The sequence below is a fragment of the Marmota flaviventris genome, chromosome 6 (assembly GCF_047511675.1).
Source record: "Marmota flaviventris isolate mMarFla1 chromosome 6, mMarFla1.hap1, whole genome shotgun sequence".
NCBI lineage: Eukaryota > Metazoa > Chordata > Mammalia > Rodentia > Sciuridae > Marmota > Marmota flaviventris.
In genome coordinates this window covers 33,506,788-33,635,392 of record NC_092503.1, presented here as the reverse complement: position 1 = coordinate 33,635,392, position 128,605 = coordinate 33,506,788, and the positions used below count along the sequence as shown (strand labels likewise).

Sequence of the window (128,605 nt, the reverse complement as noted above, 5' to 3'; positions counted from 1 at the left end):
CTTGAAATGGAACCACCAATTGACCCAGTTGACATATACCTAAAGAACTTAAAATCAGTATACTGTAGTGACACGACCACATTAATGTTCCTCACAGCTCAATTCACAATAGCTAAGCTAGGGAGCCCTGTAGGTGCCCTTCAACAGATGAATGGATAAAGAAAATGTGGTACAATGGAATATTAGCCAGTCATAAAGAAGAATGAAATTATGGTATTTGCTGGTAAGATGGATAGAACTGGAGACTATCACACTAAGTAAAATAAGCCAATCCTCAAAAAACAAAGGCTGAATGTTCTGTTTGATATTCAGATGCTGACTCACAATGGGTGAGCAGTGGGAGGAGTGGAGGTTCATGGAACTGTACAGGGAGAATTGGGGAAAGTGAAGGGGAATGAGGATGCGAAAGACAGTAGAATGAATTGGACATAACTTTCCTGTGACCAGCGTAACCTCATATCATGTATAACCACAAGAATGGGAAGACATACTCCATGTATATATAATATGTCAAAATACATTCTACTATCATGTGTAACTTAAAAGGACAAATAAAAAATATTTTAGTAAAAAAAAAAGAAAGAAAGAAAGTGGGTATAGCCATATTACAGGTATGTGGTGGCACATGCTTGTAATCCTAGCAGCTTTCAGGCTGAGGCCAGAGGATCACAAGTTCGAAGCCAGCCTCAGCAAATCAGCGAGGTCATAAGCAACTTTGTGAGACCCTATCTCAAAATAAAAAATAAATCATGTTTCAGTGGTTAAGTGCCCCTGGATTCAAATTCTCAGTATCAAGAAGAAAAACAAAGTGGTTTCCTGTAGATTTGATCATTTATATATTAAAGATCAAATTGTCTTACAATAAATTTCCACCATGCCTGAAAATGTTATGCTTAAAGGGCATCCCTACTTGGTTGAAGATGCAGCACTCATACGGTTGCTGAGGGACTTGTCGAACACATACAACATGCAAGAATAAAGGCTTTACAACCCCTAATTACCAGTCAGTACTTAAAACAACATTACAAGGACACCTCATAATACTGGCACTTTACAGATAGGGATGATATAGCTCATAATGCTCGGTATAAATTGGGATTTTAAAAAATGTTTCTGTTTTAATTAGTGCATTATAATTATAATAATATTGGGGTTTATTTTGACATAATTATACATGTGTAGAATATAATTTGCTGAGCTTCAATACCCTGTATTTCTTCTTTTCCTTTCCTCCTTCCACCCTCTGCTCCCCTCCCACCCTCACTGTACTGGTCTTCCTTCTATTTATTTGTAGTTTTTTAATTGGAGTTTTATAGATATTCATAAAGGTGAAGATTAACTGTGGTATAGTCATATATGTGCAGAGCATAATTGGGTCAATTTCATTCCATAGTTCTTCCCCTTTCCTGTCCTTCCTCCTTCCCTCTCTATCCTTCTTCCTCTACTCTACATGTCTCCCTTCTATTTCCAGGAATCTCCCAATTTGTTTGCTTTTTTTTTTAATTCTAGCTTTTGCATATATAAGAAAACATTCAAAACTTGACTTTCTGAGTCTGGCTTATTTCACTTAGCATGATCTTCTCCAGTTCCATCCATTTACCAGCAAATGCCATGATTTTATTCATTTATAGCTGAGTAAAACTCCTATGTGCATATACACTACATATTCTTTATCCATTCATCTGCTGAAAGGCATCTGGACTGATTTCATAACTTGGCTATTATGAATTATGCTGATATAAACATTGATGTGGCTGTAGCACTATAGTATGCTGATTTTAGTCCTTTTGAATAAGTACCAAGGAGTGGGATGGCTGGATCATATGGTGGTTCCATTCCTAGTCTTTTGAAAAATCTCCATACTGCTTTCCAAAGTGGTTGTATTAATTCGCAATCACACCAACAATGTAAAAGTGTGCCTTTTGATGGACATCATTGCCAGCATTTATTATTGTATGTATTCTTGGTGTATTTGGCACTCTAAATTGAGTGAGACGAAAGCTCAATGTAGTTTTAATTTGTATTTCCTTGACTTCCAGGGATGTTGAACATTTAAAAAAAATACATTTGGGGGTGATTTGTATTTTTTCTTTTGAGAAGTATCTGTGTAGTTCTTTTTCCAATTTATAAAATTATTTGGTTGGTTGGTTGGTTGTTTTTTGTGGGTATTTATTTATTTATTTTTGGTGTTAAGCTTTTTGAGTTCTTTATATATTCTGGATATCAATTCCCTGTAAGAAGATCAGCTGGCAAAGATTTTTTTCCCATTTTCTAGGTTCTCTCTTCACACATTTGATCATTTCCTTTGCTTTGTAAAAGCTTTTGAATTCAATGTTGTCCCATTTATTGATTCTTAGGTGTTTTTTTTTTTTTTTTTAATCTTGAACTTTTAAGTGTCATGTTAAAGAAGTTGGTGCTTGTGCCAATATGTTTGAGTGTTGAGCCTACATTTTCTTCTAACAGTTGCAGAGTTTCTGGTCTAATTCCTAGGTCTTTTATCTCTTGGTTTTTGTTTTGTTTCTACTTTTGTTTTTGTTTTAGAGAAAAAGGAAAAAGAAGGCTCATTCTTTTGATAGCAAAGGAGAAACACAGGGGACTCCAAAGGCTGTGATTCTGCCCATCAGAAGGAACAGGGGGCTTTTAAAGAGGTATGTTTTGTCTCTTTGAATTGATTTTTGTGCAGGGTGAGAGATAGGGGTATAATTTTATTCTTCTACATATGGATATTCAATTTTCACAGTACCATTTGTTAAGAAGGCTTTCTATTTTCCAACATGTTTTGGCACCATTGTTGAGTATCAGATGACTATATCTGTGTGGATTTGTTTCTGTCTGTTCTATTCTATTGGTTTTCATATGTATTTTGGTGCTGATAACATGCTATTTTTGCCAGTATAGCTCTGTGTACAGTTTGAGGTCCAGTAATGATGTCTTCGGCATTGCTCTTTTTGCTCAGGATTGTTTTGCCTCTCTTGGCTTATTTTTCCAAATGAATTTTAAAACCACTTTTTCAAGCTAGTTCTGTGAACAATGCCATTAGTATTTTGTTGGGAATTGCGTTGAATCTGTATAATGCTTTTGATAATATGGTCATTTTGATAACATTAATTCTGCCTATCTAAGAACATAGAAGGCCTTTCTATTTTCTAAGTTCTTCCTTGACTTCTTTTTTCAACGTTTTATAGTTTTCATTGCAGATGTTTTTTGCCTCCTTGATTAGACTTATTCCCAAGTATTTTATTTTGCGATGTTTTTGTGAATTAGATAGTTTTCCTGATTTCTTTCTTGGCAGATTCATTATTGGAGCACAGGAACATGTTTGATCTCCTGTATCTTGCTATTTTGCTTAATTTATCAGCTCTAGAAATCTTCTGTTACAGTTTTTTGAGTCTTCTAATATAGTATTATGTTATCAGAAAACAGATAATATGACTTCTTCTTTTCTGATGTGTATCCCTTTAAATTTCTTCTCTTGCTTGATTGCCATGGCTAGAGTTTCAAGGACTTTGTTGAATAAGAGTAGTGAGAGTGGACATTCTTGTTCCTGATTTTGGAGGAAAAGCTTTTGGTTTTTTTCCATTTGCTATGATTTTGGCTTTGGGTTTTTTGTTTATAGGCTTTACAATGTTGAGGTAAGTTCCTTCCATTCCTAGTTTCTTAGGCAGTTTTTAACATCAGTGGGTGCTGGATTTCACTGAGGCTTTTTCTGCATCTATTGAAATGACTAATTGGTTTTTATCCTTAATTCTATTTATGTGGAAAATTATAATGACATTTGGTTTCCACATGTTCAGCCAACATTGCTTCCCTTGGATAAAACCCACTTGATCTTGGTGTACTATCTTCTAGAAGGGTTTTTGAATGCAGTTTGCCAATATTTATTAAGAATGTTGGATCTAAGTTCATCAGGGATATTTTAAGTTTTCTTTCCTTCATATGTCTTTGATTTTGGTATCAGGGTAATACTGGCTTCGTAGAATGAATTTGGCAGTTTTCCCTTCTTTTCTACTTCATGAAATGATTTGAGGAGGATTGGTGTTAGGTTCCTTAAAGATCTCTTAGACCAAAGCTGAGAATTCATCTGATTCTGGGCATTTCTTTATTGGAAGGCTTTTAATTTTCTATTCCATCCTATTGCTCGATATCAGTCTGTTTGGGTTTCTATATTCTAGTGGCTTAATTTGGGCAGATCACATGTGTTTATAAATTTGTCAATATATTTTAGATTTTCCATTTTATTGATTTCCATTTTTAATGATTGTTGGTATTTCAGAAAATGTCTGTGGTGGTATTTCCATTTTAATCATCCATTTCATCTCTAATTTTGTATATTTGGGTCTTATCTTTTGGTTAGTTTGTTTAAAGGTTTATCAGTCTTGTTTATCTTTTCAAAGAATCAACTCTTCATTTCATTGATCCTTCTTATTGTTTTTTAATTCTCAATTTCTTTAAGCTCCAATCTTGATTATTACCTATCTTCAACTGTATTGGAATAAATTTATTCTTTTTCTAGTGTCTTGAGTCATAACATTTGACTATATCTGGGGTCTTTCTACTTTTTTAATGCAGAAGCTCAGTGCTATAAATTTTCCTCTTAGAAATGTCTTTATACTGTCCCAGATATTTTGATATGTTGTATCTCTGTTCTCATTTGTCTCTAAGAATTTTTTTCCTCATTTGATTTCTTCTATGATCAGTTCTTCATTCAAAAGTGTATTGGTTAATCTATAGGTGTCAAAATGATTTTTGGTTTTATTCTTATTGTTGATTTCTATTTTCTTTACATTATGATTTGATAAGATCCAAGAAATTCCTACCCTATCCACCTCTGTATTTGCCAAGACTTGCTCTATGTTCTAAAATATGATCTATATTTTAAAAGTTCCACGTTCCATTGAGAAGAAAATAAATTCTGTTGTTGATGGATGAAATATTCTATAGCTATCAGTTAGGTCTGCTGGATTAATAGTATTTTTTTTAGTTCCAAGGAGCCCAGTTAACTTATATCTGGAAGATCTATCTATTGGGTAGAGACGTGAATGGAAATCATATAATATTATTGTATTATGGTCTATTTGATTTTTTATATTGTGTAGGGTTTTTTGTATGTTATGCACCAACATTAGGGAGATAAATATTTATAATCATTATATTTTGCCATTGGATATTTATCCTAGTTTTTTTGTCTCTTTTGATTAATTTTGGCTTGAAGTCTACTTTGTTGATATGAGAGTAGCTATCTGTGCTTATTTTTGGTATCATTTGCATGCTATATCTTTTTCTATCCTTTCACCTTTAGCCTGTGACTATCTTTACCTTTAAGTTGAATCACTTATAAACAACATGGTTGGGTCTTGTTTTTTAGTTTACTCTGCTAATCTATGTTTTTTGATTGAAGAGTTTAACCATTTACATTAAGTACTATTATAGAGAGATAATTTTTATTTCCTGTCATTTTTGTTTGTTCCTAATGCTTAATTCAGACTTGACTCTCCTTTGGTTGACTATTCTTCTAGTGTGATTCATCCATACACTGACTCAGATATTAATTTTTTGTTTCTTCTGCATTAAATATTTCATTGAATATTTTTATAGTGAAAGCTTTGTGGTTAAGAATTCTTTTAGTTTCTGCTTGTTATTGAAGGTTTTAAAATTTCATCTTCATTTATGAATGATAGTTTTGCTGAATATTGTAACCTTTATAGGCACTTGTTTTCTTTCAGGGCTTGGTATATATTGTTCCAAGCACTTCTGACTTTTAATGTCTAGACTGAGAAATCAGTTGAAATTCTAATTGTCTTACCTCTAAATGTGATCTTATCTGCAGCTTTTTCATGTGGCCTATAAAATTCTATCCTTATTTTGTATATTAGGTGTTTTCATTATAATGTGTGTTGAGGATGATCACTTTTGATCTTGACTATTTGGGGTTCTAAATGAATTTTGTATTTATATGTCCATCTCATTGATAAGGTTTGAAAAAACTTTTTTTTTTTTTTTGCTATTATCTCATTAGAAAGATTGTGACCACCTTTAGTTTACATTTTGGTGCTTTCATCTAAATCAATGATTCTTAGATTTGCTGTCTTAATATTTTAATTTTTTGTATATTTTGTATATATATATTTTGTATATGGTCTCTTAACATCTTTTGTTTATTGTCAACTTTATTTTCAAGATTACATACTTTGTCTCCAAGGCCTGAGAATTTGTCTTCAAAGTTGCTTAATCTATTGGTGGTGTTTTCAGTTGAATTTTTAATTCAATTTATTGAGTCCTTCATTTTCAGAATTTATTTTCGATTCTTTTAAAAAATATTCTCTCTTTATTAAAATGTTCTTTTACTTCCTGTATATTCTCTGTAATTCCTTACATATTCTTTTAGTTCACTGAAAATTTTAATTATAAACCTTCTCTTTTCTCTTTCTGGAATATCCTTTCTGTGGAGATAATGGAAGGTATTTGGGGTGGCTTGTTCCTTTGATTTTTTCATATTGTATTTCTACCCATCTTGTAGGATAATTATCTCTTCTATGTTTATATAATAGCCTTTAGTGAACTGCTTTTTCTTTACTTGGCCCTGGGTTGGGTAAATGTCTTGGTTTCAATGTTTTCACACAATTTGAACTTACTACCATATCCAGATTCTAACACTATCTTAAGAGGAAATACTAATCTCCAGTAATTATGCTATTTCATAACAGCACCTTATACTAATAAGTCTTTAAAAAAACCTTATCAACAATGTTCTCCAGCAGTCCACTAATCTGAGTGGCAAATTAAAATAAATTTCATGGATTAATTGAAAAATTAAATATTAAGAAAAGTAAAAATTGCCTTTAAACTGTATTTGGCTTTTGGGTCAGGTGTTATCCTACTGTTTTGATTCTGGACTGTGGATGAGTTGAGACTTATTATTTTCCCTCCACCATTTTCTGGGAGTCAGTTTATTTAGGTATTTATTTTTCTTTCTCAGGTTTTTGAAATGAGTATCCCACCTCTCCCAGGGACTCAGTTATTGGACAATTTGTTTATTCTCAGATTTGACCCTAAGTGATCAAACTTGTTAGAGGAGTCTGTAGGCAGAGTTTCTCTAAAGGTTTTTACTCCTTTTTGGCTGAACAACTCTGAGACACCCCCCTCTTCATGGGAGTTTCAGACCATGTGCTGGGAGGACGAGGTGGAGGTGTGTCTGTCTGACCTCCAGCTCTTTTTAGGCTTGGAAGAGGTAACTCAGGAATCACCACATTTGGCTTGAATTTTATTTGTCTCAGTTCCCCACCCACAAACATCCCCAGGGTGAGCCAGGCTCTTCATCTCAGAGCTCATATCACCTATTACAAGTGAAAGAGTTCTTCATTCTTCTCAGCTTTGTAGATTCAATTTGCTGATTTTGAATCACTCTTAGGGAACTCTTATGATAGTGTGGCTTCCTCTGAAGACCTTATTTCATTCCTGAAAGAGATAAACTACATGGATTTAAAGGATGTTAAATATACAGTTCATTAAAAGTAAAGAAGTTGAGTATGAAGGCAATAGGAAGGTTAAACTATTCAAAATGTGAGAGTAGAGAAAATAAAATTAAGGTAGTGCATGACGGCCCTAAAGAGGTGGAAAGTGAAGGAGTAGAAGAGAGAAAACAAGATACATTGCTATTACAGGGATAGATGAATAATAAAGAATAATAAAGTAAGAACAATAAAACAAGCAAACAAATAGAAAACAACAATATCCCTTCCAACATCAAACAAAAAAACAAAAACAAACAAAAAAGAAAACAAGCAAAAAATTACCACTCCTTAGAAAAACAGAACAAAATAATAAAAGGTTAATAAAAGGAAAGGAAATGATAAAATAGGGAGAACCCTACCCCCCCAAAATATAGATAGATATGGATAGGTAGATATATATGAACCAATCAGCAAATATAACCAGAACAACAACTAAAAATACAAATGATAAAGGAGAAAAGAAAACTTCTTAATTAAAAATGCTTAAATTTTTTCCACTGAGGTAGCTAAAGTTGAGTATTTACATCCTATTCCAGACTATCCTTCTGTATTTTAGTTTTTAGGCTATGTGGCTCTTAAAGGGAACTCAGTTTGGTTTATATTAAATCCGACCTCCTTTTGTGATTTTTGACTCTATGCCTGCTGGGGTACATTGGAAGTGTAGCTGATTGAGATGATGCTCAACTTCACTGCTCACCAGGTACCGGGGGTGGGGTGGGGGGATGGAACTAGAAGTATCTTCTATTGGGGTTTTGTCTAGGTGTCTTAGAACACTACTCTTCCCATTGGAAGTGCTGCAGAAATCTATTTGGGAAGTTCTGATTGCTGAAGTTGAGCTCTAAATGGAACTTTGGGTCTTTGTTTGGGATATGTACTCTGGAGCAATTAAATTCTTGCACCCCTATGGCTGAATGGATGATCTCAGCTGAGCATCTAGCATCTCCCTAGAGTTCTATTTGTAGGGTGGGGTGAGAGTCCTCTCTGGGTGGATGGTGTAGGTTTTATGTAGCCTACCCATCACCCAAATATGGATTTCCAAGTCTCCAGAATGAATGTAATCATGCCCACCTGACTAATTTCCCCTGATCCTTTTCAGCTGGTTCTTCCAACATACAACTCAAATGGAAATTGAGTTGCACTCTCCTGTCCCCCATGTAATTACTTTGCTTGGTCATTTTTCCTAATACTTTCTCATTAGTGGCTGGTTGTTTGGACCACAGGGATCAAAGGGGGAGCTGGTTGCACTCTCCTGTGTACCTCTATCTTGAATTCCCTTGGATCCATTACTCTCTAAAACTCATTTGGGATGGTGATTTGCCAGGTGTGCTCTAGGTCACTCTGTAAGCTCTGGCTGATACAGAGTAGAAGTATTTGCTAAGGACTGTCAGGTTCTTGTAGGAATAAAATTTGGCATAAACTCCTTTAGCTAGATCTCCACCTAATTTCTTCACTTAGAAGTTAGGAAACATAGAGCACATTTTGTGTGCCAAGATTGTCTGCTGTGTTTCTCTATCTGATTATGTTGCCCTTCCTTTGCAGTGATACAGCACTACTGCTACTGCTGGGCCACGTGTGTTTCTTTATATCCTCCATTCAATAAACCAGAATCTCTGGGCTTCTTCTAATCTCTGACAGACAAATGATGATTTATAATGGTGTTCTTCAGACACCCACCTCACCATGAAGCCATATTCCTATTGTTCAAATTCCAAACAGCAGAGCCAATGAGAAGCACCTCCTTTCTCTACTATAATATCATGCACTCCCCAGATAAAATTAATTCACAAGTTGGAATTTTAAGCTGGCTGTTTCATTCAAGTGGCTATAACACCACTGAGTACAGGTGATGTAGGCAGAAAATCAGTCCCAGGGCAACATGAACTGTATACTAATGCAGCATTTCTTAAATCTAATACACAAACAAATCTGAATCCTTTGGGGGATGTTGTTGAGTTTCCAGGTATGGTTCAGTAGGGTTGGGCTTGGGCCTGAGATCCTGCTATTCATTGCTTCCTAGTGATGTCAGTGTGGCTGATCCTTCATCACACTTTGAGAACCAGGCACTAATGAAGTGAGACTGGTTCAGCACCACGGACAGTGAAATGGGTGGGGCACCACTACCATCTTATGCTTCCGTTTCAGTCAAGTCTTTATTGTCTGTGGTAGACTCATACTAAAACACACTATCAGAATATTTTTTAAAACTACCTCTTGGATGGCTATCAGCCACGTGGTGAACTTTCCATTTGTATAAATACAAATCTGTCTGGAGGAAATAACTAGGGTTTTTAAAGAGAGAGTATGCTGAGTATGCCCTTTCTAGCATGTTTCTTTTTCTCAGATACTGGGGATTGAATCCAGGGAGCTTTACCACTGAGCTACATCAGCAGCCCTTTTTATTTTTATTTTGCTACAGGATTTCACTATATTGCTGAGGCTGGCTTCAAACTGGTGATCCTCCTGCCTCAGCCTCCTGAGTAGCTGGAATCACAATTATGGGCCACCATGCCTAGTTCCCTTCTAGCATTTTTAACAGGTATGCTGACAGTGCCCCTTAGGCAGAAGGAATCTTATCAGGTTTATTATCTCATCAGGAAATTAATACAGAATTTATAAAATATTTAAGTAGCCGCATCAGTCTTAACATTATAAGGCATCTATTTGAGAGGGATTAGCAGTCTCAGTTGCACATTTGATGAACAGAAAAAGAATTAGCAACAGCTTTCTCCTGCTACATCTACTACACTATTAGCCAATTATACATAATCAAAAAGAAAAAAATATGACAAACTGCTATTCCAAATCACAGTAAAATAAAATTAACTTATTTTAAAATGCATTTCCAATACCCTTTTATCTTTATTGTATTCCTTCTACATATTTTCTTATTTCAAGAATAAAATCAGAAAAATAATTTTCTGTTTTGCCTTTATTCTTCTTTGTCCCCTACTTTAAAACAGCAACCACGGCTGCCAGCAGAGGAACCTCAGGGGCTTTAAAACTATCAATCTATTTCACAGCAGGAGCAGAGTAATTCAGATAAAAGTCAAGCAAACAATTCCAATTATTTCCCCTATTGAAGACATTTTTATTTTCTGGTTGAGGACCCCTTCTCAAATTTGGGGATACTATGGAATATATTTGTTGCAAAAAGTGGGTATAATTTCACACACAATTTCTAACAGGCTTTCTTTTAGCCTTGTTATCTGATCTACTTAAGAATACTCATTTTCATTCCAATGTATGTTTCCACATTTCATTAAAATTCTATTTCCATCCATTAGAAAACATTTATAATGTACCAAATTTGCGAATGTTGATCTTCATAGTTTGACATTTTTCCCTCAAGATAATGAATCTTTCTTTCTTGACCATACCATTAAAACAAATTTGGGGAGTGTGTGTGTGTGTGTGTGTGTGTGTGTGTGTAATTAAATGTGTTGAGGATCTATGTAATAGATGAGAAGAATCTTAATATTATAAATTATTTTAATAAATTTCTCAATAATATTTGAAAATAGGTAATTTGCTTCTACTTAAGAAATAGGAAATATTAGGTTCAAAGTCTTTATTTTAGGTGGTTAAACTTGAATGATAGGGAGGATCACCATCTTTCCACCATACAGTTTTCTAAGATAGGTTTGTTCTAGTGGAAGCTTATACATCTCAGGTAGATACAGAAAACAACATCAACAACAAAAACACATTATGTGTGAAGTACAGTGCTGCTTTGATGGTAAGAGAAAGGAAATAGTTGATTCTCATCTATTATTTCAAAGGTGGGTGTAGAACTAAAATTTAAAATCCATTACTGGCATATTACACTCACTGAGCTCTTTTCAGATGGAAAAATATTGGCCATTAGCAAAGATAAAATAATTTACCTGAGCTTACATTGAGCACTCAACTCTAGAAAAGTATATCTTGGGAGTTGCTTGGACTACTGTAAGTGTAGATAATCCTCAATTTATATGACATTTTATCTCAATCTTCACTGAGACTAATGGTCATCATTTTTAAAGAAATTTAAGTAATTTACTTTTGGTTCTCTTACTTAGTCCATCTTTCTTCTTTTTCTATTTTTGGTTGAATCACTGAAATCTAAGTTTAGAAACGAGAAATCACTACCACTGGGCATAAGAATATGCTTATTTCTTTTTTCATGGTCCTCCTCAGTCTCTTTTTGAGGAATGCTAAGCCACTCAATGCCTAAAATGGCTCCATGGCCATGGTAAGTGTTTCACTGCGTGTTTCAAAGAGGGTGTCAAAAGGACTTTTCTGCACACTATGAGCCTATTATTCATTAAGCTAGTGAGAGTTACAGGACGTGTCCATTCTTAGGATCTTTGTGGAGAAATGTGGCTTCGGGTACTACTTTATAAAATGCAGTGGCAGCAGCTAGTAGGAAAGCCCAGTGGACTCATGTGCCTTTAGAGGGGTTTCTTGGCAAATGTATAAGAAAACCTAAGAGCGTTGAGCAGGTGGCTCTGGGCAAAATAGTACTGGATGCACATGGACTAAGACTAAAACTACAGATGGGTTAGAGAGGTGACTCATTTCTCCACCCCACCCCAATTCTTTGGTCCCCTCCTTCTTTTGATATAAGGGATTGAACCCTGGGAACTCAATCCCTCAGCCATATCCCCAATTCTTTTTATTTTATATTTTGAGTCAGGGTCTCATTAAGTTGCCCTTTCTTTTTAAAAAATATTTCAGCTGTGAGATTTCTACTCAAAAGTAATCTGCAAATTATTTTAGTCAAAGCAAAATTTTACCCCAATAAGCCCATTTCTTTTTAAAATATTTATTTATTTATTTATTTTAGTTGTAGTCGGACACAATACCTTTATTTCACTTTTTTATGTGGTGAGTGCGAGGCGAGCGTTCTACCGCTGAGCCACAACCCCAGCCCCCCACCCCCCCACCCCCCAATAAGTCCATTTCTACAGTCTTTCTTCATCGCCGTGTCTAATTTCCAAGATTTTCTTTTAATGTGGAAATTTTTGTATGGAAGACCGCCCCCTCTCCATACATTTTCTACCCCGGAAATAGACTTTTCTCAAAAGTGATATCAGCAGACACATACTGAAACACACAAATAGACAGCAACAGAATACCATATTTCCTTCCAGTTTATCACTTAAAAACATCCAGGAACACACAGATTTACCATATCACTACCGCAGGGGGCTGGTGTGCTTTGCACACGCCAGTGTGTTGGTTGGAATATTCAGTAATTCAGAATTATACGAGAAACTTATTGAATTGACCTTCATGTATACAGTCATCACTCTATCTCTGCTGAATTGGGGGTAACTATTGTATTATTTGACGAATAGGGCACAGTTTCCACTCACTGAGACAAGGAGGAGGGACAAAGTCAGTCTCACGTTGACTGTGACATTTGGAGTTTAACTTCAGCATTGTTTATTGGAGCCCTGAGTGACTTAATCCGCCTCAGTCCTAGCTCTGACCCCTTCAAGCCCTGGACCCTCGTTCCCTAAACTGCTCTCCCCAGGGCTGGGCACTGTGGGCAGTTCTCGCCATGGGTCTGGTTTGGTTCTGTTCTCAGCAGCACTCGCGCAGCCGCCAGGGGGACCCCGACCCGCCAAGGTGGCATCTGATAAGAAATCATCGAGGGGCGTGGAACCCAGGGTCCTGAGGCGCCGGCTCCAAGAAAATCCCCAAATCGGCCGGGGCTCCCCCAGTGCAGTAGGGAACCGCAGGACCGGGATCTCTGACTTTGGAACCCGGGTCCGGCTGCAACCAGAGGCGAGTGGGTGTGTCCGTTTCCGCCCTCTGGCCTTCAGCCCTGCAAAGGGCGCCTGAAAGCGGTACTTTGTTCTCGAAGATGGATTTTGTCGGAGGCTGATCTGGGCTCTAGAAGTGCAACTTTGCGACTTGGGGGCACAACGGCGAGACTGGGGATCCTGAAGGGGAAGGAGTGGATTCTGTCTGCATTCTCCAGGAAGAGGGGGCCGGCGGGGCCGGAGGAGTTCCCACGGGTCGTGGGTGGCAACGCGATTGACACCACACCGGTCCCGAGCGCGCGGCGACGCTCCTGGAAGGCCGCCCCGCACCCCTCCCCCAGTTCTCCCCTTCGAGGTTTCGGGATTGAGATCTGGGGCTGGGATCCGTCAGGAGCCTAGCAGAAAACTTTCCCTCCCAGACCCAGATACCTTTTGTCTTTCTTGGAAGCGGCGGCAACGCCTGAGCAGTGGTCCCTTGTCCCTCCCTGCCTCGCTCGTTGCCCTCGGTGCCCGTGCCTTCGGTGCCCGTGCCCTCGGAGGGCAGGAACGCTTGGACTCTGCGCGCCCGATGGCGGCGGCCAGCGACCCCGCAGCCCCGGACCGGCACAAGCAGCGGCGCGCCCCCGGGTCCGAGGCCTCCCGCGTCACCCAGGCGCGGGGGTAGGAGCGCCTGCACTCCCTCCGCCCGCCCCCTCGCCTGACTCATCCGCCCCCGGTGACCGCGCCGCGCCCGCTGCCCGAGCCCCGCCAGGATGGGTAGGGAGACCGCGGCTGCTAGTGGCTGTCAGGATTTCTGCTGACGCCCCCGACCCCGCCGCCTCCTTTTCTGCCTCCGGAGGCACCCGCCGTCGGGACAGCTCGCGCAGCGAAAACCAAGAGGTCACTGGACACCAAAGCTCTGCGCTCACGACAGGTGAGGGGGCAGGAAAGAGTGCTGCTGGGCGTGGGGAGGTAGGTGGGCAAGCCCTGTGGCTGAAACGGCACGCTTCTTCAGCCTCCTCTCCTCCCCTCCGCCCCAGCCTCCAGAGTTAGGATAAACACTGACGCCTGAAGTTTGGGAAATAAACCAAGTCCGACATCCGTTCTGGACTCCTAAGTCCCCAGAGCGCAAGAAAAGCCTCACGGGGCAGCCTCTGAAAACCCGGAGTCCTGGTGTGCCTGGCCAGGTTTCTCCAAGCTACACCCTCCTTTGTTTCGGTTCCAGGGAGTCAGCATTCTCTGTAAAGATGTCCATGTCGTTAATATATGGCAGAACAAAGTATGGGCAGGGGTTCCTAAAGCAGTATCTCTGTGTGGTTGTACCTACATAGGCAAAAATGGAGAGGTGAAAGCAATTATTTGCAAAATTCAGCATTACTGATTTTTTTCCCTGTAAAGTCTGTCCTTAAGAGAAAAGGTTTGCAAGATTCGCTTCATTAATCATTCTTTTGGGATAATTAATTGTTCAAGCCAACACTTCACATTGTGTGGGCGCAATCGCTCTGTTAGTATTTGCTGCACTTTGATTTAGAGAAGTGTGTGTGTGTGTGTAATAATGATAGTTCATTGTTCAGTAGCAGGCATTGGTAATGTCAGAAAGAAAGACAGGTGCATATATGTGTGTGTATATATATATGTACACACACACACACACACACACACATATATATATTAATTGGAATCTGCTCCTCTACACCTTAGTGTGGTGTACTTAAAATGTTGGTATTACCTTGTCATTTCTTCTGAAAACATTCAGAAGTAGTTGTGGATAATATTTCAGAAATCTACAGATAGTGTTTGTTAGTAAGTATATTTAACTTTTTGGTTTTGCAGTCAAAGGAAGTTCCTAAGTTCACTTTCTGTACTATTTTTTGCATAAATGTTAACAATGCATGTGAGTGCTGTTTTCTTTAATGGTTTGTCATTTTTTGCATTGTGAAAACACATAAAATGTCCTTCAGTTTGTTATTCAGGTGCTGATACTAGAGAATAATACCATTTTGTGAAAAGTAGGCTAAATTTTGAAACTTTTAAAAACTTTGCTTCATTTTTCCACTACTGTTTACCCATACCAAACATCTGATAGTAGTTTCATGCTTTTCGACAACTCAAGTGAGAAATAGGAGTTCTTCTAAACAGAAAATAATGCTTCCGTTAAGTGGAAACTATAGTTCAATATTTTAGCAATTTTATGTTATGGGTGTTTTACTTTTAAAAATGTATAATGAAGTGAGAAGAATTTTTCATTCTTTTAATTAGAGATTTATAGCTATATATAGTAATTGGGTTCATCCTGACAAACTCATATGTGCATGGAAATCCTTTTTAGTTCATGATTCCCCTCTCCCTTTTCCTCCAGTCCTTCCAAGTCCTGCTATATAGCTTAAAATCATGAGATAATTTAGTTATAATTTGTATTTTTGGTTGTATAATTATCTTCATTATCTTTGTATCTAGTCTGGGAAAGCCTTCACTAAAGAGGAAATTGATATGTAGAAAGTCTCTGTATGCAATTTTCAAGCAGTTGGGACAGAGAAGGCTTTACCTGTTGCTTCTGATGCAGGTCTAGGTAAGTGCAGAGTATCCAAAATATACCAGAAATCAGAAAGATTTAAAAGATCAGGCAGGATCACCGTAAAAGGGGGTGGGTGCACTTGTCATTTCAATTTGGAAGCATTTTTAGAGAAGTTTTGAATGCTTCAAGAGTTACATGGCTATATTTGGACTTGTTTAGTTTCAGGATTTTGACAATAGCTCATTGGACAGAGAAAGATGACTTACTAACATATAAGGTAAATGAATTTCAATTGATTGGTTAAACTGTCTCATTCCCAGGAGAAATCTTAGCACAAGTAAAAAAGAAATTCATATTTTACTTATAGAAACTGATAAGAGCAAAGATAAAAGCAAAAAATCACCTTTTTGTATCTTAAGCAAAAAAGATAATATTAAGTCCTCATAGCAAGTAATACATTTTCACATTATTAATCAAACAATGCAAAATTTAAAAGAGGATACAGTTTAAAAATAAATTTCGTGAACTGTTACTCACTCTAAATGGGAGACAGCGTGCGGAGTTTTTGTTAAGCAAAATATATTGGGAAAAAGAACTTGTGTAGTGACAGAAAAATAAACCTGCAATGAGATCGACCTTTCATTTTACTGAGGAATATATGGTTTGCAGATTTATTAAGTTTATCCACTTGTTTCTGTACTTAAAATATTTTTTGTTTGCTGAGATCTGAAATGTGCCCCAGCACTCAGAAAACATCAAAGAGGCTTTGCTGGAGTGCCATGCTAGCTAATAGACACTCTGATGGTAGGTTCTGGGCTGGTGGTGACGGGTATGGTCAATATGCCACAGATTACCTAGCAGAACAAGGGTGTCTGTGAGCACCAGGGAGCTGCTGCAGACCAGGGAACAGTATGTTGTTTTGCAAAGGGCATGGAATGGGGAGCTGTCATCTTGACTGAGCTACTGATTACATGTCCCAGTAAAAGTTCCTTGACCTTTGTGAAAGAATAAGTACTTTGGACTGGTGACCTTTACATTCTTTTAAAATACTGCATGATGAATTCTGATGGAATTAAAGGCAGGGAGAAATCAGAATGTGTGTGGGGGGTGTGACTTTACAGTTGGAGGGAGGCAGGTTGGAGGATGTACTGGTTGGAAGGCATGGATAATGACTGTGATGATAGGTAATAAAGGCGATCTAGCCTAAGGCATCTGGCCCATCATTCATTATCTGAGTTGACAATACAGAATAAAATAATAAATACCAATTTTCACTTGGTACTTGATGGGTTTTGATGAATCTTTACAAATAATGGCAATTGATTTTCATTGCAACCCTCAGAGGTAATTAGAGCAGAAAGGTGACAAAACCAAGACTAGTACTGCAAAGCACGTTTGCATCAGTATGAGCCATTGCCTTTCTGCAGGGTTTATAGAGATAGCAGAAGCTAATGCACACTTTAGAAACCCAGAGTAAACAGGAGAGAAAGATAAGGTTGGCGTCAGATTTCTGTGGAGGTTGAATTTCTGAGTCAAAATTTAGCTTACATTCTCAAAGACAAGAATCTCCAATTATGAGACTAAGATGTCCAGAAGGACCTTGAGTTCACAGTTATGTTCATTCTGATTGCTCCAATTTTTGCTTTCCCCCACTTCATTTCCTTCCCCTTTCCCAGCAGATTTCTGGGAATATGACTATCACAGAGTGATTGATAAGACTGGTTCAAGAGCTTTGAGTACCACTGGAAAAAGTAAATATCCATAACTTCAATAAAGGTGAAGATTCTTGTGTTAATTAGTGGGGAGTGTTCTAGTAGCAAGTTGTGCTTTGGAAACTTTGTCCCCAAAGGTGAGATTATGCAGAAAACATAATAGTGTAGCCGGTTGTGGATCCATACATTCCCTCTGCAGTACCTTCTCACTCTGTTGCACCAGTTGCACCAAGAGTCCCCCCTACCACCACACTACCCTGTGTTTTTGTGGGAGGGAATTGGTCAGGATTTATTTAATTATGTGCACAAAGAAACTACATCTAACTAGGTTAAACAAAAAGGGATTTATTGACAGACATGAATGGAAAGTCCAAAAGTGGATCTTGTTTTAGTCTCAGCTGGAACCAGAGATTCACATGTCTTGTGAGGGTTATTTCTTCCCTTTCTCATTTCTTAGCTCCACTTCTCTCTGGATCGACCCTCTTTGTATGTACAGAGAAAGATCACTGTTGGAAGTTACAAGACTCCACTCTTGGGTTGGGGTCCATAAGAAAGAAAGATCCTGTCTCTTCCAGGTTCTGTTTGTGTGACTCTTTTGGAAGGATTCTGAGTGGCCTTGCTTTGTAGTTATGGCATCAGTCTCTATGTCCAGCAGAGATTTGCTTATGTGATAATCTCAGACTAGATCTTGTGCCCAACTTTGTGTATATGTGGTTCTGGTGGTAGCCAGATTGGGAGGAGGAGGCTGGTCCATGAGGGACAATTCTATTGAGATCACATAGAAATGTGATTCTCTCAAGAAAATGATGCTGCCAATTAAAAGTAACATGTCTCTTACTGTTGATAATTTCTCTTCTTACACAAAGATGTGGAGTTTGCCCTTGGAGGCAACTCAGGTACCCAAAGCTGTTCAAGTTCCAATAGTGGGACCTTCCTCCTAACCAAGGTGATATTCAGCGATGAAATAATTCCCTCCTGCCTAGGCATGTTAAAAGAAGTGTGATTTCCAGAATAATATTGAACAAGGAGAATATTATTTCCAGAATAATATTGAACAATAATATTGAACAGATATGGATAAATTGGGGAATTTATCCATATCTGTGTACTATTAGCAAATCCCTGTGCTTTATTTCCAGCCTAGGGATTTCATTTTCAGAAGCTGCACATCTGGTCATTATGAGATTGAGGAGCTTTGCTTTGGGCATTGTAGACCAGGGAAAACTCAAACATGGAAGTGATGTGATGAATCCAGAAATATTATTTATGCAATTCATTGGGTTTGTTGGAGATGGGCTAAGGGGGAGCAGCTGGCACAACTTAGGGTTTGTACTTAAGATATTGGGTCCCTACTTAGAGTATTGATGAAAACTGTGTGTGAGCAGCATTATGAATTTCTGGTGAGGTTATAAGTCAGGATGAAGAAGTATCTGTGTTAATAGAAACATTTGTGGAATGAAATGGGTCAGAAGGGACCAGACCAGGAAGGCAGGCTGGGCCAGTAGGTGAAATGGTTGTGCATGGTGGTAGATAGGTTAACATCAACTAGATTGTGTAGAAAGGCAGCCAGTGGTCACTCTGAGTCCTAGAGGCACGTGTAGAACTGACTTTTATTGAGGACCTACCTGGTATGGCAGATCCTGTGTTGTATGCTTTGAACTCATTGTATTATTTAAACTTCATAACATCCCTCTAAAGTAAGAAAATTAAAAGTTAGGGGAGGTAGGTGTGTACTCAAGATTATGTTATTATTAAGTAGTCAAATCTGGAATTCAAAACCTGGAATTTTGATGCCATACCCTGGTATGTAACCACTATGGAATACCATCTCTCAAACCCACTGTATCCAAACTAGATAATGGACTCAAAAAGCCTTCTATTGTGCAAATCAGGCTTCCAGAGTACAGGGCAGACATAAGTCGTAGAATACAGGTTATTAGAGTGAAAGTGCAGAGTGTCCATGTTCAGAGAAAAGATGGACAAGGGTGCCAAGGTAAAACCTTAGCAAAGAATATCACATAGATTCTTGGTTTGGGGGTTGGGGTATAGCAAGGAAAGGGATTGGGGGCAGTATCAGGAAGTTGAGCAGGTGGGCAGATAAATAGAACAACTGACTTTTGATTGTTGATCTGAGAACAGGAGCTCTGCCATCTACTCTGGCTTTAAATGTCCTTCCTGGGATAAGTCAGTAAGAATGTGGAATGTGCAGCTTCTCTGAGGGAGACTGGATTCTATTCGTTATCAGGCACTGTGAAAAAGAAGAGCTAACATATGTAAAGCATCTACCATATGCTTTAGATATATGATCTCACTAAACCTTCATTACAGTCCTGGAAAGGTAAATATCATGCCCCCTCCCCTTTTTGAGCAAGGAAATGAAGGCTCAGAGAGATTAACTTGCTTGCCTGAGTTCCTGGAGCCAGATCAGAATGTAAAAGAGCTGCCACAGAATCCATGGTCTATCTGAATCTAGAATTCATCCTGAATCGTCAGGGTGGCATCCTAGTCCTAGCAGGGCAAGGTCAATTTCAAGTCTGAGTGTAGCAATGGGGAAATCAGCAGGGGTATCTGGTTGTGAAAGAAAGCAGTGATCTAAGTGTTAAGACCTGTGAGTGCAAGATGAGAGAAGACCATCTGAAGAGACTTGTCCAGCAGGATTGCACTCAGCTTTGGCAGAAACTTAATGATCTAGTAGGCTTTTGCCCGTCCATGCAGGATCTCTATCATTATTCAGGGTAGACACGTCAGCAAGTCAGATGTTTGGAAAGCTTAATTTTAGTCACCGACTTCAGTTTAAAAGGAACTTCTGCCAACTGCTCTGGCCTGAAGTTACCTTGATACTTATACTTTGTCCTGAAATATGAAAGATAAGAAGGAGGTGGGGAGGAGGGAGAGACCAGCACGTGCTGAATGCAGTAGGTATGTGGGACACACTTAAGTTTCAAAGGTATATATATCTGAAGCTGCTCTAAATGAAAAGGTTTACTGATGGAATATGAACCACATGTCATGCACCAACAAATGCAAAGGGAAGTTTGTATATGCTCAGATGTACAATCAAATATGCAGAAGACTGTTTTTCTTCCCATTGGATTGTGAGATCTTTGAGATCAGGGATTCTGTCTCATAATTTAATAATTCAAGAATTGAATGACACACACAAGCACATGTGCATGTGCAAAAGAAGAAGAGTAATGAGAATGTCTATGACAATAGATGTATTTGTGAGAATCTTACAGCCTATTTGAGGAAGTAAGACAACCATGCATAAAACTTAATGTAACGGAAAAAATATAATTTTGGAGTTGAAAGAATCAGAGAGCAACCAGGAGTACAGTGTCAGCTAGTGTGGTGAAATACAAAATTAATAGCAGCAGCTGAACATAAGTGTTATAGTGCCCTTCTAACATGCAGAAGCCAACTGGAGGTGAGTGCTGATGAATATGCATGGGCAGAGAGGGGCAGAGAGCATTCTGGGCAGGACTAAGAACTTATCGCCCTCCACCCCGAGACCAGCAGAAACTCACCTGTTGAGCACCTGCATGATACTTCTTACAGAGAGGGAGAATGTACTGTGTCTCAGCAGGAGAGAGTGAGAAATTTCTGGTAGGATTTGGGCTTGTGTTGGGTGATTTGGGAGAGGGCATTGCTCTGGATTGAAGCAGTTAATCCTTGGACTATGTATCTTAATATAGCTGATACAGAGGGAGGCAAGACTAGAGGGGCTCCTGATGGAGAGGGTAAAGCAGCGGTAGTCACTCACGATAACCTGAATGGGGGATGTTTGGCCCTTCTGGGGTTCAGATAATATTCATGTTTTTGTTCTCATTGGATTGTGAGATCCTTGAGATCAGGGATTCTGTTTTATAATTTAATAACTTAAGAATTGAATCTCATAATCTAATAAGAGAGCCAGATGTAAACAAATGATTGCAATACCGTGAGTAAAGCTGGTAGAGATGAAAAGAATTTTGGAGTCTGATGAAACAAAAACAATGCAAGCTCTTCTGGAAACAGTGAACTAATAACAGAGGTGCTGAAAAGAAAATATTTTTCTTTTGGGAATCAGCATTTTGGGCTGAAATGTAGGATGAATCCAAAGAATTTCAGTATTTTCTCTAAGCTGATGTTGGCAGAGGAGAGACACAAATTTTGGCTCCCTTGGCAACGTGAGTCAAATTGGCTCAGTGAACATATATGTGCAAGTATTTGTAATATATTAGCGTTGCTGAAGAGATGGCATTATTTATAATCATAAAAGCAATACACACTTCCCATAAAAACTTTGAAAAATATATTAAATATTAAAAATCCAGGGAGAAAATTTACCTATAATTCTATGACCCAAAGGTACTCCTAACATTTTGGCATTTCTTCTTCCTAATTTTTAATGATTTTTTTTCACAGTTGGTATTACAACTTGCTCTGTTAGCTTAACCTTGTGTCCTAAACTTCTAGGCAACTTTATTAATGTTGTAGAGTATTGGATTGTGTGTGTGTGTGTGTGTGTGTGTGTGTGAGAGAGAGAGAGAGAGAGAGAGAGAGAGAGAGAGATAATTTATCAACTGTTTCCTTAAAAATGGACCTTTAGACTATTTAGAAATATTTGGTATATAAATGACACTTTGATGAAATTTTTGTCCAAATTTCAGGTTACTTTTTTATGGGGGGATAAAGATTACACATTTACCTGTATACTATTTTATGAATTTTATCAGATTATTTCTTTAAGCAAGATCCATGGAAAGGTAATTCTTGGGTTTAAGGACATGAATGTTTCCAAACTTAAGATACTCAATGCCAAGTTGATTTTCAGAAAAAGTGAAATTGGGATTGACAGAATATGAAAAATACCCCTCCCTCACCAGTCCCTCACTAGATTGATTTTTACTTATTTGTTGTTTTTGAATAGAAAAGCTACCATATCAAAATGAATACCAGTTTATGCTAACTGATGATTGTGTCTCTTTGTTACCCAGAACTCTCTTTTAGAATGTAGATTGGTACATTCCAAAATACAATGAGCCACTCACTTCAGTTTTCAAATTTATTTAGAAATATTCCTGAGCATGCAGAGAGGGGCCATTACAGAAAGAAAATTAAGTTATGAATGATATTTTTTTGAAAGCCAACTCTATGTGCCTCCTGTGAGGGGACTCCTCAGGTCATAGTGTGGAATGACTTGGAGTAGAGCGACTGGGAGACCATGGTCCCATGTTGCAGAGCCCAGGCTTCCAACAGCCCTGCCTCTATAGCCTTGGTGCTGAGGTCCTGGGGTCATGGAATGATCTGACTGTAACCTGACCTGTGCTCATGGCCCTGGAGTGTCCCCTGTCTCTGTAACACAAGTGAGGACAGGTCCCTATTGGTTTTGTTCCTGGTTCAATCCCCATTGGTAACCCAGGCCCAGGTTGTGCTGGGAAGTAGAATATAAAGATAACTTGAGATTTTCTCCTAGAGAACTTCTGCTCAGTTGGTCACTGATACTGCAAAACAAAACCAAACAAAAAGATGCCAAGTTTTGAACTTGGGATGTGATTGCTTTCCAAAGAAAAGTGAACCACATCATGGTGTTGAGTTTTCATACAGATGAATTGATTTATTTCACAAGAAGGAGGAATTTGGATTATCCTTAAACTTCTGTAGGGTTTTCATTATCTCATTGCATGCGACTACAATGGAACTTTTAAACTTACTGCAGGATCACTTTGGGTGACAATTTCAACTTTTCTGTCATTACCATATTTCTACAAAAATCATTCACATTCACATCTTCCCACATACCTTTTGTTCTCCCAGTGTAGGTAGAAATCTCCACAAAGTCCACATTTTAGGTAAAAGTTTCATTAGCATCATGTGGTTATATCATACCTTACTTGACTTGTGCAAGTTCCTTATGTATTTTGTGAGTCTCTCAAGCCTGGAACTGACCTCTGTTCAGAAGATTTCTGCCAACACTGGCACAATGGAATATAAGATGGTAATAGCACATAATCAGTGAGTCTTATTAATGAAAATTTAGCTCACTCTTTTTCAGGAGATCTGTTTCACAATATACTGGTTGAGTCATCAGATGCTCATTGAGAGCATTCTAAGTGCCTGCCACTGTGTTTGGTGCTAGAGCCTAACAGACTTCTCTCAAGGACTCATGGGCTAGAGAGCCACTGGGTAAGACTAGGTACTTTCTGCAAGAGTCTGAAAATAAGATGATACAGGGGACTCCCTGAGTCTAAATTTGGAGAAGAGGTGTGATAGTCAGTGCAATTGTCAAGTAGTTCACAGATGCCTTAATTTTGGAATTTGGCTAAATGATTTTAAAAGGCAGGTTATAAAGAAGACAGATGAAAACCTCAGCACATGCCATCCATCTCCAGGTAATGAGGCCACCTGTGCCCTTATTCTCATGTCTACAGATACTGCCCTGGGGATTCCCTGTTCTCCTCCACAGCTGCCAGAGACTCGCCTGCTCATTTGGCAGGAGACCCAGCTGCTGGCTTGTTTGGCAGGCCCCAGGGATTCACCCCTACCTGCAGCCTCATCAACGCAGCCCGCCCTTCTTCCGTTTCCTGAATGCAGGGCTGCATCTTGGCTCTCCTACCTTGGCGTACAACAACCTAAGTTGCTCCTCCAAGTCCTCATTGGCTCCACCTTGTCCCGAGTTTCAAAGCCTCCTGCAACTTTGGGTTGGAAGAATCTTAACCCTGCTTCCTCTTGGTCATTATTATTATCTCCCTTTATTCATTTTGTAAATATTTTCTGAGTACTTACCATGTACTCTTTTAGTCCCTGGAAATGTCAGAGGAAACAACAAATTTCCTGTCTTTCTGACCCTTACATTCCAGTTAGAGAAGACAGATAGTACACATATTATTTGTTGTGACAATAAGAAGAAAAGTAAAGCAGGACTCAAGGACAGAAAGCAATTGGGATGGGGATTGCGAGGCATGGACAAAGAAGAGCCCTCTCATAAGGTCGGACATGGAGCTGAGACCTGAATGAAGTGAGGGAGGAAATCATCAGACTGACTCAGGAATGTGCCAGGCAGGGAAAGCAGGAAGTGCCAAGACCCTGAGGAGGCCAACTGTGAGGTGGTCATGAGCTTGGAATGCTTGAATAGCCAGTGTGATTAGAACAGTGTAAGGACTTACAGAGAGCACTGGGGCTATGAGGGAACTTTGGACTTTACTCTGAGTAACCTGGGAAGCTTTTGCTGAAATTCTAACCTACAGTGTGGGCTTCACTGGGCCTCATCCTCACATTCAGTATTAGTCACAGGAAGAAACACGCAGTGAGCAAGAGCCCAGGTGCCTGTACCTATCAGCAGTAGGCCCTGCTTGATGGGCCTGAACTCAAACCCAAGGTTCTTAGACATCATGTGTTCAAATGAAAGTGACCTTGATAAAAACCTCAAAGCAAGAACAGCCCAGAGGATTCCATAGCCAAATGGGAGATGTTTTGCTTCAGAGGCAAACAAAACTTGGTTGTGGGTTGAAAATGGTATGCATTCACAGAATCAGAATGTGAGGGCCGGGAAGGGAATTTTTCAGACAAGAGTGAAAAATCTGAGGTCCAGGGAAGCAGTTCACTTTTCTAAAGTCCGCTTACCAAGTCCAGTACAAGATTAAACTCCAGGCCTTTCTCCTCCCAGTTATGTCTCTCGAGGAATGTAGGTGATAGACGCGTGCTGAGGAAAAGCAAAGCTGTGAAATTTGGATTGAGATGAGCTACTTAATAAGAACTGGGCTTTCGGGATTAAAGACCTTGAGAATTCCCAAAAAGCTCCATTAAATCCAGTATTCATTTGGTCTCAGGTACTCGTGAAGACCTGCCATGTTTCCAGGTACTAATTGTGCACGGGAATTTGGAATTTGGTGGCCCTGGAGTTTATAATCTGGGAGTGAGGAGGTCAGAAAAAAATTATAACACCATCAATAATGATGTAATTGTACATGTGATTAGTGCTACAAAGATGGCTGAAGAATGCTCTCCAGCAAACATCTAAGATGGGACTAGAGACAAGAGAGGAGCTAGTTTGGAAAAGATAAGAGCCAGAGGAAAAGTCCTATGCAGGAAGGTTAGGGGAGGAGGAGTTTGGTATCTTTGAGAAACAGAAAGACAGTCCTATTGCTGGATTGCAATGAGAGGAGGACAGAGGGTAGAAGGAGGGTAGGTTTCCATCATGTAGTGCTGTGAGAACCAGTAACATCTGATGCTTGATCCTAAGAGAAGCATAAGGCTTTTTAAAAGGAAGACTGGTACTGATATAAGGTGAGATTGAGCACTTTGGTGAATTTGTGGTGGGAGTTGGGGGAGGCAAGACTGCATGAGGGAAGAGATAACAGGGCCTGATGCTGGGTGGTGGCCATGATGTTGGAGTGACATGGCCAGAGTCACAAGAGAGGTTTTGAAGGCAGCATCAGCAGGCCCTGTTAACTGACAGCCCACGGGAAATTGTGGTCCCCAAGGCTTCAAGATTTGAGCATGAGCAAGTAGATGGATGGCAGTAGCATTTACACAGATGAGGAAGCCTTTTTTCCTGTGCTTGGTGAATGAGTTCAGTTTTGTACACATTGGGTTTGAGATGCCTGGGAGACATCTCTGAGGAAAAGATAAGTTGATGCTTGGTCAGATGGGTTAGGAGCTCAGATAAGACAATTGGAATGGAGACATAAATTGGAGTCATTAGTATCACGTTGACAATTATGATACAGAGAGAAACAAGGAAGGTGGCTTAGGAACAGGCATGGGGGCTTTCCACATTTCAGGGAGTCTAAAGAAATGTACTTAAGAAGTAGCAGCCCTGAAGATGGGAGGAAAGCCAGGGGTGATGTCCTTGATGGAGGGCACATGATATGAGCGATCAAGCTTTGTTTGTGCCTGGTCTTTCCTGAGCCCTTTTTGAAGATTTGGGTTCATTTTTGTTTCTCCAACTTAATACATCAATGTAATCCTGATGTAGGGATGAAATTAGATTAAAAATTACTGAAAATCTGTTTTTGATGTTCACAGCTGTTGATACTATTAGGACAGAATAGATGCAGGAGTCATACCTTCATATTGGTTATATAGCACATCTGAAGGTCAATTTCATTATCATGCCAATTGCGGCTCCACTGCTGCCTTCCAATCTAATAGGTCTTGGTATTTTTTAAAGCATTTGCAAGTTTATTACTAGTTTGCATACTGTTTCATGTTTTTTTAAATCATGAATAGAAGCTTCAGCTTTCTAGAGTATTTATTTTGCAGGACAGTATAGGGGGAAGTTTCTTATTTAAAAGAGAAAGGTTTGAACAGCTAACAGAAACTCTGAGGATTACCCTAGTAGCTTTTATTTTGAATGTATTTGAGTTCATTAAAATTGAAAAGAAACCTGTTATTGGAGGTTAAGTTTAACCTCTCCATTTGGGAACCCTCTCAGCCCATTCCATATGTGATAGTGGATCCTGAGGGAGCCTCACATCCTTGTTCTTATTTTTCTGCAGGAAAAGACACAGTGCAGAGTCATCGGTAGAACAGAAAACTAATGTGCAAAAATTGAAAATCAGCCTTGTGAACATTGTCAAATTAGAAGTGATTAACTACATTTACTGTACATTTTATCTAATCTTTTAATATAGTCTTTTCATTTTTCAAAGTTTTTTTTTTTCATAATATTCAAAGGCTAAAGGCTGGGGGTATAGCTCAGGGGTAGAGCATTTGCCTAGTTGCACAAGGCCCTGGATTCCAACCCAGCACCACACACACACATACACACACACACACACACTCACAAACATACATAAATATTAATATTCATAAGTCACCTGATTTATAAATGAAGTTATAAAAACACTTTGTAGTCCTTACGATGTTCCTAATTGTCTCTTAAGTTATGATTTAAAAGTAAAAAATAGAAACTGTCTTGGCCTCTGTGTCTTGGGGGCAGTAGCACCATGCTGCTCGGGGCCTGTTGAATAAGAAGCCTTCAGTCAGTCCTTCAGCACCTTTTCTTCTTACAGAAATATTTATAAGGGAAACTCACCAGTGGGCTTATCTGTCCTGTTGTAAGGGTTCACACGTTATGTAAGACCTTCGTCAGAAATGTGTCATAAGAAGTAGTGTCAGTTAGCATGTGCTGTTAAGTACAGCAAGATCTGTCCTTTTGCTTGCCCTCAACAACAACAACAGAGTTTTTTCCCCCTAAATCCTTGCCTTCAGACAAACCATCTTTGAAGATGACTCTTGAAGAAAGGGGGTAGAGCTGTTTTCCTGTTCAGAGAGGACTTTGTGTGGACATTGACTTCCCCTTGGACACAGTGGAGGAAGGATGGTGATCAGCCTTGAGTCACTGTGCTGGAGACTCCACTAACTTTTCTCCAAGTGCAGAGCTATGAGAATATCATCCATCTTTCTGTGGCAATCACAGAACATTGAAGGACAGTCCCAAAGCTGCCTTGTGTCCTGCCAGACAAACATAAGAGTTTGATATTAAGCCTGAAAAAAGGGAGACAACCTTATTTTTTTTCCCTGTAATTTCACTGTTAACCATGCTGCCCAGGGTCCTCTCTGAATAGAATCTCATCCTTGATCTGTCACTTCGTCTTCCATTCACTCAGGAACCCACCACTACCTGGCTACCTGCCTGGAGTGGTTCTTCTTCAAAGATAGTTGTACAGATAAATAATCAACTTTTGATTATCTGGGTTCCTTATGACTTAAGAGAGGTTTTCTTTATTTTTTTTTCTTTTTCTTTTCTTTTTTTTTTTTTTAAGAGATCCATTGCCAAGGATAATTTGAAAATCTCAAGAGATATTAGACCTTGGGTAAATACTTCACCTTGCTGAGCCCCAGTTCAGTGAGGGACAGAATGACCTCCTTAGAAGGGATATTGGGGGTGGGTATAAAAGGTCAAGTAAGTAAAGAATCTGGCTCAGTGGATGACACCAATTGTTGGTTTTGCCCAGTAGTGATCCCTTCTGTCCTGACTCTCACTGACCTCTCTGTTCCCACTCCCCAACCTGGGTGTACTGATTCCACACACAAGCTCTGTGTTCAGCAGCTGTTAGCTCTGCCTGGATGAGAGTCCTTGTGGGGGCAGCATCTTTAACTCTTTTAGGTCCACCTTGCACTCTCCTAGGTTCCCTTGAATTCAGACACCTGTTATGTGGAGTCTCCTTCCTCTTTTGGGAGGGTGCGTTGCACCTTTCAGGCTTTCAAGGAACTTTGCTCACACCAGCAGTTAAGCCTGTTTGTACTACAGGGACTTGTCTACCTTTGTCTCTATCCCAGACCCAGGGGATAAGGAACAAAAATGGGCATAACATATCCCTAGGACAACAAATGCAGTCTGGAAAGGAAATAATTTTCCTTTAGTGAAGTTGCCAGTAGCATTGTTATTAAAAAATAGAACCCACTTCAAATCCCTTGATGAAGAATCGAGAGTTTTCTTTCGGGGGGGGGGGGGGGGACCATCAGTTTGATTCAGCCCCACAAAAATTGCAGCCCCACAAAATGTATCTCCCCCCCCCACCCCAGCTCCTCCAGAAATTTCTACCTTAATCTTCTTGGGGAAGGGACAAGGTAAGCTGCACTAAGTAAGCGTTGGTGCTGTCATTCAGTCACTCCTCTGTGGCCAGGCTCCTCAAGGCATCTACCCTGGCTCCTCAATGACTCTAGACCAGGAAGCAGGTCATCTCACCTGAGGAACAACTGGTGCGCTCCTAGAGGCCAGACGTGACATTGCAGTGTGTTCACAACTCTTTATGGTCCTCATTTATTTCCTTAGGGATTATTGAGTTTGTGAAATTAAATTGAATTAGAATGGTAGCTCTGAGGGATTCATTAAGTGACTACAGCATCTTCAGGACAGCGTTGTAAGGATTGGTGTCACAGCTCACAAGCAAGTCGTACCAAGCAAGAGTGTTAGTTAGTTCAGAGGAAGAGACTTTATCTTGTTCATGATTGCTAAGAAGTCAGCAACTCCACCCTAAAGAGAATGAAGTGCTGTAAGTCGGCCAGGCCGGACATGCTGGCATTCCAAAGCAAGCCAGATGGGGAGTATTAATCAACAGGAGCTGATCTAGCCCCTTTCTTGGCCTCATTCATGTTGATGTTTTGAGGCATCCTTCAAGCCATCTTAATAAAAATGAAGCGTGAGCGCTTGAATGTCTGGTGGTGGCATAACTGGTTCCCGGGGCCATTAGAATTCAACCATGCATCCAGATACTGCTTTCTGGGTCTCAAAAATACTGAATAATAAATTATGAACTTGTCATGCTTAAAAATCCAGTATTTCAGCGTTCTTGTACCTTATAGTATTTTGCTAAATCACATTTGATTGGCACAGAGGAAAAAAATGAATATCAAGACATGATGAATATGTTTTTATTATGAATACATAGCATTATCTTCCCCCTTTTCAGTTTTTGAATAATCCTGACAAATATTAAAAAGGAAGTCCATAGAAATAATTTATTCAAATAACATGAGAAAATAAGAAATCACTTCTTAAATACTTGTTCAGCATTGTAATGTGGCTTTAGTCAGCATTTTATAAGAAATAAATTTACTTTTTAATGAATGTTTTGTTAGTCAATTTTAAGGATTTGATATATCATGGAAATTTTTGTATCTGTATCTCTACAGGCTCCATGATATTCTGTTGTCTATACTTTTAATTAATGAAAAGGGAATGTTAATTCTTATGACAACTAGAAGTTTCCTTTGTAATTTCCTTGACTCAGAAAGGAATAATGTGTTTCCCAGATATATTATTTTGGTACTTGCTACAAAGCTTAACCTTTGAAATAATCATCACAGTGAACTTGGAAATATGAGCATAACTCTTCTATAAAACTTTCTGATGGATTTTTTCCCTTCCATTTTTTAAAATGTTTGAGAGAGTTGGTTTGGGATTATTTTTGCTTTTCTTGATGTTACAAAAATTCACTTTTGGAGTACCTTTACTATCTTTTTGCAGAAAGATTCTCTATCATGGCATCTCATCCTATGGTAGAAAACACATGAAGACCAGTCAGTCATTTTTAATACAGTCTTTCAGATATAAATGGGGAATCAAGTGGGGAATGAAAGCAGCCTTTGTTAACAAAATGCTTTAACATTATGCCTAGTGCATGTGCATTTGAGGTGTTATCAGTTGCAGAGATCATATAACAAACATTTGAGTGTCATTGTAACCACTGGAAGGGAATGAAATGGGGGAGAGCGGGCTCCCTACTGGGATGTTTGGTCCTGGAGGTGAGTGCTTGACAATCAGGCATGCCATTCCAGAGATTGAATGCCACTTGGAAGGTGGCTTTTTTTTTTTTTTTTAAGGAAAATGATAACTTTATCCTGCTCTTTTATTTGTTTGTTTGTTTCAGTTGTAGATGGACACAGTACCTTTGTTTTATTTATTTTTTTTATGTGGTACTAAGGATCGAACCCAATGCCTCACATGCACTAGGCACTCTACCACTGAGCGACAACCCCAGCCCTGGATGGTGGCTTTTTATGATAATTTTTGTAGTCTGTTTATTCAGAGTTCATTTAAATTCTAAACAGAGTTGGGGATTTGTCAGGCCATTTCTTTCATTAAGTTGAGTAAATAAAGTAGATGTCTCATTTTGCAAATTCAAGAGATCCTTGCAATAAGTGTTTTTAACTTGAGGCAGAGATAAGTCATCTACCCTGGTAGAACACTCACTGTAAAATAAGTTAATAGGCCTTTTTGTAAAGTAGGCTATTTTAGCAAGATTGTTCTCCATTCCTCTAGTCCTTCTCTCTCCACCCAAATCCCCAAAAGAAAAGGCCCTTAATTAGAAGCTCATTGTCTACAAAAAAATTAATTTTCCTTGCTCTTCTGTAATTTTAAAATTACATTGTGTTCTGCTTGGAATAAAAGGAGGTTTATAACCTTGTAACCTATGATCTTCCATGCCATTTTCCTTTTTGAAAACCTTCTCTAAGAGTCTGAGCATCGACCCACTCATAATGTTGTGTTATCTCTCACATTATTATAAATAAACTATAAGAAGAATTTTCAGATGAAAATTTGGTCATGCTTTGAAATGCTAAATAGACAGTTCAGAAAATTATCCTTCAGTTGAGGAAGAAAAATTCCATTTTTCCAAAAACCAACAGTGCTATTTAAGACAATTGTTTTGTATTTATAAGAGGGCTCTTAAATTTGAAGTATCTAGAATTTTCTTCTATTCGTTATTGCTCTTGTGTTTACGTATCCAGGTGTATATTAATTTGAGAAAACAACTAATATTCAGTTTCACATTTGAAAAATTTCTCTAGTACTGAAAGAGCTTTTTGGTCTTTATTCTCTGTAGTAATCCCAGCCCTCTCCCTGAAAGATAAATGAACTCTAACACAGTAAAACCAGAAGCTTGAACAAGAACCAATCCTGTTCACAGAAGCACAAAGAAAGAGGAAGGGAACATAGGGAGCCATTTCCCTGCACAGCACTGGTGGGTTTGAAGTCTTCTCTGATGGAAGGAGTGGCTGCAGAGTTTGCTTGGGGAAAGGCTGAAAATGTCTGTGGGCCAAGCTGCTTGTCTGTGATGATGGCCCTCACGGTATACATTTTATAAGCTAGTGTTCCAGTCACTGAAAGCAACTGCAATATTGTTAGCCATAAAGATTGGCATGTGGGAATTGCACTCTTCACAGATCAGCAGGGAACATCTGAGGATGTGGTTTGGGAGGCCTTCTGACCTCTTCATCTTGGATGTCCTTTTTATTGCCTCCCACAGGTGGAAACTTGCTCCAGTCCTTATCCTTTCCAAACATCAACACCTTGTGTAGAAAAGAAACCATAGGTCTTTAAAAGCTGGTATAGATGATTCAAATTAAGTTATTCTTCTCTCTCTCTCTGTCTCTCTCTCTCTCATACTACACACAAACCAAACAAGCAAACTGAATGTCACTTCAATAGACATGAACCTGGGTCATTTTGAAATAAAACAAATTTGCTTTGCATCAATATAGGTTATTTTAAAACTGCTCTAAGGCAACATTCCCCTTTTCTCACCAGCAGCATGTGAAAACTAAGTTCTTTTATGGGTCCCTTGTAGTGCTCCCAAGCACTCCTTGTGGAGGAGTCTAAGCGTAGAGCCTCTGGATTGTATTGGAACACAGATCATCTGCCAATAATCCTTCAATGCTATGAAGTGAGAAGCAGAAGAGGGCTCTTTCTTTAATGATCAATCCCAAGGGGGCATGACCTTGAAGATCCCTTCCAACTCTATTATTTTCTGACAGTATAGAATGAGAAGATGGTGGTGCAAGATGCTGAGAGCTTAAGAAAAAAGAATGAGGGGTTAACTGCCTGCAGCCCTCTTCTATTTATGGGAAAACTAATCAAACCACATTAAAGGCTTTTGCAAATATTTGCATAATTCCTTTGTAGCAGAAAGGGAAGGATGTTTGTATTTGGATAGAGTTTTAAAGAGGTTAGAATATCTGAGCTGGATGGAGTGGCCCAAGCCTGTGATCCCAGCTAACTTCAGAGACAGAGGTGGGAGGATCATGAATTGGAGGCCAACCTGGGAATGTAGACAGAACCTGTTTCAAAAAAAAAAAAAAGTGGGGAGCTGACAGAAGTAGCATATTTTTTCAATTTGAGTGGAATCTTGTGGTTTTGGCCACATGACCTGTTGAATATTTTCAAGCGTTTGTTGAGCCCACAGGACTCAAATCTGTAGAGGGAATTCTAGACGGTTATCATGACATCATTTCCATACAGTTAAGTACATTTCCCTGAAATGCTCATGTGTGAAGCTCCTTGGCAACTAGACTTGGGAATATTTAGGTTTAAACTGTCTGCTGAGAGTGGCTTAGAGCCCTGCTCAATTTCGGGGGAGAATTTCTCCTAAGATTTTTGAAATCCTGTTTGCTTTTGTGAAGTCAGGGGGGAACATAACAGTGAGAGTGTTGGTATCCTGTGTCGTAGAGAATTGAAAATTTGCAGTTGGTTTCCGATTTTCAAAGCAGTTTTCCTTTCATAGGTGGAAGTTTTCATAATGCATATGATGGGAAGTCAAGGGAAATGGCAAGTACCACCCACACAGGGGAGAGTGACATTTCAATATTCAGTAACTTTGTATATTGTGTACTACTGGAGACCTATAAAAAAAGAAGTGACGGGGTTGAGGTTCTAGGCACAGTAAGGCTTTATCAACAGGCTGAAAATGTGAAAGGAAAAGGGCTTATTCTGGAGAAGAGAAGGCTTGGGTTCATAATGACTTTCAAATACAAGAATCAGAAATCTCCCTCCCTAGGGGGAAAAAATCCTTTGAAAAGGCACTGCATTTAAGCTATAATTTTAGAATATTAGCTATGTAAGTGTTTCCTAAGCCTGGAATGAATTATCAAGAGAGGGGCTGTGTATGTCCTTAGTTAAAGAACACGAGGCCTGTCCTCAGGATATGACGGGTTTAGATAAGTTCTGTGTCTGTTGGTGTAACGTGTATTATTGTTTTTTGTATGTTTTCATTCAGGCATAGTATTTCATGATCTAAATTCACACATTCTCACTTTTTCTATTTCCGATAAGGTGATTGACTCTTTTGGTGAGTGGCACAATTTGATAGTTATGCTTTCTCAATCTTGTCAACCAAAACAATGACTATTAACTTTTGTGTTTGTAAGTATATATTTGGCACTTAAAATAACTTCATGACTTAAGAAATACATGCATTACTCAATTGTAAGCACCAAAATTACCAAGGTTGAAGAAAGGAAATCAATAGAATATCATTATAGAAATGTAATTCCTCCAATATATGAGAATTTTATCAACCACTGTGGGTATGTGTGCTTATAAAACTGTCTAACTCACGACATTTAACACATCACTATGTAATAATAATTTAAACGTTGGTTATGTTTAAGGAGAAGTCAGGTAAACTTATAAAAAAATTCTTAATTCTTTCTGGAATAATGATTTACCACATATAAAATAAAATAAGTATTGTAATATAATATAGATGCAAAAATACATTCTATTCACGCTAGTTCTAACTCCATTATCTTTAGATAAGGCAATGATCCTTTTTCATTGCCTCTCACTTAAAATATTTGGATATGTTGGATTTGAATAGAAATGAAAATCTTGTATGATAAGCCCTTGATTTTATAAATGAGGAAACAAAGTTTTGAAATTGGTATCCAGTAGCACAGCAGGTTATAAGTGGAGGCAGAGCCAGATGGGGTCCTGCTGATTTTCATGGCATATTCCACAGTAACATGCTGACCAGAACCCCAAGTGTAGACTCTGAGAAAGGCAGTGCAGGCACATGCTGGAGATAGTGATGAGAGTAGATGCCTTGCTCTGCTTGTACCGTTAAGTAAAGAGAAGAAGCAGGTTGTGACCTTGTGGCAAAGTAGGTAGGACCAGGAACTGTGGTTTCCCAGACCAGCTCTACTGGGTGTGTGTGCAAGGTGGCCTTTTTAACATGAAGGACAGTGTGAGGTAATTATCACTTTAGAAATTGAATCTCATCTTTCAGTTAAGAATCATGCCTAACATTTGTTAGTGTGTACTCTGTTTTCGTTACTACATACTTGCCTTCTCATTTGGTCTTCACTGCATCATGTAAGTTAACAGCACTCCACATAAGAATATTCTAGAAGGGTGAAGGAACATGCTCTGGGTGCCAGAACTCTTGCTCTTTTGATGCTATGTTGCTTCCTCCCTTGATCCACAACTATTATCATATTATAAGATACAACTTGAGAGGAAAAAAAGATGTTATAAACTTGAAGGTTATATATAACGTTAAGATGGATCCCAGGGCCCTCTACCAAAAAAAAAAAAAAGGGGGGGGGATAACAGGAAAGCAATGAAGGAGCTCTTTAGTGTTGAGTGCCACAGCTGAAGGGGCCCCAGCAAACTTTCAGACTGCCAGGTGATGATTGGCTCACAGTGGCCCCAGCAACTTCTAGCTGATTGGCTCCTCTGTGGTGATGCTCATTGAGCTGTTTCCCCACCCTTTCAGACTGCCAGCTGATGATTGGCTCACAGCAGCCCCAGCAACTTCTAGCTGATTGGCTCCTCTGTGGTGATACTCATTGGGCTGTTTCCCCCGCCCTTTCAGACTACGGAGCTGCTCATTGGGGGACTTTTTTTGGCTCCGCCCATGCGACCCAGCCAATCGGCCTCAAGAGCAGGAGGAGTTGGGGAGGTTGAGAGGCTTGTGGGAAGCCCCTGGTGGCAGTTGGGCTCTGAAGGTTTTTCCTGAGGAGCTGTTTTGTTTGGCGTATGTGGTTCTAAAAACAAAGTCCGTTTCTTTTGACAAGTGGCTCCTGAATTGTGCCCAGCCAGACTGCGGCACTTTAGAATATTGAGAGGTTATTAATTTTAAATATGGAAGATTAAATAGGCCAGATATAATATCAGTAGTTGATTCTTGAGTCACTGAATTCCAGATATTCTCAGAATTCTAAGTCATTCATTGAGCTTCAGGTTTCCCCAGAAATTTCAAAATGTCTCAGTTGTATTAAGCAAGTGACTTTGTTCAAGATTCCGTGGGCTCTTTTCATTACATGGGCTTCCATTATTGCAAAAGAGTTCTAGAATCCCCATCCATTTCCTTGTTAATATACTTAAGATGGCTTCACTATGCAAAAATTCCTTATCTGGATACCTGAAAGTAACTAATGAAAGTTACTTTGCTTACATGTTTATTCAACACTCATTAAGTATGGCCAGAAACGAGTGCTTTGGTTTCTTGAATTTTCTGGTTAAATGAGAATTAACTATAAATGCTTTTTGCTCAGTTCTCAAAAAGGTCTTAAAATATTAAATGCTCTATATCTCCCAAACAATTTTTTCATTATAATTTAACCTTCCTCTGATTTACAAAATTTTAGGGCCTGAGAGATATGATGATTTATTTATAAATCATACCATTTTGTTTGTCTTGGTGATTTGGTTCCTGGAGAAATACAATCTCATTTTAACTCCCTAGCCATTGTATTTTAACCAAGAAATGTTCTCAAATTCTGTAGCTGTCACTGTAGAAAATTTGAATGTGCTGCATTTTGGTGAAATAGCCACTGGCTTTTACTATATCGTGAGACTGTGACATACATTACGTAGGATACTGTTACGCAGACTGCAGGAGCATAAAGTGATTTGAGTGCAGAGACGCTCTGTGTGGCTTCAAATGTATCATTGAATCTCATTGAAGCCATTGCTTACTTTACAAAGTGAGGCTAGGGCTGCCTCCCTCATAGGATTGCTCCAATTTAAACAGGAGAAAAAGCTTGACAAGCGTTAGTACTCTTTATACACTTTAAGGCACAAACTGTCTTTTTCATGGCTGTTTCTCTTCCATATCATAGAAATGAATGCATTGTGTATAATGCAATTATTGCTTAATAAATATTGATAATGATTGAGGTTATGAAAAAAAAATACTACCCAGCCAGGAAAAGATGATCACTAAAATCAAATACGGATTCATTAGCCTGGGAAATTGCTTCTTCTGGAGTCAGGTCCATCGTTTGTGATGCTGCTTGGCTCCTCTAAGTCAGTTTTGAGTGTTTTGTCCCCTGCTGTGGCCTTTGTCAGCTTCCCTTCATTATGGAACTGTGTCTCAAATTCCACAGGATAGCCTATTTAGCCTGGATAATTCTTTGTTTTTTAGGACTGTCCTGTGTTTGTAGGGGTTTTAGCTCTACTTGCGACCTTCACTATAAGATGCTACTAGTGTCCCAAGTAGTAGCAATAAAAAATGTCACAAACATTGTCTAGTGTCTTCCTGGGGACAGACTTGTTAAGGCTTAGAATAGCAGTACACAAGTTGCTGCCTTGTGATGTAATTGTTGGTTTGCCTAGGCACCCCGAACCCTGTCCCACCAGACCATTGGCCCCTAGAGGGTTGTGCTGAATCACAGCTTCTTCCCACACATGGTAGTAGTCCAGTAAATAGGGAGAGAAGAAAAGAAAGAAACACTTAATAATTAGTTATAATAGTGTGCTACTCCAGTATATGCTGTGGATTTTTGTTTCCTTTTGGATCAAAAGGGCAGGGACTAACTATAACTCCTGGTCTCTTCCTGAAACTGTTAATGCTATTACCATCTTCTCAAGTCTTCTCTCCTTCTCCTCCCATCATTGACAGAATTATGCAGCATCTTCACTCAAAGTATAAAATATTCTGGGATTGAATGCCTGAGTCTGTAGGCTTCAGTCGAGGCAGAGATTAAAGATACCCCTTTCACTTTCTCTCTCACCCTGGCTCTTACTCTGTAACACCTTCCACACTGGGGCTCCAGCAACCACCTATACCCCCAAAGATCCCCAAATTTTTATGTCTAGCTGAAAGCCTCCCTATTAATTCCAGAATCTTGTATCCTGGACCTACTAGAGCTCTCCTCCTGTGTATTTCATAAGACCCAGAAACAGAAACCTGGTATAGGTAAAGCCAAACTTACCATCTTTCTTCCATACCCCTTTTAAACTTTCTGCAAAAATTATCCAAGGAATGGCACAGGGGTAGTAGTCAGAATCTTGCTTTGCCACTGATTACTCTGTGGCCTTGTGTAGATCTTACCCTCGTTTTTTTCATCAGGCAAATGAATACCTATCTCCCAGGGTTGTTGTGAGGGCCAATTAAGTAATGTGTATAAATAACTTATATGAGATAATATACATCAGTCACTTAGAAAGCAATGTTTTAACCGGGTGCAGTGGCACATGCCTATAATCCCAGAAGATTGGGAGGCTGAGACAGGAGGACTCCAAGTTCAAAACCAAGCAAGTAGCAAATGGCAGATGCTGTTATTATCTGAAACTATGCTTTAGCTGGATACCCAAGAGCCATCTCTTACTCCTGCCCTAACCACCTCTCTTCCCACCTAATGCATTGCTATCCTCTGAAACTTCCATCTGCCATTTCAACACAATGTGGCCCATCCTTACCCATCTCCAGTGCATGGCTTCATACCGGCTTCCGTCTTTTCTTGCCCAGATTCTTAACCAGTTTTTCCACCTCCAGTTTTCCCATCTGCCTATCTGCCCACTGTTTTGCTATCCAGACAGAGATATTCTTTAGTCTTCCACTGGCTTATAACTAAGGCTAGTTTTTCAAGCTTGAGGTACTGGCCTTTCATGACCTGTGTCCTACCCGCTTTTCAATCCCATCATCGACAGCATCCCAACGAGCATTAGGACTCAGATCCCAGTATGCCAGGCCCACTCACTCTCTGGTGCCTTGATGCTGCCTGTTCCCTCTTCCTTATTTTCCTTTCTTCTCTTTATTGGACTCACGTCTACGCACCTTTACAACAGAGCTCCATCATTTCTTCATGTTGGAAGCGACACTTATCCCCCATCACTGAAATCAGAGCTTCTGTCGCTTACTGTTAAGCACTTGCTACAGATGTATTTTTATCAGTTACCATGCATAACTTAATGTTTCTTGATTGTGTCCCTTGCTGTGAGGTTTTGATGTCTCATTCATTTTGGTTTCTGTAGTGAGTAGCACAATTCTTGGTATGTTTTAGTCAGCTTTTTCACTGCTGTAACTAAAAGACCCGACCAGAACACTGTAGAAGAGAAAGTTTATTTGAGGGCTCATGGTTTCAGGGGTCTCAGTCCATCGACAGCAGGCTCCATTCCCTAGGGATCAAGATGAGGAAGGATATCATGGAGGAAGAATATGGTGGAGGGAAGCAGCTCACATGACAATCAGGAAGAAGAGAGAGACTCCACTCACCAGGTACAAAATATATACCCAAAGGCACACCTTCTCCAGCCACATCCTACCTGCCTTCAGTTATTACTCAGTTAATCCCATGGGGGGATTAATTCACTGATTGGGTTAAGGCTCTCATAACCCAATCACTTCTCCTCTAAACATTCTTGAATTGTCTCATATATGAACTTTTGGGGGACAATTCACATCCAAACTATAACGTGGTGCATAGTTGGTTTTTCCTAAGTATTCATAGTTGAACAAAACTAGGATTCTGCAACATTGAGTCAGGCAGTATAGACTGATAAAATTACAGGAACAAAGTTGAATCGGAATAAGTGAATGGATTTAGCCAGGAGAATTGCAACAAAGAAACCACACCAATACCTCTGTTGGACAAAACCAGTAAATCAGTAGATCCACACAGAAGGTAGAAACTAGGATCGATTAAGATATTCTGTAGTAGGTAGCAGAGGAAGGAAGACTAAAGGGGACTGTGCATTAGGTTGTACTATTCTGTTTTATTGACTCTGACTTTAAGGAACCTGATCATTTGAAGGAGAAACATCCAAAGGTGGTGGAAATCAATTCTGACAATAAGGAGCTATTTAAAAGGTATGTACATAATGTTATCACAAATGAGACAAAGTAATTTTTCATCAAGTGGAGTCCTGCCATTGCCTCTGTCAAACATCAGAGGTGGTTTGCTGAGGGCAAATGTTTTACATGAGACTCAAGGCCTCTGGGTCAATACACCTTCACATAAGTACCCTGATCAAGGATGATGTTCAGTGGGCCAGACTGCCTGGGACTCACCTTGCCTCAGCTAGAAAAGGAATCAGCATTTTGTCATTTTCTACATAAGCATAAGGTTTAGATTAGTTTGCTTCTAAAAATGATAGTCTCAAGAGTTCTCTTTTCAGGAAGATTATTTCTCAGACCTGTCATATAAAGCAAGGAAACAGTATACAGTTTTCATAGCACTAAGGAGATGGCCAAAACATCATTTAGCACCACCGCTAACCTTTTTAAACCAGGATTTCTTCAAGGAAACCATGTCATTCTTTTTGGTCCAGAGAACATGCTCTATATTGCCCAAACACATAACTTTAACAATTCTATTCGAAGCATCTCTAAACACCATTTACCTGTTGCTATCTCATCTCACCTTTGGAGTAAGGAATTTTCTTCCTATCTTGAACTTACAAACTGAGTATCATATTCAGCTTTTTGTTAGATTAGAATAATGAATGTATTTCCATTCCTACTTTTCACACATTGCTTTGCTGATGAAGTGAAATAGCAGTGAAGCACATCCCTATGTGTATTTGGTGATTCTATCAACTGTCTTATGATTTCAGTTTTAGGGTTTGAAATCAGTATTTGTCCATTTCTCAAAAACTTGGACGAACCCTACAAGATCTGGATCTTAACTGCTGTATATCTAAAGGACCAGCAGCCATTCCCCTTCCCCTGAACCTAGCCAGCTCAGAGTCTGTAAGCCTGAGGTGCTTAAGGGGAATGCTGAACTGATTTGCGAGAAAGAGCCTTGATCAAGGCTTGATACGAATTTCCCATTTCACAACTGTCATATTGAAATCCCCTTCCCCTCCCACAGAAGGGAATACTTATTTCTGCCAGCAGGTTTCTGCCGGGAACTGGAATGCATCCCTGTAAATACTCAGAGTAGCAGGAATGGAAGAGCTTTCTTCTCTCCCCACGCTGCTTCTGCTGTGGCAGAGGCTTGGGTATCTGTAGGGGCACCCGCCTCTGCACAGTCTGCTCTGGGAGGTGGGGGGATTCCTCTTACTTCCAATTACCAGTTTCTTTATACGTGGGAGGACATTTTTTGGCAGGGAGTCTCCTCTTCTCTCCATGTCTGGCTGACAGCACCCTTGCTAATTTATTTTTTGGCATCCCGTATGCATTTGTTAAGATGTCAAAGGGTACATGCGAAGTATTGAAGTGCAGATAGAATTTACATTCCAGAGCTTCCAGTGGGCACAAGATGCTAGAAGCTCTTTTTGGAAATGTGATGGGGTAAAGAGAGGATAGCCGGCATGATTTACTTTCCCCCTTGCAAAAATCTCAAGGCCCTTTAGTGAATCACAGAATCCCAACTTTTATGAGGGATAAAATTTAAAAGTTACCTTCATTTCTAAGCTGTGGAAATTGAGGCCAGAACCAGTTAAGCTGACTTAACTGTCCAGTGACTTACCCAAAGTCACCCAGCTGGCCAATGCTAGAATCAAATCTAGGATCCTGGTCCACTTTCTTTATCCTGTTTTATTTTCACTTTATCACACTGTTTTGAAGATAGTAGACACTTGGGACATATGTATTAGATGTATTGAACTTCAGTCTCTTTCTGTATATAGGAAGTAAAAAAAAAATATGGTGCCCCTTTCTCCTCCAAAACAAATTCCAACCAACTACAAAACCATGCTGGTTGGATTGGTTATAATTCTTGCACCTAGACTGAGGTGCCTGGAGGAGGGGTCACATCAGCAGTTTTTCCCTTTCTCAAGGGAATGGAAGGAACCCTTAGTTGAAATGCCAGCCAGCTGAAACATGTCAAAATCAATCTGTGATTTCAGAGACTGTGGAAAAGCAGGTCTAATTGCCTGCCGTGGACAGTCTGCTGTTAAGGATCTGAGGCCTTGATAGTGGATCTGTGAAGGATATGCAGGGAGAATAGATCTCACAAATTGTTTCTTCCGAGGAAACGATTATATAAACAACCAATTTTGATTGAAAGTAGACCTAAAAATATTTCCTGTCCTGGTTGAGCATCTTAAATGCCCAATTAAATAATTTTTTTAAAAAACGTGCTAAACCTAATTCAGGAAGTCATTTTTAAAAAATAAAATATGAAAGAACTGAATTTCGGTCCATAGCAATTGCTTTTAGATCGACTGGTCAGATGGAAGAGGTTTTGCTGGTAATGATGCTAAAGCAGGCTCACACTGCAGTCCGAGGACTGCACTGAGTTATGTATCTAAGAAGCTAACGAGTAGGAAGAAATCTGATTGAATTTAAGGCAAGTGTTACACTTAATGGAAGTTTGAAATACTGAGACAGTGTCTCGCTGGTCATTCAAGACAATCATTTTGTGACCACAGTTCAAAAGAGGACATAGATTTCCACCTTGTCATGGGCTGCTAATGCCTCAAATGTGACACTTTCACAGCTCCCTCTCCTTTTTTGGAATGTATGTGAAAACAGTGAGTAGGTTCATTTGGTGTCAGAATCATTACCAAGGAAATGTACCAGACATGCATTAGTTATAAACCTGTAGGCAAAATCAATATGGTTTATTCCTTTTTATTTTTGCTTAAAATTATCCACACAAACTTTTTAAAGTTTTATATACTTCCAGACTTTTTATTTATTAAGTTTGCTTTTCCAGCCTTTGTGGACACGAGGCTAACCAAATTTCTTGCACATAGCATGTGTTCTGCAAATGTTAGTGATGACACAAGAGATTAAAAATGTAAAAAACATGCTATAACATTTTTTAATTTATGTATTTTTACTTGCTGATATTTTTATTGTAGCTTTGAAAAATTCCTTAAACTTATTTGGGATTCTAACAAGTTTGATTTATTTATTTTGTAACTAAAACTATTCCTAAGGGGCAAGATAAAGGTTGTAAAGAATAAAATTTCTTAATAATAAAAAAGAGTTGGATTTGGTGGTGGTTGTTCTGGTTTTATGAAAATGATACTTTTCTTTTAAAAAAATGGATCATTTAGAAAAGTATGAAGAAGTGAATAAAAGTCAGCAATAATCTCTTTACAGAGATGTTGATTATTCATATTTTGAGCATAGCCTTTCTGATTTCAAAAAAGCACATAAAATAGACATTACATAAATACCTATATGTTGAATTTATAGACTCAGGATTGTTATATTCTACTGGTAAATTGTTTCTTTTGTAATGTGTTTAATGAAAAACAGAATTACTATGTCTCCTACATCTACTGTTTTATGTTTAATAGTGAAGTACTTAAAATATAAAAAATTACAGAGAGACTTTATAATTTATTATATTGTAATGTATTATATGTACTCATTGCTAAAATATTTTGCCATATAAAAGTAATTAAAAATACTTCTTTAAAAAACTTAACAACAACAACAACAAATAGGCACTGCAGGTTCTGTTGGAAATGCCTCCCCACTTCCAATGCTCCACTTTCTCTCCTTGGGGTAACTAGTACCTGTGCTTTTACTTTGTAGGTTTGTATCTTTTATTACTTAGAGACTCGTATATTTTAAAATTCACACAAGTGCTTTTCTGTTCCAAATTATCTTTGCATTTTTTTTCATTAAATATATTTGGGGTTTTAACCAGATTGACTCCTGTGAGCTTTCGTTGGTTATTTAAACTACTGTGTAGTATTGGATGGCATTGTTGAATCATCTGTTCCCTACTGATGGACCATTAATTGGTTTCCAATTTTTCCTTATTAAAAACAACATTGCTGTGGATTTCACGTCTCCTCGCACATGCATATAAGATTTCTCTGGGATTTATACTTGCAGGTAGAATTGTAGACTAAAGGCAGATTCAAATATACTAATAACTGCAGGTATGGAATTCAATTCCCCACTAGCAGGAATCAATTTTTTGTTATAGAGCTCATTTTTGCTTTCTATATTCTGAACCCATGTTGTTGGAGGAACACAGATCCAGGGTTATTGTATGCTAATGGTAAATTATTCCTTTTGTCATTATGAAATACCCTTTTCATTTTTAATAGTTTCTTATTTTCTTTACAGTCTATTTTATATGATGTTAATATTGCTATTCTACTTTCTCTTTCCATCTTACTTTGTGTCATTTATGTTTTAAGTTTATGCTTCTTTTTAAAATCCAATCTGAAAATTGCGGGCTTTGAACTGGTGAATTCAGTCCATTTGGCTTTACTGTGATTGCTGATACATTTGGATTTAGTTCCACCACCCCATTTTGTGTTCTATTTTAAACAGGCTTTTTATATATTGAATTATTGCATTTGTTGCCTTTTTATAGGTTTTCATTTTTGTCTTCTGCTACTTTGAAAGTTATATACTCAGATTATTATAAAAGTAAAAACATATTTTTTATTTTATTGTGTTTAGACATATATTCTTGTCTAAACAGCCTAAAGTTGAAGATACTTGATGATACTGCCTTCTTTTTCCCTCCCTTCCCCTTCTCTCTCCCTCCTCCCCCTCTAATACAGGACTCTAAAGTGATTTAATTCTGATGATCTCCTCTTATCTTTCCCCTTATTGTTGCCTAGCATTTTGCTGTCTCTTGCTTTCATTTTCCCTAAGTCACCATCTGATCATATTATATTTTTGTATAAAAAAATATAATATGATCAATAATATTATAATATGATCAATAATATTATCAACAAAAGATCTTTAGTCTTTTGTTGACCATTTTTTCTCTGTTATTGCTTATCAGATCTAATTTTTTCTTTCATGGTTCAGTATCCTTCTAACTGAAGTGTATCCTTTAGTATTTATTTCATTGAGGATACTTGAGTATTTAACTCAGTCCTAACTTGTCTGAAATGTCTTTTCTCCCTACCTCCTGGAAGAGCAGTTTAGCTGGGTATGCAATGATTAATGGTTATTTTCCTCAATATCTTGAAGATCTCTCCCTTTCATTTCAGGCTCTATCATTTCTTATAGAAAATTGATTCTCAGTCTCATTGTTTTCCCTTGTATTTAATGTTTTATATTTTTCCTGATTGTTTTCAAGATTTTATTTTTCTTTTGTTCTGTAGTTTTGCTGCCTTGTATATAAATCTTTTTCCTCTTCCCCCTCCTCCCCTCCTCCTGTTGTTGTTGTTCTTCTTCTTCCTCTTACTCTCCTCCTTTCCCTCCCTCCTTCTCCTCCTCCTTCTTTCTCTCCTCCTCCTCCTCTTCCTCTTTCTCATGACTTAGTGACTTAGTGACTTCCTTCTCCTTAAGACTTCTTCAACCTGATTATTTTTTTCATCAGCCATGGAGTTTACAGACACTATCTTTTTAGATTGTCTCTCTACCACTCTCTCTATCACTTCTCCTTCTGGAACTCTTAAGAGACCACCTTGGACCTTTGATTCTAGCCACTATGTCTCTTTCCCACCTTCCAGTTCTTAATCCTGGTACTTTCCTCAGAAGCATCTTTTGGTGCCCCGCTGCCATTTCTAGCAATGGCTAATCTGCAGCGGTATCCAGACTCTGAGATTGTACTTTAGCATTATCTTTTGCATTATACAAATTTCATTTAAATATACCAGTTATTTTTTCATAGCATTTCATTCTTTATTGATGTTTTCTAGTTTTTCTTCTATTTATGTACTAATTTAAAACTCTTCTTTTAGTCACCGATTATTCTATTACCTCTGGTTCTTGGGCTTAGGAATCCTACTACTGGAGGATTCTTCTGACTTTGTCATGGTGACACCTTAGGTCTTATGCCTCTATTTTTTTATATATACAATGAGTTTATTTTTAACTAGAACTATTTTCTCATGGGATCTCTGAGTTATTTATGTTTACTTCTGGTATATTTTCAGGGGTTTCATCAGTTCAGGATCAACATTTTCTTTTTCTTTTCTTTTTTATTCTAATTTGTTATGTATGACATATTACACATATGGTTCATAGGTAAAGCACTTCCTTAGCATGCGTGAGCCACTGGGTTCCATCCTAGGCACCACATGAAAATAAAATAAAGATATTGTGTCAGCCTATAACCAAAAAAATAAATATTTTAAAATAAAGGGGTTTTTAAACTGTAATTTCTCAAGATTTTTATACCTCATAGAGAATTTAATTTAAATTCTCCTTATCCACACACTTGGAGCCCCAGGCAAAGAAAAGCTTTCTTGTCATTTTGCTGCATAAGTGATTGAAGTTTTCCTGTCGCCTTTGAAGCATGATTGACTTCTAGGGCCCTTCTCTATGTAAGGATTCCAAGTCCAGCCCTCTGGTTTAGATGGCCATCCCATCACACCTGCTGACCTCACACACATGTTCTGGAAGCAAAAAACCTATTAAGGAATGAGACCTATATCTAGGTCTGAAATTATCCTGGGCCTTGCTGTCAGCTGAAATCTTTCTTTCTGGCTCTGGGTTCCTCTTCATTTCTGGAAATAAGTAGAGGATGAGGATATCTCTTTCTTTCATTGGGGTTCAACTATGCACTTACTGTTTTTTGTTTGTTTGTTTTGTTCTGTTTTGTTTTAGTTGTAGATGGATACAATACTTTTTATTTTATTTATTTATTTTTATATGGTGCTGAGGATGGAACTCAGAGTCTTGCACATTCTAGGCAAGCTCTCTACCACTGAGCTACGACCCCAGCCCTTTGTTTTTCTTTTTTTATTTGGTACCAGAGATTGAATCCAGAGCGCTTAACCACTGAGCCACATCCTCAGCCTTTTTTACTTTTTATTTTGAGACAGGGTCTCCTTAAATTGCTTAGGGCCTTGCTAAATTGTTGAGGCTGGCTTTGAACTTTTGATCTTCCTGCCTCAGCCTCCTGAGCTGTTGGAATTACAGTTGTGCACCACTGAACCCAGCCAATTATCCATTTTTGTCATTATAGATTATTCAGCATTTTTATATATCGATAACAAGGAGACTCATCTTAACCCAGAGAGTCACCTCACTGTATCCAGGTGTCCACTGTTTAGTATCTTGCTTTTTAACCCACCTATCTTGTGAGCATCTTTTTTATTGGCTGCATGACATTTCATTGTGTTCAGCTGATCCATAAGTTAAATCAATCCTTGTTACAGATCCTTTATGTTGTTCCCATTTATTCCTCCGCTACATGAAACAATGCTGCAGTTAGGTATCCTGGCACATATATTTTGTATACTTGACAATTAAAGTTGTATGCAACATGCCTAGAAAGGGCATCATTGAATCAAATATATGCACAGTTTTAAAGATTGGATAAGTATAGCAAGATTGTTCTCATAGTTTATATTATATTCATAACTTCACACATTTTCATCATTGTATTCGGTTGCTTTCAATGTGTATATTTAATAGGTTAAAAATGATATTTCACTGCATTCCTTAGCACTTTCTTATTAATAAGGTGTGTGTGTGTGTGTGTGTGTGTGTGTGTGTAAACACGCATGTATATGTACGTGTGTGAGCTTTTTCCATTTTTCTCTTTTATAAATTGCCTGTTTATGTTTTATTTTTCCATTTTTTAAACCATTGATTTTAAAGAGCTCTTTAAATAGCAGAGACAGTATTCCTTTGCCTGTCAGATTGTCATTTGTTGCTGTTTGCTGTTTGTGTTCTAAATCTGACTGTGGTAGGTTTACCTTACAAGAGTTTTCAATTTTATATGTTGATAGCTACATTAAGAAATTTTTAATGGATTTTGGTTTTATTACTATTACAAAAAATAAACTGAAAAGAAGGAATTTATGAACTGCTTTGAAGAGGAAAATACTCTAATCTGCCATCAGAGTAATTCATATAAATAAGTAAATGAAGTATTATTCAAAAATAATGTTTCCCCAGATAAATAAGGAAAAAGCTTGAATGCTTAAAATAATTAAAGAGATGAAAACACTAAAGTGAAAGAAACACAGCAAACAATGTTCAGGGAATAAAAATGGAAACACAGTGCTTCCAACGGAGAGGCTGCAGCACCATGCATGGAAAATGGGAGACAGTGGAGTGGAAAATGAAAAAAAAAAATGTCTAAGAGTAGATCTAAATGAAAAAAGTATTAAACCACGATCATTTATCTATATGCTTATTTCCAGAGGTTTATTATTAGCTAGATCAGATGGGTAGAGAATTTTCACCTGGCCCAACCTGTAGCAGCTTGGTTGGATTCTTCTGTCCTCCTGCCTTCTGTTCACCCACCAAGCTCCCGGGAGGAGTGAAGACTCTGTTACCCACGTCAATCTTCCTATGGAAATGCACTGCAGAAGCAGAAGAAAAATATAATGTGTGGAATTTTAAAAACTCATGACAACTTAAGAAATTTCCACAAATCCTAGGATTTCAATTTGTCTAATTTTATAGAAAGTTGTTTGTAAACTATATGAATGATATACATTGGCTAAAGTGAAATATTCTTATCTACTACTAGAAAATTTACTTATCTAATATCTTCTTAAGTTATTTTTAAGATATAATGTATTTATCTCCATGTATATAAGAGCCTTGTTCATTTCTTTTCTCTCTCCCCATGTCACTTTCTTTCTTTTTTTTTTTTTTCTTTTGGTTCCAGGGATTGAACTCAAGGGCACATAACCACTGAGCTACATCCCCTTTTTATTTTTTATTTTGATATAGAGTCTCACTAAGTTGCTTAGGGCCTTGCTAAATTGCTGAGGCTGGCTTTGAACTTCGATCTTCCTGCCTCAGCCTCCTGAGCTGTTGGGATTATAGGTGTGCGCCACTGTGCCTGGCTTCCCCATGACACTTTTACTGTATTTTTTGCATCTTGGTCCTAGTTACCACCCTCCACCCTCTGAATCTGCAGTGGTTTGATGATTCTCTTTTACTTCCATTACTGACATTCCTACCTGCAGTGGTATCAGGTAGGACTACTTAGGAAAAGCACGTGGATAGACACTCTTGGTTTCCTTCATCTGAGAGGCATAGACATGACTATATTAATGATCACTAACTAGAAAATTGAGCTCTGTTGATAAGCGTAACAAGATATTCATAAGAAGCCATTTTATAATTAACTATGATAATAGTAGATGGTAGCCCTCTTTCCTAGAAGCTCCAGACAGAATTTATAACCAGATAAGAGAATACTTTCATACCAACTGAATTCTAGATACTATATTGATGGATTCTTATTTATTATTTTATTTTGATAAGTGGTATCCAAAAGCAGTTCTTTTTAATTTTCACATGGAAGTGATCGTTTGTATAATGAGAGTGGTGTTGAAAGAAGCAACTTGTATGTTTAAAATTACAGAATTCAAATTAAAATATATACTCTTTAATAATTTATACTTTTACAAAAAGTGGAGTTCATTCTATGATTTTTGAGTAAATTCGTCTTTCAGAAACCTTTAGGAGTGACTCTTGCCACTTCAATGCTACTAGTGCAGCAGTTCTGTGCTTTGACCTCTCCTTAGAGTTTGCTTTCCATGAGCTGACTTTCTGTAAGTGAGTCACTCTGAGATTGAGAATTTATGTGCGTGGAAATGGTTACTTACATTCCTAGGGCAACTAGCTTGCTCAGTGCTGATGGGCAAAATGGCGCATCTTGGTGGACCTGGTGCCATTACCTTAGGTTTCCAGGCCCATGTGTGCTTTCAGTGCAGTTCAGCCATAGCCCTCTTCCTATGCTGGCTCTTACCTCCCTCCCAGGTCTCCTGACCCACGGTTGACCTGTTTATATGGCCATTTACTAATCCAAATGACAGACACTGCATACAGTCAATACCACACTGTACGGTCGCTTCTCCATGTGTTAAATAAATGCACATGAAATTGACAATGTTTGATTGGTTTTTGACTAGACAAAGCCAGCAATTTCATCTACTTCAAATTAATACAAGCTTATCCTCATGTTTGATCATTCCCTAACTTCTGGGAGTAGATGGCCCACTTCTCCAAAGTTAACTCATCCCTTTGCAAGCCCATAAATCATTTCTCTCCATTAAGTCCTTGTCTTTCCATATCTTCACTTTCTTAACTTTTTCTTTGGTTCCCTTCCATTAATTTATAATTTGTCAAACCTTTATCTTATTTATGCTTTCTTTTTAAAAAATGTACAAAATATGTCAGATATAAAAGAAGAAATGTAAAATATGTATGCAATTTAAAGAACAATAGTGTAACACACACCATTCAGTTTAAAGCCAGACCCCTTCAGTATTTCTGAAGCCCTTATGTGGCCTGATCCCTCCTCCCTCTCCTATGAATGATATCTTTAATTTCTGTTTATCCCCTTTTGCTTTTCTTTATAGTTTGATCACATGTATGTGCCCCTTAAAAGCCTTCTATTTAGCTCACATGTCATTTAACATAAATAGAATCTAAATATATGCAGTCTTCTCCATCTGGATTTTTCACTCACTGATGTGTGTGTGATACCAACCTGTGTCAATGTGTGTCAACAATTTCCTCTCATCTGGTTCCCATTTCCCAGGCACACTGTTGTAGCCCTATACCTGATACATACGTGTCTTGAATGCCAGACAGAAGAACTGTACTTTTCTGTTTATACTCCCTGGAAATAATTTGTTTGGTTTTACAAAATTCTCTGTTTTAAGCAGAAAACCAGTCCCCCCTCCTTATATATCCATCTCAAGTAACGGCCTTTCTCCTGTCCTTGAAGACTAACATCTTAGGAAGAGTAGTTCCTACTGACCATCTCTGTCTTAGCTCACTATATAGGTCTTATTTGATCTCTCATCGGAGTTTTCTAAACTTCCCTTGCAGTTGCCTTAACAAAGCTCACAAATGTTAAATATAAGCCTCAGAGAGTTTATATTCTGGTTTTCTTGTTTTGAGCACATTGTACTTGATTTTAATCTGGCCTTCCTGTTATTTTCATATAGATAGAGTGAAGACTCTATTACATAATGTAAAAGCTCCTGAAATTATAATTGTGCTCTGGAAGTCTCATGGTACTGTAATAAGCCTGTGTGGATGAGGAGATGGAAAAGGCAGAGAAACCTGACCTTGCATCTAAAAATGCTCAAATGTATTTTAAGCACCTTCTGAAATACCGTGATAGAAGCAAATTTAATTGGAAGAAATCTAACCTAATGTTTTCTTTTATCCAGAGATTTGGTTCACTTTGGAATGTGGTTCAGGATCAAGATTATGAAGTATCACACTTGCTCAACCTCAGAATTAATTTGGAGCTTGCCATAGCAGGATTGTTAACGGTCACGGTATCAGTACGATCTGCATTTACGAAGTTTAGCAAGTAGAATTGAAACAATGATTTAAGTAATTCAAAAGCAGAACCTTTGTTGCCTCAGTTATCTCTCTTCAGAATAATTATCTCAGCAATTTAGCATTATTTACCCAGGTCCCTTACGTCTGTGTCTAAAAAGATACTTGATTTGGTTGATATCATAACTGCTTACTATGTTTAAACCACAAATGGGTGCAAGAAATTCAGAGATGAATAGTAAGATGTAACCTTCAAGTTGCCCTCAATCTGGAGGGAGAAGAAAGTAGAAAATTTACTTTGAAAAGGAGACTACAAATAACATTTAAGAAACAGAAAAGGCATACAAAGGATCAACTGAAGGGAACTTGATTCTCCCAAACTTTGAAAATTATCCTCTTTCAAAGGGGTTTAAGCAATTGTATCTCACACCTGATGTCTCCTTTGGCTATCCTCCATCCTTTTTAATTTTATTTAGAGCTGTACTGATTGGTATTCACATGTATCTATATCCTTGCATTTATGATAAATACAGTCCATTTGACAAACCATTATTGAATACTTACTCTTCTCCAGCTATGAAGTGTGGGACCTGCAAGGGCTGGTAAGATGCGATTGAGTTAGTTAGATGCCGCGTCTGGCTAACGGAGCCGAGTCCGGCGAGGGACGGCGGGGTTAAAAAATACACAGGACACCAAGGTTCTTCATCCAGGAGGGAGCGTGTGCGCTTTATTGCCAAATTTGTTCCCCTTATATATCTTTTAACAGCTGCGGGAAATCACTCAAAAGTGAGGAGGGAAGAGTAATAACTGCGTCCTTGGGTTACCGTCACGTCACCGTCCCCTATCAGGAGGCTCGAACAGGTCAAGATGTTCCCGAGAGACACATATGCTCGAGGCAGATAAACGGGAAACTGCAAGCCCGCGATGTGGCCTTGTGAGCTGGCCACATTGACATGCAGAACAAAGAACTGGGGGTTGAGTCCCCAGGGGCCAGGGCGGGCCTGCTACCAGCAGTTAGAGCCATAAGGAGGCAAAAATGTAGACAATATTCCAGGGCAGTACTCAAGCGCCCATAGTACCTTGTACTGAAGTGACCTGCAGGAGGGAATTATGAACCCTGATGGATGGACAGAGCAGACTGCATAGGTTTCAGAACCCAGTGGGTGTTCTGAATTTGCCACCGAAGGGGACCACAAGAAAAACATTCCAGGTTTTTGTCCCATCAGGCACTTCCCTAAGTGTTTTCTCCAACCACACCTGGGATTGGAGAAAGTCTATGCTAAACCTCCTCCCCAGACCTGTAAGTATTTCTAGCCTTGCTTTTGTCTTTTCCCTCCATCCTCTGATCCTGACCCAGTCTCCTATTTTCTATGACCTCTGTCTCTGCATGGTTTCAGAGACCAGAATGGATTTGTCAAGGGCTGAAGCTTAGACAACACTGGGGAATAAGATGCAAACAGGCAAAGAAAGACGTATGAAAAGTCATGTGTTTGGGGGAGCACGAGGCACTACACATGGTTTGAGTGTAGGTAGATGCATGAAAGAGAAGAGGTGGGAGATGATTGGAAAAGCAGAGTCCAGATGATGAAAGACTGTATGTGCTTTTCTGAGGGGTTTGGCCATTGCTGTGTGGGTGAGGGGGAACTTTCAAAGACTCTCCAGTAGTAGACTGATAAGAAAGACTTGTGTAGTGTATACATAGTGTTTTGTTAGTTTGCTTCTGAGCTGAAGTCATTGATGAGAGGCACAGCTCAGCTTTCTCTTCAGAGAGAACCTGCTGTAGGAGAAGCAGGCCAGCAGCTTGTAGTGCCACAGCATTTGCACAGGGCCACAGTGTCCCTGAGCTGCTCTGTGTCCAGGCATGGTGGGGTACTAAGGCCTGGCCACCTTGCCCACATGACTCCTGTAATGGGCCATCTTTGCTGGAGGAGTTCTCAGAGCCACAGACAGCCAAGGCTCCTCCTGTCAATATTTCTCTTCTGTGTTTCCCTGGGGCCAAGTCTTCATGGTGGTCTGAGGCTTTCTCTGCCTATTCTTTAGCCTTATCTGTCATGGGTGTTTCCCTCAATAATCTCATATTTCTAATTATGTCTTCACATCTGCTTCCCATAAGATATGAACTGACACATGGTGCCTCAAAGTCTATTTTTAAATTTTAGCGTTTAACTTTAAGTGGTTATTTATGTTTCATCCTCTGAACTAGCATACCTTCCTTTCTATGAAATAAACTTTTTTTTATGAAGTCAGAAATGATTCTAAACTAATGATCTCAGGGTAGATTGGAGCTCTGGGCCATGCCAAGCTTTCCTGCACAAGTTCATTACAGCTCACTGGGATCTGACAGGCTTCTGGGGACAGTGTGGAGGTGCCAGCCCTGCTTAGTTCTATTTAGTAATGTATTTCCCACATCCTATCCATGGCAGAATTGGCTCAAGTTCAAAGACTTGATGGACAGGAAATGCTTCAGACAGATACGATTTTTTTTCTATCATTCTTATTATACAAAGTATTTTGATATCTAATGACTAGCAGGTGGCTAGATAAAAGAGAAGGATAATTCAGCATCTTAAAAACTAGTGACCTAGCATTTGGGAGGCCAGAATTAATTACAGCGAATCACCATGTGATTTTTGAGGCAGTTTTTCTCCATGGATTATTATGCCTTATGTATGAAAGGCTCTCTCTCTCTCTCCCTCTTCTTTTTAAATAATAATTTACTGTTTAAGTAAAAACAGTACTTCTTGTTCTGGAAGTTGTAATCTTTAAATGTCAGAAAAATATGGAAGTTAATTTTTAGTTTTAAGACATTCTATCATATTTATTACAGTTTATATGACTATAACAACAAAATTATATACTACATTTACATGAAATAAGATGATGGGTTGAATATCATTTATTTTGAAATTTAAAAAAAAATGTGTTTAAGCTGTGTAATTGAACTTTGTCTTATCTCCTGAGCAGACTTTTGAGTGTTCCTGTGATCAGACTCCCTTTGTGAGTTTCCGGCGAGCAGGGATTCCCTGTGTGATCCAGATGGTGATGAGAGGGTTTAGAAACCAGGGACTTGTGGTTTTGACTTCACTGCCTCACTCTCATCTTACACATTCAAAATCCTTTAGTAAGGGACAAGTTACTTATTTTAAAAATCAACAAAAATTCAACTGGAGTAAGAAATATTTGGAGTGATATATGGGCCTTTAAACATTAACTTTCCCATGTTTTAAAAAATATCTTTTAAGTCCAAATGATCTCATGGTAATTATGAGCATTTTCTAAATAGTTTTCGTTTAAAGGGAATACATGACAGTTGCTTAAATGTAGAAAGAACCAGGTAAAGAAAAAACTCATATTTCTATAAAATTGTCTAACAATCATCCTAAGTCTGGTTGGTGAAAGGATTTCACGTGATATCATAATTGTATAGTATTTAGAACCCATGCACAAATGAGATATTGTTCCTGTTGAGCTGGTGGATCCCCTGTTCAAACAAAGCTAAGTAGTAATCAGCCAGCATGACAAGAGAGATGACTTTGAAAGCCCAAGTGAAATGATAATGAACTTATGTCTTAATTGTGATAAGATTGAATTTGGCCATGACCTCCTTATTTAATTAAGAATAAATTATTGGTGTTATTGTAGCTCTAGGGAAACCACAGAGAATCATAGACATAGCTGTTACAGAGAGGCTGTCTATATTAAGTAGAAATTTTGGAAAATCAATATGGTGTCTCACAAAGAAGCTCAAGGTTTGTTCCAAACCTGCAGTTGACAGCATGCCTCTGTAAAGTTTTACATTGTTTTTTAATTACTAAGTATTCTGTGAGGGGGTACTTTGAATTTATGAAAATATCTTATTCCTTTTGGAACTTCTGATTTATACATTTGTTAGTTTATATTATGGTTTTGTGGTTTAATAGGTTATAATTGAATACTACCAATCATTTATTTTAATACTCAATCTTTTCAATTTGGCCAGTGGGAGCTCACTCAAACTGGTTTCCTTTTGACATACCCCATCAATCATTCTTGGAGCATTTTCTTGTCTGTTTTTTTTTTTTTTTTTTCTTTTTCTTTTCTTTTTTTTTTTTAACAAGTTGTGAGCTCATCTTCTCCTTTCCCTACTCTGGCTGTGAAATTAGCTATTTCTCCCAGAAGGCTGATTTATTTTAGTAGAGGATGATATTTAGAAACCATGATCTGGATGATTGGTGTCATTGCTTATCAGGGTGTCACGACTGCTCATGGGACCTCTCAGTATGTGAGCACTCTTTCATCCTGCTGCCCTCACCACATTTCACCCCACAGAGACTCCTTCCTCTCTGTCAGCACTCTGAGCCCTTGCACTAGGTTACTTTGCCGTATGGCTCCTTCTTCATACTGCCCAGGTCTCAACACCCATGTCAGGCCACCTTGTCCTCTCCCTTGGGGAGTCTTGTCTCTCCTCCCCCAGGTTCTAACACCTTGTGCTGGCCCACTGCCCCAAGTGGAAACACTCCTTGCTAAGTTAATGCTTAGAAAAGTGGTGCCGATGTTTCTTTACCCACTCCCTGTAGGGATGCTTTCTTTACCTGCTCAGACTGTTACAACCCAGTTCAGGCCACTTCCTCTTTGAGTGAACATCCTCCACAGGCCAGCTAGCTTCTGACACTCCTCTGAAGCCCCCAGGGGTCCCCTACCTTGGTGTGGGTCCCTCCCTTGCCCAGGCGCACCAAATGATTTTGGAGTAAATGGCTCATGAAGGAAAATGCAGTTCAAGGTTGAATATTGATTTGGAAGTTACCTAATGATTTGCCAAACTCAAAAGATCTCCAGTTGTACTCTTCAACCAAAATTCCAAAACATATAATTAAAGATAAATGATCTTTCTGTGTCCTCGTGTCAATTTTTTAAAGTGAAGGTACAGACCTTAATAAGGCAAAACTTTCATGTTTGATAAATTCTTCATTCAGTGAGAAATGATCACATATTTATAGCTTATCCTTTCTAAAATATACATGTGCATAAATTACTTAGGAATAATGTCTTCAGAAGATTTTGTTTGCAAAGGAATGCAAGATGGAAACCTCAAATTCAAATACTAGCAATGCCTCATTCACATTCCATCACATTTGATTTAGAACCAAAGGTTTAAGGTAATTTCCTGTTGTAACATGGAATGTAGACCAGTGACCCCAAATTTATATTTCAGCCCAGATCTTGGCCCTGAAACTGCTTTCAAAGCCCTGCAGTTTGGATTGCCCTCTTGTCTCAATTGTGTTAAAAATGTATTATTGAGATGCCTGTGAAATGTCAAAACAGAGACGTCAAGCAGGTATCCCCTAAGCTTCATGCTCTTATAGCCAGTGTTTACATGACATTTCCATTTTGACATCTTACAGGCATCTCAGACTCGGCATACCCACACCTGAACTCTTGATTCACAAAATACTGCATTCTTTTGCTTTAGCCTCCTCTCAGTCTTCCCTGTCCCAATAAGTGGCATAACTATCACCCAGCCAGAGGTCTGGAAGTGTCCTTGATTCTCCTCCTTTATGCCTTCTGTAGGGCATTTCACTGTGTCTTGTGATCTAGTCTCTCCTTTTCATCATCTCCTGGCATAGCCTAGTCCCACCAAATCTTACCTGGTGTATTTCTTGCATCCATTCTTGCTACTTTTTGATCCATTGTCCTTACAGCCACCAGAGTGATGTCTGCATATCAGATCAGATCATTAACTTTCCTAAATGTACTTAAGCAATCACACAATTTTCATGTAGGCTGCATGACAAGCTCCTGGTTCATCTCCCCAGTCCATCTCCTACTGACCCCCATTCTCAGTGTCCAGCCACTTTGTTCTTGTTTCTGTACCTGAAATGTATCAGACATTTTACTACCTTGTGGCTTTGGAACATTATCTGCTTAGAATATCATTATCTTTCCTCTTCCAAATAGAAGTTTTGAATCCTTGCACTAGAATTGAATGCGTAACCACCAATAAATATGATTTGGGGAATAATTTCTGTTCTCTTACAGTATTATTTATTTTCAGCTTCAGGAGACTCTCAGTGGAAATTAGCATGAAATAATTATCAAACTTAATTTGCTCTTAAGAAAACAAGAAAAAGCCTGCTTTTCCTGCTTTCAAAATAAAAGTCTCAATAAAATAAATTTAACCATAACGTTGAAAATATAAAAATGAAAAAAAAAGCCACAGAATCTGGAAAATATTTGGTGTATAAAACACTTCAAAACCATGGAAGAAAAGGGAATTCAAGGTATTATTATCATCAAATTATTACTAGTTTATTCTTCAAAAGACTCATTTCAGAAAAGATGATGAATTTCCATTAATAATGCTGGTAAATACTACAATAATTTCTCACATGTACAAAAGTGTGCATACATTGTCTGTCTTAACGTCCACAATCTCATGAGCACAGAAGAGCTGAATGACTTATGTCATTGATGGCCAAGATCAATTCCCTGGACTTCACCTTCACTCAGTGAATTTTGTTTGAGAGCATACTGTTTGTCAGGCACAATGCTAGGGATGTGGGAACAAAAATGTTCCCTTGGAGTTTATAATCTACTCAAAGAGATCCAGAATAAACAAGTAAAGCAGAAAATATATATGAGGTTGGAGGAGCTTTCTTTTTTTTTTTTTTTTTTTTCTTTTTAACTCCATACATACTGTTTTTCTGGAGCCAGGGTCACACTGAACTTCCCAAACCAACCTCTGCATGTGAAATAAAAAGGGAAGAAAGAGTCAGAGACTCTTGAGCATACTCACTCCTGGGAGGAAAGTTAATCAGGGAAGTCTTATCAAATACTTTATTGTCTTGTAGATAATCTACCAGAACTGAAAAAGCTCCCCATGCCCCCATCCAGAATACAACTCCATGGAACAGAAGTATTTACAAATTCAGCTTTAGGGGGAGATGGAGGAAAACAATCAGGGAGTTGAGGAGGGATGGACCATGAGGAGGGATGGGAATAAGAAAGGTCTGGCCCAAAGGGAAGGGTTTTTCTTCTCCTACCCAGCATGCAATAAAGGACCAGGACTGGAGGAATTGGGAGGACGAGCAGAGGGAGGATGACGCCTTACCTGTAAATCCAAACCTGAAGGGATGAACCATTTATCAAGTTTGCCTCAGTTCTTTGTGCTTAACTTGCCAACAGCTAGCTTCATCACTAATACATTGCATCATTCCTTGGTGAAGAAATTGCCTCTGAGAATGAAACACGTTAAGGTAAAAAAAAAAAAATAAAAATAAAAAGAGGGCTGGGGTTGTGGCTCAGTGGTAGAGCACTCGCCTCGAAAGTGCGAGACCCTGGATTTGATCCTCAGCACCACATAAAAATATATGACTAAGATAAAGGTATTGTGTCTAACTACAACTAAAAAATAAATATTAAAAAAAGAACTAAAGTCTCCATAAAATGATAGATTCTTGCATTGGGACAGACCCCACTTTCATAGTTTAATTATGAGAAATCTGCCCACAAGTCCTTGACCCAGGAGCTAACATTTCCTCTGCCCAAGTGTGATGACACCTCTCTGTTCTTACTGCCCACAGAACTGTTCTTGGAGGGTGGCTGAGATTCTGTCAATATTTAACAGGGAAACTTTGATGTAAGGCATAAATGCCTTGCCATGGATGCATAAAGAAGTGTCATAGTATTTATCAGCATCATTAGTGAACATCCATCATCTTTCCTGAAACAAGTCATTTGAAAATTACACTTGAAACAGTTGGTAATGATAATACTTTCAATTTCCTTTTCTTGCAGGGTTTCAAAAGACTTCTTATACTGAATATTTTGATAGATATGTGGCTTCTCTCCCCTTTTCTATATAAGTGTCATAATTGCATTGATTTTTATTAATACTTTTATTTTGAAAGCAGGATGTTGTTGTTTTTTGTTGTTGTTTTGTTACTGATGCTTTCCAAATTAGTAAATTGTTTTAGCAATTATTCCATACTAATTGCTATAGCAATGCTTCTTTAAGTCATAAAATAAACAATAGTGTAAGAGAACAGAAAATAGTTCCCAAATCACATTCATCAGTCAGCATTTGACTCTGGCAGGAAGATTCAAAGATTGTATTTCACTAAGAAAAACAACATTACTTTGATACATTCTCATTAAGACTCATACTTGTTTTGTCTATGGATTAAATGTTTAGCTTTTGATTTCTGGGTGTATCTGTACATACAGTCAATTAGCAGAAAGTCTCTGGGAATATAAGAACCGATAGCATTCAAACAGCTTCTCTTCATTTGTTCTAATTTCAGTGGAAGGTGCTGTCATCCTATCCGCTGCTCAAGGCATCAGCTTGACAGCTTCCTCTCCCTCACCTCTCACAGTTAGTGTCAGGGTCTTTTTACTCTGTCTTCTAAATCACTGTTTTGTCCACTCTCTTCACCCATATGACCCCTATGCTGCTTCCTGCTACCATCATCTCTTGTCTGAATTGCTGTAGGGGCTTTTAAAATGCTTGTCCTTTTAAGAAGACCATCCTTACACTTTCCATACAGCAGCAAGAATCTCACAAAAATGAAACTTTGATCCTACTCCATCTCTGCTTGAAGCCCATGCATGATGTCTCCTAAGATAGAGTTCAAAGTCTTCATATGTCCTATGAAATCTTGTATGATCTTGCTCCATTCCCTTTTCATTTGCCCACCCCCAACCCGTCCAAGCCACATAGTTTTTGGTCATGTCTTTGAGGCTGAGTACTCTACCACTCGAGTCCTGGCACATGCTGTTTTTCCTTCTTTTTTCTGCACTCTCTCATTAAAACTAAGTCACTTACTCAAACTGCCTTCCAAAATCCCTAGGACTAAGATAGGCCATTTCTTTCTTTCTTTCTTTTTTTTAAAGAGAGAGAGAGAGAGAGAGAGAGAGAGAGAGAGAGAGAATTTTAATATTTATTTTTTAGTTTTCGGCGGACACAACATCTTTGTTTGTATGTGGTGCTGAGGATCCAACCCCGGGCCGCATGCATGCCAGGCAAGCGCGCTACCGCTTGAGCCACATCCCCAGCCAAAAGATAGGCCATTTCGACATGCACTCCCCTGAATGTTTCATAGATCACTTTTGTAATTATTCATTCAGTTTGGATTTAGATCCAGGGAGGTGAGGATGCAGTTGGAGTTGTTCATTATTTTATCTCTGGCCTACTGGCAGAGTGCTTTTACTCCGTAAATAACTTGTTAGATGACTGAAACAAATAAATGAAACAAACTAGTGAATGAATGAAAAGCTGATTGGCATGTCACTCAAATACATTTGATGCTGAATTATTCCGACAATCTGTACTTGAAAAAAATAAAATTTTGAAAATTTGAGCATGATTGGGTGGTGTTTTTTAAAATTAGTTTGCAAGTATCATTGACAATTCTATCTACCCAGATTGAAACTGATTTATCAATGTGTGTGCACATATAAAAAGAATCTTCCAGGTGAACAAATTTAAATATATTCATAAGTCTTGAACACACGGAAAGGATTCTTTGTGGAAACATATGGAATATAAAATCTAGAACAAATATTTATTTTTATATCACCCGTACTGCAATATGTCCATACAGCTCTCTAATCACTTAAAGGCTGATCCAACATCATAACTTTACATTCAACAGAAATTTGCAGACTTAATAAGGCCAGAGTAGCAAGAGGAAGTGTACACACAAATATCAAAAACAAGCCAAAGAGATACATTCCCAAAGTCTTCACTCTTATCTTAATTTGCACACAGTGTCCATAAACCTATTTACTTGCTTATCTCACTACTAGGGTCACAGCAAATTAGAACCTTCAGATGAGAAGCTGAACAGGGAAGGACAGTTTCAGTGGCCCACATGCACCCATGGTGGCATTGACTGAGTGGACTCATCTCTGCCTCCTGAGGACTCCTATGGACCCTTACTTGCATGAACACTATGACCACCTTCACCTGGCAGCAAGATGATACTTCAAGAAAGTCATTTCCAACTCTGTTTTTCTTCTTTCTTTTGGCACTGGGGACCCAACCCAGGGCCTCCCCAACGTACTCAGCACGTGTAGCTCTACCACTGAGCTACACCCACAGCTTGAGTTCCTTATCTTGATCAAAAGTTTCTTCAGGAAGCTTGGCTTTTCACATAGCTGTCAGAGGATTGCACAGAATCTTGTCATAGTAGATATTCATTATCAAAATAAAGCAAACCAACAATGAATCATCAAAAGAAAACAAAATTAATGATTAATACAGTTTGAAGATTCTGGAATGAAATATTCCATTTCAAGTATTATATTTTAAAACTATTTCCATACCAAATAATGAAAGTAAAGTTTTTTCTTCTAAAAGAGGTGAACACAAATTTATCTCTTTTTTTTTTTTTTTTTTGTAGACCCACTCATAAGCCAGGGAATGTCCCAAGCTGATGTTTGACTGTTTACTCATTTTAACTCTATTGATGTATTATTTGCAAGGCCTTTAAACTCAATCTATCTCATAATAACCTGTGAGAAAGGGAGGGTTAATATTCCCACTTTACAAAAAAAAAAAAAAAATCTGAAGCCAAAGCTTAAATTACCTCAAGGTCACAGTTATTAAAAGTAAAGTTAGGACCAGAACTTTTAGTCAGTTCAAGATACATAGCCATAAAAGCAATGTAGCACTATAGTAAAACCGCAGGCTTTAAAATCAGAAAGATTTGGGTAGGCATCCTTCTTTTGGTCACATACTGAGTCACAGTGCTTAATCCTTTAGATGGGGACAATCTCTGATCAATTATTAGTCATATGATATTATCACATATCAGTGTAGTGGTTTACAGTCTAGAACCTCAAGAGGGAATCTTGTGAGATCAGTTGAGCAAATTTCCTTTGGCTCATGAATCCACAGATTTGGAGGTCAAACAAAAAGACATCTACCTAGTGGCACCACCTGTATTAGTGTATTCTTCTTGCTATTGTAGTAAGATGCCAAAGACTAGATTATTTATAAATAAAAGAAATGCATTCGTCATAGTTTGAGGGCTGGAAAATCCAAAGTCAAGAGGTTAAAAGATTTGGTGCCTGACAAGAGTTTGCTCTTTCCTTTCACGAAGACATATCCTCACATGGCAGAAGGCAGAAGGACCAAAGGGGGAAAACGCTGGGTGAAGCCTCTTATGAAGTCCCTAGTCCTGTCCAAGAGTGTGGAGCCCTCATGACCTTCTACAGGCCTCATCTCCCAATGCTGTCACATTGGTTATGAAGTTTCAAAATATGTTCTGGGGAGACACGTTCAGCTTATAACAACACATTTCTATATTTTTGTCAATTATTTTAATCTCTCTCTCATTTTCTTGCAGATAACATCAGAATAATGCTAGTGTCGGTTTGCTAGTGTCGGTTTGTGTCCGTCAGAACAGGATATGTGCAATAACAAACAACCTTCAGTGTTTTAAAATGACAAAAATGTATTCCTCTTTCTTGTGCATTGTGATTTAGCCAGCAGCCCCTCCCCATTATTCTTACATGAGAACCTGAGGATTTGGGCTTTTGGCCATGCAGGCCGTAGTTGGACACCATGGCAGAGGGAAAGGGATCATGGCAAATCACAAACTTGCTCTTAAACGTTTTCTCAGGAAAGGACGTAGCTCTCTTCACTCACATTTCACTGATCACAACAAGTCAATACTCGGTGCTTAACTAACTTCATGGGGTTGGGAAACTGTAACAAATGATGGACCCATAGCTGGAAAAGATATGGTCCAGATAGGACAGAATTGGTCATTGTCACCGAAGGATGGATGGATGGATGGATGGATGGGTGGGTGGATGGGTGGATGGATATGGAGTACATTTTACCCCAACGGACTTTGACCACATCAATTCGGTTGGCCCTTCCCTCTTGCATATGTTTCTCTGGCTCCTCTGGGGTGAAGAGTCTTTTGTTTGTTAGCTTCAAGTCTCCAGTACCCAGCAATGTCTGAAACTTAGTCTTGAAACAACAGGTGAAAAAAGAACTGAATGAATATACAACAACATCACTATCCTCACTTAAAGGATCCAGGCATGGGGAGACCACAAGGGGACATTTTCTTGGTTCTGGACACCTTAGTCCTATGCTTACATTCCTTTCATTTCTGCTCACTTCTTCATGGACAGCACATGACCCCTGGAGAAAACAATAAGGAGCTCCCTCATTATACAGTACCTGCTGAGATAGTGGCCTTGAGCCATCTTTCTGAAATGATAGTATCCTTTGTCCTACCTCCTTCACCCCCCCCCCCAAACAATCTTCCCTGTTATAAGAAACAGAGGCAGCAGGTCCCCCTTCTCCTGTTTCTTCTGTGCAAAGACAAGGTCTGCTGGAAATGTCTACAGCTTAGTGGTTCTCAGATTCAGCAGGCATGGGAATTACCTGGAGGAACTGTTAAAACAGGCTGCTGGACTCAACTAGTTCAGGGTTTCAGATTCAGAGGGTGGAAGTGGTCTCAAAGATCTGTACTATTGCTATACTATACTTTTTATCACAAGCTCACAGGCTGTGCTAATGTTGCTGGCCCAAGGACCACACTTTGAGCAGCACTGCTCTACCTGATCTCTTCTTGTTCTCCTCCCTTATCCCCAGATGTTAGTTTCTTTTCATGTACTTGTTTTTCTCAGCTGTGTTGGTTTGTTTTTTAGCAGAAGTTGTATATACAGCCACATGCTGAATAACAACAATCGTCCCATGACATTATAATGGACCTGAAAATTTCATATTGCCTATTGTTTTAGTGGGGTTTTTTGTTGTTGTTCGTTTGTTTGGTTGGTTTTGCCTCTGTGACAAAAAGACCTGACAAGAACAATTTTATAAGAGAAAAAGTTTATTTGAGGCTCATGGTTTCAGAGGTCTCAGTCTATAGACAGAGGTTCCATTGCTCTGGACCTAGGATGAGGCAGAACATCATGGCAGAAGACCCTGTGGAGGAGGAAAGCAGCTCAAGGCAATGCACCAGGAAGCAGAGAGAGACTAAGCCTGGCTAACCAGAGACAAAATAGATACCCCAAAGGCATGGCCTCCAGGGACCCACCTTCTCCAGCCACAACCTACCCGCCTGCATTTAGCACCTAGTTAATCCCTGTCAGTATTAATGCACTGATTATGGTGAAGCCCTCATACCACAATCATTTCACTTCTGTGTTTTCTTGCATGCTCTCATGAGCTTTTGGGGGATGCCTCACATCTAAACCATAACAGCAGTTGCATTGTGACCTTATGCAATGTCATAGTGCAACATATCATTCGTGCTCCTGTGACACTGGAGTGAGCAGTCCTACTGTGTGGCCAGTGAAGTGAAAATGGTGCAAATGCAGTATACACAGTAGATAATACTTACATGATAATAAAACACTGTTACTGGTGTATATATTTACTATACTATACTTTTTAGAGTGCAAACTCTCTATTTATTAGAAAAAAAATAAAGTTTATAGTATGCCATGTTATGCTGGCTCTAGCCTCAAATATCTCTTGCTCAAGGAGTCCCTTAATTGTGTCCTTATCTCTTGGGCTTGATTTAATCTCCTGTTCTGTTCATTATAGACCCAAGAGCAATAGGCTCCTATATATTTCATATATATGCACACACACCATATGTATACCATATATGCTTATAGGGCCCTATATATACCTCCCATATTACAGGTTTGTATACCCTATAGCCTAGGTGTGTAGGAAGATTTACCATCTAGGTTGTATAAGTACATACTGTGATGCTTGCATAGACTGGAAGTCACCTAGTGACACTTTTCTCAGAACATAGTCCCATCTTTAAGTGAGTTATTACTGTTTTTCAGCGCATGGCATAATATTTTGATATACACAGTAAACAACTCAATACAGCCAAGCCAACTAACATAGCCATTTCTTCACACAGTTACCGTTTTGAGTGTGTGATAAGATCTACTTTGTTAGTGAATTTCAAGAAGACAAGGCAGCATTATTAACTGCAGTCTCCCTGCTGTGTGTTGGATCTCTCGGACTCACTCATGCCCCGTAACTGAAGCTTTGTAAGGTTGACGGGAATCTCCCGTTCCCCACTGCTTTCTCCATTCTACTCTCTACTGTGAATTCACCTTTTTAAGATACCACATGCAAGTGAGATCATGCAGTATTTTTCTGTCTGTGTCTGGCTTATTCCACTTAATGTCCTTCAGATTCACTCCTCATGTTGTCATGAATGGCAGACTTTCCTTATTTTAAAAATAGTATTCCGTTCCGTTTGTGTGTGTGTGTGTGTGCTTGCACACTCATGTGCGCATGCATCACACTTTACCCATTCCTGTGACAGTGGATATTTAAGCTGATTCTGTACCTTAGCCCATGTCAATAATACTTCAGTGAACGTGGGAGTACCAGTGTCTGTTGACATAACATTTCCTGTGTATACCCGGAATAGGGCTTGCTGGATCCTACTGGTGTTCTATTTCTTTATTTTTAAAGGAGTTTCTGTACCTTTTGCACATGGCTCTTCTAATTTACATTTTCACCAACAGAACACAAGGCTTCCCTTTTCTCCACATCCTTGCAACACTTGCTGTCTTTTATCTTTTATTTTGATGATAGTCGTCCTAACAGCTGTGAGGTGCTGTCTCATTTGAATTGGTTAATGTTGCTTTTGAGCTATGGGGATGGTCCTAATTATCTCTCCTTCTGATATTGTGATACCATTGTTGTCTTTTATGTGCCTGCCTGAATGTTGTTTTGATTGCTGTGGAATATGAAGTCCGAAACGTGGGCATTGCCTAGTACCAGAAAAACCTACAAAGAAAGCCGAGGGGGATGCCCACCTAGCACTTCCGAAGGCCGTGTGGATGGTTTCCCTTATAGCAGATATTTGAGTCTTTTTCACTAGTTTAAAATTTTATTTGAGTGTTTTTATTATACTGTTGTTATCTGGTTAGTTAGCCAGTTGGATTTTGTGAAATCATTTAAAAAGTTACTTCTACTGCACTGGTGGGAGGTAAAATTAATATGTCTATAATTTTGCTCAAGGAATTTTGTTAGTTAACTGAAGCTATAAATTCATAATCATAGCTCTGAAATTGATCTTAACAAAAAAGTAATTTAATTTTTGAGAATAAAGATGTACATGACCTTGAAGAAATGAAAGTCAGTGTTTTAAGTGATCTTTTCTTTGGGGTGCTTCTTAATATGTAAGCAATATTAAAAATTATATTTAATCACACCTTAGCATAGCCTTTTTCTAAATGGCTTCTCTGTCTGGGTATTTCCTCTGTGTATATCTTTTTTCTGTATGCATGCAGTTGCAATAATAACGTTTGTGTTACTGAATCAGCAGTAGATATAGACATATATTATATATGTAATGTTATATTACATATACCATAATTATTGAAAATTTCTTCCTGTTATTAAATATTTTCCTAACATTTTTAAAATTGGCAAAGCATTGTTTTAAAACAAATGAAAGGGAAAACAAGGAACCATGTTGCCACAGAACTCTCCAGAAAAAGGGAAAAAAACATTTACACAGTCATTGTTAAAAAGTAAAAATCTTTTCATTTTTATTTCATTTCCTGAGGTCACACTTCTCATATGACACTTAGGGGGGAATGAAATCTTTAAATTGATTTTAAAGCATTATCAGTTTGAGGTCATAGGAGTCTTTTTTTTTTTTTTTTTTTTTAGAGAGAGAGATTTTTTTTTTTTTAATATTTACGCATGCCAGGCAAGCGCTCTACCGCTTGAGCCACATCCCCAGCCCCATAGGAGTCATTTTTAATATCCTCTTAGCTTTGGAGACAGATAGATGGTCCAAATGTGTCAGGAAAGGGTTAAATTACCAGATACCACGCCTCAAGGTAATAAAATACATAAAAGATTAAAGAGATGGTTATCTTCATGTATCTGTTTTGTGCAGTATTGAATCCTTACCAACAGATTAGGTGGAATGTGTGTTTATTTCTGATTTGAGGTATTTGATTATTTTTCACATACAGTTTTGATCATTTTTATAGAAGTGAGTCCCTATGAAGATCAGAAGTTGAACTCACTTCACCTTCACCAATAGCTACCTGTCCTTGAGGACATGGCACTGCTGCATGCAATTTAGAGATGCTTATGATTTCTTTCTCTAAATAACATTTATGATTTCTTTCTTTAAATAGCATATTTTTCTCACTGAATTCTAAATGCATAATTATAAACTCCTCTTTTTTCTCCTTGTCTCTGTTTTCTCTCAACATTTCAACTATGCTTCCTTTTAATTCTATTTCTTTCAACATACAGTATGACAAAGGAGAAATAGTTTGTTCTCTGAACTAAATAGATCTGGATTTGTAACCTTGCCTTATACTTCCTGGCTGTGTGACACTAAGTCAATTACTGACCCTCCCTGAGTTTCAATGAAATGGGACAGTTTTTCTTCCCTCACTTTTCCAAAGACTAATTATAATAACACATATTCAGTTCCTTAAAAATATTCAGAAATCAACAAACACTAGTTCTCTTTTCCTTTCTAATTATTTACTCTTTTTCTCAATTTTCTTACTTTCCCTCAAAGTCTCCAGATGAATAACTTGAACTTGTTCACAGTTCTCTTGGGAAATAGTTAATATAAACTTTCTTTTTGGAGTTCTTCATTATTAAAAAGTCACGATTTAACTCATATTTACTTTTATCTCACTAAGCTGGGAGACCGTAGTGTAGTCAACTTTATTCCATTTAAATCTGAACAAATCCTAAAATTATCTTTTAGGCAGTAGGGAGTCCTTAATATCTTTTATGGGAAGGAATTATGGGAATGAGCAGGGAGAGCTGGGTCAGGGGCCATGATGATCACTGGTGTCCCCATCAAGCAAAACCTGGAGATTTTACCTATGAATTCCAGCCTCTGCTTGGGGATTGCTGATAGGAAGTTGTAGTTCTTATATCCAAACCCCAACTAACCTGACTGCAGGTGAGATAATTGAGGAAGTACTTTGAGCTCACCTTCCTTAGGAATTTGTCTCTCTCTGCTTTTCTTTCTCCCTTTTCGGAAAACAGCTCAAGGATCTCCTTCTTAATGATTCTCTCCTGCTTGCCCCCTCCCCATTTCCTGTCCCCCAGGTTCTTTGTCTCCCTTTGGCCCTCTCTGTAGCTCATGAACTCTTCCATCACTGGGCTAGAACACTTCCTAATGTCTGCTGCTCTCGCCACGTCCAGGTGCTCAGTCCAGTAGCAGCACAGAGGATGCTAGATTCAGCGACAGGACTCCGGCACATAGTTGGAAACATACATTAAACATCACAAGAGGATCTGGGGACTATCAAAAATTAAGCCAATGATCACTGGTGTCCCCATCAAGCAAACCTGGAGATTTTTACCTCTGAATTCAAACCTCTGCTTGGGGATTGCTGATAGGAAGTTGTAGTTCTTATATCCAAACCCCAGCTAACCTGACTGCAGGTGAGATAATTCAGGATGTATTTTGTACTTAATTCAGGATTGCCCCAAAACCCAAAATCAAATGTTTTCTCTGATAAGCGGATGCTAGCACACAACAAGGTTGAGAGAAAGAATAGAAGTTCAGTGGATTAGACAAAGGCAAATGAAGGGAAGGTAGAAGGGATGGGAATAGGAGAGACAGTAGAATGAATCAGATACAACTTTCCTATGTTCATATGTGAATATACCACAGTGAATCTCATCATCCATAAGACTGGGATCCTAATTAGAATAAAATATACTCCACGTTTGTATAAATATGGATTCCAACAGGCTCTACTGTCATGTATAACTAAAAAGAACAAATAAAAAAATCACAGGAGTGTAAGATCAAAATCACAGATCACTCAAGTAAAGGAGCATAGAAAGCTGAAAATGTTTTCATTGCTGATTTGAATTAGAAGCAACACAGGTAGAGCCAAACAGATGTGAGTTAGATGCCCTGCCTCCCAGTCAAAGTGAAATCTGAATCAGTCATGAACATTGTTCTGAAAGACTTGGGAATGTTATTTGATGTACTTACTTAGGTGATTTCATTACTTTATGCAGATTTAAGAAGAAAGAAGAGTCTTCTTCATCACTCAGAAAGTAATGCAAAACTGATAACGGTCATCTTGTATAAAAACAGTCGAATGCCAATGATCTTGAATCCTGAGCAAACTGATCAGTTATCAATAACTTTCATTTGAAGACACAAACAGCCACTTTGGAGTAACATAGTGACTACAGAGATTATGCAGTCAGAACTTGAGTTGGAAGACTTGTTCCAATTCCTCCTTACATACAAATGATGCATCCCCTTAGCCCCTTAGCTCATTTGTGTAAAGGGATGCTGTGGGCTACTCTTCATTTTCATTGGGAAGACTTAATGAACCAATATGTGGATAAGCCAACAAACATTTGATTAATATTCAAACAACTACCAATAAAACCTGTATCTTGGCATGTAACTACAGCAAGTCCAAAAAAATATTAGAGCATCACAGTGGGTTATGGCTCTCTGTGGATCTGATATCATTGAAGATCAAAAATGTAAAAATTGCTAAGTGTTTATTTAAAAAGCATACAGTTATCACAACTCATCATTATAGCCCTATTAGTATTTGATTTTGATTTAAAAAAAATCAAGATTGGAGGCATTTGTAAAACTTGGTTGAAATGACTTGCATTTAGAGACAGCTGTCTATCACATGAACTCATTTGAAATAAGCCCCAGGGATTTTAATTCCTTGAAACAAAGTCAGAAGTAACCATTCATTCTTTGGGTTAAGATTATTAAGCAGAGAAAAGCAGGAACTGGGAGAATCCTTGATGGCTCTGCCATCAGACCCACACCCGCTGAGAAGAGCCCTGGTCTCTGTGGAATTGGAGCCACCATGAAGCACACAAAGGGTGAATCAGGGTAGAGGAGGGGGCGGAACAAAAATTTCATTTCAAGGCAAGAAGAAATTAAATAAAAGTCTTGCTCCATCCTCCGTGAGGAGGTGAATACAAATCAGGTTAAGTGAAAGAACTTTCTGGAGCCCGGCTTAGATTCCCTCTTGGAGGGAAGCTGGAGATTTCTGCCCAGCTTCCATAGTTGCATTCTTTAGGAAAATAATCATTCTGAAGTTGCAGGAAGCCCTCGAAAGGAGTCTCTTTCCAGCTGGGAATGGAAGTTGAGGTGTTGGAGCAACAGAAGACAGGCTGATGGACTGGCATGGAGATAGACCTACGCACAGTGAGGACTGAGCTTTGGGGGAGAAAATGAGACCACCCTCTTTTGGAGGCCAAGAGGAGCCAGGATGACCCCTACAGAGCCTTAGTACTTCCTATTTGTTTTATGTAGTACACCTTTAGCCTTAGACGGATTCTAGATTATAAGCTTCTTAAGGGATAAATTTGTAATTTATCCTTTAATGTAACCTTACCCCTGCTTAATGCAGGTATTTCCTAAATGGGTAGAACTGTTTTCTGTGCTTCAAGATTAAGATGTATTATAATTCTTTTTTCCTTTGCTTACTTAGTTTGGTTAGTGATGTTAGATATCTTCTGTTTTTTCTAGTCTTGAATTTTTTACTACACTTGTTCTTAAACTAGCAAGCATACCTAATCCTCCTAAATGTACCAAGTTGATCTGCTTTTTTACTCTCATCTTTAAGGCTTCCAAAGTGGAAATGAAATAAAAGCATTACATGCTCCTTGCAAATAGGTCAACAGTATAGTTCTATATTACATGTATAGTTCTGCAGCACAGCACCAATAAGCACACTCTTTAAGCATGTGGGCTGTTAAGTTTGGTGTTTGTTCTCTTTATATCAGTTCAGTACATATATATTTCACATGAAGAGATCTTATTCTATATCTGTTCTAAAAATTCAAAATATTTGAATTTTTTTTTCAGATAAATATTTTTTTAAAAAATTTTTTTATTTACTCTAATTTGTTATACATGACACCAGAATGCATTTCAATTCATAGTATACATAGAGTACAATTTTTCATGTCTCTGGTTGTTCACAAAGTAGAGTCACACCATTTGTGTCTTCATACGTGTACTTCGGGTAATGATGTCCGTCTCATTCCACTGCCTTTCCTACCCTCATGCCCCCTCCCTTCTTCTCCATCCCCTTTGCCCTATCTAAAGTTCCTCCACTCCTCCCATGCTCCTCCCTGCCCCTGCCATCCCCATTATGGATCAGCATCCATGTATCAGAGAAATCATTGGGCCTTTGGTTTTCAAAATATTTGAAAAATTAAAATCTGAAAATGTAAGCGTTTTTGTTTTTTTCCTTATTAGTTTCTATTCATCCTTTTAAACATCTATATAGTATTCCACCATACAGGTGCTGTATGTCTACTTAGCAAGTCTTCTGTTGCTGGGCCTTTCCGCTCTTTCTAAGTTGCTGTCATTACTATAGTACTACAGAGAATATCCTTATTTCTAAAGGAAGTATTTGTAGAAGTAAAATAGGCAGGGGGTAGAGAGCATAATGAATCAATGTTTCAATTTGCTAAGTCAATCTTAAATTAACCTCAAGAAAAACTACCCATTTTTCCTCTCATTGACAGCCTATTAAAACCTGTTTCTGTATAGTTCACCAACAGTGGGTGTGATCAGTCTTTTTTTTTCATTTTTGACAATTATTAAGTGACAATTATTTACTTTTACTTTTTAAGTTATTTTAGTTTCCATTGCTTTGTTCCTTGTTTTTTTCATTTATTAATGGAAATTGGTAATTTTTTTATTCTATGTATTGTCCATATAACAGATATGTGAAGCTAAAAATATTTCAGACCTGATCCAGAAAATACCATGCACTTGTAGAAAGTGGGAATGTGCATGGTGCTTGCAGAAATGTGGTTTATCTGTTTTTGTTATGTTTGGCTTTCCTGAAATCATTTTTACTGCTAAACATTCTTTACAGTCTTTTTAATATTCCTGACATCTTATGCAATTTGTCATTCTTCTCATTTTTCCCGTTCAGCTAATACACTTGGGCAGACGATTCAGTAATCTCAAAATCCCAGGAGGAAAATCCCTAAAAACATTTTTTAATGTAATAGAAAGAAATAAGGACATTTCAAAAAACATACAGGAATTGTTACCCCTGCTTCCAGATATTTAATGTTGACACTAGTAATCCATAATTTTCTCCCACAGTTCAGCCTTCTTCTTCTCTACCTGCCCTTTATCCTCCTTCATTCTTTTCTTGTGCTTCCCCCTTTCCCTCTCCTCCTTGTCTTCCTCTCCAGGTGGAGAGCTCTTCCTCACCAGTAGCATCTCTGAGTCAGTCACCAGTGTCCCCTGGCACTCTTATGACACAGGCACAGGCTGATACCTCTGTGGGGGGGAGCAGTAGATAGCTCGTGAGTGCAGGATCCAGGAAGGTGTCCACTATCCTCTGGCTGTTCGCCCTTGCACAGGTGGTGCCAAGTGACACAATTGGAAAAGAGCAGTTGAGGTTTAAAATTGCAAAAGGGGAGGCAAAAATGTTGAGTAATATAATTGTATTTCTACAACACCTAAGACAATGAGCTAATTTAAAAAAAAAGAGCAAGTTTAGTGAAATAGCTTAATACAAAACTGATACACAAAATCAGTGGTTGTCTACATCCAAATGACCCCTTGAAGATAGAAATGATAGTAAAAGAAATGATAGAAAACACTCAGGAGTAAACCATAGCAAGAAATTGGAGACATTTATGTTAAAATAAATAAAAGAGCAAAAAACTATGCCATAAAATAAACTTCTTTTTAGATGAAATGCTATAGAAGGATTTTGAAGTCAATTCTTCCTACAATTATGTATGGATTTAGCATTATCTCAATAAAATTTAATAACCATATATTTTTTAAAAAGTCAAAGTTCATTTGCAAAATAAATAGTATAAGAACAGATAAGAACCTTTGACACAGAAGTATAATGAGTGTTATGGTTTGGAAGTGAAGTGTCCCCCAAAAGCTCAAGTGTGAGACAAGGCAAGGTTTGGAGGAGAAATGATTGGGTTATAGACTTAACCTAATCAATGATCTCTGATAGATTAACTCAATGGTAGCAAAAGGCAGGTAGGGTGTGGCTGGAGGAAATGGTTCATGGCTACGGAGTATATATTTTGTGTCTGGAGCATGAAGTCTCTCTCTCTCTGCTTCCTGATCATCATGTAAGCTGCTTCCATCTGCCCTGATGTTTTAACTCACCTTGAGCCCCAAGGAATGGAGCCGGCCTTCTACGAACTAAGACCTCTGAAACTGTGAACCTTCGAATAAATCTTTCCTTCTCTACAATATGCTGGTTGGGTCTTAAAAAAACTGACTAAACAATGAGAATAACTAGCATTTTGTATTCAAATACATAATACTAAAATGGTATGTCAACTTGATTCTGGCAAAGACAAATTAATGGAATGGGATGATATGTCTTATTATTGACCTAAATGCATATGAAGTTTGCTATATTGCACAGCATACAAAATTGGTGTATAATGAAGGTAGCATTTCAAACCAAGGAAGGCAAGATTGATTATCTGTTAACAGAAGTTAGATCCCTACCTTGAATTTTATAAAAAAAAGAAATTTCAGATGCATCAAAAATTTAAATATAAGGCATAAATATAAGGCATTGATTCATTCAGGTTGCTGTAACAAAAATATTATAGGCTGGATGGTTTATGAACAACAAAAATTGTCTCACAGATCTGGAAGCTGGGAAGTCCAATCTCCAGGCACCAGTGGATTCAGTATCTAGTGAGGGCCTGTTACTTTGTTCATGGGTAGTGTCTTCTCACTCTGTAGAGTAAGGGAATTCTCTGGGGTTTCTTTTATAAGGTGCTATGGTTTGAATGGGTACCCAGAAGTTAATGTGTTGAAAACATAATCCCTAAATGTGAGTGTTCATGGTATTTAGATGAGGTCATGAGGATAGGACCCCCTTGATGGAATTGGTGGCTTTAAGAGGAAGCCAGACCTGAGTTGGCCTGCTCCTACTGTCTCACCATGTGATGCCTTCCTCCCCATTGTGATGCAACAAGAAGGCCCTCTCCTGATATAACACCTTCACCTTGGACTTCTCAGCCTCCAGAATGTGAGAATCATTTTTTTCTTTTTAATTACCAAGCCTTGGGCTGGGGATATAACTCAGTTGGTAGAGTGCTTGTGTCACTTATACAAGGTCCTGGATTCAATCCCCAGAACCAAAAAAAAAAAAAAAAAAAAATTCCAAGTCTCTAGTTCTGTTATAGGAACACAAAATGACACTAATTTCAGTCATGAGGGCTCTAGCCTGATGACATAATCTCCTCCCAAAGACCCCACCTCTTAATACCAATGCCTTGGGGGCACATAAATATTCATTCTATAGGAAGTAGTTTCCAAACAGATAAGAGATAGATAAATAGACTAACAAATACTTTTCTAAAATTGGACATCTACAAGTCCGTGTTTTCCTCAATTTACCTTATTGCCACTAACCCTCTCCAATGGAAATGATGTCGTTTGAATCATTTCCTACTGATTTTATAAGGTTTTAAAAATACTATTAATAGAGCTACCATTGGTTGGAAAACTTTATATGATATTTACTGTACAGTCTGTTACTGTGGATTAGAAGATGACACAACTTAATTTAAATTGTGAATTTGCTCTGACGAGAGCTGGTTCCTCATTTGCAGGAGAGAAGTATGTAAGAATTCAGTAGCCTTAACAGTACTGGCACAGCTGTGTTACTTGAAAAACTGTTAGACTTATACAAGATACTTGGTAAATGGAAAAACGAAGAGTTGAAATCAGTGTAGCTCACCAGCCAGCTTTCCCCCTGGCCCTGCAGTAGTGTCAACAGTGTGTTTATGATTTCCCAGGCATTTTAAATCACAGGAAAGCATATTAATACATATTGGAGTCTCATCTCACTTTCTAAAACCTAGTCACCATTCCTCCAAGAGAAGAGACCATATGTTCTGCTGCAATGGAGGAGACTTCTCCATGAAGTCCAACCTATGATTTTAAAAGCTTCCGGTCTTTATCCAGGACTACCTCAGCTAATTTCCTGTGTTTTAGTAAATTGGTGACTTCTTTAGCGTAGCTTCTTTACACCAGGTTCAAGTCACCTTCCTGTCAGGAAATGCAGTGAGTGGGAAATATGACAGTTATTGTTAAGAGCTTGTCTACCTTTGAAGAGTTGGACTGCAGGGCGGGCAGCATATTTCTACTCTAGGGGAAATAGGCTTCTAATTTCTTCTGTTCTTGCAGAAAATGCCTCCCACAGGGTCCCAGCAGGGTGTTTTCTAAGCTCATTATGGATCTGTTATTCAGCCTCCTGGAGACTTCTGTGTTCGAAGGCTTCATGGCTTTTAGTCCTTGGAGAGCAATTGTTCCATGTCATTGTTACACAGCTCATAATTGGTTTGAGCCCATATTTTGTAGTTTGTGAGCCTGGCAGGTTTTGAAGGCTGTGTACAGATTTCCAAGTGTTTCCTCTATTTCTAGCAATGTCTGCAGGCTTGGGATGCACTCAATCATAATGTTATATATTTAATGACTTGAGTATTATTTTGCTAATTATGTCAACATTCTGTATTTCCTTTTTATTCATATAGAATGTAGAACTGTACTGAATATTAAGAAACCACACTGTCCAAAGAAGATCTACAAAAATCTCCAGAATGTGCACGAACTTCTTGACACAGATTTCATATTTTGCAAATTTTCACATCCTGTTACCCTTATGGTATCTTCTCTAGGCTGCATATTCCCAGGCTTCATATTCTTCTCTTTTCAGTCTGTTTTGTGCCCAAGTGTCCCAATGGCAACAGAATGGTTCTTGCAGAATTGATCAGATCACGCATACATTTGATCCAGTTGCTTTATTAACGCAAGTAAAATCATCAGATAAACCAGTTTGGGTTTTCCTACCTTGATTTTATTATTGCCATTATGAGTTTATAAGCCAAACCTCTAAATGTGAAGAGAGAATGAATTAAAAAAATAGCCATGCTCTATTTTGTCTTTATCTCCCAACTGTCTTTCTTATATAAACTCTAATTTGCAACTACCAAATTATTGATGCTTCCACCACTAAAATGCACATTCTCCATTCTCTTTTTAATTCTAAGTCCCTGTACAAATTCATAGTCATAACTGTTGCTCCAAGTACAGTGAGTCATCATTAATCATTTAACTTAAAATGAGAGAGACAGAGAAAGAGAGTGTATTAGTGCTGGGGATTGAATCCAGGGCTCACACATGCTACAAAAGTACTGTACCACTGAGCTACACTCCCAGCAAAAATATTTTTATTTGCCTAGCTGAGCAATGAAAGAATAATATGAGTAATGAAGTGTTAATACAGCTATTGTTTTTTGAGATTTTATTATATCCAAACCATAGTAAATACTATATATATACACACAAATATGTATACAATAAGTATATGTATATATACCCATATAATGTATGTATATATGTGGATATATGTATGTAAAACTTCATTTTATCCTTGAAAAGACTTATAATCAGAGACTGCTGGCATCACTAATGTAGACCTTAATTGCCAGACACTGAGCTGTCTTTTGCCTTCATTATCTCCTTGCTTTACAACAACCATACTGTTATTAGCCCTATTTTACAGGTAAGAAAACTGAGGCTCCAAGAGTTTGGTGAATTGGACAAGTGCGGTTATTTGTGGTGTGCAGTAATTCAACAGACCCAGGTCTTGTGTTTCCAGAGCACAATCTATTGTGTATTAAAGAAGCCTTTTGCCATTTTACAGATGGAGAAACTGAGATAAGAATAGTTTAAAACAACTTTTCCAGGGCTGCATGGCTATGAAATGATGAAGCAAGGAAGTGGATCCCATCTCTCTTATTCCAGTGTTCCGTCCATGTGCAGAGCCATCATGCTGTATGTGAAAAAGATGATTCCTATTCTTTTCTTATTTTTTTAAACTTTATAAGATTGAACTATATAGGCATTTTCTCTTTCAACTCTGGTAAGAATATAGATAAAAAATCCTATTCTAAACGTTTAAAATGTCTCTACTGGGAAGAAAGTCCTAAAACTGTTGTAGCTTGAACAGAAAATATATCCATCTGTCACATTTGTGGATACCACATGGAGTTTTATATAATGTTTTTATTTGGTCCTGAAGGCATAAATTAATTTTATTTCCTTTGGACAGATAGTCTTGCATTCTGGTGAGTTTTTTAACTTCTGAATAAGAATAGAAATTCAAATATATAAATATCAATTATATTTAAAATAATAGGCCCACTTAAAAGGAGATGATGAAGAACCATAGAGCAGGGACACTTGTGCAGCAGTCAGGAACAAGGATTAAGGAGACTCTGTCTGCAGAGCACACACCTATTTGAGTGCCATGCCTCCATTAACTGTCACCACTTCTAGGAAGCCTGCCCTAATTCCTCCAGATTGTGGAGAGCATTCAGAGGCACCTCTGTAACTCCATCACAGCAGTTAGTTCATTTCATTTTAGACATTTATTTTGACTGCTCTCCCACCAGATGCCAGACTCCTTGAAATCAGGGACTGGGTTTTCTTAACTGTGCTCCTAATGCTTTACACATTTCAGTGATATTGAAGCATTTCTCAAATCTATTTCCAGCCAACAGATAATTACTGAGTATTTATTGCATCCAGGAACTCTGCTATGCACTGGGCTAGAAGGCAAAACAACAGAAAGAGGAACAGATAGCCAAGAATGAACCCTGGACCGGGAGTCTGAAACTTTGCATTCCAACCTTTTTCTTTCTGCTAATTCAGTATTTGGTCTTGGACAACATTCTGGTTGGCTAGAGGAAATATCTGGATTCAAAACTTGTCAGTCTGTTTAATTGTCATTATCTCAGATATAAATGTGTGGATGCATCTAGAACCATGTCTGATATGCAATAGGCTTGCAATGTGGTCAGAATATTAGGTCAATGTGGTCAGAAGAGGACCAAAGTATATTGGAATAAAACTTCCAGGAATGTGAGAATACTAAAACCTGGCATGAGTTAGTGCCATGAAAAGCACACCAGGATGTGCTTAGGCCTATGAAAAGGGTTAAGGACAACAAGGGCTTTAAAAACTATTAGAGCAAGAATAAGAGAGGATAAGCCTGAAGATTTGAATAGATTGCGTGTGATGTAGTATTCCACATGATGCACAAGCATAAATCCTCTCAGTCAAGGATAGAGAGCTTTCGGCTGAGAAGGGCAAGGTAAACATGGTTCAGAAGGATGCGAGAGCCCAAGGTAGGAAAGTAGACAATTCAAGTGATTGAATGAGGGCAAGAGTCTACATTTCTCTATAGTGACAAAAGTGGCAAATGAGACTGAATTTCTGCAGATGAGCTGGAGTCCTGTTGATGAGTCTCAGACTCCAATAAAGGGGCACAAGCCTGAAGATGGCCCATCAATGTCCTGGTTAGCACAGTGAGGAAGAGGGTATGTTTTTTAATTTTAAAGCTGGTAATCTTGATACCCGTTGTTAGTCAAATTGAGACTAGTTTATAAGCACTGAGGATGGAAAACAGGACGATCAACAGGTGGCCCAGAGGTAACCCAAATTAATTTTTTAGTTTTAGTTGTCAACAGATGAATGCATACATATAATATTTCTCTTTTGGCTTTTGACAAAATCATATCTTTTGTGGGGAGCATATGGAAACGTGCATGTGGCTGACCCTCTGGTTAGGTTTATTTATAGCTAGTTGAATAGCCTCATCAAAAAGATGGTTTCTGATCATTATATTCTTCAGGCTAACAAACCTATTTTGAGCCCTCTAACTCCTACAATGGCTGGTATCCATTCTAATGAATTGCATGAATAAATATCTAAACCAGTTAACAGTGTCCACCAAGGAGGAGGTCCCTAGTGGAGTACCACAGGGCTTTGCTGTATGCTTTCTTCAATTTCCAAGAGCTTAGGAGAGCTAAGGAAGACAGGGTTTACAGTATTTGCAGATGAACACAAACTGAGAGGGTCAACACAATTTTGAAAGACAGATTCAGGATCCAAAAAGGTTAATATGTGAAAGCTCTGTGCCCAAGATAACAAGATGTAATTCAGTATTATAAAATTCTCCAGTTGGACATTTAAGGAAGAGTCCCAACCCTGCCCTATGAAACTGGGGACAAAGATGAAGTGTATGGAGCAGGGGAGGGTGGCCTGTTGAAGCTGCATCTTTAGATGCTGAAGGGGATCAGGAAACAGGTTTAAAAAGCTGAACACTCACCTGAAGTTACACCTTTAACCTTATGTACCCATGGATTTTATTACCTGGTCTTTGTAATTTAAGAAATGGAAGTTGGTCTGGTCCATAGTCCTAGTTTTAAAGGCAGAGCAGCATTCCTCAGGGTCTAGTGTTATGATGAAAGCAGGAATTAGAATAAGGAAAACAAGGGAAAGAAAATTTGAAGTGAAAACCAACTTGGAAGCCCATCCCCATCTCAGATTCTATAAAAACACAGGCAAGTTACCTAAACTCTCTGAGCTTCAGTCTTCTCATCTGGAAAATAGAGATCATAATTATTATATTCACCTCCAGCATTGTTGTGAGAATACATATTTTAGTACTTAAAGCACTTACAAAATGCCTGACCATAAGCAGTATGTTTTGGCTGTTGTTACTATTGATATTGTAAAAACTTAGAAGAATGCTGTGATTTATTTATTGTAATAAGGAGACTAGATGATGGGACCTGTACACCTATCCCTCCCAAGTCACACCCACAAGCAAAAAAAAAAAAAAATATTGGGGGACATAGGATACAGGAGATGTGGCTTTGCAAAATAAATTTTAGAAGTATATGTAGGCTCATTTTGCACCTGCTGAACACTTTGGACTAATTGGCATTGCAGTTTAAAGACAGAGGGCCCGTAGATTCACTCACTCTGGATTTTATGGTTTCTCGAGGCTTCTTATTGGCAAACTGCTGCTAGCATCCTCATGTGGTTTCCCATTATTAGTCTCTCACTACTGATCTCATCTACTTGAGACTATTTTTTCTAAAATAATGACAGTGGTATTTGCTTCATACTCCAGCACCTATGAAGATGGAAAAGTGGAGCATATAGGATGCACTTGCCATCTTCCAAGACCCAGTCCATCCATCTATCCTTGTTTACCTACTTGTCTCCTGCAACACAGAGATGTGCATGTGAAAGGCAGGCCACATTCCTCCTCTTCTCCAGTCAGTTTGCTTTCCCTCAACCTTATCTCAAATGATGTTAACTTGATATTTCACTGTGATAAATGTGGAAATGCTGTCTCCTACACGACGCCTGTTGGAAAGGCCCTTCCTAATTGAAGCTTTCATTCTGGGAATTACCTCATTCTGCTTCATGTACATATGAGCTTTTTTGTTAGGTTTCAAGCTCTTTGCTGCTGTGACCAAATTTGCTCACCTTTGCATCTAGTTTGTTTCCCAGGGTCATAAGTGAGACCCATGGAGTGTTGAAGACATTAGCACCAAGCCCCAATTTGCTAATTTGGGGGAGGCTTGTTGATTCTGATTGATCCTGACCAGGGCAGGCTGGCTGAGGAAACTGTGTGGTCCACCCACTGTGCTGGGGATGGAACCCAGAGCTTTGCACATGCTAGTCAGGTACTCTGCAGCTGAGCCATCCCTAGCCCTCTTCTCTTGTTCCCAATACATTTGCATACTCTTAAACTACATTTCTCTTCTTTCAAACCCAACCTACTTATTGTGCTTGCCCACACAGAGGCTCAGTCCTTCCTATTTTCCACTTCTCACCTAAAATATTTCTTCTCTTCCAGCCCCACTTCCTCTATCAACCTCAGGAATGGAAAGTGGCAGCACTAGAAGACCATGTTTTTATAATTGGTAGAGAACTAGAAATTTGCAAGGAATGCAATTCGTTGTGGTTCTTTTTAAACCAAATGAAAGGCTTTTGCCTTGTTTCCATTTCCTTCTGAAATCCATGAATTCAGAAGGATTTCAGACTGAGTCCTTAGCCTGCCATATGGAAATAAGTGGGTTAGATGGCTGCTAGCTAATCTAAGCATTTTCTTCAAACATTTGATTTTTGGTTCAAGAAAATATAGGTCGACACTAAGCTTTGTTTTAGCCAAGGTTTGGGAGATATTTTTAAGATGTGGTGTTATACTTTGATAAATTTCATCGACTAGAGCTAGGGGCTACAATTTAGTTTGTTCTTCCAACATTAAACTATTTTAATCCTAGTTATAATTCCATGGAAGGCTTGATTTACTCAACAGCTTGCTAAAACTGTACATACTGTCCACAGCCTTGCTATTTAAACACAATTCAGAAATCATCAATAGGAATTCAAAAGGAGAGAGAACTCATTCTGGAAGTTGATATTTGATGCCCTCTTGGAAATTTGCCCAAGACCTCATAGATCTTAAAATATCCTTTGTTTCCCTAAGAGAGAAATTTGGCAGCTTGAGAACTATTTATTATAAAAACTTTTACCAAGTTTTAAAATGTTACTTTTTTTTTGGGGGGGGTGATATTAATTTTGTTTGTTTATATTTTTTACCAGTTAGGTTAAGTAGAGTAATATGAAGGTCATCCAGCAAATCCCAGAAAATAATTATTCCCTTATTCAGCATTTTAACAAATGTTGCTCAAGCATTGGTTCTGTACATACAAGGTACTACAATGAATGTTTCTGATCTTAAAAGTATAGATTAAATTTGGTGTTCAACCACAAGAAGTGAAAGAAATAAGACATTAACATGGCAAGTGCCATAGAAAACTTGCTCAAATGCTATGAGGAATGAGAGCATGTGTGGATATAGATAGGAATCAGAGAATGCTTTATAAAGGAAGTAGAACGTGAGCTTTGATGACTAGCCAGATGACAATATGTGAAGATGGGTGGCAGGAGGGATTTGGACAGAATGACAGAAACAGTCTTGAAAAAGTCTCAGGAATGGAGAATGAATGAGAAATAGGGAACATTGGATGGGTTTTGGTTGTATGCAAATTTTAAAAGGAAACACCGATTAGCTCAACCTGGAATCCCAGATTAAATTTTGGTAGGTAGAGGGGAATATTTTCTCCATTGCTTCACTTTTTTTTTTTTTTTAAGAAAGAGGAGGGAGAGAGAGAGAGAGAGAGAGAGAGAGAGAGAGAGAGAGAGAGAATTTTTTTTTAATATTTATTTTTCAGTTCTTGGCAGACACAACATCTTTGTTTGTATGTGGTGCTGAGGATCGAACCCGGGCCGCACGCATGGCAGGCGAGCGCGCTACCGCTTGAGCCACATCCCCAGCCCCCATTGCTTCACTTTTTAAACAATTTCAAAAGTGTGTCATACGATATGTAATCCGCCTTCTGTATATAAATTTGATCATTGGAAAAGAAACTGGAGTCTGGAAGGCTAGTTAAGAGGTCGTTGTAATGGTCTAATAGGAATGAATTAGAGCTTCATTAAGCTGGGAAGAGGAGGGTGGAACAGAGGGTGGAATTGAGAGACATTGTGTGGTGAACGTTTCTAGGAGTTAGAGCTAATGGGAAAAGGAAAGGAAGAAGAAAGTGGGGAGTTAAGGAAAACTGTAAAGAGCCAGGCTTGAAAACTGAGCCATTAAAACAGTGAGGTCAAGCAAGACAGCTGGTATCTGGTGGAAGATGAGCTCAGCTTTGCTAACAGTGTGTGGATGTGGGTGTGTTCCCCAGTGGGCAGTTGAAAATGTGAAATCAAAACTCAGAATGTGACCAAAACTTAGACTTGGGACTCATCGGCATAAAGGAAATGGTGGGAGATGTAGGAGTGGATATGAATGCTGAGGGACAGTAGAGAAGAGAAAGTGGCCAAGCACAGGACTCTAGGGGAAGGTGGTCTACTTTTAGATAAGAGAAGAAGAGCCAAAACTGAAGCAGTCAGCAAGGTCAGGGTAGAACCAGGAGGACTCGGCATCATAAAAACACTGGGGAAGAAAGGAGAGACCAGTAATATCCATGGAAACAGAGGGGTAAGCAAGATGGAAATTGACGGGGACATTAAATGTGGTTGTTGAGAGTTCATTGATGACAGTGATCTTGGAACAGTGAATTGCAAGAATGCATTCTAAGCCAGGGACATATTTAGATCATCATGTGTTTGCTTTCTTTTCAGAGTAAAAAGCTGAGCTATGATAGCCACTGGTGGAGTCATAACCGGCCTGGCCGCCTTGAAAAGGCAAGACTCTGCCAGATCACAGCAGCACGTCAACCTCAGCCCATCGCCGGCTGCCCAGGAGCAGAAACCAGTCAGGCGGCGGCCGCGGGCCGATGTTGTGGTTGTTCGCGGCAAGATCCGGCTTTATTCCCCATCTGGATTTTTCCTCATTTTAGGAGTGCTTATCTCCATCATAGGAATTGCAATGGCCGTTCTTGGATATTGGCCCCAAAAAGAACATTTCATCGATGCTGAGACAACATTGTCAACAAACGAGACTCAGGTGATTCGGAACCAAGGCGGCGTGGTAGTTCGTTTCTTTGAGCAGCATCTGCATTCGGATAAAATGAAAATGCTTGGCCCCTTCACCATGGGGATTGGCATTTTCATTTTCATCTGTGCTAATGCCATTCTTCATGAAAACCGTGACAAAGAAACCAAAATCATACACATGAGGGACATCTACTCTACAGTCATTGACATCCACACGCTGAGAATCAAGGAGCAAAAGCATATGAATGGCATTTACTCGGGCTTAATGGGAGAATCAGAAGTGAAACAGAACGGGAGCTCCTGTCCCTCAAGATTGGCGGCAAACGCGGTTGCCTCTTTCTCAGGTTTGCGCAGCAGTTTTCGAATGGACAGCTCCGTGGAGGAGGATGAACTGATGCTAAGTGAAAATAAGAGTTTGGGACATCTCATGCCCCCTTTGCTCTCGGACAGCTCTGTCTCTGTCTTTGGCCTCTATCCACCTCCATCCAAGACGACGGAGGATAAGAGCAGCAGTTCCAAGAAATGTGAAACCAAGTCAATTGTGTCATCATCCATCAGTGCTTTTACACTGCCTGTGATCAAGCTTAATAACTGTGTGATTGATGAGCCCAGTATAGACAACATCACTGAGGATGCTGATAACCTCAAAAGTAGGTCAAGGAATTTGTCAATGGATTCCCTTGTGGTCCCTTTGCCCAACACCGGTGAATCCTTCCAGCCAGCCAGCACAATGCTTCCAAGGAATAATTCCATCGGGGAGTCCTTGTCCACTCAGTACAAGTCCTCTGTGGCCCTTGGGCCTGGGGCTGGACAGCTCTTGTCTCCTGGGGCTGCTAGAAGACAGTTTGGCTCCAACACATCTTTACATTTACTCTCATCACACTCAAAATCCTTAGACTTGGACCGGGGTCCCTCCACTCTGACTGTTCAGGCGGAGCAAAGGAAACATCCAAGTTGGCCTCGGTTGGATCGAAGCAACAGCAAGGGATATATGAAACTAGAGAACAAAGAGGACCCCATGGATAGGTTGTTGGTGCCCCAAGCTGCAATCAAAAAAGACTTTACCAATAAGGAGAAGCTTCTTATGATTTCGAGATCTCACAATAACTTGAGTTTTGAACATGATGAGTTTTTGAGTAACAACCTAAAACGAGGAACTTCTGAAACAAGGTTTTAAAGTTTAAAAATATCATTTTCCAAGGGTATATATTTTAAAACTATTTTCACCAGTGTTTCCCTCTTAAAGCATTGGTTGTAAGCTTTTTTAATCAAATGTTTTGTAGTGTATTACTGGCTGATCAATTCTGTAATGGAGATGGTTGTGTGTTTGGGTTACTTAAGACTGCAGTACTCTAGATTAGCACATGTGATTTTTTTTTTCTCCATTCCTTCAAAAGCATGGTAGCTTTTATTGGTGTGAATACAGAATACTTGCATCAAAATTGAAACTTTGCTTTACTTTTAAGTTCATTCATTGATTGTCATAGTCATAGAATAAAGCATCAAGTAGGGAAAACATAGGATACCAAAGTGTGGACCAAAAGTACCAAATCAGGCTCCACAATATATATTTACAAATGAGTATGAATGCAAATCTTAGGATGTGATTTTCTGAGTAATTGCTTTTAATAGGATTGGTTAAATTATTTCAAAGACAAAAGATCTAGTTTCTGTGTGAACTAAATAATACAAATTGGCCAAATTGGTTTAGTTGGGTGTGAGCTCAATATTACAAATTGGTTAAGTTGGCTATGAATCTTATTTTGAGCTCTAGGTAGGTAGTATTGTTTTAAACATAAGTTCTGTTTTAGTGATATAGTATCAAGAATTGATGTATTTAAGAGTCATGGCTGAGAATGCTACATATACTTGAGAAATAAATGTCAAAAAGCTATCAGCTATAACTTTAGATATTCAGAATCAAAATTTCTTTGAAAACTGACTTGAAAAATGAAACCAATGTAGTTTATAGAAATGCTATCTTGAAGTAATTGTATACTGGAAGAAAATATTGGCTAATAAGTGAGGATACCTTTTATACTAGTTAATGCTAGCTAGCCTCCGTCCCTTTTTCTAGCCATCTGTTACCATCCAATATACACCCACTCCCACATCCTTATTTCCCTCCAATATTTTTTAGATCATGTTATTTGGAAAATAATCAACTAAACTTGATATTTCTTTTTATCTTCATTCATGTACCACCAGATTGGTGGTTCAAGAAAATTTAGTCCTTGATAAATTGCCTTGAAATTTTCCTTGTGCTGGAAAGCCTTATGCTAACTCCAAAGACGTTCTCATGGTGTAATAAATTCTTAGGGTTGTAGTTCTGTTATTGAAGACACTAATCGATAAAATGGATGCCTCCATCAGAAAAAAATTTCATGTTTTCCATTAAAGTAACAATTTTAAGAATTGTTTAATGGAATACTCAGGAAATTTTACAGGTTTTCCTCAAGGCCTAACCATTTCAGAGCATCAGTGTTGCAGCTGTGAAACAGCAGAAGGATGGTACATTTGTGTGTGTAGCTCCCCATAGTTCCACCCATGTTTGCATCATGAGCTTTCCTTAGTTGAGGCACTGTGCTAATTATTAGAACATTAAGCCTGTGTATTGTGATAAAGTGGGCTCAATATTTTACTATAAAGCATTTAATAAACTTCTGTTCTTCATAGAAGTCGGTGTTCTTCATATCTTTGCTATTGTTTTTAAATAAAATGTACATTTCTGCTTAAGGTACTGTTTCCCTAACTTTCAGATGCATTCTGTTGAGGGCACTGGATGCCCTAGTACAGGCACTGGGTGCCCTGGGGCTTTAATTTTGCTTCTGTTAGGTTAAAGATGAAAGTCCAGCCACCTGTTTTATGAGTTTTTTTTTCCCATATTTTGTTATTTTGAGATCATTTCATTGACAGTCAAGAAAGTAATCAAACTGCATTCAGCAAATATCAGTCATGCTCCCAGATTTGAAAACAATGGCTTTCAACACCCCTGTTGTGACAGATGACAAAATCCACATAATTTGCTCAATTTGCCCCCAAAAGAGTTCTAGAAATGTAAAGAGGATTAAGCAGCATGGTTCTTGGAGGATCCAAAAAAGGAATTGAGGGCTTCAAGCAGTGGTTCTTGCTCAGCCTTCTCCTCATCAAAAAAGCTGAGTTTTTTGTTTATCACATGAGTCACCTTTCTTAAGTGATATATAATTTTCTCATTTTAAATTCACCAAAACCATATGTTCTTAATTAAATTTCAGACCAGTTTGAGATAATTCATGATACCATATTGATTTGGTATTATTCCATCCAAAAGCATTGAAACCTGGAATTTTTATTAGCCCCAATTTTGTACATTTCCTTGGGGCTTTTATGAATATTGAAAATTACTTAGAAATTTTACTTTTTGCTGTGGAAAATTCCAGCAATTTGGATCATGGACTAGCTGCCTTCAGCCTAAACAGTTTCTCAGGCCCATAGCTGACCTGGGGTGTATTAGTTTTCCAGAGCTGCAATAATAAAATTTCACAGACTGAATGGATTAAACAATAGAAATTTATTTTTTCACACTTCTGGAGGCCAGAAGTCCAAAATCCAGGTGTCATTAAGATTCGTTTCTCCTGGGACCTCTCTCCTTGCCTTGCAGGTAGCTGTCTTGTCACTGTCCTCATGTGGCCTTTTCTCTATGCATGCACACCCCTCTTGTCTTTTTTTTTAATAGACAACAGCCTTAACAGATTACAGGTACCCCAACCTATAGGACTCATTTAACCTCAGTTACCTTTTTAAAGGGATTGTCTCCAAACACAATTGCCTTCTGAGGTACAGAGGGTTGGGGCTTTAAGATATGAATTTTAGGGGAACACAATTCAGTCCACAACATGAGATATGAGTGACTGTTCTTAGCCTAAAGTAGGTGAGGGAAGCAGAATATGCCCCCAAATGGCTTTGCTATCCCAGTTGTGTAACCTTTAGCAAATCTCTCAATTTATTTCTTAATTTCAAAACAGGTGCAGTGGCACATGCCTATAATGTGCCACCTTGAGGCCTGGTGCAGTGGCACATGCCCTATAATCCCAGTGGCTTGGGAGGCTGAGGCAGGATTGCAAGTTCAAAGCCAGCCTCAGCAACTTAATGAGGCCCTAAACAACTTAGTGAGATTCTGTCTCTAAATAAAATACAAAATACGGCCGGGGATGTGGATCAGTGGTTGAGTGCCCCTGAGTTCTGGTACCCCTCCTCCAGCCGAAAAAAAAAAAAAAACCAGAACTTGGTTTCTTCAACTATGGAGTGAGATGAGTAATAACATAAACTATCAAGCCCTTTCAAACTTGTAAGGTCCAGGGTTCTTGGTGCCTTCAGATGAAATCATCACCTGTCAACGTTTCTTTGTATCTGTTGTTTCTTAAATGATGAGGGTCAAGAACTGTAGGAGAGAAAAATACTTAATGTTGTGGACATTAGAGCCAGAGTCCAGACATAAATTCTGGTTCTGCCACTTTCTGATCAAGTGGCTTTGGGTGTGGGCAATGACCTGTTGGTCATGCTGAGAACGACTTACACAGACCCATCAACGTGTACCAATAAGCACTGGTCCTGATTCCAGGGTTCTAAAGATTAAGTGAGCTAATGTGTGTAAAGGGTTCAGGATGGTGCCTGACAGGCATATAGTGAGCATTACCATATAAAGTGTTATTACTGTTTGAGAGCATCATATAAGAGCTTTTCCAGCCTTCACCCATCCCCATCCCACCCCCAGCATATGGCTTGCTGTAGGGTGAATAACAGCCTCCTAAAATATGGCCATGTCCCAGTCCCTGGATCCTGTGAATGGTACTTGTATGTCAAAGTGGACTTGCAGCTGTAGCGATGCCAAGGATCTCAAGATGGACAGATTATTTTGGATTGTTCATGTGAGCCCTGTGTAATCACAAGAGTCCTCATAAGAGAGAGGACAAGGGAAATTGCACTACAAAGAGGGAGGTGATGTGGCCAGAGCAGAAATGGAAGATGCTAAGTTTCTGGCTTTGAAGATGGAGGGAGGGACCATGAGCCAAGAAAGGCAAGCTTTATAAACAGGAAACAGATCTCCCCTGAGAGGCTCCAGCTGGTTAGTTCTGCTATTATTTTAACTTTAACCTAGTGAAACAGGTTTGGGCTTCTGGGCTTCTAGAACTGCAAGGGAGTAAATCTGTTATTTTAATCCATTAAATTTGTGTTCCAAAAGTCACAGGAAATGAATGTATCTCCCCCAACCAGAGGATCTTCAAAACACTGAACCATTAGTCAGCAACTTATAAATTGGATCATAGTGGGGTGATGATAGGTGGCCCCAAGTAGACGATCTTGATCAACTTTACTTTTACATCGATAATCTCTTTTTTAGCACTGATCATGTCAGTATAATAATTTTTAAGAAGAAATACAGCTTTTGGAAGCAAAAAAAAAAAATGTTGATTTTTAAGCGACTATAAAACATGAAACCCCAGAGTTGGTTTATGAACAGCCATCACTTGTTAAAGCTTTCAGGCTTAAGTATGTGTTTCCATCTATATAAAGAAAAAATGATGTAAATTCTATTTTAGAAGAAACAGTGTAAATTATCTTACGTAATATGTAAAGTAAAAAGAAACAGTTTAGCACACATTTATGTCAAAATATGTATTAAATTAGCATTTGACAATTTATTAGATAAAGATAAATTTTTAGTTGCTTGTTTTATCAGTTCAAACTTCCCTCTTTTAAATCCATCACAGAAACACAAAGTAGATGACTAGAAGAAATAAAATATATTTTTAAAAAGAAAAGGTCTATTAGTTTACTAATACTTTTCCTGTAGCATGTTAGATATTAGAGGATTAGCCTGCCCAGTGATACACATCCATCTACTATGATATTCAGGTCATACACAGATTTTTTTAATAGGTATTTTCTAGTTGTTGATGGGCCTTTATTTTATTCGTTTATTTATATGTGGTACCTCACACATGCCAGGCAAGTGCTCTACCTCTGAGCCACAACCCTAACCCTTGTTCACAGATCTTAATCACTATTTCTTCAGGCACTGTGACAATAGTTCCTGGGTTATCCTGTCTCTTATTTCAATAAACTGCCCTGTTGTCCTGCCCCTTTCTATGTGTAATCCTATTTTAGACATTTCATCAAGATTTTAAAATGTATGACCTTGATGTTGGATTATTAAAGAACCTCATCTTTAATCTCCCCTTCGATGGTTCAAGTTCTTTATTATCTGAATTCATATGGAAGGAACATATTGCTTTCTCTATATATGCTGCTTCTCTCAGCATGATGACACAAGAGAAAAAAGCCCATTTCATTGAAGAGTCCTTTTTTAATAGCTGGTGTTTTGTCAAGATATTGTATTAGTTTACTGGGGCTGTTATAACAAAATACCACAACTGGGTTGTAAGCTTAACAGGATTTCTTTCTCCCAGTCCTGAGTTTGGAAGTCCAAGATCAGTGTATCAGTGTCTTTTGATTTCTCCGGACAACTCTTCTTGGCTTGCAGGTGACCACCTTCTCAACGTGTCTTCATGTGTTCTTGGCCATCCCTGGTGTCTCTTGTGTATTCAAATTTCCTCTTCTTACAAGGACACCAGTTAGATTGCATTAGGGCCACCATAACAGCTTTATTTTAACTTAATAACTTCATTAACATCTCTATCTCCAACTACAGTCACATTCCGAGGTCCTGGGATTTGTGGTTCAATGTAGGAATTGAGGACAGGGGACACAATTCAGTCCATAAAGATAGTAAATTAAAAATCAGACCTGTCAAGAACAGGGCCCGTTTAGAAAAGTTGACAGAGTTAGTTAATCAACCTTTAAATGGCAGCAGGTCAATTCCTCTTCTGGAAACATATTTTAGGTAAATCAATTTACATTTATATTTCAATTTTTACCATCAGCATACGAGGAGAGAAAATAAGCAACAAAGAGAATATGGGAAAGCCCTATACATTATACATAGGATTTTGTCATTTCACACTCTCAAGGTGGTTTTCAACAAACTGGGCAGAAGGTATATCTTTGGCTTGATGTCTTTTCTTCTTATTGCCTCCTTTTACTACTGGTTGGTTCATTAGTTGCTTTTTATTACAGAAATGACTCAAAGTTACTCTTATTTTTGTCTCCTCCCTTATTAATTCATGATTTAATAGTTTAAGACTTAAAATGATTTTCTAGTTTTTCTTATCACCAAATGGTATATATTGTGTCCCCAAAGAATACTCTATAAATTAAACATAAGAAATTTTGTTTGTAGTGCAGTTGTTGATTATGTAGACAAGACCACAGTATTTATAGTGCAAAAGACAGAATAATTTGCTAATAGAAACACAGCACGTGGAATTCAGAAGCACTAGAATGTTTGAGCTGATCCCCAGTGAGACATATAAGTTATTGACAGAATCAGGACCCACATACTTGATTCCACATATTTGCAGCAGGATCAAACTAGGTTTTAAAAACATATCATGTTCAACATCTGGTGACTAGATTTTGGGGTTTCTTGGGATAGATAAAAAGAGATATATCCATAATTACAGGCAGAAAATACAGTGCTGAAATTTTCACCACATTTTAGAAATATTGAGGGTTTAAAGAGACTAGGGACTGACTCAGAAAAGGGATCTAGCTTGAAATGGGAAATTTTAGTATTTATTTAATACCTTGATTTCCTGTGTTTTAATATATTAACAATCTAATATTGCTATGAAATTATGCCATTAAGCTCTCTTACCCCCTCATACAAGAATTGCAGATGAAAATGACACATTTGTATCCATATTCAATAAGCCACATGTATGAAAAGGAAGGCAGGAAGACAAGGGTGGTGTGGGATTTGGGAGATAGGAGAGAACGCCATATGTTTTTCCTGCTTATTAAAAACCTATGCACCACAAAAGATACTCCATTTATACTTTATTTTGGAATGAAACCAAGCTCATGATTTTTCATCACTGGGGCATGAGAAAATATTCTTAGTTGATTTAAAAATACCTTTTAGGCACTAACCATGTTTATGAGCCAGCTCATTTAAGTCACCCTAAGGGTGGGTGAATTAATCATTAATTTGAAGTTGTCAGCTAATGAGTTGTCAATAGCTCAAAGCTGTTCAGAGATTGTTATTTAAAAAAATAAAAAAAGAAACACTTTTTTTTTCCCCTGCACTCAGATATTTCTTATGTTCATTAGGAGTATTTTTCCCTAAAGCATTTCCAAATTCCAGTGTGTTACCTTGTGTTATCACTTACAATTTAATAAACTGAGAAGCCAAATTAACTCTAAATGAAAAGTGAAGGAAATATCTTCCAAATGGTCCTGCATTGTATGAATTTGTTATTGTAGAATATTACTGTTTTCAGGGCCTTAAGAGGGTCAGATATAATATAAATGAGCAAAAAATCTGGACGACAGTTAGAACCAGGATCATATTCAATATAGAATATAATTAATTATATCTTATTGTGTAGCCTGTTCATTGTCATTTTAAAATACGACGGAGACTCTTAGGAAGTAATGTGAATAAAATGTACTCTCTTTAGCATGTGGATACTGCCTGTGTTTGATATTGGCTTGCAAGATGTTCAGTAACTTAAAGCGCAAATTTAATAGAAGCCATTCTTTTCTAATTCTAGACTTCTTCTGGCCATATGTACTAAGAAGTTCTGATACAAAATTATTGGATGCTTACAAAATTCCCTCCAAAAGGGAAAACTACAGCCTTCTCTCAAATATTTAAACGTTTAGTATTTAACCTGTGATTCATGCAGGCTCTCCTCTTATTTATTTTTGTTAACCCAATTTTATGGCCATGTTCTATGACTGGTAGATTAAAGGTGAGGTAAAATTAAGTCTTGACCATTCTGCAATGAAACGGTAGCACTGACCTACACTGTCCATGGGCCTAAATGGAAGGCGAGGGAGAACATCTGAGAAGGTGTGATGAGGAATGTATCTAAGTGTATCCTTACGTGCACTTCTGTTCTCTCATTCCTGTTGCTATAGTCCACCAAGAGCTGATTTGTCAGATGGAGGTTACTCTCAACCTAGGAATGTCACTGAATTTTTTTGTATAGTGAGAAGTTCAGGAAATTCTGGAATTAACTTATCAGGGTCTTACACAGTGCTGGTATATATTGGGTTCCCAAACAACATTGTAGAATTACTTGGCTTTCTGGTTCATAGTGAAAATTATAGGCTAAATTTCATTATCATATACTTATGGATGAGTTTTCCAGAGTCTCAGGCCAAAAAGAAGGGGGATAGGTTATAAAATTTTAATTTTTACTAGGATATAAGCAATGGGTGGGGCTCTTACCCAATTGCAGGGCTTTGGAATTAACACAGGAGCACTTTTTGTTCAATTGATTCTAGAATGAATGAGGAAAGTAATTTCAGAGGCTGTGAATATCTTTTTGAAAACAAAATATAAAAGCTATTTCTGAAATTCAAAAGAAATTCAATATGTGAGAAAATGGCCCAGGGCCTTTTGTAACATATTTGTTCAACATATTTGCCTTTTAGTCTTAAGGCCCCCAAGCCATATTTGAAATAAAGAAGAAATCTCCATTTTATTGATGAAACAATTACCCAGGTATACATAATATTTCAATTTTATAACTTTATAATTCAAAATGATAATCTTCAGTTAGTTTATGGAAAGTTGCAGGTTTCATTTCATTTACCAGGATGCTGTGATTCACAGCATTCTTTCCTAATTCTCTAGTCTCCCAGGAATTCCTTTATTACCTGTGCATGCAAATTACCTTCGTTTCCTAGATGTGAACCTGAAATAGAAATCTGCTCCTAATGAAATTTTACACATTTGAGCTAATAGCAGATACCATTCTTTGATTGTGAAAAATAAAAATTCTAACTGCAAACATTCACTCTCCTAAAGAGAATAGAAAAAAAAATCCTAATGTTATTAATTTTAGTAAACAAGTCAAGAAATTAATTTTTTAAAAGCCCCTTAAGTACCTTACACACACTCAATGCAGCTTCTGCTTATGGTATTGGGAGCCAACTATGAAACAGGCATTGTCCTTGATATCCAGAAGGAATTTTAAAAGGAGTTATGTTTGCTGGATAAAACAACTTGAGGTAGACTCTGAAGGGTTTCTATGGAGGAAATATTTCAAGGACTATCTTATACAGGGAAATAGCAGCCAAGGTAAAGACCTACCCCAGGGGAAAAGTAAAGCCAGTTTCAGGATTGGCACATGGCCTGCTGAAAGTACTGAGTTTGAATTGAAGAGAAATAGAATGTAAGCCTAGAAAAGAACTTTGGAGAACAGATTAAGAGTAACTTTAAAAGTCAGGCCAAGGAACTCAGTTCTATGGTAGTGTAAGCCATCCTCCACTTAGGATAAATGAATTGAGAAAGATTTACTAGGAATGTAAACTCGGCGATCATCTGCAGAGTGATTTAGGAAATATTAGAATCAAGGAGAAAAATAAAGTGTAGTTGAGACCTGGATGAAAGTAGTAGCAAGGAAAGCGGATGTGTTTGATTCTTGGTCACCCTGTTAGTTTACCCAGTGTCTTTGCTTTTCTTTCCCTCAGTCTTGGTTTTTGGGATACCATACTCTCCTGGTTTGTTTGGGGTTTCTTGTTTTTTTGTTTTTGTTTTTTTTGTTTTGTTTTGTTTTGTTTTCTCCACTTCTCTAATTTCTTCTAATCTGCATGGCTGGCTTTTCCTTTGTTAACCACCATTTAACACTGGAGTGCTCCAGGGCCTAGTTTTTGGCTCACCTCTCTTCTGAATTTACCCTTTCTTCTTGTGATGTAATGGTCTTAGAAACCATCTATCTCATTCCCATGATTCACAGATTTTTTTCCTTTATTTCAGACTCCTGTCTCTTCCACTTGGATGTTTAATTGACAAATTAAATTTAACGTATCAAAAACTTGGGACCTTCCCTCTAAATATGGTGTCCCTCTTCTCTGTGATGACAACACCAGCATTCCAATTGTTCAGCCCCAGGCTTTTATTTCATCATTAATTGAACACAAGTTCATACTTCACATCAAGTTTCCTGTTAACTGTTCCCTATTCACCTTCTCAGCTCTGTCTAGTTTTTTCCTTTTGATTTGACACCCCAAGCCGATTATTCATTTTTGCTTTCAAGACTTTGTTTAAATTATTACAATAAGTGCATTTAAAGTTATTTGCAATGATTTTGCTGGTTATAGAAATACTTATATGTAGGCACTCTAGAAAAAACACATTAAAATATAACTATGTAACTTAGGAAGAGAAATGCCCCCCTTCCCCCATCCTACTCTCAGCTAGTGTCACAATCACTTTTTGAGAGCCCACTGGGCAGCAGCTCTGACTACAGGGCTACAAAAAAGACCAAATAAGACACGGTCCTCTTCTTCTAGGATCTGGCAATGCTCAATAACCAAATCCTCCTCTGCTACATGATATGGCCACTGTGCCAAGACCTTCAGCTCACTCCCCACTCTGAACACTAATCATCTACTCTGGACAGGATCCTCCTCCTGCTCCAGCCACGGGGGGTGCAGAGAACTCTCTGCTGAGGGCCCAAGGGATGAGGGAGTGAAAACTGGGCTCAGAATGGAGAGGTTGGAGCAGTCCAGGAGGTAAAGAGCCTTAAAAAGAGTCTTTAGATTATTAAGTCATGTCACCTGCAAATAAATGGATTTGAGTATGTTCCAAGTTTCTTACCTTTTTAGGGGAAGATCTGAGAACTAAATTATAGAAGAAGATGGGGCAGGGAGAGGAAAAGGAGGAGGAGGAGAGAGGAAGGAAGGAAGAAAGGAATGAATGGAGGGAGGGAGGGAGGGAGGAAGGACATGTTCCATGAAACTCAAGAAGCAGAGTATCATATATTTTTAGCTGCACTTGAACAAGTGCCCAGGCAAGGAGGTGGATTTCACTCAGGAAATCCACAAGGAAAATTCTAATACATGCTCAATTGCTCTGTAGCCTTCACTATTCTCCTCTCCACACCTCTCTCATGGTTCTTTGAGAGCAACCTTCTCCACCTCCTCAGGTCTCAAGAGAAAATGATGAAAGATGATCCTTCATGCATGTTAACTGATTAATGGATCACACTTTGATTTCAGGCCTTTTGTCTCTAACTGTGGAATCAATGTTTTTGTTCTGTATTCAATCATGGCAGGCTTTGCAGGAAGGGATTTGGGGAATTCTGCTGCTTCAGGCTTCACTGCCCTTGTGAAGACCCCTTTCCCAAGAAGAGAAAGCCAGGGCTGGTGTGGATGGCAGCCAGAGTACTATTTTCAGGAACTGCTGGGGATGGAGGAGCCCAAATCCCACATCATCAGATCATCTCCATTCTCTACATTCCAGACCTTCTCCCAACCTCCCTTCTCTGCCTAAACTTAGACTCCATTAGAGTCTAAGTCTAATCCTTAGCCTCCTCCAGTTTTCTAACCCTCTATTCCAAGTCTCCTGAGCATAAGCTTTGTGGCTTCATTACAGGCACAAACTAATCTAAGCCAATTTTATCACAAATAACCATCAAGTTCTTTTTTGTTGTTTATAATACTTACTAATAATACTAGTTATAAAGGGGTATAGCTAGTTTCTTACCTTGCATTAATTTCCAGGATATACAAAGAATTCAAAAAGCTTCACACCTAAAAAAAAAAAAAAATCTCAGTCAATAAAGGGCAAAGGAACTAAATACTAAATAGACACTTCCCAAAAGAAGAAATATAATATACAAAAAAGTTTTCAACATCTCTATCAATTAAATAAATGCAAATTAGAACTAATATTTCACCTCACTCCAACCAGAATGGTAATTATCAAAAATACAAGTAACAATAAATATAGGCAAGGATGTAGAAAAAAAGTTTATGCTCATACATTATTAGTGGACTGAAAATTATTGCAACCACTCTGGAAAGTAGTACGGAGATTCTGCCCCCCCACTCCCCCCACCCCCAAAAAAACTAGGAATGGATCACCATTTGACCCAGTAATCCCACTCCTCAGTATATACCCAAAGGAGTTAATGTCTGCATACTACAATGACACAGCCACCTCATTGTTTATAGCTGCCCAATTCACAATAGCTAAGCTATGGAACCAACCTAGGTGTCCATCAACAGATGGATGGATACCCAAATTGTGGGGTGTGTGTGTGTGTGTGTGTGTGTGTGTGTGTGTGTGTGTATATATATATATATATATATATATATATATATATATATATAAAAAAAATAGACTATTACTCAGTCATAAAGAAGAATGATTATAACATTCACCAGTAAATGGATGGGTCTGGAGACTATCATGCTAAATGATATAAGCCAATCCTCAAAAATCAAAGGCTGAATGTCCTCTCTAATATGTGAGAAATTTGGAGACAGAGATAACCAAACTCTCAAACAGGCAAGATTTAGCCCAAAGGACAAGTAAGTCCCTTCCCTTTTAGCCCTAGGGAAGGGCTAAATGAAATGACCAAACTGCTTTTTTCCCTATTCCTATTTTTTCAGTCCTTTTCTGCCTATAAAACCAGATTTCTCTCTTCAGCTTATGGGAGAACCTTTCTATATTTTTAGAGATGTTTCCCTGATTCATGAATTTCAAAGAAAGTCAATTAAATCATTTAACTAAATTTGTTGTCATTTGGTCTTTTCATATTTATAAAGAAGGCAAGACTCCTATCAAGTTCTGTGACAATATAGGTAATTTATTAACAAGTAGATAAAAAACAGCTTGTTTCATATGCTTGATACAATCCTTATTCTCAAATCCTAATATGCCTGTTATACCTTGCATAACAGTGTCACTGAATATAGGCATGAAAACAATCCAAAATAGTAGTTCTCAAACGTTTTGGCCTCAGGAACACCTTGTACTCTGAAAATTCATGAAGACTCCAAAGAGATTACATTTTGTGTTTTATAGCTATAGATATGTCATGTATTAGAAACTATATCCCAGAACTTTCAAATTTACACAGTACATTTCCCCTCTCCAACCCCTTTGGTACTGGGGATTGAACCCAGGACCTCAAAAATGCTAGGAAGCACTTTATCACTGAGCTACATCCTTAGCCCCGTACACAAGAATATTTAAAAACACACATCTTACTAGCAGCCACAGGGTGACATTTTCACAAATCATACAGGATCTGGAAATCTCCACTGCATGTTCATGAGAGAATGTAGGGAAGGAGAGCAAACATAACTTTAGTATTATTAGAAAAATAATTTTGACTTCACAGACCACTTTCAGGTCTTTGGGGACCCCAGAGTTCCCTGAACAATACTCAGAAATACACTTTTGAATATGAGCAGAGGCAAACAGAATCCTCTGAACCAATGTCATAACCAATGTGATAGTTTAGGAATAAAACTTCAAGTGTCATCCCTTGGGATGAAAGATAAAGAAGGAAATCAAAGGAATCCCAGGATTTTTAAACCCCTTAAATCCAGTGAAAGGATAGTGCCACAACATTTTGTCAAATCCACTTGACTTGAATATTATGGTTTTCACCAGTGAAGACTGTCGCTTATGCTCACATGCAGCTTGCTGTTAGAGATCATTTAACTTAACAATGGAAACCCATTTCTGGCATCGTTACACTAATTAGCAAAGTCTCCATAGTTGCTGACAGACGTTTTTAAAGACAAAGGTCCTTGCCTCCCCTCCTCCTACACAGTGAGGTATTTGGGAACTAATCCAAGAAATACCATTTCATCTGTAAATATCTCAACATTTGTCCCAGAAGGAGTCTCCTATCATTTGAATTTAATCTCAATACTATCATCCCACCAAGAAATTTAACATTAGTTACATTCTTTCTGCAATGTTATCTAATACCCTTGATATTCCTCCCTGTTTCTTTTCTTTTCTTTTTTTTTTTCCTGTTGCTTTCTTCATATCAAGATTCAAATAGAGCCCACATGTTATAGTTGAGTAATGTGTCTCTTAAGTCTCTTTTAGTTTCCTTCTCCTTTTTTTTTTCCCCTTGCCATTTCTTTATTGAAGAAACCAGGTCATAATTTGTCCTGTATCATTTTCCACATTCTAGATTTAGGTAATTGCATCCCTCCAGTGTTGGTTGACAAGTTGTGCCCCACGTGTCCTGTATATGGGTCATTTGATCAGTTAGGCTATTTGGCAAGGACATTCTATGATGGCATCATGTACTTCCCTTTGGGCTTCCTTAGGACATAATATCCATGGTCTCTTGCTGTGATATGAGGATTGATAAATGGGATGTCAAACTGATGTATTAGAATTGAGAAATACTCTTTATTAAATCATAACTCTACAATTTTCAGGATTTTCTGTCATAGCAGCCAAGTTATCTGTCATTACTAATACATCTATGGTAACATTACTTTGTCTAGGAGATAGTATTGCAGAGTAAATTACAGACACCAAAACAATCATCTTTGACATTATTCAACATTAAATATTTTATAAGGTAGCCCTCTTGACCTGAAAAGCGTAATTATACCTATTGTTACTTGTCCCTCTGCTACTCAAGTTTTTGATGGAAGTGTGTGAGTGGAACAATCTCGTAGTTGATAATAGTATCACTGTGTTTTAAAACTGGGTAGCCACGCAACATAAGGAAGGTTTTCATTGCCTCTGCATTCCACTAAACACTCTTGTGCATGCACCAATAATGTCTTCCTATCCGCTAATACACTATTGATAATGGCATATGTATCTGATGATTTGGCAAAGCACTCTCAAGCAAAGCAATCTTTGCAAAAGCCACAAACATTAAAACTTCAAGGATTATAATAATCTAGAGTCATAAGATTCTCAAAAGATGAAGACTTGCAACAAGAGAGAAATAACAGAAAAGAAAAAAGTGCTTGTAAACTTACAAGATGCACTTTCATTATCAAACCTTCCTACTGCACCCTGCAAGGGACAACCAGGACTCCTGACAATTGAACCAGTGAAAAGTTGTTCAATGATTGTTGAAAATGTAGCTTTATATTAGGAAAATAATTTGCTCACACAGAACAAACTTTCATACTAAATCTGAAAGCTCTGGAAAAGATGACTTTGGCTCTTTTGCCTTTTGTAGAAAGGTTTGCTGCTCTTTGTATGGTCATGATTGATTTGACCAGAAATTAGGTGACTGCAACCTCCACTGTCAGCCTTACCAGTATTAATCATTTCCAAGGTGATTTCAGTTTCCACTGGCAACTGGAATGTTTATTTTTATGCTACAGCCCTGACTGGTCTCTGATGGCTGAGATGACAAAGTAATCCTGAAACATTAAGTTGCAGTCATAAATTTCTCATATCACTGCTGTTAGAATCCCAATTCACCAGTTCCAAGTATTATTCCTGCCTTGTATTTATATAATTGGATTACAAAGATATTCATGCCAACTCTGTCCTTTGGTCCTGAAGTACCAGGCTTTAAATTCTAAAGGACTTTCACTGACTAAAAAGCTTCTGATACTTTCATCTAAATTTTAATAATAACTTTACATATACACAATGTATCACAATCATATTTATATGGAAATAGACTGAGTGGGTCTGGGTATATATAACACCTCCAAGAAAAGGAAACAAGTATTAAGTACAATTTTACATAATCTTTGAATAAAAGATATCAATCAAGTTCAACTGACATTAAGTTAAAGTTTCTGAATTTCATTAAAATTAATAAAATTCAAGAGTGAATTGTAAATGAGAAGTCTCTGATCTTTCCTGTCTTCATCAGAAGTAATAAATATTACAGCAGATATAAAGACTTTCCTAGAAAGAGTCTCTGGAACAATGGAGGAGAGAAGGATAGGGAGAAAGTCATTTAAAATAGATAGCCTGGGGGAAATTCTTGATTCTGGTACCCTTGAATTAAGACTGTCTCTATCCCTGTTATGGTTTGGATGTGAAGTGTCCCCCAAAAGCTCACATGTGAAACAAGGCAAGAAGGTTCAGAGGAGAAATGACTGGGTTGTAAGAACCTTAACTCAATCAGTGAATTAATCCCCTGAAAGGGATTAACTGAGAGGTAACTGAAGTGGTAGAATGTGGCTGGAAGAGGTAGGAATTGGGATGTGGCTTTGGGATACATATTTGTATCTAGAGAGTGGAGTCTCTCTCTCTGTTATCTGATCACCATGTGAGCTGCTTCCCTCAGCCACACTCTTCCACCCTAATGTTCTGGTTTACCAGAAGCTCCAAGGAATGGAGCCAGCCTTCTTTGAAACGTTGAGTCCTCAAATAAAATTTTCCTTCTCTACAATTGTTCTGGTTGGGTATTTTAGTCACAGTAACAAAAAAAGCTGACAAAAACAATCCCTATCCTATTTCTCCAAGTTCTCTTCATCTTGCATGTCTTTTAAAATACCAGATTAACCCATTGGATTGATAAACTAAAATGCTGGTTATTCTGGGCTTTTCGCACCTGTAAACCCAGCAGCTCCTGAGGCTGACGCAGGGGGATTGCAAGTTCAAAGCCACCTTTAGCAACTTAGTGAGGTCTTAAGCAATTCAGTGATACCTGTCTCTAAATAAAATACAAAATAGGGCTGAGGATATGGCTCAGTGGTCTAGTGCCCCTGAGTTGAATCCCCAGTATTAAAAAAAAAAAAAAAAAAAAAGCCACGGCAACATCTTCCGTGTGCCTCTGAACAAATTGGCCTCTTCTTTTTCTTTTCCAGGGATTGGAATGACACCACCAAATGAAAGATGGCCCTCTTAGAAACCTGTTCTTTTAATCCCTAGAGCAGAAGGCCAGGGAAAGTGTGAGCAGGGGCAGAGACGGGAAAGACAAGGTCAGCCGACATAGTCACAAATGCCAAACCAGCCTTGTAGAGTCACACAGCTGTGGGCACTGTGCCATCTCCACTGTGGCTTCCTGAGAGAGTTGTGGCCCTCGGAGTTCCTAAGCCTTCATACCTGATGCAGGTGCTGCTGAGGATAAAAAGTTTAGGGAAACTGAGCAAACAGAAGGGGTCTTTACTTTCTATGTGCTCAGAGTACTCATAATAAGAAAATGGGAAGAAAAAATAAGCTAAGTATTTATTTCCAGCCCAAAGGCACCATGTCAAACAAAGAGAAACCCTTGAAGTTGCATATATCCAAACTTTGGACCATTTTCTACTGTATTCCTTGATTGAGAGGCAGCGGGTACCTCCAGGTATGAAAATATGACGTCATAAATTGAATCTCACCCAAAATTCCTGCTTCTTCCCCCCAAATTCAGAAGTCTACAATGAAGTCTTTCTATTTTTTTTTTTTTTAATGCTTCTAATATTAAGGGAAGAGGGGACGGGATTTGGGCACGGAAATTAGGTTTGCTTCACTATCCTGTTCTTTAGCTTCTATCTAGGAAAATTCCCATAGAACATCAGACTGATTTCGAAGTCCAGTGTCATCATGATAGAAGGAATCACTTGAATAAGACATGAATGTAATTAGCTCAGTTCTCTTAAAGGGAACACTGTATCTTTGAGGTGGCTGCTGAGAGAGCTGACACTCCCACAGGGAAGCCTTTAAAATAGACAAGATTGATGTGATTCTTGAAAACCAAATTATTTCATGAAAGCAAGCTGCAGAATCTTGGTTTCTGGCAGTGGCTGCTCTGTATTGGGTGAAGAGAAATTTGGGGTTTCTTGCTTGCTTTTGGGTGTGTGTTTTTGTTTTGAACATGAATTTCTTTGGATGGAAATGAAGGGCTGTTCTGCTTCCTTTCTTTCCTTTTAATTTTAAGCATTTCTCTTATTGTATACTAGGTGTTTCTCTCTCCCAAACATGGACACTCACCACAAAGACACTTAACCATTGTTAGAGCAGCAAATTGCTTGCGACGGTCCCCCCTGATGTTTTGCCCCAGCACAGGTGCTGTCTCAGAGCTAAGTTCTACCCCCAGGATGAGTGTACATACACCAACCCTAAATAGCAAGAGATCCTGAAGCAAACAAGCATAATCCTGTGATACTGCATTCTGGATCCGTAGTTGCTTCTTACGATGACCTTGTACAGACGAAATCAAAGGAGGGGCAGTCTCAGGGTACTGTTTGCCAGGTAACTCTGTGCATAGCCAGGTCTGAAGCCCTGCCCTGGGCTCTTGAGGGAATGTTCTGCTGTAGGGCATGATACCTTTTGAAGACAGAACTACAGCTTGATTGTATGTTCTGAATGACATTTTCTATGTGACTTGGAGAATTTGAATTTTAGGAGACTGCAAATGGTAATCAATGTAATATAGGGTGCTGGCAACTCAAAGTCACCTTGACTTGTCCTTGGTCCTGCTGCTGGAGGCACCATATTTTCCAGATCAAGGGAACAGAGAGCAAAAACAAAGGGAGGAAATGATTTCAAAGATGATAAGAGTCATGGAAGCACAGAGCAGACTGATAGAGGGAAGTTCTAATATTAATATGCTTGATTGGATGTTAAAATTGTGTGGTCCAATCAGAATACATGTGTTCCTTCTCTCTCTCTCTCCCCCTCTCTCTTTCCCTGCCCCCCATCATCACTCCTGCCTCCTCCTTCTTGTCTCTCTCTTCTTTCTTCCCTGCTCCTTTTTCCCTCCCTCTCTTTAAATAAAGCAAGCTTGCCATGTCTTCAGACACTCAGCTCTAAGGCCACTTTCCTTTCCACCTTGACCTTCTCTCCTCCATAGTGACTGACACAGAGTCCCTTAGGGTCTCATCAGGGTCATGGAGCCCAGCCTTCCCTGGAGGAGGCAGAGCAGGAGAAACCCACTTTGGCCCTTCTCTTGTGTCTTTTATTTTTGAGTGAATGAATTCAGATGAAAGAGAATGTCTTAGAGGAGCAAAAGAAGGCAGTGTAGAGACAGAAAAAGAAATCAAGTGGTTGTTTAAAGGGCTCTGGTCTCTCTTTGCACCAACAGAGAGAATAGTTTCCTCTTCCAAGGTTCCTGGGGTGCTAAGCCCCTGCTCTCCTGCTGGACTCCTGGGGGGTGGTCTCACTGCCTCCATCCACAGTCCTTCCAGTCCCTACTTCACTGGGGTACCCTGCTCCTTCACACTGCAACCCACCAAGAACAGGGCAGCCAGACAGGATGAGGATAGAGTAGAAGCCTCAATTATGAACTAAACCAAAAACAGAAGCCTGTGTGAACCTTCACTCCCTAAAGAGTGCTTTGCAAGTCAAATTCTTTAGAATCCCGGCAGCCTGTAATGTCTTGGGTCAGAGCATGGATCAGAAAAAAAAAAAAAAAAGCTGCATTCAGATCATGGACACTTGAATCTTCCCAAAGGCAATGGGGAATAATAAGAGTGCCTTCCTCCTGGAGCTGCTGGGAGAATTAAATGAGAGCATACCTATCAAATGCATAAGCGTGTTACAAATATTAGCCGTTGTTATTAGCAGAATCTGCCACAAGCAAAATTTTAAGGTGGGCTTTGTTCAATTTTAGACTCCTTCTATCCGTCTTTCGGTTCTTCACTTCTTACTGGCAGGTTCTGTCCTCTGACCTCCAGGGATCCACTGCCAGCATACCACACTTTGTAACCACCAGCAAGGGTACTCCGATAACATCTAAATCCATTGCCCCAATTCACAAAGCATATGGCACCCATGAATCAATAAATGTAATGAACTGAAGTTATCTACACAGAAATATCCTGAGGTTGTCCTGCTTAAAAAAAAAAAATCTTAGCTTTATATTTTAAACTCAGAAAACATCTAAATTTAAATGTATATTTACCATTCCTCCATGCTTTATGCTAGGACTAACCTTAAAATGAAGAGATACTAAGATGTGAAGGGTCTTCTCTACTAGGCAATGCTTGAAGCATAATAATGACTGTTCTGGCCCAAACTTACATGAATGATAAGTGGTAGAACTGGCAAGCTATACTGGCCAACTGCGGCAAAAAGGAATGATCAGTGCTGTCGACATGCCCAGCCTTTATTTTGGAAAATACTATATTAAATGCAGAGGCAAGGGTCGGTCATGATATCCACATGCCATATCAATGAGGATAAGGAAATAGCTTTCTTAAACAAAATCCTGGACTTTATATAAATTCATGAATGCAGAGTGTCATGCTTACAGATGAGATGCACACATATTATTGTACTATCAAAAACAAAATCTCTATCTCAAAGCCATAGCTCCTGCCGGTCAAAGGGGAAGAATTTCTTAGAATGCTCATTAAGACACAAATGCTGGGATTTTAGAGAATCTGACATGATCCCTAGAATCCTGATTTTTATGACCATGTTAAGTGCTTGTTTTAGTCAGCTTTTTTGCTTCTGTGACCAAAAGACCTGACATGAATAATTAGAATAAAAGAAGTTTATTTGGGGGCTAATGGTTTCAGAGGTTTCTGTCTATAAATGGCTGACTCCATTGCCCTGGGCTCGAGGAAGAGCAGAACACTATGGCAGAAGGGTGTGATGGAGGAAAGTGGCTCAGGACATGGCACCAGGAAGCAGAGAGATAAACTCAACAAGGACAAAATATATGCACCAAAGCCAGAACCCCAAGGACCCATGTTCCTTAGCTGTATCCTACCTGCCTGCAATTACCACCCAGTTAATCCCTTTTAGGGGATTCATGCACTGATTAGGTCAAGACTCTCATAACCCATTCATTTCACCTTGTATTGTTTCATGCATGAGCTTTTGGGGGACACCTCATATCTAAACCACAACAGTGCTTTTCATAGATGGTTTAAGAATAATATTTTGAGAAAAACTGCTGCAGACACAATCTCTATAGTAATAGTTCTCAATTAGGAGCAAATCTGCCACCAGGGAATATTTGGCAATATCTGGAGATAGTTTTGGTTGTCACACTGGGGGTTGGGGAAAGGGGTTCCTTCTGGCATCTAGTGTAGAGAGCCCAAGGATGTCAGACATGCACAAGACCACAACAAATCTGATCCAAAACGTCAGTGGTGCTCAGGTTGAAACCTGCCCTATGCTGCAATGACCTAGTCAGATTTGGGTTCTCAAGTCAGAACATTCTGCTTTTTATCTGCCACTTCCCCATCAGTCAGGCCTGGGAGTGGTACCTGCTGACCAGGAGTTACCCAAACCCTGGTTGGCTTAGACCCAGGAGTTGGGAGATAGAGCATTCTGACAACCTTTGTTCAAAGACTTGAGTTTAAAAATGCTGACTTATCTTTGAGCCTTTGGAGGCAATTATACTCCCAGGCTTGAAGGATGATTGGCTGCTGGGAGGCCACTCCTGAGTCACCATGCTTGGCAGATACACTGGTGCTGGAGAGATTTCTCTGTGGATTTCCATTCTCCTTGCAGTCCTGAAAAACAGTGGAGTTGGAACCAAAGAAGATGATAGGAAAAGCATGGTTAAACTAGAAAGCTGTGGAGGCTTTGCTGACCAATTATGTCAGTATGATTTCAACTCAACAATTCAACAAATGGTTCTGTGCCAGGCAAAGTGGAATACACAAAGAAAGATTCAAAATTGGACAGACAATCCCTTCCTCAAGGAGTAGCAACCTCAGGTTCCCTCATCTTTCTTCTTTCTGCTTGTGTACTTCTTCCCAGCCCACCTAGCATGCCCTTCCTTATGATTAGTTATATTTATCGGATGCTTAGGACCTATATGACTTAAAGGATCCAAAGAGACCAATCTAGGAGCCCCAAAAAGGTAATTGTACAATATCTTCCTTATAGGAAGTTTGGGCTAACTTGTTATTTTTGAAGTAACAGCCTTCACTGGGGCTATTAAATAATTGGATTTCTGCATTTAGGCACCATCTCCTCTAATATCTTTAACATGGCCACTGGCAGAGGTCATTACTCTACTAGTTTAGGTGTAATAACCCTGGGACTCAGTTTTTCAATGCAAAAGACATTGAAGTATAACTAACACTCTGGAGTCAGAGTGAGAACAATGACCTTGGCAGCACACCCTGGAGATCAAATCGATATCCAGGAACTTACTCAAGTGACCTCTGCAGCCTAAGACACTGGGTCTGAGTATATAGAAACACCATGAAGCAACCTCATATTTCTGGTATCCAAGTGGAGGAAAAAAGAAATATTAAATTGGGGAAGGGAGGTGAGAACAGCAGGTTGAAAGGGACATTTGAGGAACTCTAATAATGGACAATGCTCATTGTCTTAGTTGGGTGGTGGGCCTGTGTATATTCAATATATTATAAGTCACTAACCTTTAAATCTATGTTACACATATTCCTTGGGCTACATAAAATATTTCATTGAAATGAAATGTCAAAAGGAAGTTTACCAGGTACTTCTTAGACAGACTGTACACAGAGTGTGTTTTCATTGTCCCTCCTTACTAATTCGAAACCCCTATTCTGTTATTACCTCATCTCTCTCCCTTTCTCTCCTGTATCTCCACCTGCCAGTTCCTCCCACTGCCTCCCCTTCCCTTCTGGCTCTGTGTCCCATTTCTGCAAAGCCTCCTACACTTCCCTCCCACAGCCCGGGCATCTGTGAGGAGGGAGGGGCTGGTATGAGCAGGCAGTCAGGTTAATTCTAGACCAAAGTTTCCCTTTAAGATTATCCACATGCTCCCCAAATCCTCAGATGTTTTCCTAGGCATGCATCTTTAAAAGTGTTACCTAACTGCACCAAGCATCTCAGGCTATTTACAAAGAGGTGTAGATTATAGAAGGACTGAATGAAAGTCAAGGGAAGGAGAACAAACATCCCTTCATTTGGTTGGGTAGTGTTTATAGCAAATTGACTAGAACTCTATTTTCTAGAATCTTCGTCCTTGAGTAGTTCCAGGAAAGAACTGGGCAAAAGAGAACCTTGTATAAGATTTGAAAGGTGAGAATTAAACAGCAGCCTCCTTCTCTGAAGGTATTTGGCTAGAGACACCAGAGTCCAAAGGATTCTCATCTAACCATTCTTGCTGACTGACCTACTGATCAACAGCATCCCTGAGCCCATGCCCAGACTTCTAGCTCTGTATCCACAGACGTCTCCTATAGACCTTTCCACCAGCACCCCCTTTGCAGTCCACATATGTGACTGGATGTGTTTGGCTTCTCAAACTGACGGGTTATGTACTCCACTGATGCTCCAGCTCTCCTATCACACCATCAATCCCCAGGGCTCTCTTCCTCCCCACAATTGTGAAAGGTCTAATTCCTATAATAAATCCATGGCATCATAATTCTTGGTGGTTCAGCCTCCTGGATTGATTCAGTAATAACAGTGTTCAGGACCAATCAGACAATGCAAATCAGAGCTTCCCTTCAAAGCATCGACTGTGAGCACCACAGAGATAATCCAGTTCACACACCTCATTTTTACAGATGATGAAACTACAAGGCAGAGTCAGGAATTTCAGATTGTCATCAAGGTCAGACAGCTAATCTTTTATTTAACAATGACTACAGCTATGCTTCAAATTACTGACTTTTAAATTAGTTTACTTAATAAAAATATGTCAAAGCAATAATTAGTACTTTGACACTGCTAAACGCTTATTTTAGAAGATAGGTAACTGTTATGATTATTCTGTTTAATATCTGACAGAAAGCTAGATGGGATATCAAACAAGTTCTGAATTTCACTTCCTTTAAAAAAATCAATAGTGAAAGTTATTAGAATGAAAAAATATAGGAGCATAACTGACTTCGAAGTTGATTCTGACTCTGAAGTTACTATGGCAACATTACTACCAAAATTGTATTATTAACTTTGTGGCTCACTGAAGATATTAGCGTCTTCAGTATTTAAAAATAGACATTAGTCTCAAGATGTTCCTATTTATATTTTCAACAAGTAGATATGTAGACTGGAGTGTACTTTTGCTGTCATTAAGACAGACACATAAACACTGGAATTTCCTCACTTCTAGAAAGTTTCCTTCTTAAAATCAAATTTGCATTTATAAAAATATAAATAGAATATGTGTTGTTTGAAACAGCAATAGATGCATGAAATTATTTTCTGGGTGTGAAAGAAAAGAAATACTGAGACTGTGCAAACTACTGTTTATACAGCTCTTGGGCATGACCCCTGGGTAAAATATGGAGCCTGGCAGTCCTTATGCTGGTTCTCAGGACACTTGAGCAGCTGTGGGTGAGGCAAACACTAGGACACCAACCCCCCTGGGTCACTCACTAACTGTAGCCCTGAGTAAATCACATCACACCTTTCTGGTTTGTATCCTCATCTATAAAATAAGAGTCTGTCTGGGTAATCTCTAAAGTATCTTTTTGTCCTTGAAGCCCATTGTTTTGTAGCACCATGATATAAATAATGACTTAAATGAAACTCTGTTAGGACTATTGTACTGGCATAAATATACTCTACTTTTCTATAATTCAGTGAACTGTAATTCTGACAAATTTCCAAACACCATGGAAGTCATTCACAAAATCAACTTTGGGGGGACACCTATGATGCATGCCTGACTCATCTTTGGCAGAGATTTTTGTATAAGGTAAACCTGGGTCCTTTGACTAATAAAGGGTTATATCAGCTCAGATAACCAAGCTCCCATCAGACCCCCCTGGAGCATGGCTTGCGGGTGCTATGGCTTGACTACACAGAGCCAGTCCCTATCCTCTTTTCCCTTTTCTTCCTAAATCACAAGAGCTCAAAAGACTAAAATACTCAGGTCCCTAAGCTTCCTTATTTCTGGAAGGCTCACCTATCTCTTCCACCTAAGCTATGAATGTGATCCAATAGTGCTCCTGATACCACAGGTCAAGGCACAGCTAAGGAAGGAGGAGCAGGGCAGAAATCTGGACCCTGAAAGCATCTCTGAATTGCTTTCCTGCTAAATACAACTCAAACTCTTCTCTAGGGAGGACAAACCCCTGATTGGTTTAAGTTTCGGAAGTTCTGTCCCTGTTAGCCAAACTCAGTCTTAACTCATACATATGGACGGTGAGAGCAGTGTTAAAATAGGGCTCTAACTTGCAGAGCTTAAAGTAGGAAAGGGGGACAAACAAATTTAACCACTGAGAGCCATTACCCAAAACTGCAGATTTTATATAACCACAACAGGAGCAAGAACAGCTACAAACAGAACGACTGCAGAAGAGTGCTGCTGCTTTGCAGATAAGTCAAGGTCAAAGCAAAAAGCCTTGGAGAGGAGGGGTTAAAGCCGTGATGAGGATCTTCTGAGAGGAATGGGAAAGTACAATCTTTCTCTTCTTCTTTGTAAATTATACCTAAAATAGCAGAACAATCAAAGGAGCACAGGCTAATAAAATTGACAGATAAAAGCAAATGCAAGTTTTTAAAATTTTTAGCATAATACTTCCTTTCTCTCCTCTATGCTGCATACTGCTCTTCAGTTGTCTGGAACAATTCTCGATTCTTCACATTCTCAACAATGCAGACGATTTCTAATCGTTATGATCGTTGCCAACCAGGCAGGAAATTAGGTGTATAGCTTCTCAGAGTTTTACTGACTGAGGTTGGCTGAACTTACATCCAAATCCTCAGAGTCTGTGAATATGGTAAAAGGCACTCTGCAGTTGTGATTAAGTATCTTGAGATGGAGAGAGATGGATTACCACCCAGAGAGTTGACCTAGAAGAGCCCAGTGAAATCACAAGGTTCCTTATAAGAGGGCTCTTAAGAGATTGCCAAAGTCAGAAAAAGTTGAGGCAATGACAGCACAGAGAAAAGTTACTGGAAGATACTATGCTGCTGGCTTTCATGGCAGAGGATGGTTCCCTGAGTCAAGGAATTCAGGCAGTTTATAGAAGCTGGAAACGGCTAGTAAATGGATTCCCTCCCCCAGAGCCTCCAGAAGGAACACCGTCCTGCCGGTTCTTTGATTTTAGACTTGTGATCTGCAGTACTGTAAGATGAGTGTGTAGTTTTAAGCCATAAATTTTGTGAGGATTTGTTACAGGACTAGTAGGAAACCATCACACTGAGGTTTTTCACTTCCTAAGTATCAACCTAGACCATGCCAAGCCAGCAATACCAAGCTCTTCTGGGGCCAACCTCAAACAGCTTTAAAGTAAGAACCAGATGGGCTGGTTTCAGAGGACCTTCTTCACCTGGACCTACCACTCACTCTCTCTGCACAATGCTCCAGGACCCCTGGCCCTGTATCTTTTGCTCACTCAGTCTCTCATTCATCTCTTGTCCTCTCATTTGTCCACTTTTTTTGATTTGTTTTTGCTTTTGTGGTGCCAGGTGTAGAACCCAGGGCCTTGATTGGGCTAAGCAAGCACTTTACCACTGACAAACACCCACAGCCCTCATTTTTTCCACTTCTGATACATGTTCTCTGTCTTATTTCCTCTGGCTATTCTTGTTCACTGTAGTTCATAAGTGAACCTGTCAATATAAAGAAATGTTTATGAGGCTACAGATTCCAGATGGTGGATTCGAGGAAGGCTGCATTTCCAATTGCTTCATGGCTCACGATTCAAGCATTGGATTACTGCTTCTCAGCAAGGTAGGTGAAAAATGGGATTCGCTGAAATTCAATATCAGAATCTCCTACAGACTCAGAAATTCAGGTGCATGGAACAAAGAACAAGAAAGTACATTGGAGCCAGGTCAGTTGTGGCAGTGGCAGGGGAGGAACAAGACAGATAAGAGAAACACAATGGATAAATTTGGCACAATCAGACCTGTAGATCATAAAAGCAGCCTGAACTTAGCTGGTCCAGAGGCTGCATAGTAAATTGGTATTTGAAAAGTTCTCCGTTTCTCAACCAGCAAGCAAAGAGCTGAGGCTGGAGCCATCTTGAGGGGGCCGCACTATGGCTTGTGCTTTGGGAGCCTGGGAGATCATGGTCATACTGGTCTTGATAATCAAGATCTGGTCCTCATTCTCCATGGGTGTTGAAGATTCAATGCCCCAGAAACGCCAAGGCAAGCCCAGAAAACAAATTTTATTTATGAGACAGAACAGAGAGGGAAGGGGGGGGGGCGGGATCGGGGAGCTCATGTGTTTTGTGTTTTGTCTCTCTATAGATCTCAGGTTTCTTCCTATCTTGCCTTGTAATGGGTAACTAACCCAAGCTGTATGCAAAATAAGCTAAGAACACTTATTTGAGAATTAGTGCCTGCAAAAAGGAGAGTTCCCCTCCCCTTTCTAGTCAGCTAGACTTCCAGGAACTTGATTAGCACCCTCCATTCCTACCTTTGGATTGTAAATTACTTTCCCTAGGATCTAACTTCTTTCCTTTGAAATGTAAACGACCTTGTGCAGGCTCCAGGACTAAAGCTAGAGATTTATTGAAGGCCTTGTAAAAGGAGCCAGTTCTTTCCCCCTTAAGGCACTCTGCTTCCTGCTTAAAACCCCAGGTGTAACTCTGTATCCTTTAGACTAGAACATTTATGACACTGGATAGCCTATAAATGTTGTGGAAAACTGGTGATGGGCTCTCAGAATTTGGAGTCTGATCTCCTCTGTTCTCCTCTCCCAGTGCTGCCCGCTGCTTCTCCACCAGTCTGTTTCCTGCAACCACCTATGTGACCCAAAGGCAGGAAAAGAGCTATCTGTCCTTTGCCCTGTCTCACTGGCAAGCACCTACTGTGTGCCCAAAGTGCAATTAGCAGGACATGAGTAAAACAGGCACAGGGAAGATTGTGCCCAGGAGGATTCAAGTCAGAAAAATGAAGAGGAGTGCAATTCACTTTCTCATTGAGTCTGGCAGCTCATGTCACATGTGACCAGCTGAAAAGGGTCAGGTGGGTGTGAATATGCTCAGGGATAAGCCCAGGAAGGCTGTATTTGTGGATAGCAGAATATGTGGGAGGTTGGCTCCCCTGCCTTGTGAGTAGAATTTTGGCGAGGTTCCTGAGATCCAGAGATCTACATCTGCTTGGCCCTAAGGCTGTGTCCATCTGATCTCTCCAGAGCAAATATAACCCAGTAAAGGCCACGAGGCCTGATTGGACCTGAGCCACCCTCATGGAACTCTGCAGCAGCCCCACCCTGCAAGTGTATTGATTTGGTCTGTCCAGATAAAATTCCAATTGACATTACTCACCATTCCATCCAGCCTTATAGTGGTGGGAAGAGAAGCTGAGAACTACTTTGGCCAGCTACAGTTGTAGGTCACTCCAGTTGGCAGCCCAGGGAGCAGCTCAAAAAGGGGACAGGAAAACAACCCCCAGGCTTTGCTCTCTATCTTCTCAGTAAACAGCCCAAAAAGAAAAAGAAAGAAGGACAGTTGGGCACAGGCAGTGGCCATCCATCCTTGCCAACTGTTTTGACCACCTCCGTGACAGAGTTCTTTCAATTTTCATTAAGAATTTTTTTTTCCCATTTTCCTGTGCATGTGCGTTTGTGAGTGTGGGTGTGTGTGCATGTGTGTACGCGTGCATGTGTGTGTGTGTGTGTGTGTGTTCTTGCTGTGCTGATTGGTTCATGGATACACACACACATACACACACACATACATATTTTTTTCACTTTTAGCATTTGTTAAATGAAAGCTATTCTTCCATGTCTTGTTTCTTGAGAGTTATGGGTTTGGTTTTGTTTACTTTTGTTTGTTTCTCTTATATCTCTTTCTCTCCTTTCTTCTTCCACTAGTAGCCAAATTCTCTTGTTATCTCTTTCTTGCTTTACTTTGTTTTTTCTATTTTTTTCCTCCTTCTCCTTGATAACCCTCACTTGCTACATCTCTTCTGTATTCTCTCTATTCACATTTTGAACATTTTCAACTTTCTTTTACCTTCCTATCATAATTTCTTTTCTCTTAATGAACTTTATTTTTACCATTTTTTAGAACTACTTAGTTTATAAAACTCCTGCTCCCACCATTCACATTGTTGGGCTTATTAGTACTATGGATGACATAGTTGATACCTCTGTTTACTTTAATGCTAGATTTATTTAAGTTATTTATTATTTATTCTATTGGTAATTCTGACCCCACCATTCCTGTTTTGTGGTAATTAGTCTTATAGATGTCATAATAGGCACCAAGTATTTATTTGAATGCTGCATATTGTTTTCTTCTGTTGTTAGTATTGTTTGTTTCCCCCTTTTCTGCGAAGTACTGAGACTCTACAAGGACCATACAATTTCAGAGGGTAGAGGTTCTGCTGCTGAACTAAACCCAGCCAAAAGATGGTGCACCATGCTCCACACACAAATTAACCATTCTCAAACTTGAGCTATACTTTAATATAAAGAATAAGAGAGGCAAAAACATCCAACTAATGACCAGGCCTCAAGAATGGTGTGTGTGTGTGTGTGTGTGTGTGGAGGGGGATGCTCAGGTCCCACTCACAGATATCCACTCTTATAGTAAAAAACAGGGGATTGACACAAAGGCTACGGATACCACGCTTGTGAGGGATCTCAATGTAGATCACTCTAGAACACTTTGGGAAGAGAAGGCTGTGCCCTAAAAGGTCTACACATGAGAGTGGAAGAGAAACCCATCACAAGAGATGCGTAAAACACAATACAAGATTAAAAGTAACATGAAAAAACAAGGTAACTTGATGCATCCTAAAGTTCATAATTCACCAGCAACTGACTGCAAAGATATTGAAGTGGATGGAATATTAGGTAAAAAATTCAAAAGAATGGTTATTAAAATGACCAATGAATTCCAAGATAAAAACAACTGAATGAATGGTAAAAAGACCATACAGGACATGAGTGAGAAATTGAAGAAGATAGAGATACTGAAAAAGAACAAAACTGATATCTTGGGAGTAAAGACACAATATATCAAATTAGATATTCAGTTGAACGTCTAACAGAATAGATCATGATGAAGACAGAATCTCAGAGCTGGACAACAAAGTGGCCAACCTTGATCTTTAAGACAGTATTAAAGAAAAGAAAATAAGTAGCACAACCAGAATATACAAGAATTCAGGAACATTAAGAGACCAAATTTAAGAATCATTGTATGTTAGGATGCTTCTGAAATGCAAGCTATGGAATGGATAATCTCTTCAGGGAAATAATAAGGGAAAATTTTCCAAACCTTCAGAATGAGATGGACATTCAGATAGGAGAGATATTCAGAACCCCAAATAGACAAGATAAAAAAGAGCCTCTTTATGATATATTATAATTAAAATACTTGAAGTATAGAACAAGGATAGAATTTTAGAAGCCTCAAGATAAAAACATCAAGTTACATTTAGAGGCAAACAAATCAGAATTACTTTCAATTTTCAGTACAAACTCTAAAATTCAAGCAGGCTTGGAATGATGAATTTCAAATACTGAAAGAAAATAGCTGTCAACCAAGATTGCTATAACCATCAAAGTTTCCTTCAGAATCAAAGTAGAAATAAAAACCTTCCAAGATAAGCAAAAACAAAAATAATTTGTGACTACTTAAACCAGCACAACATAAAAAAAAAACTTAAAGAAATGCTCCTTACAGAAGAAATAAAAAATATACCTCAGAATTCATAAAAGAATACATCTGATTTGAAGAGTAACTAAATGAGAAGCACAACAGAATGAAACATTAGAAATAAAGCATAATAGCAAGAATTAATAAACATTTCTCTGTAATAACATTGAATGTAAACAGTATTAAATCTCCAATTAAAAGACTTAGATTGACAGAATAGATTGAAAAATAAGACTTAACTCTAAGTTGTTTGCAAGAGACACATCTTACAGGCAAAGACAGCCCTAGGTTGAAAGTAAAAGGAGGATAGAAATTGATATATAATGCAAACCAAGACCCCCAAACAAGCCGGAGTAGCTCTTCTTATATAAAACAAAGCAGATTTCAAGCCAAAATTAATCAGAAGAGACAAAGAATGTCAATTCATACTGCTAAAGGAAACAATCCAACAAGAAGATACAATAATAGTAAATATTTTTGCCCCAAATGTTGGTGACCCTAAATACATAAACCAGACACTAGTCAAATTGAAAAGACTAAAATAGACCCTACAATAATACTGGGTGATTTTCAAACACCTCTCACTAATATATAGGTCATACAAACATAAATTCAAAACTCAGTAGTAACTCCTTGGTTTTGAAAAAATATTATAAATCAAATGAACTTAATTGACATCTATAGACTATTTCATTCATCAACAGATGAACACTTATTCTTCTCAGCAATTCATGGAAGCTTTTCCAAGACAGATCATGTTTTAAGCCACAAAACAACTCTTAGCAAATATAAACAAATTATAAAATTCCTTGCATCATATCAGATTGGTATGAAATTAAAAATCAACACCCAAAACACCTACAAATGCTATATAAAAACATAAAGATTGAATAAAGCCCTTTGGATTGATGAATGCGTGATAGAAGAGGGAAGAAATTTAAAAATTCTTAGACTCCAATGAGAATAGTGATACAACATACCAGAACCTCTGGGACACTATGAAAGTTGTTCTAGGAGGAAAGTTCATAGCTATGAGTGCCCACATAACAAAACCAGAAAAATTACAAGTAAACAACCTAATGATGCATCTCAAGGGCCATCAAAAACAGGAACAAACAATTATAGACAAAGACAAAATTAAAAATTAAGAAACAAAATCAATGAAATTGAAAATTTAAAAAAGCAGAATAATTTAAAAGTTTAATGAAATGAAGGGTTCATTCTTTGAAAAGATAAGCAAGATTGATAAATCCATAAACTACCCAAAGGAAAAAAAGAGAAAATCCAAATTCATACAATTAGAGGTGAAAAAAAAAAAAAAAACAGAAATCACCATAGACATCACAGAAATTTGAGAGTCATTAGGGATGATCTTGAAAACTTGTACCCTGCCAAAATTTAATCAAGAGAAAATAGAAAATCTAAACAGATAAATAGCTACCAATGAAATAGAAGCCATAATAAAAGCTTCCCAATAAGCAAAGTCCAGGATCACATGCATTCTCAGCTGAATTCTACTAGACCTTTAAAAAAGAACTAATAACAATGCTCCTCAAATTGTTCCATGAAATAGAAAGAGATGGAATACTTCTAAACTTATTCTATGAAAACAGTATCATACTTATATCAAGACTAGATAAGGGCACATTAAGGAAAGAAAACAGAGCAATATCTCTAATGAACTTAGACCCAAAAGTTCTACACAAATTATGAGCAAATCTTATTCAACAACATATTAAGAAGATTGTACATTATGACCAAGTTAGGATGCAAGGATGGTTTAACATACACAAATAAATAAATCTAATTCACCACATAAATAATATTAAGGACAAAAGTCACTTAATTATTTCAGTAGATGCAGAGAAAGCCTTTGACAAAATTCAGCACCCATTCATGATAAAAACACTGAAGAAATTAGAGGTAGCAGGAGTCTACCTCAATATCATAAAGGTTATATATGACAAACCTGAAGCCAACATCAATGAATGGGGAAAATCTGAAAGCATTTCCTTTAAAATTAGAACAAGACAAAGATGCCCACTCTCACCACTCCTATTTAATATTGCACTAGAAATCTAGCCAAAGTGATTAGGCAAGAGAAGGAACAAAAAGGAATAAAAATAGGAAAGGAAGTCAATTTAAAATTGCTTGCAGAGAATATGATCCTATACATAGAAGATCCATAAAGCTCTACCAGAACACTGCTAAAGCTAATGAACAAATTCAGCCAACTAGTAGCTTACAAAATCAACATTAAAAAATCAATAGCTTTTCCATACCTCAACAACGAATCTGCTGAGAAAAAGTCAGGAAAACAATCCCATTTATAATACTCTCAAAAAAAAAATCTAGGAAAAACTCTAACCAAGAAGGTAAAAGACCTATACAATAAAAATTATATAACATTAAAGAAAGAAATTGAAAAAGACCTCAGAAGATGAAAAGAATTCCAATATTTATGGATAGGCAGAATTAATATTGCTTAAATGGCCATACTACTAAAACTAATAGAAAGATTCAATACAATCACCATCAAAATACCAATGACAGTCTTCACAGAACCCGAGGGAAAGAAACTCCTAAAATTCATGTGGAATAATAAAAGACACAGAATAGCAAAAAAAAAAAAAAAAAAAAAAAGCAATGCCAGAGGCAGCATGATACCTGACTTTAAATTACACTACAGAATTGAATTAGAGAAACAAAAACTGCATGGTACTGGCAAAAATATAAACACATAGACCAATGGTATAGAATAGAAGAAATGGAGACAAACCCACGCATCTTCAGTCATCTGATCCTTAACAAAAGGTGCCAAAAACATACTTTGGAGAAAAGGCAGCCTATTTAACAAATCTTTTGGGAGAAATTGGTTATTCTTACGTAGAAGAACAATATTAGACTCTCATCTCTTACCCTGTACAAAAGTCAACTCAAGGATCAACATAAGGTCAACACTTCAACATATAGGCTCAGCAATGACTTTCTCAATAGGACCCCAAAAGCTCAGAAAATAATGCTAAGAGTCAATAAATGGTATGGCATTGAATTAAAAGGCTTCTGCACAGCAAAGGAGATAGTAAAGAATGTGAAGAGATAACCTATAGGAAGGGAGAAAATCTTTGCCAGCTACTTTCCTAACAGAGGATAATATCCAGAATATATAAAGAATTCAAAACAGTTGTCAACAAAAAAATAAATACAAATTTAAAAATCCAATTAATAAATGGGCAAATGAATTAAATGAACACTTCTCAAAAGAATAACTACAAATGGACAACAAACATATTAAAAAACATGTTCAATGCCATTTTCAATTAGGGAAATACAAGTCAAAACTGTATTGAGATTTCATTTCACTCTGGTTAAAGTGACAGCCATCAAGAATATAAACAATAATAAATGCTAGAGAGGATGTGGAAAAAAACAGAACACTTTTACACTGTTGGTGAGATTGTTAATTAGTAAAACCACTATGAAAATTAGAAGAGAGTTTCCTCAAAAGACTAGGAATGGAACCACCATAAGACCCAGCCATATGACTCCTTGGTATTTAGCCTCAAGAATTTAAGTCATCATACTATAGTGATACATGCACACCCATGTTATAGGAGCACAATTCATAATAGCCAAACTATGGGATGAGCCCAGGTGTCTGTCAGTGGATGAACTGACAAAGAAAATGTGGTATATATACTCAATGGAGTTTTATTCAGCCATGAAGAAGAATGAAATTGTGTCATTTGCAGGAAAATGAATGGAACACTATGTTAAATTAAATAAGTCAAACTTATAAAATCAAGGGTTGTATGTTTTCTCTCATAGGTGGAAGTTGGATAGGGAAAAGGAAAAGAAGCGGGAGGGATCTCATGAAAATCAAAGGTGAGATCAGTAGAGTAGAGGAAAGTGACCAGAAGGATGGAGGAGAGGAGAAAAATGTTGTATTGTGTGCATGTACACAAATAAATCCTACCACTACATACAAATATAATGCACCCACAAAAATATGAGGGGAAAAAAGAGAAATATTTTTGATTTGTTTCTAGGTTTGGGAATTGGACTGCTAGGATTCAGCCTGTGGCCTTATGTAAACTAAGTTAAGCAAAGTAGTTGAGTTTCCTCACTTGGAAAATAGGGATATATAAGAGCAAATACCTTACCAGGATGGTACTGAGATCTGAATATATGCAAAATGTTTAACCTGGGTATATAGTAATGCTCAGTAAAAATTAAGAGTGAATTCTGATGACTTGATGTAATTTCAGTCAAGTCATTTGAAGTTTTAAAGAACTTCTTCAAAGTGACATCTTTACACATATTAGTTTGGGTGCTACTGGGGCCAGGAAGACCTTCCTTGGCTTATCCTATCAGTCAGTCAGTCTATAGCCATGTGTTAAGTATCTTCCATTCACTCTGTGATGCAGTAAGCCATGGGGTTGGGAGGGAATCAAGGGGACAAGGAGAAACAGATAAAGAAGCAGTGGTTTCTTCCCTCTAGAATTTCATGGTGCCCAGTCCCTCTGGGTTTCTTCCCCTAGGGTTAGCCTACCCAGAGAGACCATCCAGTGTCCCTGGTGGGGTTATATACGTGCAAGAGTGGTGGTGGGAGGGTAATGATACCCTGGGTCCCCCAGTGAGGCTCTTAGGGAACATAACTTGCTGCATTTGGGAACCAGATGGTAGTAATGGAAATGGCTTTTGTGGGCGAGTCAACTTTATCATCTACCTACTGTGGGGTCACAAAAGGACACCTCAGATGCTCATAAGTAGCCACTTCTTAGCAAAGGAGATGGTTTTCTGAAATCAGTTTATGTAATTAACCACGTTCTAAGTCAACAGTGATTCTCCAGGACTAAATGTCCTAGGTTTTAGTCCAGCCAATTTAAGTGGCCATCTGAGGTAGTTTGGGGGAGTAACTGGGGACTATAAGTCAAGTGTAGGAACTTTTCCACTGTTATCAAACAGGAGTGACAAACAGGTAATTAAGGCTCACATGTTTCTAATTAAAACTCTAATCCTGTCAAGCTTTTCTGACCCAAATAGCAAGTCACAATTCCTACTGCTTAATGAAAGCAAAATTCTTACCAATCGATGCTCAACTCTAATGCTCATTCATTTATATTAAAGGTCAATTGCCACATAACATCCACTGCTGATGGCCACCCACAGAAAAAGTGGTGGGAGGAAAAATTCATGTGATGCTAGTTACTCTTGCCTAGTTTTCCAGCTTTTTAAAATGCCCAAGTCTGTGTGATGACTGTGATTGCAGCCTGTTTTTATACAATGGATTAGAAAAGATGTTGCCTTTTAAGTGTTATAACATAATATTGGCTGGTACCTACAGGACAGCAAGTCCCTTTGTTTGCCGTCATTATCATCACAGTTAGTCATCCAGAGAGAAGTCAGAAGCGTATCCAGCTCAATTTCTCAAAATGCCCCTATTACTCATTGGAAAAGCATTGTCACACACGATTCATGTTCCCACCTGTCAAATATTCAGTCCTATTTTCAAACACTTATGGAACAAGATAACATACCATTCACCTAGTCATAAAAAGTAAGATTTCAGAGGAACTAGCCAGCAAATCATGAAGCTAAATGCTCTCTTCCAGCTGTTACCTAATTTTCATGATAGAAATTTTACCTGCTCTGCTTATTAGCTGACCATGAGCAGAATGCAACATCCCATGACCCAGGAGAGGACAAGAAAATCATAAGGAGCATGAAGTAAGAAGTCTTTGTTTTTTTTTTGTTGTTGTTGTTGTTATTTGATCAGAGAAAAGTAATGCCATTGGTGGAGTAAGTTTAGGAATGAGTTCCTGGCATACTTGTGCTTTAAGGCATGTTCCAAACATCAGAAGTAAAGTATATTTGAGAGTGCTCTCCTGGAAAGCAGAAGGGAAGCTGTGCAAGTAGGTGTATGTCTCCTGTGAACAAGTATGAAGCAATATTCTGGGATGGAGGAAGGCAATTCAGAGGTTTCTCTAAGACACTACAGAATGAATGTTATGCTTTTCCTCTAGAATGAACCCCTTTTGCCTAAAGTGTTCCTGGTCCTCAGTGACTTCACTGTGTTGTATGTGATACCCCAACCTCATCCCCATTACTACTAGGTGATGAATGTGAAGTTAAAAAGGAGATTTTTGCAAAAGAGCATCTGAATCCAGGGTATAGATTGTCCTGTGAGGAAACACTGTCCCTCCAGAGCTGATACCAGTCTCATGGGGCTGTTGGAATGGCCCCTCACCCACAGGGAGCAGGAGGACTGTGGCTGGGGTGGTCACATTCAGTCTCTGTGGATATCACTTGGCAGCAAGTGGATTGAGGTTGGTGAATGTGGACTGGGCTGTGGGTGGACAAAGCTTTCAAATCCCTGCTTAGATGTCTCAGTCTCTTGTAGTGTGGATTTGCATATGTATAAGTAAGTTCAATTTTCTTTCATGTCCTTGTACATATTGTAAAGAACTTTTAAGATGGCCTTGTTGCTCTGTTAAAAGCCAGAAGGATCTTTCAAAAATGCAAATCCAATCATGTCGCTGTGTGGCTTAAAACTCTTCAATGCCTTTCCATTCTCTTTTAACAGAGGCCAAACTCTTTCATGTGGCCTAGGAGCCCCTGTCTGATATGGTCCCACCTGTCTCTTCCAACTTCTGTCCCCTTTGCTTCCTCCTCCTGTACTCTCCTACTCCATGCTGGTCTGCTCTTGTTAAAACTGTAAAGACTTCATTCAGGACTCTTGCAATAGATGTCAAGACTATCGCTGTAGGATTGAGAGGTTGAGCTTAGCCCTACATGCAATAAACACAAGCAGGTATTTATAGACAACAAGCAAAGTGAGAGGTCAGTGGTGGAAAATCACTAAGAGGAAGCATCAAGGGTAGGGGGATTCTTACTGAAAGCAGGCCAGGCAGTTCAGATACCAAGGGTGGGAGACTCTTTCAAAAGAGACTGAGCAAGACTCTTGCTAAAGCTTGGCTAGGCCAGCCAAAGAGAGGAGGGACTTGGGCTGGGGCCTAATCAGGAAGAGGCTCAGAAGAACCTAATGCCTCCCTTTAAAAGCCTTCTTTGATGCTACAGACACAATGCCAGGTCTTCTGAGATCCCCAGGAACCATCAAGGTGTCTATATTCACAGAGTTGAACAGAAGCTCTTTATCACAGTCTCAGCCCATTTTCACCAGAGGCTAATATGGGCAGAGCACCCGTATGGAAAACCCATGGAGAGATTCCTGGCAGCCTGCTTGGCTGTTTGTTTAAAGGTCACAATTGCTTAATAAAAATATTTACTATACTATTTTGCAATTTAAATACTTGGAAGTAAAAACAAATGACGTAGAGAATGACTCAAATTTTTGATAAAATCCAACACAAAGTTAATATGTAGCATTGAACTCCTAATTTTTTAATCTGGCTCCTAAATATACCAAATCTGCATAAATTAAAGATTTTCATGGAAGGTTTTCCTCATTTCGTGTAGAAAGCACATATTTATTTTAAAGAATAAATAAGGGACATTGTAATGTTTTCTGGAAGGTTTGGCAGTAATTTATCAGCATTGAATAATATACTCTAATGTCATCATGCTTTTCTGGATTATGTTTTTCTAAACCATCTGACAAGAAAACACTCTTAGCTTTTTCTTAAACAGAGGTGATTCAGTCTCATTTTCAAATTCACTTTTTGATGTTGACTCAATTTCTGAACCTTTTAAATTAATAATTATAACTGAATTCTTCAGAAAAATCCTATTTGGGGTGATTTTAGAATGATAAATATTTTACCGTAGGAGGACTAAGTTAAAGAGTGTATTTGACGTCATCAATTTGTCCTTTTGTTATAGAGTACTCATTTAAGATCATTGCTTTGGAAAACTTGAAATATTTTCTCTTGTGTGGGTCCAACTGATTGCTTGAGTCATATGACATTTCCCATCCAAACCCTGAGATGAGACATTTGTGATGATACTCAAACAGTTTAAAGTTCTGAAATGGTTATTTGTCTGCTTTGTTGAACTATGATTAAAGGATCTTATGTATCTTTTTCATTGTGATAAGTACTCTGAACCCACAGTGACACCTAGGAAAACTGCATCAGCTTAACCAGTCTTTTACCACCAGCTGTTGGGTCTCAGAAAACAATATACTAACGTGTCTTTTTTCTTTCTTTCTTTCTTTTTTCTTTTTTATGTGCTGTATACTTTTGTTTTAAAGGTAATTGGAAGTCCTTAGCAGTTGCTTCATAACTAAGAACTTTTGAATCTTCTGTTCCCCACCCACCAAGTACAATGAGAGTGTTCTGGTATGGATAGAGATGTCCTCAAAAAGCTCTGTGTTAATGCAGGAAGGCTAGGAGGTAAAATGATTGGATTGTGACAGCTGTGACCTAATCAATCCAACCTAGTCCGACTGACTCGGTGGTGACTGTAGGCAGGTGGGGTATGGAGATGGGTCACTGGGGTTGTGACTTGGAAGGGTTCATCTTCCCTGTGTCCCCTGTCCTTTCTTTTTTCTCTCTGCTTTCCAACCACCAGGAGGTGAGCAACTTTCCTCTATGATACCCTTTCCCCATGATGTTCTGCCTTACCTTGAAGGGCACAGAGTAATGGAGTTGGCCAAGTATGGACTGAACCTCTGAAACCATGAGCCAAAATAAACGTGTCTTCCTCTAAGTTGTTTTTGTTAAGTATTTTGATCACAGTGACAAAAAACTAACACACACACAGAGGAAATTTCTCATTTGACTGAGGAAACTTTCATGCCTCCTCCTAGGAATCCCATTAAGTTACCAGGAGAGATTAACCACCAGAAAAGAGAAGAGACTATGTTGTTACCCATACCCAGATGGATGAGGCATTTTCCCAAGGGAAGTTCCAGAGGTTACCTGAGAAATTTTCTGTGTAACATGACAATCTCACAGTGTAGTCACTGTGGAACCATCTCTCACTTTTCTATAATGTATCCACATGCTATTGAAATTTTTGTCCCATTCAGTTTTCAAAGAGAATCACAAACTATTGCTTGCGTTAGGCCTATTCAGTTCCTCTACTGTCCCTCAGGATAGACTGCATTTCCTTATCTCCCTTTCCTATGATGAAGGGTATGTGGGCATCAGAACCTCCCAGGGTGTTGGGTACTCACCTTTCTGTGATAATCTGGTGTACATGAATGAGTTTGTGTGCTTTTTCTCCTGTTAGTCTGCCTATTGTCCATTCATGTCAGTGAACCTTCAGGAGGGAAGGGAAATCCCCTTGCTCCTATACCACCTAGCATTAACTTACATTATTCCCTGAGCCATTATTTTATTTCTTCTTCAATCCCATAAAATATTTCATTAAAAAATGTAGAGTACATAGTTACTATTGATTATCATTATTGATAAGACATGATCTTAAGTTTATCATGGGATAAAAATTACATCATTTAATGGAGCAGTTGGTTGTGAATATTGCCATGAGCAGTTGACAGTCCTACTCTCAGGGAACTAATTATAATCATAAAAATAGCTAACATTTACTAAGCCCTTACCATGTGACAGTTTCTGTGCTAAGCATTTTATATATGTATTTCATTGTAGTCTACTAGGGTAATAATTATCAGCTAGTAGGGAGATTCTCATTAGTGTCATTGTAATTTTTAAAGCATAATTAATATTGTAATTACTTTGATTTATTTATTAGTCAGGATAATTCTCTTCTTGGAATCCTGTGAAAACATTAAAATGAGAGCGTTGATTTTTTTCCCCCCAAAAGAAAGGGAATCAAATAAATTTACAAATAGCCATAATATAAATCCAAATCAGAGAACTGCCACAAGCAGTGTCTGAACAGAAGTTCTCAGCTGACTTATGAAGAGCAGGATGGTGGTCAGAAAAAGTGTTAATGAGAGAGGTCGCAGTTGGAAAAAACTGTGTGAGTGTTTCCTGTCCCTCCCCCCCCCCCCCATGGGCAAACACTGGCACAAGTCAAGATGGGAACAAGATTGACAGGGAGGAAACAGCAGAGCTATGGAGTCAAGAAAGGAATGAGAGAGGGTTCAGAGAACAGGAGGAAGACAGACAGGTTATATAGAGAAAAGATAAAGGAGAAGTAGAGTGCACTCCGGGAGGGTAAGATGGGTGGACCTCCAGAGCAGCTGATTGAGGATCTGGGGCTTTGTTTGATAAGCAGTGGGGGCATCTTAAAGCTCTTGAGTGGAGTTGCGACAGGATCAGCATCGCTTTTAAGGAAAATGAACACTGCAGGGATATTTTCAAGGCCCATGTTCCGAAGGAGACTGATTTGCAGGAAACCAGTTAGAAGGCTATTAGGATGGTCCAGATGGTAGATAATGAGGGCCAGAGCAAGGGTGGTGGCAGTATAATGAGAAGTCAGGAAGAATAAGCTGCCCATGGCTGAAGACCCTGATCTCAGCAGCAAATCATCAGCCCTTCAATTAATGGGTAAATGACGTGGAATGCTCTCCCAAGCTGTGAAAACACCTCCTGATTCTATGTTTAATTCAGCAGATCACTTTCTGTTTTCAGTCCAGGGTAAAGCTTTTCCTTGCGGCTTATTTTCATGGAAGTAATGGGAATCCTTCCAAGAGCAATAGTAGTTATGATGATGAAGGCATTTGACTTTGAAAAAACACAAAGGAATTTTTAGTTTATTTTTTCCAAGGATTAATAGGATGGGCCAAGTGTGGGAAGCCCAAGTTTAAATGAATGCTGGGGCCACAGAGTCCTTTTGTCTGGTGCCTGCTTATGACTTTGTGTGGCATATACAACAGAGAGCTGTGCTATATTTAACCCCCTGAGAAAAACACATTTAAGAGGAGACAATTCCAACAAGATGGCCTCTTTGTCAAAATATTACAATTCACTCTGAGTTATCAAAATACACAAAGGAAGAAAATTGAAGTTTCTGACCATGTCTATAACAGCAAGAAAGTCTGGCACCAGTGACAAGATTAATTCCTATTGTAATTATGTTTTTAATTAAGTCACACTCGTTTTCTATTGTAATTCCTAAAAATACATTAAACACTTCATACTTTATAGGACCAATTATCAACGTTGATAACCTTCTGGTTTAGAAAAGGTTGAATTTGGCCACAGCCATTAATTCTTTACTTCAAAAGAAACCTCCAATGGGTAATGGCAGCAGGATTTTATAGTTGATTTTTATTTTTCTAATTCTCCTTTGAGTGTCTCATGCTGTGTCACTTTTTTCTCAATCTTACTGCCCACTTTCTCTATTTCTTTACAAGTATAATCTCAGATGCCAAAAAAAGAAAAATAAAATGGGGAGTACAGGGAGGCGGCATGGCCCCAATTTCTTATATTCTCAATAACTCGTATTTCTCTGTTCCCTTTCCTTTGTGACCTCCATTACAGACATTTTTAAGTTGTGCTGCTCTAAGAGTGTCAGAAGGCTGAGGACAGTAGGATATTACGACCTGATGAAATTTATATCTAAAAATCTCTAAAATTTATCAACTAAGTGACTAAATCACTAAGGGGCAGTTACTAATCTGTGTGAGATTTACACATATTAATTTTAGGGAGTGTTATTTTTCTATTTGTTTATTTCCAAGTAGCTCTAGTTTATAAATGGTATAATTAATACGATTCCTTGACTTTCTAAATTGTTACCCCACCACCACAGGGGGGAAAAACACAATGAGACAACCTCCTCTCTCTCTCTCTCTCTCTCTCTCTCTCACTCTCCCCGCCCCCCCCCCACACACACAATCTGCATTTCCTTCATAAATCTTAAGTACATTGGGAGGCCCTTCGTCCAACACAGAAGCCCTCCTTCCTGCCTACCCTCTCCAAGACCTGCTTGCTTGCCTCTGTCTCCCATCTCACTACCACTGCCATGCTCTTCACTGTCTTCCTTCAGTCAGAAACTTAGAAATTATCCCTGAAATTTCCTTTCTTTCTCCTTAACCCTCAGCATCCACGTCCTAGTTAATTTACTGTCTAGGTATTTCTGGAATACATAACTTTTTGTTAATTTCTACCACCACTCTCATAGTTTGGGCTCATTTTATCCTGACCTAACACAAGTACCTTTTTATTCCAGCCAGAAGTCCAACTAAATCAGAATATTAATCTGAGTACTGCGGTAAAGGGACTCTGTAGATGTAATTAAGGTATAAATTACATGACCTGAAGATAAAGGGAGTGTTCTAAATTATTCAGGAAGGCCCACCATAATCCTGTGAGTTCCTCCAGCTGGAGACAGGGCAGATGAAGCAGAGATACTTGAAGCCTCAGAAGGATTTGACACATCGTTTCTGGCTTTGAAGATAAAGGGTACCATGAAGCAGGGAACAGAGGCTGAGAACTACCCCAGCCAATAACCAAGAAGGAGCCAGGGACCACAGGTCGAACTGAAATTTGCCAACGACTCAAAGGAGAACATGAAGAAAAATACATATTTTATCTTAAAATAAGGAAGAAGTGCTTAACCATGTACAGTCTTTGTTTCTACAACTTATCATGTGATATTAACTGGTAAACAAATCTACCTTCTTCCACAAATCATTCCCTATTCCCTTTGTCCTAGCAAGTACTTCAGTTGGTGCTGTGATTTGGATAAGTGTACCCCAAGGAGCATCTGTTAAAAGGCGTGGTCTCCAGTCAGTGGTTCTATTAGAGGTGGTGTAACCTTTAAGAAGTGGGGCCTATTTAAAAATCTCCCAGTCTGATGGGAGGCATGTCCTTAAAGGGGATGTTGAGACTCTGTCCCCTCCTCTTTCTTTCTTTGCTTTCCATTTGCTATGAGATGAGCATCTTCAGCTGCCATGTGCTCCTGCCAAGATGTATTGTGATGTTACATGCCCCAAAGGAAAGCAGCCAACTGGCTATGAACTGAAACATCCAAAACTACGAGGCAAAAGAAACCTCTTTGTTGGAGTCTGTAAACAAGTCAAAATAACACCTGGCATTTTGCCAGGGGAATGTTAAAGTTCGTAAACAAGTCTGGATGGTGCCTGGCAAAATGCCAGAGGGAGTGGTTTGAAAAGTAACAAAAGCGAGCCATTAAGTGTGGAGATTTCTTATTGGTTCAGTGCTGTATCGAGTTTATGCTAATTAGATAAGCTGTGTGGAATGTATAAATACTGCTCCTGTCCTGCAATAAACGGCTTCCACTCCTGCTGTATCAACATACACAAGTTGTTCGTCACCCCCCCCCCCCCCCCCCCCCGGTTATTTTGCTGCAGCCGGACTGTGGCACCTCTTCTCTTTTTAAGTTGAATACCTCAAGTGTTCAATTATAGTAAAGTAACTAATACAGATGGTTATGGTTTCTTATGTGAATCACTTAAACCTGCATTTCTTTTTTGTTGTTGTTCTTTTTACATATACATGACAGTAGAGTATATTTTGACATATTATACATACAAGGAATATAACTTCCCATTTTTGTGGTTGTACATTGCTGGGAGCCATTAGCCAAGTAGGTATGACAATTTCCTTGCCAGCGTACCCCATGTTGCTGACATGTTGCAGCGACATTGAATGTAGGTGACCTTGCTCAAGGACCAAGGCAGATTAGGGTGTTCCCGGTTTTAAGATAATCGTGTTTAGGGCGTTCCCAGTTTAGGTTCCAGGTTTAAGGTTTAAGATTATTCCTGCTGGGAATAGGGTGTATCCTGCTGCCTGAGTTCCCCTTGAGTTCTCACGGGATTCAGACAGTATATTTTGGGAGACAGATGCCCAGTGGAGGTTGATTTGGGCAGAGAACGTGGATTTCCCCAGAACGTGATTGTAGACGGCTGGTGTGAGTTCGGGAATAAAGAGTTGCTGTTTGAATCTACAAGCTGTGTGGTGGCTCGTGATTGTGTGCCCAGCCAGACTGCGGCATTTGTGCCCAGCCAGACTGCGGCATTTGGCGGCCCGTGCGGGGAACTTCTAAAGCTTGGAGGTAAGTGAAATTGCTTGCCCCTG

General features: G+C 38.6%; 1 protein-coding gene across 2 annotated transcripts; it reads left to right on the top strand.

Moving 5' to 3' along the window:
• Window positions 1-14,125: 14,125 nt before the first annotated feature.
• Tmem200a (transmembrane protein 200A) lies at window positions 14,126-86,092 on the top strand. 2 transcript variants are annotated; one of them, XM_027947403.2, is made up of 2 exons: window positions 14,126-14,174; window positions 83,100-86,092. In XM_027947403.2, the coding sequence occupies exon 2, from the start codon at window positions 83,116-83,118 to the stop codon at window positions 84,589-84,591; it is 1,476 nt and encodes a 491-aa protein (XP_027803204.2). In that variant the 5' UTR covers window positions 14,126-14,174; window positions 83,100-83,115; the 3' UTR covers window positions 84,592-86,092. The 2 variants fall into 2 exon arrangements, with proteins under 2 accessions (XP_027803204.2, XP_071469975.1); XM_071613874.1 differs by lacking the exon at window positions 14,126-14,174 and adding an exon at window positions 76,865-76,889.
• The last annotated feature ends 42,513 nt before the right edge of the window (window positions 86,093-128,605 follow it).

Excerpts from the sequence above, each read along its gene's own strand:
- Tmem200a (XM_027947403.2), top strand. The coding sequence starts at position 83,116 with ATGATAGCCACTGGTGGAGTCATAACCGGCCTGGCCGCCTTGAAAAGG.